General features: G+C 42.9%; 1 long non-coding RNA gene across 1 annotated transcript; it reads left to right on the top strand.

Moving 5' to 3' along the window:
• Positions 1-21,032: 21,032 nt before the first annotated feature.
• On the top strand, positions 21,033-89,135 carry LOC123480019 (uncharacterized). Its single transcript, XR_006655872.3, has 4 exons — positions 21,033-21,186; positions 87,376-87,490; positions 87,766-87,897; positions 88,504-89,135. It is a non-coding gene; the product is annotated as an uncharacterized lncRNA (long non-coding RNA).
• The last annotated feature ends 30,153 nt before the right edge of the window (positions 89,136-119,288 follow it).

The raw sequence follows: 119,288 nt of genomic DNA, 5'->3' as shown, positions 1-119,288 counted from the left end.
ATTTATGTGCATCAAAACTGCATTTTCCTGGCTAAAGATTCTGAAGGTGTAAACTGTTCATCTTTAAAGCAGGTTTATGTGTTGAGTCTGGGAACTGATTTTATATAGAACCCAAAGGTGTCAACCAGGAAAGTCAACAACCTGTTACCTAGGACTTCTTTTACAGTCTCACTTGGAAGAAAGTAATTGAAATTCTAGTGGAAATTTCAAGTTTTAAAAATTACTAAGGAAAAACAGAAATGTTTACCTTTAAATAGTTAGGTCCCTTAAGATATTAAATATCATGCAGGAGCTTTTCAAGCCTAGTTCACATTTTGTTGAATAACTAAATACAAACGAGTGATATGAAATGACCTTAAAATCTCCTTTATGGCCATTAAGAATTTAAACAAATTTATTTGGCCTGGCCACAATTACCATTATATCCAATAGTAAATTGAATGTTGTTTTGAACAAAATATGTATATTTTGTTGCCTTAAGGATTCATCATTATGGAGCTATTGTGGTACAAATAAGGTTTTCTGTGTTTCAGCTGTAAAGGAACATCCCTTTTCACAAAAGGCCTCTAAAATTTTAAGACAAAAATAACAAAATAAAATCTTACTCTGTTTCTAAATAATTTTCCTCTCAATATTTCAGTTACTTAGGTGGCAACCTATGAGTACAAAGCAGCATCTTTTCAATGGAGGAAACAATTTCAATACAATTTTCTGCTTTTGTTTGGGATACAGACCTTTTGTTATTTTATTATAATATATAAACACATTTTCAAAGACAAAATGCTGTCTGAAATTAGTTACTGCAATTTGACATTCAAAGCAGAGATACGATTTTCTTTGCAAATAAAGGTAATAAGAAATTAATACATTGTAACAGAGTGGAATGCAAAAATTTTAGAAGGATGTAAATAAGCAACAATTTCTTTAAAAATTGAAATATTTACAAAGGATTTTGGCTCTATTCTTTGCCATATGCGTCTCACAAAACCAGTCACCATTGTCCGTTCAAGTCAGACACAATTGCTCTTCATTCTTGCTGGAAACTTTTCTAGATTATTGTTAGGAACAGTGCATTGGACACTAATTTATTTTAGCTGCGAAAACTCTGGTAGTTAATGACCCTTTTCTTTTTCTCCCAAATTCCAAAGACTTCTTTTCAAAAGAGAGAGAGAGGAAAAGAGAAAAAAAAATAAGCTACAATTATCTGCTGAATTTAAACTCTGGTCTAAAGACACTGCAAATGACTTATGCTAAAGACGAAAATACCCTTTCTCCCCCGACGAGAAGTGTAGATTCATCCAAAACCCCACACCGCTTGTCTTTGCTGCTAGAGGCACAGCACGGGTATAACTTGAGGTTGTGTTTTTGCTAGTTTCTTACCTCTGGGCCTTCTTTATAGCTTTGCCCCCCACCCCACTGTCGGTGGCAACTCCCGCGGCTGCCCCCTCGGCCGCCTGTTGGCTGCGGCGCCTCTGCCGCTTGCTCGCGCGCACTCCCCGCGTTGGTCCCGCACACACGCGCGCTCCCGCCTCCTCCCGCCCCGGCCGCTCTGCGGACCACGGCGGCTGCGACTGGGTGACAGGTAGCGAGCCAGTCGGCCTCGGTCCGGTAACCCATGGCAACCGCCCTGGTAACCCATAGCAACTGCGCTGCGGAGAGAAAGAAAGAAAGAAAGGAAAAAAACGGGGTGGAGGGGGGCGGCGGGTGGTGAGTGGGAACAACAACCGCAAAAAAGGCAGCGATTTACAGCACAGCCTGCAGCGCCCTCTCCCCTGCCCCACCTGCTTCAAATGTGGGTCTGCGAGGTCCCCTTCCCAGCGTTAGGATGACAACTCCGGCTGCTTGAAAATCATTAACAAAATAACACAGAGTGGCCTGGGGGGGGGGGGGGGCGGGGAGCGGGTTTGGTGTGGGAGGGAGCTTGGAATACTGATGACCCTCCAGGCCGCCAGTTCATCGTTTCCAGGGCCCTGGCTGGGTTTGTGAGCAGGTGTGGAGCTGGGACCCCGCCGCCCGGGTGGGTTTCCAGTGCGTGGTCAGGGTCTGCTGAACGGGAGACGGGGAGACGGAGGCCCCCTTTACCATACTGGGCTGTGCCCGAGGCTTTGTTCTACAGATGCATGCCCGAGGCTTGGGCCCTGGCCCGCAGCCCCGCCCTGGGTGTGGCTGAGGCCTGGAGGGTTCTCGAGAGTGCCCTCGAGTGGCTGCGGGGCTGGGCGAAACCCACGGGTCCCAAATGTTTTATATGCGCACGCATCGCACACATTAGTTAATCCCTTCCGCTATAGTCTCTCCAGGTCCCTAAAACCTGCAGGGCGGACTTGCAGTCGCTTTAACCCGCTCCCTTCCCGACTGGAAAGGGAGGACACAGTCGAGCCCGGCGGAGGGACTGCATCTAGGAAGAAGCTCGTGCCTCTGGTCTAGAAACACCCCTGGGTCAGGGTTTTGTGTGTGTGTGTGTGTGTGTGTGTGTGTGTGTGTGTGTGTGTGGTGGGGGCTTGCAGTAGGAGATAAGGCCCCCACCCCATTAACCCGGGAGCCCGGAACAAGCTTTCTTTGCTTTGAAAAACAGGAGCGCGTGGTTGGAGGCACTGGGTGCAAGGCGGCTGGAGGACAGAGGAGGGCGCTGCGGGGCCAGCGCTGCGAAGAAGGAGCAGCCTGGGGTCTGGCTAGTGTCTGCGTGGTGAAGAGGAGTAGGCTTCCAAGAGGAAAGGATCAACGCCCTACAGAGGTGTCAGTGTGTGCTTGGGCGCATCATCTGCTGGCTCGTGTATTCGCAGAAGGCCCAGCCTGCAATGAGATGAAGAAGGAAACACAGCGGAACTGGTTCCATTCCATACAGAGCATGCAAGCACATAAAAAGCCCGCTCTGCAAGGAAATGTATTGGGGTGAGGAGAGATTGTTCTAGGAATCCGGGAGTCTGTAGTTCTAGGTCACATTAATTCTAACTAGCTGTGATTCCAGGCGCATTGTCATGTTTCAAAAGTGAGAAGGTTTGGCCTGGGTGATTATTGAAGTCCTTTGAGCTCTTAATCCTCAAGTCTTCCTCTGTAGGTATGTACCAGTTACACATCCAAATAGTAAAATCATTAGCAACATCCTTTTGGAAGGCAAAGGCCTGCACAAGTGCAACACACACACACACACGAACAATTTGTATTCCCAAAAATGTGATTACAGCAATAGTGTCTTAAATATCTAATACTTTTACCGGCTAACAGAAGGGAAGCTGGACATGTAAAGAATCCCATTTTAATCCTTTTGTAAGGAAAGGAATCTTCTGAATATTTTTGCTGCTAAAGGGAAACTTGCTTTATTTTCACAAACTCCCATTTTCTGTGTTCGGCTGCTCCCTGGGCACCAGGTACAGAGGGCACAGTGCAAACTGTGAGAGGTAGTGGTTAGGGACTTGCCTGTGCTGGGATTCATTTGGTACAATTTCAGCCCTTTGCATAGTGGTGTACTGGGAGCCCTGTGCTTTCATTTAATTTTTTTTAAACAAAAGCAATTACAGAAAAGTGCAAATTTAACGTGTGACATTTAACATTTTGCCGTGGCAGGCAGCCTCCACTTAAATGGGGCCTTTCTGCGGAACAACAGGAGCCAAAAGGCCTTGTGTCATGGAGTAATGTAAGACACAATCTGGGCTGCAAACGCACAATGAATCGGGAAGGATTTATGTAATTAATTGACCAGTCTTAACCTGTTATCGTGATGTAAGGAATTTGGAACTCATTAATTTGGGCTCTGACAGATTTCATATTAGAGCTGGCAAATATGGATTGAGCCTCTTATTCTTGTAGCAGCTGGAATTTCCATGACAGTGAGGATTAGTGAAGAAGGCCTATTGCTGGGGTCAAACTGCCTCTTTGTAATCAGTAGCCCTGCTCTGCATTAAAGGCATGATGAAAAAAAGGAAAGAAAAAAAAAGGAAAAAGCGTATTACCTGGTTGAAGGAGCGGAAGGGGCTGGTGCTCACTCTGCTAGTTTGTGTATTGAGCTCAGGCATTTGCAGTTAAATGAAAACGTTAATTTCAGTCATAAAGTTAGGTGGTTTCTCAACCATCTTGAGAGGATGAGAAGGTAAGGGTCTCAGGGTCAGGTTTGGTATTGTTGTCAAAGTTAAAAGGGATTAAAAGACAGAGCCTTTGAATTTTCTCTGTGTGAACACAGAGATTGTATGCAGAAGGAAATGGAAGTCTTATGAGGGGCAAATGGCATTTCTTGTAATGTCATAGCCACAAATGAGCGATTCAGGGTCTTGAAGGTGGCTTCTCAGGAGCCGCTTGCTGTGCTCCCCTGAGCTCCTCTGGGGACCCACGAATTCTGGAACTCATATAATGAGCATTTCATCAATAGGCTAATCTGTGTTTCCCTGCAGTATTTGATGTTGAATGAATCACCCACTGGGACATGTCTAGTTTCTTCTTTGAGATTTTAAGAAAACCTAGTCAAAATCTAACTTTAACTCCCGTCCCCTGACCCCCCACCACCACTTGACAATCAGAAAATTGCTAAGTTGAAAAAAAGGTCCCCAAATGAAACTAAATGCTTTTTTTTCTTCCTTTCACAGTAGATTCTCCCTATTGAACCATGTGATAAGGTTAATATAACAACTGCCATAAGGATCATTAATACAGGCAGATAAGCAAAGTTGCATGTTTAAAACACTTTCAGGGTATCATTTGCCTCCTCCTGCTGATAAAGAAGGCTTTGCTAACAAATGCAGAATAAAGGCATTGAACATGTAACTTTTCAGACAGAAAGCCCAACTGACCTTTCCTAATATGTTATTTCTCACAAGTACTCTTCAAAGGTGGGGACTGACCGCTTTTGAAGTATGTTTTTTACTTTGTATATTACCTTTAAAAAATTTCCAATCAAGATCAGTTAAAATTTAATATAACAAATATTATTACAATATAAATCTTTGCAACAACAAAAAAGATTTCCAACTCTTCTGCTGTGGGGAAGCATTGGAAATTTCCATCCCCCTCTTTTTTTGTCGTCTTGATTACAACCAATCCAAAGTAAAGAATTTTTATTTTTATTTATTTTTTAGTTAGTGGTACTAAGATTTGATCTAGCAATGAAGAACTTGGTACGAAGATTTGTTCTGTGATTATCTTGTTAACAAGTGATTTCTTCAGCCTTGGTTCCATTTAAATGAATGCATGAAGATAAACACTAGAAATTGCATTGATATATTAATGTTATCCTTTACATCAAGAGCAAAAAGAGGGCCAGTAGTTGTTATTGGTATTATTGTTTTAGTGGGAAGACTGTGAAGATAAACAATTGATATTAGCAAGACTCGAATAACTAGTATAAACCATGACAAGGGTGATTAATTGTGTATATAAACACACTTCAAATTTGTATACATGATCTCAGCTCTCACCTAGGGATTCCTTTGTATTTTTTAAAAGGGTAATTTCTAAGTTGGCAATTACAAGGTTATCAAGTCATGTGCTGTGTGTTCTGTTTATATGTCAGAGTTATGGAATGGACATATTGAAGTGTGATTTCCTGGAGAAAGTGTTGACTGGGAGGAAGTTGGGGTGCATTGGCTCTGGCTGTGCAGCTGATACAAACCCAAAGGTGGCACCAACCCTCTCTGGACTACAGTTTCCTCATCAGCACAGTAAGAAGCTTGAGTACGGAATGTCCTTAAAGGTGTTAATAAGTGTTACTAAAAAAGTGGGGGGTGGGGAGTGGGTTGGGGTGGAGATCAGGTAGAGGCTTCCGTGGTCAATAACATTTCAGACACATTGGGTTGAACGAAGTTAACGTTAATTTTCTGCAGGACTTCTCAGTCCTTTCATATGTTAATATGCAGTTTTCTTAAACTGATTTGAAGAAGAGAATCCAAAATACCCTGATCTTTTGAACTTATAATACCTTGTATTCCTTCCCAGAATGATTAAGGGACACTTGCATTCACCTTAGGTGTTCTCGAGGCCAGGGTTCAAGCAAAGCGTGGACATCACTAAGAGAGAAGCATTCTCCTTCAGGGCCCAGGTTGTGTAAAGAGGTAGGGGGTATGGCGCTAAGGTTAAACCTGTTTCCTTGCTTACAAGATGCGTGGCCTGGAGCGTGCCACTCCACCTTTGGGAGTTTGTTTCTTCATTGATACCTGTGGGCAGGTGTGAGGTGGTAATGAATTCACTGCATATTCTCTCTGCTTGGATGGGTCTTTTCCTTTCCCATCCCAGTGCCCTGTTGTGTGACTGGTTCCTATTAGTTATTCAGGACTGATGAAGTGTCTCCTCTGAGCTGATGCCGCTCTGACCACACCCACCCCAAGTCAGGTGCTCTTTCACACTGTTTCTGTAGCAGGACCCACCTATGTCCCCATGTGCCTTCTGGCACTCTCAGTCCCCTGCATGGTTGGTCACTCGTCTGTCCCTCTCTTCAGACAGTAGCTCCTGGAGGGTAAGGACTGCATTTCATCTCTGATCCCCGCCACCCAGCTCCAGCCCACAGTTTAATGAGGAGCACACTCTAGAGTCCAGGATGAATTACCATCATAAGGGAAACCGAAGGCCTGCAGACCTTTCTTAAAGTTTCTTCCCCGTGGTGCAGCCAGCTAAAGTAGCAGAAGAGCTTAGAGAATGATGGTAGGTAATTCAGAGACGTTTGTCTCCTTGAACTTGGAAACTTTGGTTGTCCTGAGGGTGAAGGAGAGCGCTCTCCTTCAGTGCCTCATTTCCCATTTCCTTTGGCAATAGACCTTGGAATGGTAATGTAACTGTCCATTCATTACGTCTGCACGGCGGTCAGAAACCTTTGCTCACCAAAGAGAGTACTCTTTTCATTGGTCGAAGAGACCATTCAATGAAATATTTTAATGCAAGACTTCTTTTGGTCAACTTGTTTCTGGTAAGACATTGTGCCGAATGCAGTGGGTGTATAGTGTAGTGACATTCAATAAATGGGGGACGATGAAGTTGAAATATGTGACTATGTGGGCAGGTGAGCATTTTCTCCGAACGTATGTGCTATGTCATAGAATGCCAGGCAAAGCTGAAGCCCAGTCTGACTTTGAAAAAGTACTTAGAGTAATTTAAAGCTTTACTAAAGTCTCCTAAAATACACCAAAAGAGTCTAATTATAACCCCCCCCCCCAAGTTTTCTTATGATTCTTTCCTGAGTCAAGTTTGTCCATCACTATATTAAATAGTAATCCTCCAAACTCAAAAGGGACATTTTTGTATGGATTTTGACAGTGAATTGTACTGTGAGCAATTTAATTTAAAGTTGTCTTAGTGCGGTATAGGTGTTTGCGTAGCCTGTGGTTCAGCCTGACCTCTAGGGGAAGACAAAATGTAACCATAATAAACATTTACTGAGTTTTAACACCAGCCCAGAAAAAAAATAAAGGAATGATGAAGGCAAGTGGGATGATACTGTCTATTGGAGCAAAGGAGACAGTTTGTAAGTAATAAGGAGCTGCGGTTACATGAAGAACACTAACTATAACAAAGAGACCCCAAATTGCAAGGGCTCAAATGAGTGAGAAATCAACTTCTCTTTTGGGAACTCTTGAAGGCAGGTGGGCAAGCCCTGCTCCAGGACGTCACTCAGGGACCCAGGCTGGTGCAGTGGCTCTGCCATCCTCAACACGTGCTTTCCAGATTGTTCCAGGCATTCCTGTTTCCAGCCAGGAAGAAGAAAGGTGGGAACACAACTGGGGTGAGCACCATTTAATTTATTTGTTAACAGAAAATCTCAAACACACACAAATGTAGAGATAACATATTATAATACACACCCGTATGCCCGTCACTCAGCTTACAGTTATCGGGTTAAACGTGTCATTTATATCTCCTAGTAAGGCCCTCCTTATTTTAAGTCAAGTTTCAGACCTCTTTAAGAAGAGGATCTCGTAGTTGTACATATCGCTCCATCACTTGGTAGGAACTCAGTCACATGGTCATCTACTTACAAGCAAGGCTGGGCAAAGTCTCTAGCTGAACGGCCGTGTGTCCAGGAGGGAGGAGAGAATGCCACATTTGCGATGATAGGATTTGAGGGGGGTCCTCGAAAAAGGCCAGAGAGATCAAAATTAAACCAGTCAGGGAAAGACTAAAGACATTCCTACACTGCAGTAGAATCCAGCGATGACAGTCACATGATGATACCTTGTGAAAGGCTACCCCGAGTCTTGTGCACTTGAATTTTCAGCAAATACAACATTTGCCGAGCAAAAAACAAAACAGCAAAATGGAGTGCTTAGAAGGCCAGTATTGAATTGTGCTCTTTTTCTCACCTGTGTAAAATTAGCTGAGAGAATGGTTTTAGAGGAGAGTCAATATATGGAGAAATTACGAAGATAGTTGATCTGCTCCTGCTGTTGGAACTCTGTCTTTTAAAGTGTTAAAAAAAAGGCATGTGTTTGAGACTTTGTGTATTTTCATGTAACAAAGAGGGAACAAGACACCACAAAACTTAAAATGAGCAAAATAAGAACTAGTTTAAACTAGTTCATTGAAGAATTAATTTATGTTAAGAGACATTTATTGAGCATGCCCTGTATTCAGACGATTGTCCTACTTTCTCCAGGGGATACAGTAATAACAAACATACAGTCCTTGTTCTCTGGGGTTCCCAAGCCAAGGGCAGATACACAGGAAAACAGCCAACCATAACACAAGACAGAATGAATTAGGTGCCATGGTTGACGGTAGTGGAGGTCCATTGTTTTTTCCTTCCTACTATCCATTCTCTTCCCCCAAATTTCTTAATCTTCCTCAGGGGCCAGCCCTCTTCATTCTCAGTTCTCAGTGGAGCTGATTGAATCTTCATGCCTGGAGGGAGCAATGACCCAAACCTAGCCAGTCAGAGCAATGGTATTTTCCTGGCTCAAGTGATTGGTTCAGGAATGGGCACTTGACTTGATGAGAACCAATGACTTTTGTGCAGCAGTGGAGAAAGGAAGAACTCCCCTTATCGCTGGGGTGGCTGGGATAGGATGCAAGGCAGGGGAGTGCCTGCCTGAGAAGGAGAGGAGAGTGGGCCTCGATGACATCCTTTGATCTGCTAGAACCTCCCATGCCGGGCACTGCAGCAAACACGTTTACTGATTTATCCATTTATTCACTCACTGGCTCACTTTACTGGCAGTTCTATTTAATCCCTATACCATTAACACGAGGCAGGTAACATTATCCCCCGTTGTAAAGATGAGCCCACTGTTAATTAATGGAAGAGCTGGAACGGAACACAGGTCTGTTTCTAAATCCTTGCTAATTTCCCTAGACACAGCTTTTGAGGAGAAAATGGCTCGTAGACTACTGTATTTTCTTAACTCCTAGAACAGTGCATTTGGCCAGAAGGTGCTCCTTATACGCTCACTGACTGAGTGCACATTTGTGGTGGAAGGGGTGGCAGTCTGGTTACCCAGAGCAGGGGCACATGGAGAGGTGCAGGAGGAAGTGGAGGGCAGGACAGGTTCGCATGTGGCAATGACGATTTTGTGGTGCGGACACAGGGAGAGCTGATATGCCAACGTGGGACTGGAATCCAGAGAGAGGTCAAAGACACAAATCTGGAAACCCTCTGAGAGAAAAACTGGCAACAGCCATCTCTGCACAAATGTCCTGCCAGTGAGGCCTCTCTTGACTCAGAACTGTATTCTCCTCTCCCCTCCCTCTCTCCCCCTTTCCTCCTTTATATTCTCCATAGCGCTTACCACTTATATTTATTGCACTCACCTGTTTGGTCTCATCTGTCTTTTCTGTACCCCCACGGTCGCTGTGTTTCATGTGGGATCCAGTGTGCCTGGGCACTGGCTGCTGGGTAGACAGAAGGTGCTCAGTTGATACTTGTTGAACGAATAAATGGAGGACTAGAAGTGGATGAGGTTGCTCACTGGTGGCAATGGCAAATGACAGAGGAGGCTGGACAGAAGGTTGAAGAAGAGGACATCCTGGAGGAAACTGAGAATGTTTAAGAAGCAGAAGGCAAATCAATAAAGAGCAATCTGCAAGAATAATAAAAAAAAAGCAGAGGGTTTCAAGAAGGCAGCAGTGGGCCAGGTCCAATGTTGTTGAGAGGTCAAAATGGTCAAGGCCGTTACATGTGGAGTGAGCTCTCTTGGGTAATGTTGCTCAGCAGCATGATGTAGGAGCGCCTGGGACTCAGTGAATTATGAGAGTTTGACCTTCAGTCCTGCCGTTTGTTATGATGTAAATATGGGTCACTCTCGGAACAGCTGGGCCTTGGTTTCTTTACCTGTGAAATGGATATAATACTGACTGTACCTCAAAGCGAATTTGAGGATAAAATGAATTACTGTATGAGAAAAGCATGTATATTGGTGAATTATTACCATAGTTACTGAGTTTCAAGAAGTAGAATAAATACAGAGAGTAAATATATACGAATAAAGAGTGTCATGGAAATTTCCATAAGCATTATTATTTGGGAAACATTGATTTCAAGAGAAAACAAAATGCATGATGATTCTTGCTGCTGTTTTCAAACTCTATGCAGATTCAATTGAAAGTGAGCACTTTGTACTTATGAATTTGAATTTGGGGCATTTTCTTCATCATGCCTGTTTCCAGTTTCCCTGCCCCCTTCCGCCCAGGTTATTTATGCAAATACACAATCCCCCACCACACAACACACAACACCCCTGAAGCCAAGAGGCCTCATTTCAGCCCTCTGACAATTGGAGGAGAGAGCTGCTTGTCACTATTCCCTTCCCCTGCCCCCTCTCAGGGCATCGTTTTTTTCACCCCCTGTAGCCAGGAGGTTGCATATCTCATGCCATTCTAGAAAAATCACTGATTATATTTACGCATCGTCTTTTATATGGTAGGTTTTGAGTTAGATTTAGTTTCAGTAGCTGAAAATTCAACATTTTCTGAATATTTGCCTTCAAATCCACGACCATCTTTGGCAGCAAAGAAGCTGAGGGATGAATAGGCTTCCATGTTGCTTGGTTATAGATAGGGAGATGCCGGCAGAAATTTGCAAGCATTTGCATATATACAATTGTCTGTCTGATGTTTGCTTCCAAGCTTGCTCTCCTCCCCTGCCCCCTGTTCTCTTTGTGCAGTGAATTACTAATACAAATACAGATAATGAAATTTCTAATCCCAGCCTGAAAAGCTGATGCACATTTTGGAAGGTACCTGGGGAAAATGGATAGGTTCTCTTGATCTTGTTGCTTTATCCAGACAAGGAAATGAAGAGGAGAAAGTAATTACAGGGACTTGTCTTTGAAGGTGGAATGAGTGGTGCTGACAGGATTTCTTTCCAGAGAATCTTGTAGAGATGCTGTTTTCTCGTTAATACCAATAGGTATTTGCCTGGAAATAGAGTTTACTTATTAAAACGTGTGTTCAGCAGATGGGGCACTGTCCACAGGAGGCCAAGCAAGTTCAATCCTTGTACTTCAGAAGAGAGCGGGTCTCTGCTGGGTGAAATTTGCCCCCAGGAGGGAGGCATTCCCCAGGGGTGCGGTGACAGTGTAAATCCTAGAGGCAGGAGGAAAATAAATTTGCCCCCCAAAAGCATCGCTGCTTCTGCGCACTCAGGAACCAGCAGCTTCCTAAAGCAGAAGCGTGAGTTTGTTGGGCAACTGCAGGTTGTGGCTCCGTGGCCCTGATTAGGTGACGGCGACATCAGTGTGCTCAGCTTGTCTGACTCCAAAATATGTCCCTATGAGCTATCAGAAAGTTTCCTGGAGAAAAGAGGTGAAAGTCAACTTGACCTGGAAACTTATTAGGGTAACGAACAACATTTTCTGACACCCGTCCTTGCCATGGACCAAAAGTTGTTATTCTGGTAAGCAAGCAACTAAAATTAAGCCCATGGTTTCTTAAGCAAACAATCAAATGAATAAACAATGAAGTTTTAATTGTGAATGTCCTATGTAAGTTATGGCATAACATGATCACCTTGGGTTCCCAGAGCTTACCCTCTCTTTACTTCCTTTTAAGTAATCCAGTTCTGTCTGTCTGAACAGGTTTCTGAACAACCCAAGTTGGTGTTGACAGCTTGTATGAAAAGAACAAATATTTGCTTTTTACTTCATGTAAATATGTGCATCCTGTCAAGTGAGACTGGCTTAAAGAGGTTAAGATTTTGTCTTCTGTAGCTCACTAAGGGACGGCTGATCCATACCAGAAATAATTTCAGATGGGGAGCTGCAGTGTGGAAAGTGGAGGCCTCCCACTGGTTTCAACGACATTAGTAGGGAAAAAATTAGCTGAAAAAGGTTATGCAGTGTTTATTTCGTCATGTGGCCTAAAATATGTTGGGAATAGAATAAGAAAGAGAGAAATAGTTTAGAAGATGATCTAGCAGCTATTACTCTGCTGGAAATTAGTTTAATGGTTTTCTAACACTTTAAATAGGCGCACATAAATGACATAACTTTACATTAAAACAGTGTTAAATAAAAAACAGTGATAGTATTATTTTAGATAAAGTAGATTTTTTTTTGAACTAGTGGTATTAAAGAACTCGTGGGGCAATAGCAGCTGGGTTCTTTGCCTTTCCCCAGTTCTCTCCAGGCAAAGCCTTCGGAGTCCATAGAGGGAGGGCGAGATACGCTGTTACGGCTGCAGTTTTGTGGGGGAGCGTGAGTGAAAGGACATTTCTCTTAAAAATGAAAACAGGGTCATCCTAGTGGAGCTGTTGGGCTGTATACCGTGGACATTTAAGCTCGTGTGTGAAATTCATCTGCAGATATAATGGATACCAATCTGAACGTGAAATACTCATCGTGTGCCATATTGCCTCTGTGTGGACGCAGCGGCCTGCCGTTCCGGGTGGGACTGCGCACTGATGCCCCCGACCTCGTCCCCTTTCACGATGCCTGCCTGCTGCACAGTATTCCCGGGCTGTGTCAGCCGCAGCCACCTCGCTGGACTGACGGTTGTGGGTCCCTCTTTCCTTCCTACAACGAAGAACTCACTGTCCGGGTCCTACCGTCTGCCTTCTGCAATACATATTAGGACACAGAAGGAGAATTTTAATAAGACCTTCAAAGGGCCTGCTGCCATTTTTAGAGGGAAGGTTTCCTACAAAGGAAGCGCAAGGAAACTCCCAAGAGAAAGCTGTTGAAAGCACCCCTGGTGAGGGGGACCGGTGTCATCCCGTTTTATTGTCTACCTGTCACTGCGGCCCTCGCCTGATTCTGACAGGCTGCTCTTTCCTCCTGTAGCCACTGCTGCTTAATGTCATTTTCTTGGTCGAATGTCTTTATTTCTGACTTGTTACGAACCATTAACTAGTTTCCAGTTTTTCAATGTCCGGGCTACTTTTGACTAGTAAGTCATTTGGCATAACAAGGTTTCCCTTTATCTTCTTGCTAAAGAAAATCTCTACATGAAATGATCAATCCTCCTATTTTTATGAATCCTAGCAGCTAGGAAGTGCCTGTCATTGGATACAAGACATCTTTTCTGAAAGCATATTCCAGGTCACGGAATAGAACGTGACAGACGCACCGGGCGGGTAACCATTGGGTGCCAAGGCTTCCAATAATTTAGGTGAAAAGCCGAGCATTTTACAAATATACTTCGTGTGATGTATAAACATACACTGTTTTTAAGTAGATTGCCTGGATGAAATGTTTTTAAACATGACATTTAAAAAATATATTTCGAAAAGCATTCCGTGGCTTAACAGTTGTCAGTCTCTGTGATCACACCTTTAAAAAGTAGTCCTTTGTAGCATTGCCGAAACGAACACTGGCTGAACTGGACATTGATGCTAAAAATACTATATTCAGACGTGTGGCTCGACGACATATTGCTAAACCATTAGAAGCGACTTAGACTTGAGTTTGCTTTGGCAAAAAACGGCTCACACATGAAATTAAGGTAACTAAAATTTAGATAATCTTTTCCTAGAGGGCTCCATAGTATTAAAGTTTTAAAAATATACTTTAAAAATGCACTTAAATGTTATGAGCAAATCTATTAATGAAATATACTGTTTAAATCCTTAATAGGAATATTTATTGATTCTTGCCTAATTAATGGATTAAGAAGTTTTAAAAAATCAGTTACGGACCTAGCAATTCTACCTCTAGGGCCACCTTAGTGAGATCTGTCTCAGTGAAGTAGTTGAACAGGTGCACAGCTTATACCGTCAGTGTGTGTGGCATTGCTTTTTAATTGTGAAAAATCTGAGACAGCTTAACCATCTATTAATGGAAGGATGGATAAGTGAACCATGCTACCTCTCTACAAAATGGAAGACTACACTGTTGTTTTAAAAATGAGCTACAAAACGTACGTGCTGATAAGGGGAATGTCTTTGATATATTGGTTAGTGAACAAAGCAGATGGCAGCACAGCATATAGAGTGCGATATTGCTTTTGAGGGTAGGGGGAACTCTCCCCACCTCCTCTATCTTTGTACAAGCATAGAACAGTCTGGAAGGATACATACCAGACAAACTCTGGGTGTGAAGGAACGGGGGAAATCAGAAGAAAGACCTGATCATTCGCTCTATATACTTCCCTGTCATTCGAATTCAGATTCTCTGATGTTGACAGACAATATGAATTCACTTGACAACATGATTAAATAATTTAGAAAGAAAATCTCACGTTGTGAGAAGTTGAAGATAAAAGGAGGTAAATGTGGCTGCTCGCAATTGCTAACAAAGAAGCCTGGCTTCCTCCCATTCAGTTAGCTCTGGCACTTAGAGGATGCGTGTCTCTCTACGTATTTTAACAAGAGAACCTCAAAATCTGGGTGCACATGATGTCAACCCTGAGTATGTGTCACTCCAGGCAGCGGTCCTCTGTTGGTTTCTTGGTGCTGTATTTCAAGGCAGCTCATAAATTATTAATAGTACATGTGTAGGTCAGAGACACACTAACCCTGACAATCATTCCATAATATTCTCTCTTTAGCATTAGAAGAGAAGAGAAGGGAGGAATCAATATGCAACATCAGAGGCACATTTCACATAGATATGGTACATGCACTTAGAAAAAAAAGAGTCAGATCTTTACAAAAACCTGTCAGCCTGGCATTAATCTTGTATTATGAATAATGTGGCTATCTATGAATCTTTAATATTTTTTAAATGATGAAATTGTATGGTATGCCCCACCAAAGCAAATTTGATAAAATGTGAGAGTAGATTGATCAATGAAGATGTGGATATACATGAATAAAAAAATTTAAACCTTGCCCACGAAAGCAGAAAAAGGGACAGCTATACTTTGACCTCAGGCTACATTTGCAGCCCCAATAAATGCAATTCTAGCATGATCCAGGATGCCTGGAAATGATTCTTTAAGTAAGTTATAAAATGATTGGTTGAAACCATCATCCCACTGGAGAAGCAGCTCTGGTTATGTACTACTAGCAACCAATATGGTGCTGGCCCCCAGCTTATACTAAAAACCCTATTTGAAAATTTCTAACAAACGCACAGATTAATGCTTCATTTAGAAGACAGAGCAGTGCTCGAGAAAGATTACAAAACCAATGGCTTGTTAGAAATACTGTTATATTCATTTTTTTCCTATGAAGTAATCCTGGAATAATTTGTTCTGGGTTTTAATTTTCAGGGAAAGTAAGAAATGTAGATCAAGAACTTTGCTTCAGAAATTTGCCTAATGAAGAAATTTTCATCAGTGCTTGTTGAACTGAAGATAAAAATATAGTTTATTTCTACAGATTTGAGGAGAATTAACATGTATCTGATTGTTAATATTTGATTCTTATTTAATTATTTATGATATCAAGGAATGAATCTGTCAAGTAAATAATGAAATGCGTACATGCAGCATAGGTAATTAGGTTAGGTGCATAAATCCAAAATGTTCACTTTATAGTTGTCAGTGTAAAATTTATTAATAATGAGAAATGGTAAGTGAGAAAAATTCTTAACACTGTCCACCTCATTAGTGTGGATTATAGCAATTGTTGGTCAGAGAAGAAGAGGAGGAGGAGGAGGAGGAAGAGGGCGATGAACAGGGGACATCAGGTCTCATTTTCTTAGTTGTGCTTTACTTATTTAAAAATATTAGTGAATTGGGGTACATTTTCCTTTCTCCTGTTTAGAAATGTATGATTTGAACAATGAGAGGTGGGTTTGAGTGAAGATGTTACAAATGGAATAATTCCATATTGAAAAAATACAGGCCTCAGGATTTCTAAACCTAAACAATTACTTAATGGGGAAAATTCAACTAATGTTTGGGAAGGAAAAACCTACTATGATTGAACCGCCGGATTCTAATCTTAAAATTTGGCTTAAAATTCACCAATGGTGAAAAGATGTCAAGCAATGCATCATCCATTGAACTCTTCCACGTTTCTTTTCTTCACTAGCTGAGTGGGAGTGGAGGAGAGAAGCTCCTTGTCCAGCACATTCCTTGTACCTGGCTTTGCTTGGGCTGCTGGGAAATGTAATGAAATGGATTTGAGGAGAACATACCTGTGAGTGGGGCTTAATGGTATGTAGTACTAGGTGGGATCTTGGCATATGATGGACTAGAGGTTAGAGGACACACTCTCTGCCCCTGAGGATACAGTTTGAAACCTGCCCTCGCAGGGACCTGGCTGAGTGGGAGCCACCAACTCCGTATTAAGGAATTTGACTGATAACCTGATTAGATTTAGTTCTGTTCTTAATGTTAATCATTAATAACATGTGGGGCATAAAGGGTAATCAACCAGAAAACAAGATAATGAGATCCCACACTACCACTAACTAGCCTGGAAACTTCCAGAAAGTTCTCTAAGTGCTAGGGCCTCACTTTCTTCACTTATCAAATTAAAGGGCTGTAATTCTGGCTTTAATGGTTTTCGATTCACAGAGATGGTATTGTGCAAGCAACTCCATGAGCTTCTCAAAAAAAAAAAGAAGGGAGGAGAGAGGTAGTATTATTATACAAACATCCATCATCTGACTGGTATTGTTATAGGGGTAGTTATACATTTATTAGAAGGTGAAAGATATAATCACAAAAGGAAGTCCATGTATTATGTTAGTAAATGATATAAATCTAACTATAGCCACCACTTAAGAACTTTTTGCCTCACATACATAAAAGTTAAAAGAGAACTCGGAGTCCTATTTAGGATAAAGAAGTGACATTACAAAACACTGAGTGTATGTCGCAATTTTCCTACCTGCCTAGATTAAAAGAGGGGAATGGTTATTTAATAATTTTACCTTCAAAAGCTTCTGTGCTTTACAGGTTTTCAAAAGGGTGAGGGTGGTGGTGAATAATCCAGTTATTACATTATTTGCTAAATCAACAGAATTATTTGCTACCCTCCTGACCTTAATTCTCAGATGTCTACAAACTAAAGAGTGTAGGACAAAAATAGCTCAATTCAGTCCAGCATTAGTATTGTTAAAGGAAACCCCTAGGTGGGATCCATACTGCGGCTAGTTATTTAGGAAAAAAGCAAACATAATTTTACCCCCAGTAAGAAATTACCAGTTGAATTCAGCCAATCGATTTGCTATTGACTAAAGTCATATGTGCCATTTTTCGAACATGTGTTTTGTAGAAAGAATCAATACAAGAATAATCTAAATGTGACTATTTTTGACTTCCAAATGATAAGCCATCATAATTTGCAGAGAGATGGTTTTAGTTCCCTTCTTTCTTGGGAATCACTCCCTTTCCCTTCAAGACCGTATTCTTGAGAAAAATAATTTTTTAAAGCCAGTTAGTTTAGGGATGATTTGTACACAGAAACAGATGACTGGAAGACTGGTTAAAATTCAGGTTTTGTTTTGATATTGCCTATCCTATCCCCTGCCTCCTCTCCCACCCCCTAATATAACTCAAGGGTAAGTCCTGACTTGATGATGTCATCAGCTCATCTCTCTTGCCAGGAAAATTCAGAGATAGGCATGTGACCCAGTTCCGGCCAATGAAATGAGAAGAGATCTTTGGAGGTGTCTTCTGGTATTACTTTCCCACTCTTATCTTAGGAAGAAATTTACAGTAAGAACAGTTCTACCTTTTGGCTTGACTTTTCATGTCTTCAAGTGATGTCAAGAACAATGGCAGCCATTCTGAGACCTTGAGGAGAGCTAACTAAGGACAAGGTCGACAAGCTGAGGACGGCAGAGTGGGAAGATGAGAAGAACCCAGGTCCTTGACAACGTGAAACATTATCGAACCATTAAATTAATCTCTGCACCTGCTGCCTTGAGACTTCGTCAGGAAATACTATATTTTCCTTGTTGTATAAGCAAGTAGAAACAAGTTTTCTGTTATTTACATCAAAGTTATCTTAACAAAAACATAAGATGTAAGAAGTTTATTTTATCACATATAAGAGAAGAGCTCATCTTTAAACTGGGAGTGACTTTACTTGTTTGGATGAGAATATTTAAGTCCTCTGCTATTTCAACATGTGTATTATTTTAAGAATACAGGGTATAATATTACTCAATATTATTGAGAACAAATACCAAGTAACTCAACATTTTGTGTCACTAAACGTGAGGAATGGCTTCTTGGAAAGAATGGTATTTAATCTGGGCCTGGAAGGATCAGTGGTGTTTGAACAGCTGGAGATTGGGCACTCTAGAGACTTGGAAGGGTAACAGTGTGTTTGGGGGTATGTAATGGTAGGCAGATAAGGCTGGAGCTGGTTAGGTGCAGACTGTGGAGTGTCTGGAACGCCTTGCTGGGAAGTTTGGGCCTCCTCTCCTCAGTGGTGAGAAACATAAGAGAGATTTGAGCAGGTCACCACTTGTTGGTTCTGGATGAAGCACCTAGTATGCATTTGTTAAAGCACCTAGTATGCATTTCATCTATATTTTTGCACAGTTTAATGAAAAATGTACATGATCTTAAGGACAATCAAAATCCATTTGCCATTCTAATTTGGATTCTATATTTCAAAGTGACTGATTAACTAGCCATTGTTTTCCAAAATGTTCAAAACCAGATGCAAGTTCTCTAGAGAGACCACTTGGAGGCCGGAAAACAACCTGTGTAAGGCAGTCAAGTGCAGACACCTGGGTGTTGGTGGGCACGAGAGTTGGATGGAGGGTCTGATACTCTGGGAGGGGAGAGATGTCTTGCCTGTGTCTGCAAAGAGATGTCTTAATGGAAAAGGGCATTGGGGAAAAGCTGCTTAGAGCCTTGGGATGGAATAAGACTGGAGATGAGTGTCCAGAAAGAGAAGCTGGAAGTGTGAGGTTCTATTTTAAGTGCCCGGGAGTCGACCCTCTTCAGTCGTGTTACTGATGAAGAAAGGGAAACAGAGCAGGGAAGAGATCTGCCCAAATTTCTGGAGTTTTTCATTTGCTTACTACTTTACATTTTCTCTCAAAAAGGAATTAACCTTAAAGATAACCTGGAGTGAACATGAGGCATCATGACTTCCCTGCTGGTAGAGATGGGCTAGAAGGAGACTTGCCTAACCCTCAGCCCTCTCATTAAGAGTACTAACTCCTGCAGATCAGGCTACTCGAAGAGTAGCTCTCCCCTGGCTGCCTCATCCAAGGTTACCAGGAGCTGAACACAGTGAAATCACACACAGCCCCAGGGTATCATCCCGCTGAAGAAGTGGGAATTATTTCTGTGTCTCTTTTAGAGCAAGGAAGCACTTCCCAGAACCCCCCAGCAGATGTCCTCTTGCCTGGAGTTGGCCAGTATTGGTCACATGCTGTTCCTGAACCAAGCCCTGGACAAAAGAAGGGGTTGATCAAACAGATTTAGACTCTTTAGGATTTACCCTTCGGCCACAAGGGAGATAAAGGAATGGCTTGGAGGTAGGGTGGGAGAGTGAAGGAAGGGGTATGGATGGGGCAGCAGTATCATCTGCAAGAAAGGACCAGGAAAGGCGTGCAGCAGAGTGGTTGAGAGCTCAGGCTCTGGAGGGAGGCAGGCCTGCTTTCTCAAGCAAGCTCCATAGCTGGCTTCCCTAAGCCTCGGTTTCCAGGGGAGCAATAGGGCTGTTGAGGCAAAAATGCTTTACTCCAGGTAAAGCAGTGGCATAATACTTTGTGCGTAATAAACTCTCAGTAGATGTTTAATATTATTGTTGCTGATACTGTTGTTATTAACAAAAGTAACTTAGCTCCTGTCCTGGAGGAGCTCACAGGAGTCCACAGGTAATGACCCGAGCTGTCACAGGCAGGAGGTGACTTCTTGCAGGGAGCACGTCTTCCCCCCTTTATGCCAAAGGAAGCAGAGAGGCTCTGCAAGGACTGCTTCCCCTTCTGCACACGACTTGCCTCTCTTCCCATACGGATCGCTCAGCTAGGGCAGAGATTTGGGAGGGGGTCCTGCCGCAGCATCCTCATGGGGGTAGCTGGACCCGAAGGCCTGGGGAGAAGGGAGCACAGCACACCCTTTCACCTCTGCTCAAGAGACGCAAATGGGGCTCTGGGGATGCTTTCACCCAAATTCATCACCATGGACAGGGTGGTCGGGGACCAGTGGGGTCCAGCATCTTCCATGAGGGTTCAAGGTTACGAATCCTCCCCACGGTGTAGTCTACTTTCCTGGCATTTCCACACATTAATTAGATGACAATTAAGAGGCCGAGCATTTGCTTAATATTCGCAAGCAAATCTTAGCGGTTCCGTAGTTCTCAGCCACCCCCACCTGCATTTCTACTTCCAAACCGAGGTCCACTCGGGCCCTCGGAGCCGGCGCAGGTCGGCCGGGTCCCGGTCGGGGCGGCGCAGGGGTGCGGGAGAGGAAGCCGCGGCAGGCGGGCCGGTTCATTGTGTCGGCGGCGGCGCCCCGGGCCTCCGCCCGCAGCCGGCGGCTGAGCAGAGGCAGGCAGCTGAGACGGGCGAGCCATTTGCATTCGCCGGCAGTCATTTTTATACTTCGAGGTAATGAAGTTGTCAGCAGCGCCCCGAGTGTGGCAGAGCCTGATATTCCAATACAGCTGCCCGGCTCGCCCTGCCCCCCGCGCGTCCGCGAGGCCCGGGAAGAGCGCCCGGCGCCCGCGCCCCTCTGGGCGGCCGAGCCCGCCTGCGTGCGCCGCCCCGAGCCCGCCTTCCGCTCCTGCCCTCCGCCTGGCGCCGTCGCTCTCTTCCCTTCCTGCCCCCTCGTTTTTGTCTCGTTCCCTCTCCGCGCACCCCCTCCTGCACCGTGTCCCTGGGAAAGACTCAGCCCCAGAGACCAGCGACCCCACCCGGACTGGCTGCCCGTGACCCCACACACCCCAGACTCTGGCCCGCTGCCCTGCGACAGCACATTTGGGTAAGAGGTAGTGGCAGCGAGGCCACCACCCTCGCACTTCCCGCTCAGCTCGCTTCCCGTGCCGCAGCAGCGCCTGGCTCTCCTCTTCACATCCATCTCCAAGAGATAAGACCTAAGGCTGAGTTATCATTTTGGCCTAAAGTGGTTTTTCTCCCATTTCTGAATGCCTATTTGTACTTATTTTTATGACGACAAAGCCCAAAACACATCTGCCCCCTCAGGGAGCTAAGAAAAAGCAGGTTCAGCACTGGTAAGGAAGTGAGGTGGAAAGCTAGACCCACACCTGCTCTGAGATAGGTAGGTGACAGAGGACAGCTGGCCTAGAAGCCACTGGGACTCGTTTTCCTAGGGCTCTGTAGCTGTGCTGTCCACTGGGGCAGCCACTGGCCAGCAGGTTACTGAGCACCCGAAATGGGGCTAAAATCCTTGCTGAGACAGACGGTAAGGGAAAAGGACAGACTGGATTGTGAAGGCTGTATGAAAGGGTGTTTGGTGTCTCAGTAATTATTTTCAAATGCTGATTGGCTATTGAAGTGATACTATTTTGGATGTATTGGGGAAATAAAATATGTTATTAAAATCTACTAAATCTGATTCTTTTGACCTTTTTAAAAAAGGATTTTACTCATGTCTAGAGAGAGGGGAAGGGAGGGAGAAAGAGGGAAACAACGCCGTGTGCGATATCCTGTGTGGCTGCCTCTCTCGCACGCCCCCAGCTGGGGACGGGGCCCACAACCCAGTCAGGTGCCCTGGCTGGGAATCAAACTGGTGACCGTTCAGTGTACAGGCAGACGTTCAGCCCTCTGGGGTTGAGCCACACCAGCCAGGGCTGATTCTTTTTACCTTTTAAAATATGTGGCTACAAGAGATTTACAATGACGTATGTGGCCCACCTTATATTTATACTGGACTGTCTTGGTCTAGAGGCTTAAAATGGAGCTTTTCTCCAACCTTCTCACCTTCCTCTGCAGGTGCTTTGGAACAGAGCAGGGAGAGAGGGAAAGTTCTTGGATATTAAGCATCAAACGCCCCAGAAAATAATTAGGAAGTAATTGGGATTATATCGAAAACCTTGACGACACAGTAGAAGCGGTTTAGACTGCACAAACTGGCTGTTCCTTTCTTTTTGTTCACTGTGACGGAAGACCCACATTCCCACCTCCGTGGTGCCACAATTCCATGGACCAATTGTCCGTGTGCGAAGTTGGGCCTCTAGGAGTGTTTTGTGCCTTTTAGGGCTTATTTGTCGAACACTAAACTTGCTGACATGCCATTTAGAAGAGTGAATACTGTGTATGCACTGTAACAACTCTCTCATAAGTATTTTTGGTGTACATTGTTCCTTAGCACACACAGGCTGCAGAGTAAGGGCTCCCGGAGTGTGCATCGACACGATGCGCTGCAAATGATCCAGGCATGGGGGAGTCCCCGGGTGCGCATTGACTCCACACACGGCCACCGCTCCTGCAGGGCCTTTATGGGGAAGCTCGCCAATGATCCGTGCATTAAGGACTCCCTAAATACACATTGGCACGATAGACTGGAGTTGTTTGGGTCTATCGTAGCAATGATCCGGGGATAATGGCGGTGTCTTATGCACTTGCATTGAGATTGGAGTGCTAGTGATCTTAATGGCAGAACCAGAACTGCCCCAGTTAAGTCCCATTGTGACTCCTGGTGCAGAGTGCATGGTTCTTTGACCTCCTCCATCGTGACCATGTGGTGTTGCTGGTGTTTGTTGATGTTTTAACTGCCACGATAGAATTAGCTGCCCACCCCCCAAATGTGCTTTTTGTAATTCAATACCTGGATTGCGGTGGGAGATCGTGTACTGATGGTTTCATGGGTTAATAATAAGGTAAAGACGTTGGGAAGGTTATATTTAAAGTCAAAAGGTGGTTTGGGCAGAATAAGTTTGGGAGATGTGTATGAATTTGAGAGTTAATATGGAAAAAAATAACCTCAGTCCTGAGAAAATCTAGTTGACTAAACTGAAATGGAAATAACAAGAAGGTGGTAAAAAAAATGGAAGACACTGTTAGAAACCATAAAAGTAATATATTCAATGGTAAAATAATTGAAACGTTGCAGAAGTGTGTGAAATTAAAAATGAAATTCTCCCATCCCTTCTTCTATGCCATCCACTGTTTTTTAATTTAATCTTTACTTTTTCCATTACCATTTCGTTCCCTTATACCCCCTCCCCCCAGTCATCACCACACTGTTGTCCATGTGCATGAGTCCTTTTTCCTTTTTGCTCAGTCCCTCCACCCCTCACCTCCCTTCCCCCCTAGCTGTCATCCTCTTCTCCATCTATGAGTCTGTCCCCATTTTCCTTGTTAGTTCAGTTTGTTCATTAGATTCCACCAGTGAAATCATATGGTATTTGTCTTTCTCTGACTGGCTTATTTCACTTAGCATGATGTTCTCCAGGTCCATCTATACTGTTGCAAAGGGTTAAATTTTCTTTTTTTATGGCTGAGTAGTATTCCACTGTGTAAATGTCCCATAGTTGTTTTATCCATTCACCTACCGATGGACACTGGGGCTGCTTCCATATCTTGGTGATTGTAAACAATGATACAATGAACATAGGGGTGCTTATGTTCTTTTGAATTAATGTTTTGGATTCCTTTGGATATATTCCCAGAAGTGGGATAGTTGGGTCAAAAGGCAGATCCATTTTTAATTTTTTGAGGTATCTCCTTATTGCTTTCCACAGTGGCTGCACCAGTCTGCATTCCCACCAACAGTGCAAAAGGTTCCTCTTTCTCCACATCCTCGCCAGCACCTGTTCATTGATTTATTGATGATAGCCATTCTGACAGGTGTGAGATGGTATCTCATTGTGGTTTTAATTTGCATCTCTCTGATGATTAGTGCCATTGAGTACCTTTTCAAATGTCTACTGCCCATCTGTATGTCCTTTTTGGAGAAGTGTCTGTTCAGGTCCTTCACCCATTTTTCAATTGGGCAGTTTGTTTTTTTGGTGTTGAGTTTTGTAAATTCTTTATAAATTTTGGATATTAACCCCTTATCAGATGTATTGGCAAATATATTCTCCCATACTGTGGGTTGTCTTTTTATTTTGTTGGTGATTTCCTTTGCTGTGCAAAAACTTTTTAGCTTGATGTAGCCCCATTTGTTTATTTTTTCTTTTGTTTCCCTTGCCTGGGGAGATATATCTGATAAAGTATTGCTATGAGCCATGTCCAAGATTTTGCTGCCTATGTTTTCTTCTAGGATTTTTATAGTTTCAGGTCTAACATTTAAGTCTTTGATCCATTTTGAATTTATTCTTGTGTGTGGTGTAAGCAAGTGGTCTACTTTCATTTTTCTGCACGGATTTGTCCAATTTTCCCAATACCATTCATTGAACAAACTATCTTTAGCCCATTTTATGTGCTTGCTTCCTCTGTCCAACATTAATTGACTATAAAGATGTGGGTTTATTTCTGGGTTTTCTCTTCTGTTCCATTGATCCATTGTGTATATTTTTATGCCAGTACCAGGCTCTGCCATCCACTGTTATAATTTCTGTTAATAATTTTAACATATTCTTTCATATTTTTATACATATACAAATATATGTTTCTCTTCTTTGTTCACACAAATGGGTAACTACCAAACATCACTCTTCAATGTCTTGGATTTTGAGTTAATAATATGTGAACATTTTTTCTTTTCAGAACATTTAGATATGTTGCATCCTTTGTAATGATTCCTTGGAATTCCAAGGTATGGATGTCACAGTTTTTAAATTCATGCCATTTCAACCATCACTGCAATGAATATCCTTATAGATTTGCAGATTTGTGCCCATATGTTCATAGGATAAAATTTTGGCAGTGGAAATGCTGGGACAAAGGGGTACACATTTAAAATGGTGATACATATTGCCAAGTTGATAACTAGAATGTTTGTACTACCTTACACTCCAACTAACAGTACATTATTTTCCCACTCTGGGCCAGCACAGCATGCCAGCGTGGAGAACACTTCCAATGTGTGTGAGTGAATTTTCCCACCAGGTTCTCCGCTCAGCTGTATGGTGAGAGCACTGGGGGCTGTGATAGTTGCAGTGAAGTACAGAAGTCAGACTACAGTGTAGGAAGTCCTGTTAGCTGCAGTAAGAAATGACTGCTCCACAGGACACACTGAGACCAGCTGAACTTTGGTATTAGGCTATCAATATGGGCGGACTGGAATTAGATCATGTTACTCATCATGCAATAAATATTTTTTTGGAAGTTAGAAGTGACTTCTCCCCTGGATTGTAAGCTCCTTGAGAGCAAAAATTTCTTTCCCTTTTTTTTTAAAGAAGATTTTATTTATTTATTTTTAGACAGAGGGGAAGGGAGAGAGAAAGAAGAGAGAAACATCAAAGTGTGGTTGCCTCTTGCGTGCCCCCTACTGGGGACCTAGCCCGCAATCCAGGCATGTGCCCTGACTGGGAATCAAACCAGTGACCCTTTGGTTTGCAGGCCGGCACTCAATCCGCTGAGCCACAATGGCTGGGGCTAAAGCTTATTCTTTTCATCATTGTGGCTTCCCCAGAATTATGGAATGGAGCCTGGCCAATTTTTTTTCCTTTCTTTTTTGTTGTTTATTTGCTTTTTTAAATTTGGCCATTGATTGTCCACCATATTCCTGGCTGTACTTGAAGCTAGAGATTCAAGATGGCTGACATTTAATCCTTGTTCCCAGCACCTCCAGGTGAGAGAGACAGAGAGCTGTAAACCAGTTTGAAAATGCACATAGTACAGCAAAGTGAACAATGAGCAACTAACTGTGAAGGAATAATAGTTTCCCCAAAGTTTGATACTCGAGCTGGGTCTTGGAAGATGATTTGGGAATGGTTTCCAGACTAGCAAGGAAGGTCTGCTAGACAGAGGAAACCACAATGGGAGGGGTGGAGCTTTGTGGGAATGTTGGCATGAATGGCTCCCAGGGGTGTGTCCCCCAAGGAGGGGATCACTGCTTACTTATGAGGGGACCTTGATCAGTGTCCTGGAGCATAAAGGAAGTGAGTATAGGGAAGAAGTGGGGTTCTCATTCAGGCTCTGTATCTGAATTGTAGTGGGGCATTTGGAAGCCATGGAAATCCTGTAACTTTTAAGTGCCTCATTAGTAAAATGGGATGTTTATTTAGGCTAGATCATTTCTAATATGTTTTTTCAGCTTTAAAATTCTATGGCCCTGAGCTGCAGGACTTGAAGTTGCCTGTAAAACCTTCATCTGTCCTGTGTGCCAAGGAGCACTGTGTGATATCTTGGGGTATTCCTTTAAGATGGTAGTAAATGGCAGTTAAAATTTGCTGGGCCTAACTCACCTGGCCACTTCCTGTGATTTCAAACACTGCATGTACTTGTTGGCAAAAAAACCAAGAAACAAACAAACAAAAAAACAAAAAAACAAGCCAGAGCATAAGACTAATGAGAATGAAGAAAACAAAACAACAGCACACAGTATAAATCTTTGGATAATTACTCTTCATGTGCAACTAAATCCTATCGTCACTGAAAGTGGTAGGCACTGCTTAAGTGGTTTCACTGAAGTATATTGCAGAACTGGATGTCAAATGTCCTGTTTCTTGGAATTCACATGCTGAGTGAATTTCATTGGATTTGATAAGCATGCCATCCATGTCGCCGTCTGTGGTTGAGGGAAACATTTTGACTGAGATAATGCCTACAGAGACAGAGAACCCTCTAACCTATTGATAAGAGACCTCCCTCCAAGCTGACACTAATAGTCTTTGAGAATTATTACTCAGACCATCTTGCCCAAAAGAATGAGGAACTTGGAATAAGTCTGTGCTGACTTCCAGATGAACTGTATGTAATTCCCCCAGTTTTTAGGCTCAGGGTTTTCCAAGTTGTGTTTGAGGCTCTCTAGAAGCAAACAAAATAAACATAAGCAGCCTTCCCATAGGACCAGATATATGCCATAGTAACACACCTTGTGACGAGTGACTTGCCTAAGATCAGGGAGTTTGGTGAAATGACTAAGTTACTGAAGAAAGATGTCTTGCCAGTCCTATTGGTCACTGTCCAGAGTCTTGAGTTTTACAAGTGAAAGCAAGAGGTCGAAGAGGCTCTGCTGCAGCCTCGAAGAGTAGGGCCATCTGCCCCACATGCTGATGTTGGGGATTTCCAAAATAGCTTCCCATGAGATTATCTCATATGAGGAATCCACAGAAACAACCTCCAAGAGGAACTCCTCTTGGAACCAAATTTGAGATTTTCATTGGCACGGAGCAAGGCCTGGGCACTGGAAATAAATTCTGATTTTCTCAGAAATCAAACAGCAGCACAAGGTTGTTGAGAATGTGAAGAGTGAGAATTCTTACCTCTTGGGTAGGCAGGTGGCAGTCCCAAGTGATTGTCAGGATTTGGGGGACATGCAATCCTTATTCAGACAGCAATCTTTCATCAATGACTCACTCCCAGATTCAAAGAGGAAAATAAAGATTTTGGGGAAGAATGATCATTTTGAAAGAGTGTGTCCCTTACCCAGTCTGAGGTAAGGCCATGCATGCCAGAGCATGTCATGTAACCATGGGGTGTTAGGAAGCTTATGCATTTTTATACCAGTGAGGACCAGGAGGTCCAAAAGTACCCATGGGGGGACCATGAGCAGCACATAAAAGTAAGGCCAGTTGTTAGTGCCTAACTGATGAGAAATCATCCTAAATGTCTTTCATGGCCATTTATCAAGAATATCGAGACTAATTTCACAGTACTTGTACAGTTGGTAGTTCTGGAACTATATTGTCACTGAAGTTGGTCTCCTTGGGGGAACTGGGGAAAGAACAAAGTTACATCATTGAGAATTAGTGTCCAAAAATTCTTAGATTCTTATGATCTAACAAAGTGACTAGACTATATCTAGGTGCTTCCTAGGCATTGATCAAATAATGAGTGAAGAAGGAAGGAAGGAATGACCCATTGTTAGATAAACAATAAGGAGGTAACAGAATTGTTTTCTTATCTAGTATAGAATACCTATGTATGAAGGGAGAAAGGACTGAAAGCCTAAACATATAGGTAGTAGGACCTAGCTACTTGTCCCTAAAAGTTGAAAAAAGGGAAAAGAACAATTAGAAAAACTGATCAGTTTCTAAGGTCTTTAGATCCTTTGAAAAATCCAATTGTAGGAAGATCTCTCAAGTTGACTACATTTAAATCTAAACATGTCATCCATTGACTCGAAATCTTGAGTTTTTAATGCAACAAGGTGGCTTTGAGTAAGTCACCATGCCTAGTGAACTGTGCTAGTGTCTCAGTACTTAATGCCTGTAAAGCTCATAACACTAAAGTGAAAACTGAGGGAACAAAGAGCCCATAGTAGAAACTTGCAAAGTTTATTCCAACTTTATGAGAAAAGCAGATTGTCAAGATAAGGCAGAAAAGTTCCAATAAGGAGTCAGAATTTTTTTTTTCACCTTAGAAAACATATGTGGCATCTTCAGTAAATGAAATTGGGACTGCACACAGATTGAGTTCCTGTGAGAGTCACTTAACTGCAGAAGACAGAGCCCCCACACTTCATTCACATCAAGGGGCTGCAGAGAATTCAGTGTCATGCCCAGAATTGTTTTCCTGACATAAAATGCAAGAGATCTTGAGAAGAAAACCTAGATAATATTATAGCTTCATTTGGTACCAGTATTTTAGCATCAGATCCTAAGGGGCCACCAAAGCTGGGAGACAGGGAAAGCAATCCTTCAGTGGGTACTGTGGCTGCTTTTAGGGTGCACTGGATATTTCTACATCTCCTGGTAAATTTGAGATAGTCTCCCAGTGTACTTTTTTGCAGGTTAAAATGTTTTGTGATTGAATATGCTACTACAGTAGTTTTCAAGCTAGGGTTAGCAGGGGAGACACATCAAAGTGCTTGTAAAATTTTAAAGGCAAATTCCTTTACCCCTGAAATCAGCAACAAAACCTCCTCCGGTGATTCTTAAGCACATCCAACTTGAAAACCCTGTGGTTGGGATTGCAATGATGTGACCTAAAGTGATTGGTTGGTGCCTTTAAATATTGGAACTTATTTGCTGGAGGACATAGGCCTGGTTAAACAAATGTTTATTTTTAAAAAGAAGAACAGCTTTACTATTTTTCTCAATAGAAAAAAATGGTATTTGCTCATATAGAAGAGTCAAACAATGTTGGAGGATACAAAAAAGAAAATATTTTATATACGCCTTTTAGATTAGTGATATTAACTCTTCAAAATCATATTTGTTGCAAATAATTTTCTATTTGTCATTTAAAAATGACAGGGGTTTTACACTTTTTAACAAAATAAAATTTATCAAATTTCCCCATTTATATGTATTACTTTTGACTTATGATAAGAAAGGCTGCCATTTTCCCTGGATAATAAAAATCTTCATCTTTTTTCCCCCTGTTACTTTTATAGTTCCAATTTTTACATTTACATTGTTGATCCCTCTGGAATTTAACTCAGTATAAAGAATGAGGCTGGGATCCAGCTCTATTTATTCTTTCCAAATGGCTAGCTAGGTTTTTTCAAGACCAATTCTTTAATAATTTATCTTATTCCCACGGATATAAAATGCTGCTTCTATTATATACTAAATGTCCATATAGACTTTCTACCATGGCCATTTGATCACTCCGTATTTCGGTGCCAGGACCACACATTTTAATATCTCATTACTGTTTGTTTTTAGAAATTTCTTGGCTCTTCTTGAATGTTTATTCTTCCAGATGAACTTTAGAATCATTTTTCAAAGTTTCAACGAAAATCCTGTTGGGGTTTTCGTTAGAGTTGCATTTAATTTATAGATCAGTTTGGGGGAGAGGATTAGCTTCTCTGCAATTCTGAGACTTGTGTGAGAATGAGACGCGATTTTCCAATTGTTCCAGGCTTTGTTTGAAATGTCCCTCGGTGTGTGTCTCAGAAATGGATTTTGTCCGTTTCTTGTAAAGCTTGTTTCTGGGTAGTTTACGGGGTTTTGATGGTTTTATGACTAACCATATGGTGTTTAGGTATGGGCTTACATAAGCTACCCTCTGGCAGGGAATGTAAGCTTGGAGCTGGATTGCCGTGTTTTAGGGAGTCAGCATACAATGGAAGCCTGTGTTTCGGAGACAAACCCGAGCGGATCTTTGCTGTAAGTTCCAGGTTACCATGAAGCTTTGGGAAGATTCTCCTCTCTGAGCCTCTTTTCCCATCTGTACAATAGGAAACCTGGCAGGGCTATGTAAGCGTCAGCAATGATACTTGGATCCCCTAATGTGGAGGTTAGTACTTACCGCATCCTCAGATAGGGGAGCTGTTCTGAGGGCCAGGCTAAGGAGTTCATTTCAAAATTCTTTACAAAGTTGAGATTCCTTGAAGCTTTCAAAAATGTATCTGTATCCAGAGATTTAAAACATGCTCTAAAACAAGCACCGTTCTAACAGCCTTCTCTCTCTGGCCCCCCTTCCCATCAGAGCATATTTGACGTGAACAGCAGAGAGCTCATCCCGTGAGTGAATGGTTCTGAGCACCATCACCCCTGGAAGGTTCGGTCCCAGCCACATCACAATGGGAGGCCTGGGTCTTTCTTCTTACACTGTTAACTAATGGTTGCTTGGAGAATTGGGGGAGGGGCTCCCATGCGTTAATGGCTTAGAAAAATGCATCTGAGGTACACAGACCATTTGGAGCACCCAGTTAAGAATGATTTGCCACATACAGGGGAGCTCAAAGAAGGCTTTTACGATCCTGGGTGTTCAGCTAAACCAATAGTTAGCCCCACAGACTTAATGGCGTAATCACCAACATAACCCATTCAGCATAATGGTCTTTTAATACTGAAACAATTACTTTGGATAATAAAATAACACTTTTAATTTGCTTGACACCAAATTTGACCTATGTGGATCATCTGATGGTGAGGTGGGGGGAAGGGGGGGTCTGTTGAGTTCTAACTGCACTGCTAAGTGTTCACCCATAATGTACTTCAAGCCTGAGATGCTTTAAATGGCTTAGTGGAAAAAAAGTGATTATCAGAATATGCTCTTGCTTCGGAATTTCCCAAATACTTCATAACTTATGTATTGATTTCCACAAGTTTACTTAGGAAGAAATTATTAAACCTTGAAGTCGACGTACTCCAATTAAATTTGTTCATTTTGAACAACTGATGTGAGAAGTGCTATTGGGAGATACAGTCCATCAGCAGTTTTTCTGATGAGTAAAAAATAACGCAGTGTCCTGGGAGGAAAATGTGAATTTAATTCATTGCCTCACTATGACAGTACCTTTTTAGCTATCACTTGGATATTGTAAACTGTTTTTGTACTGTTTTATAAAAATCGATTTGTTTAAATTTTCATTGGTGTTTTTAAATTCTTTTGAGAAGTAGGTGAGTTGTAAATCCTAAATAATTCAAACGCCTTCACTTGTAGACCTACATATATTTTGGGTCTCATGGTTTGCTGGTATAGGCAAGGACTCTAGTTTCTTCATTTGGAAGGAGAAGAGCTTGGACCAAGCCTGTGAGCACCTGGCATATAATGTCAGAGATTCTAGTCAGCTTCATCTGTTCCTTGATTTCAAAGTATTATTTCTATTGCATAGGTGATTCAAATCCAGCAATTAATTTCTCTTAGCTAAGTATGTCTTCCATTTAAGGGAAAATGGTCCCTGCGAAATATTAGGTATTGTCAGTCATTTACACCTTAGTGAGAATGAATTGATAACAGCTTTCTTAAAATAAATTAAGGAGATGTTAATAAGTATGCTAAAGAAAAAAACTGAGGCTAGTCACCAGCTAAAATAATCTACCAAATTACAATTAAGGACAAGATAGTTGATAAAGTCCTTTCTTGATAGCAGATTTTGATGTGTTAGAGATGAGATCATACTATTGGTATAATTTTTATGGCAATCTTGTTTTCTACTTCATATTATATCTATCCCTCCGATGGTTGTATACTATTCTAGTGACTGGCTTTACCAGAATTATTTTTCTGTTCCTCTACTGCTAGATAATTGCATTTTAGCAGTTTATACCATGAAAGATGCGTTTAGGCCTGTGAACTACCTTTTTAATCAATATCTTTGCTTCCATTTTCTTTTCTTTTTCATTTGGATTTTTAAAAGCTGGGCTTTACTTCTCTGAGATGAACCTATAATACAAATACCATTGTTGAAGGGTCCTCGTGCTTTTTCAGGATCAGGGAGCTGCAGGTTAGATGTCCTAGATCAGGGCTGTGCGAGGTGTATTCAGCGGACCAGTGCCTGTCTGAACTGTTGGCTGCTGGTCTACAATGAGCAAATACAGAAGCTAAGAGAAGTGTTTAGAACTAGAACCTCCACAGTGATTTGACATTGCTGCACCACCGAAGGCGGGGCCAGAAGATGGCCTCAGAGGATGTTGAGCGGCTCGGGTTACGAGTCTGCGTGGTGGGACTCTGTGGGTGAATTAGAACTTGGAATCGATCCATGGCAGGCTGGACGAAGCACAGAAATAAGCAAACAAACCAGTCTTTTGCTTTGGATCAGCTGAAAAGTGTTGTCCTAGATCAGAGTGGAGGACGTAAGCTCCAGGGTCTTCAAGCTCCATAAACGCTCATAGAGGGGAGCATAGAACTGCAGTTAAAGACAGGCTTGGCTAAAATCCCAGGTCTGCCCATTATTTGTTCTGAGGCCTTTGACAAATTACTAAGATGCTCTGTGCCTTGGTTTCCTCATCTGTAAAAACAAGAATAACAATAGAATTAACTCTTCTATTGAAAGGATTTAGCACACTGCCTGACATGTATCAAATGCTCAATAAATGTGAAGCACCTTCATTACGTCAATAAGAAGCTCCTAAGCAGAAGTTTTTGGAAGGGTTCCTTTACGTATTATTATTGCAAAACACATAGCTCTCTTCCCCTCCCTTCCAGCTCCAATTTTTTGTCAGTCTATCTGTGACCCAAGAGCTGTTTTTGTTTATTTTCTACAGAAGGCGGGGGCCACCCCCCTTTTCGGGCAGCCTGGTCAGAGCTGAGAGGCCAGGAAATCACAGACCCTTCAGAGCCCTCATCTCCGCTCCTTCCTGCGCTGTCACCAACTCAGCCAAAGCTCTGAGTTTATCTCACAGTTGCCAGATATCCATCTGTTTGGGATTGTTCTGAATTTTACTGCCTTGTCCTGTTTACAGTCCTCACAGGTCACATAACAGCCCTTTGTCTGAGACCAGGTAGGAGACGTGTATCCAGGACTTGTCCACATGCTGGCTCACCAGGATGGGTGGGTCTGGTTCTGCTACTACGGTCGGCCCTTTTGCTATCCTGCAGACTCGATGTATCAGGAGAGCTGAAGGAGTGTCAGAGTTGGTGCTGACGATCTGGATTCTTATCCTGGCTCTGCCGTTTATGAGCCCCGAGCCCCTGCATCCTCATCTGTAAAATGGGGTTGTAGTACGAACATCACCATGCAGCTGTGATGACTGAATGCGACAACCTTTGAAAAGGGCTCTGACGCAAATAAATGCGCCTTTTCTTCCGTCCCGGCAGCACTGGATGCCTTCTATCTTCCCATCTTGTGCTGTGCTAACTGCATAAGGCATTGCACAAAGTGAATTCCCTACTAGAGCATATATTCCTAAAGGCAGGGATTTGTCTATTTTATTTATTGCTCTATCCCCAAGTTCTAGAACAATGCCTGGGGATAGTGCATGCTCAATGAATACATGTTGAACGAATTAATTAAAGTGAATTATGCTGTCATGTTTCAGCTCTAAGCAACAGAAAACCCTGACTCGACTTGCTGAGCTGGCGAGGACATCTGTTATTTCATACCACTAGGAGTTTGGAAGTAGAGAGGTTCTGTGGTTAATCTGATGGCTCAGTGACATCATGGCTGGCCCAGGTTCTTCTCATCTTCTCTGTCACTTTCAGGCTAGCTGATCTCATAGTCCCAAATGGCTGCTGCAGTTCCAGACATCACATCTTGACATAGTAACATCCAACAGAAATGGAGAGAGCTTCTCTTTTCCATGTATATCTTTTTATGCAGAAACCCAGAAACCCTTTAGCTGACTTTTCTGGAAACCCTTCAGCTGACATTTGCTCATCGGCACACACCCAAACCAATTACCGACTTGGATCAGGTAGGATTAATCCTGAGTTTTGTGTGGGCAGGGAAGATATCTAAACAGATTCTCACCTTGCCAAAATGGAAGAACAGAGGGAAGAGCAGTCAACTATGTTGGATATACTTGCTCTTTGGAGTCTTTGGGGAAAAACAAAGAATGATTAAGCAAAAATTAACTAAATAAGTGCATGAACAAGTAAGTGTTTATGTTATATGGGCATAATGAGTGGAGAATTGCATTTTGAGAGTTGGAGAAATGCACCTTACTCACCTGCCTATTCAAGCATTTAAGTGCAAATACTTTTGGGGTTGCCAACTGGCTATGTCAAAGGGGGTGCTTAAATGCCAGATGAAGTAGAAGAAGATGCATGTTGCATGTTGCGATGTCTCATGGGTTTGGTTACAGATTCAGACCCAGCATTATGCAGTATAGTCTCACTGCATCCTCTGTTTGTACAAAGCGTGCACTAGTTCACTTGGCCAGGCTAGTATTTCCCCTTGTATTTTCAAGGGAGAAATGATTTGCAAAGAAATGAATAGTCCAAGTAGGTGTATAAAGAATGTGTTAACAAATTATTTTTAATATTCTGCCTCATTAAGTAGTTATAGTTTACTTAAGCAGCCCCCTGGAACCTATACTTGACACACTTAATAGCTTATGGTTGAAGGCACTATATGCATTTACCAAACCAGTGCATTCTAAAGTCCTTTGTAACGCAAATTACCTTAGTTCAGTCATTGCCCTCCCTGCAGTTAGGTTGGATTTGTGAGGTGTTCTTGTGTCCTCAGACTGGAAGTACTTAGTGGTAACCAGCCCCAGGAAGCAGCTCTTGTTTTTGGTCCTCCTACTGTGAAGTTACTGCAGGTCAGCTGTGCACCCACATTCAGCACAGCCTGGGCAGCCAGACTTTCTGCGTCCAAACCTCAGTTTTGCTATTTGTTAACTGTGGGACCTCAGGTGAGTTATACTATCTCTCCATGTCTTAGTTTCCCCCAAAGTAAGATGGGAATGATAGTAGTGACTACCTTCTAGTGTTGTGATGAATACATGAATTAGTATTTATAAAGTTCTTATAATAGTGCCTGGCTTACAGTAAGTATTAGAAAAATGTTTGCTATTTATTATCATATGTTGAATATATGAATTCAATATGAATATATCAAATCATATATATTGTGATTTAAAGGACAATCATTGACCAACTACACGTCATTTTCTTTCCAGGTTCCTTGAAATGCAATATTTTCCTCAGTGCATTGGCAGATTTTGTCCATCATGTCTCTGATAGAGCAGCCGTATTATATGTAGCTGGGTCATGTTTCTATGGGTTGCAACCGATTTTAATAAAGTTAACTACTTGATTCCCTCTCAAGCAATTTGCAATGATTTTCTTCCATTGTATACTGATGGATAATTTTTCTGCCTGAATTATCCCTTTAGAAGTGTTAGGGTGTGTCTGAATTTATCATGGACAGAGTCATCTTCTATTTGTGTTCACGGACCTGATACTTTAACACTCTGCTAAGGTTGTTGATCTAATGTGGGCATGTGAGTTAGATGCTAAGTTATTATCTATATTGTTTGGAGTGGCCTGAAGCTTATGAGTATTGGAGAGGTTCTTTATCTCCTATATTCAAGCTGGGAGTGAAGGGAGAGCAATTGACTTCTTCTCAGTTCCTGGAATTCTTTCTACCCATCCAAGCCACAGAGCATTGTCTCATTTTAGGTTCTGGCTTAATCTACAAGAGGATATCAGTCCCACACAGCATCACTGGGGTGCTTCCACACTGAACTTTCTGGGAAAACCAGGAGCTTACAGCCTTAGGAAGTTATTGAGATGAAGGCCTATTTCTGGCTCAACATAACTCTCTGGCTACCCATAAATTAATCCTCTAATTGACCACTTTCAAGGTGAATTTGAAAACAGAGTCCCCTCAAGCCCTACGCTCAAATGTAGTGCCCCCAAATTTTGATCCTACATTCCTATCCATTGTAAACCGTCCATGTTTTCCTAGGGTGCTTATCACAAACTTACTTGTTCTTTGTGTTTCTTTTCCTGATTGTTGGCAGGAATGAATCAGATCTTTCTTGTAACATATAAGCAGCCCAGAGGAAAAATCTGTTATTTTAAGAGCCAGCCAGGAATTCCTCTCAAGGAGGAGACTGTCTACCACCCTAATGGAAGAATTTGGCTATGAAGATAAGGCCCTCAGGAGATAGGACTGTCTGGAGCTAGACTAGGAAACAGAAAATTGCTCTGTGGAAGATGTTTACAGGAATTTGGGAATGGGGAGAGCAGAAGAGGAAGAAGAAAGGAAAGCAGTGAAGTAAGGGAGAAAGCAAGATGGCGGCATGATGCACTCGATCAGACTTTTAAGGAAGTAGAAAGTCAGCTCAGTATGAATACTTGTTTTAAGTGATATTGGCAGAAATCGAGTTTCAAAATCTAGGTTGTCAGTGAGATCAAGAACATAGCCCAAAGAAGTCATTGAAGAGAGAGAGAGAAATGACTATGAAAATGTATGTTCTCAGGAAGTCTCAGAAACCCAGCGGAGTACACTGGAGCTCCCACAGGATGTGGGATGGACATTTGAGCCTGTTTTTATTTAAATCTCTGTAGAGGGAGTGACCTTAGCTGACAGCCTGTTACAGCTGTACCAGAGACAAAAAGTGTTTATGAGTTACAGAATATTTGGAATACTGCTATAAAGATGAATGAAATCTTAAAGTGAATTGTATGACTTATGTGCCTCATAAAAAGAAAAGCATATCAGTATCATTTTAAAAAGTTATTTTAAAGGATTTCTGTATTCTAATGGATAGAGATTGTCTTTGGATAATATAAGTATTCCAAAGATTTAATGAAGTAATCTGAAGCCATGTAGACATTAATTAGAGTTCTATAATTAGAATTATAGTTATAGAAGCTTCCTACTGCAAAATAGAGGGCAATATTTCAATATTTCAGGTTTACTGTGCTGTTAGACCCGCAGTACCTGATGCATTTTCATATAGCCCGGCTTTAATAATTCTTTCTAAATAACCATTTTGATAGATATTTAATAGCTTTTAAATTAATGTTGGAGTAAAACCCATTTATATCTGTGGTCATCCCGGTCCTTCCTCTCTCACAAGTGAACAGTCTGTCTGCTGCCTGCACAAGAGCCACCCAAACCAACGATGACACAGAATCCAATCAGAAAAGCAGCATAAAGATGAAAGGTCTTGCCAATGAGAAGTGAACTTGCTAAAGTACACCTTTCAATGAATTTGGACAAAACTGAAAAATGTTGTTGATATCAGATCCTTAGGCTGATTACTGAAGCGTTCGATTGTTCAGTGTGTCAATTCATCACTGTCTACCTGGTTACATTTAACACTTTCTCCTGTTTCCAGCACATCTGCTGAGTTAGGCAATTGCCGTCACATGATACCCACCTCTCAGGAAGGTCAGTAGACCATTTGAGAGGCCGTGGTTTCTGTGCCCCCCCAACCCCCCGCCACCTCGATTCTTTCTCAGGTATTGCTGACAGCAGATGGAGCCTCCATGTCTTTCAGGAACTAAAATATTAATAAGATTAGGGCTTTTATCCTTCAAACAGTTTAGCCTTTCCTTTTAGGGGCTCTGCAAAATGTCAAGTCGTTCATGTGTACCACTGGCTCCCCAGGAAGACCTGCCCCTGCTTACAGGCACCAAAACACTGACTTTGGACCCGGGTCCTTCCTTTTCATTTTGTGGGAGTGCTGGTTGATGTTTTTGTTTGTTTAGTTTTTAAATTTAAATGTAAATTTTTCAATTATAGTTGACATTCAATATTATATTAGCTTCAGGTGTACAGCATAGTGGTTAGACATTTATATAACTTATGAAGTGATCCCCCCAATAAGTCTAGTAATTCACATTTTAAATCACTCTCATCTTTCAGAGACACTTGGCTGCGTCTAATTCCATGTTGAGATGGGAGCTCTTGGGGTGCGTTTTAATAAATATTTGATGGGAATGCTAGCCACGGGAGCCGTTCTTATTTACAGAATTAGAGACGGTGTCTCTGAGGCAAGCTTAACTCTGTGGAGAGAGCTGTGTTTATACATGTGCACAGCACTCATGCATGGGTTTCTCCTACTTTTCAGAACACAGTAGTTATCCACGTTTCCATTTTTACAAGTGGTGAATAAATTGCAGAGCATTGCTGTATGATACCAATTAAAATAACCATTGTCTATTCAAGACTCTCCTTTTAACGGAAGGCAGAATTCACTTTTCTGCATATATCCTACAAAAATGCAATACATATTTTATATAGTGTGTAATGTAGATTGTTTTAAAGGACAGTGATGGCATTAGTTTAACTATCCCATTCCAAATGGGCAATGAGCATCAATTTTGTTCTTAAGAAGTTTATGCTCTATAAATTTATAGCACAATTATACTTTGCCTTGTATGGGAGAGAGTTTTTACTCCACATTACCATTAGCAAAATGTCCACTTTTATTATTTGCTGACAATTTCAAAGGCAGATGAATCTTAAGAAAAGTTGCTATTTCTTTTATTACATTGAAATTTCTTGTTGAATGTCAACTGTTTGTCAGTAGAATGCAACCGTAAAGATTTTGACTTCAATCTTTTTCTTTTTCTTCTTCCTTTTTTTTCTTTCTTCTTCTTCTTTTTTTTTTTTTTTTAAGAAAAAGCCAATTCATCATGTAGGAAAGGACTGCCTTTTGCAGTCTCAGGTCCTGCCAGAGACAAATGACTGTAAAAATTTAAAATCAATCATTAACAGATTAGCTGTTGGTCCAAAGTAAATAGCAATCAGCTTATTAGGCATCAGGCAGAGTGAGATAAAGGGGAAGAGTTATTGGAAATGAGGATGTTGCTGGGGCTGTGCTTGTGGGGTGGGGCACGGGGAGGCTGTTTCTGTGTGACTCTAATCACAAATGGAAAACAAGGTAGCTGGCTGAATCAGTTGAGTTCCCTGGTCGTGTCAAACAGAGTCCTGTGGTTTTCTGTTCTAAGTCATGGCTTCATTCACCCTGATTAGCGTGGAAGTTGGTCGTGCTCTCTGGTTGTTCTCCTCTTTGCCTTCTAAGCAAGATCTGTCAACTGCTGTTCAGTCAACTCTGCAAAGCAGCCTAGAAATTGGGGCTGAGACTCCTCACTTTCAGGAACTGGACCTTTCTTATCCCTTTCACACTTGGTTCAGATCTCATTATTGGTTAGGTTGAGGTTGGGAAACGAGGGGAACGGTTCATTAGCTGCTTCCCTCCAGTTTCGGATGTGTGAGCTACCATGCCGCAAATGCCACAGTCATTATCGTTGCAAGCAAGACCCACTGATGGATGCTCAGTCCGCGGGTGAAGGTTTGAGGAGAAACAGGATATGTGCATAGTCTCAACGTATCTTTCTCGTGGGGGGCAAATGCAGACAACTGTACTTGAACAACAATAAAATGATTTTAAAATGTATCTTTCTCAAGATACTGATTAATTACAAAGGAAAAATCCAGTAGCTAACCCCCTTAACCAAGTAGTTGAGGTTAACATCACCAGTAATAGCACAGCCCCTCTCGCTCCCCATTCCCATGATACACCGAGAAGGACACAACATTATTTTTGTGGTGTTCTTACTAAACACCAGACAAACCTATTCTGAAGAGTAAGTGACCAGTAATCTTCCAAAGCGCCAAGGGTAAGAATGTCCAGGAAGACTAGGGAATTGTTGTGGATTTGAAGAGGCTGAGGAAGACAATACAATACATCGTCGGACTCTGGATTGGATCCTAGGACAGAAAACGAACGTTAGTAGAAAAACTGGTGAAACCCAAATAAACATTGGCATTAGGAGAAGCTGGAGGAAGGGACTATGGGAACTATCTGTACTATTTTTTGCAACTTTTCCTTGAGTCTAAATAAAAGGTGTTTTTTGTTTTGCTTTGTTTTTTTTAAAGGAATGAAGCTCTGAAAGAAAAAAAAAAAATTGTTTGAGCTCCAGAAACTTCTGCTGCAGAATGCAGCTTGTAGTTTGGGCTAGTTTTAGCTTTTGTGCACAATTGTGCTTTATTTTGGCTGAAGCTGGAGTAAACCATTGCTTTCAATGGGAAAAAACAAAATAACACTCTTGTGTGGGGCCCTTCTTCACAGTTTCCTTCTGTGATAACACATTGCTGAGTACATTCATAGTTAGTGGAATGTTGGATTCTGCAGTTTGTGAGACTTGGATTTTCAGTGTGAATTATATTGTGCCATTTAATTCTCATGGGTGTGAGGCTCGCTGGGGTCGACTCTGCTTCATCCTGCAGGTCGGGGTCCACTTCTACTTGGACCAGGAGGCTGACTGGGACATAATCTTCTCCAGGTGATGGCTGAAGCACAGGAGGGCCAGCCCTACCACACAAGCACATTTGGAGCCTCAGCTTGTGTCCTGTCTAACATCCTGTTGGTCAGAGCAATTCACTTGGCCACGGCCAAGTCAAAGGGTGGGGGCACTATTCTCCTCCCACGGGAGTTGGGGAGATAAATTCAATGTTTTTAATAATATATCTAATTAACCATAATACTCCTAGCCTTTGCTATCTCTACCATGTGGCTAATTTGACCTGCTCTGCAGAGCCCTTTTCCCTTGTTCAAGTATAGGTACTGAAAGATTGCCCCATCCCCATTGATGTGAACAGTTTAAAACATTTTTTTTAATTGTTGTTCAAGTACAGTTGTTTCCATTCCCCCCCCTCCCCCCACCCCACCCATCCCCACCTCCCACCCTCAATCCTACCCCCTTTGGCTTTGTCCATGGGTCCTTAATCCATGTTCCTTGATGACCATTCCCTTTCCCCCATCACCCCTACCCACTCCTCTCTGGTCCCTGTCATTGTGTTCTTTATTTCAATGTCTCTGGTTGTATTTTGCCTGCTTGTTTCTTTTGTTGATTAGCTTCCACTTACAGGTGAGATCATATGGTATTTGTCTTTCACCACCTGGCTTATTTCACTTAGCACAATGCTCTGCAGTTCTGTCCATGCTGTCGCAAAGGGTAGGAGCTCCTTCTTTATTTCTGCTCCATAGTATTGCATTGTGTAAATGTACCATCGTTTTTTGATTCACTCATTTACTGATGAGCAGACACTTAGGTTGTTTCCAACAATTGGCTATTGTAAATTGTGCTGCTATGAACATTGGTGTGCATAGGTTCTTTTGAATTGGTTTTTCAGGATTCTTAGGGTATAATCCCAGCAGTGGAATTACCAGGACAAAAGGCAGTTCCATTTTTAGTTTTCTGAGGAAATTCCATACTGTTTTCCACAGTGGATGCACCAGTCTGCATTCCTACCAACTCTGCACTAGAGTTCCCTTTTCTCCACGACCTCACCAGCACTTGTTGTTTGTTGATTGGTTAATGATGGCCATTCTGACCAATGTGAAGTGGTGTCTCACTGTGGTTTTAATTTGCATCTCTCTGATGGCTAGCGATGCTGATCATCCTTTCATATGTCTCTGGGCCCTCTGTATGTCTTCCTTGGAGAAGTGTTTGTTCAGGTCCTTTGCCCATTTTTTAATTGGGTTGTTTGTCTTCCTGGAGTGGAGTTGTGTAAGTTCTTTATATATTTTGGAGATCAAACCCTTGTCCAAGATATCATTTGCAAATATATTTTCCTATACAGTTGGTTCCCTTTTCAGTTTGATGATGTTTTCTTTACCTGTGCAGAAGCCTTTTATTTGGATGAAGTCCCATTTGTTTATTCTTTCCTTTATGTTCCTTGCTCTAGGGGACATATCAGTGAAAATATTGGTGCATGAAATATCTGAGATTTTCCTGCTTATGTTCTCCTCTAGGACTTTCATGGTGTCACAACTTATATTTAAATCTTTTATCCACCTTGAGTTTATTTGGTGTATGGTATAAGTTGGTGGTCGAGTTCCATTTTCTTGCATGTAGCTGTCCAGTTCTCCCGACACAATTTGTTGAAGAGGCTATTTTTACTCAATTTTTTGCTTCTGCCCCCTTTGTCAAATATTAATTGACCATAGGGACTTGGGTTTATTTCTGGACTCTCTATTATGTTTCATTGATCTATGTGTCTGTTCTTATGCCAGTACCAGGCTGTTTTGATTACTGTGGCCTTATAGTATAGTTTGATATCAGATATTGTGATCCCTCCTACTTTGTTCTTTTTTCTCAAAATTGCTGCAGCTATTTGGGGTTGTTTATGGTTCCATATAAATTTTTGAAATGTTTGTTCTGTATCTGTAAAATATGTCATTGGTATTTAATGGGGATTACATTGAATGTATAAATTGCTTTGGGTAGTATGGACACTTTGATGATGTTAATTCTTCTAATCCATGAACATGGTATATGCTTCCATTTGTTCATGGTATGATCAGTTTTCACTTTGCTGTGACTACTTAGTGGTCTCCTGGAAGTGAAATGCCCCCTCCATTCTGTTACAGTGAGAGTGGGGTCCTACAATATTGTTAAAGAAATGTATCAAAGCCCTCTGCCTCAGTTCCTACATAGGTACATTGACATCATCACGTTAGCTGGGTCATGTGGCTCCACGTACCAGGTACCACCAGGTATCCAGGATTACCTCTCATATCTGGATCTTAGGCCCTCTTCACAGATAGGCTTGCCCTGCCAGACTCCAGCCCACACGGTGAGTTCTCTCCTGTAATCTCTCCATGTTTCCCACAACCTGGCTTCCCCTCTCAAGATATGTACAAAATTGTCTGACCAATGGTTGTAAAACAGTTCAAGATTCTTGACTTGTTTGTTTGGCATTCCCCAGACACTTTCTTGGCTCCCCCAATTCAGTGGATTGAAGTAATTGTGTGTCCAGAGACTTAGCCCTCCGTCGCAGAGTATTAATGTCTTGAATCAGAGAATCTTACTTACTTTGTATCCATTGCAGTGAGTTACATGTGGCCCACAATAGTTCAAATTATCAAAAAATATCTATTCTATGGAGCTAAAATTATGAATCTTTCATAGTCTGACCCAATCTTTTATCCCTTGATTTTGCACACATTCTAACCACTTGATCTGGCCACTTTTCTCATTGGTTCATGGTCATAGGCTGCTGTAACCAACGCTTTGCCTTCTCAGGGCTCAGGGTGCCCTTCCTCTCCTGTCTTCCATTCAAATCCTGCCCACCCTAAGAGCTCCCCAAATTCCATCTACTCAATGGAACTCCCTTCAGCTGCTCCTGCCTCAGGTGATTTCTCCATTTTTCTATGCCCTGAAGCATGTGGTCTCAACTATAGTTTGACCTTTAGTTATTCTTTTTTTTTTAATTTTGAAAGATTTTACTTATTTATTTTTTGAGAGAGGGGAAGGGATGAAGAACGGGATGGAAGGAAATATTGATTGTACATGGCCCTGTACCAGGGATGGTACCCACAACCCAGGCATGTGCCCTAACAGGGAATTGAACCAGCAACCTTTTGGTTTGTGGGATGACGACCAGACAACTGAGCTACACCAGTCAGGACTTTAGTTATTCTTATATTTTGGTTTTCTAACTGCACATATAATGTCATGACATAAATAATCTTAAGTAACTAATTAGGTTGTAATGTCTTTGTGGTCTGAGTCCACACCCAACACTGCTTTTGTATCCTCCCTGGCCAGCAATGATTTTAAGCACATAGTAGGATTTCAAGGAATTCGTGATCAGTTTCAAAATTTAAATCACAAAATTAATTCATTGCTTCTTTAAATTAAATAACAAGCAAAAGCTAAGAAGAAAAAAAATGAGCAAAAGAAATTTCAATGTGGATATAAAATATTTTTAAAGAAAGCCCTGGCTGGTGTGGCTCAGTGGATTGAGAGCCGGCCTATGGATCAAAAGGTTGCCGGTTTGATTCCTAGTCAGGGCATGTGCCTGGGTTGTGGGCCAGGTCCCCAACTGGGGGCATTGCTGTTTCTCTCACACATCATGTTTCTCTTTCTCCCTCCTTTCCCCCTCTCTAAAAATAAATAAATAAAATCTTAAAAAGAACAGTAGCTTTAAATTAGAAAGAAAATTAGTGCTTCGAAGAGGAAGAGGACATTATTCACAAAGAAAAAGTTATTCTGGATTTATTTTTGTCAGATGATGAATCGATACTAACTATTCCCAACTCTTATCTGAATGTAATAATAGCTTCTGTGTTCCCAGTATTTTGTGGCTGAGTGAGGGCGAGATCATTCATCTCCCTCCCTGGTTTAGGAAGATAAGAAACTGAGGGTCAGAGCATGTGTATGCTGCACCCGACGCCCCCTGCTGCTAAGTGGCAGAGCCAGGCCGAAGTTGTCTTCTGGCTTCGAGTCCAAGGTTCTTCCCACCACCCGTGCTACCAATCTCTGCTCTTTGAGGACGAATCCTTTTCTTCACTTTCCTGGGGTAATTGTGTGATTTTTGCAAAAGATCTATCACTCTGAAGATGAATTGAACTATAAGGTAAACATTTAAAAGGAGAGGAATCAAGTTGGAATGAGACTCTGGTGTTACTGGTGCCTGGCATTATAATCGATGACATAATGGAACACCAATCACAGAGTGGGTTTAATAGATAGAGGTGCTTAAATATTTGCAAGTGTGGATAAAGTGGCTGCCTTTCATTAATGAGGGCAGGCGATGGAGTCTGCAATCCTCTGTTAACTGGGCTGGTATTAGGGCGCTGAGTTTCTGGCCCAGTTGACAGCCTTTTTGTTGTTGTGAGTTGTTTTTGTACTAAAGGGTCGAGGGTGTTCATTCTCATATTGTAACTTGTGCCATTTCTGCCTGAATTTGATTGAAGTTCCAAAGTAGAACAGCCCAATTCATAAAGATTCTTGTTATGAAGTTCCACACGGGTTCACAAAGGTTTTACATGAAGAAAAAAGTCAACTAAATAAAAATTCTATGAAGAGGTGAGTAGACATACTTTTTTTTTTGAGGGAGGCTGGGGAGGTGCCTTAGAGCCTGTCACAAAGCTTTATTTTCAAGCACAAGATGTAAATTAGAATAAAAATAAGGAGAATTTAGTTTAGAGCAGCCTTTTAAAATCTGTGCTGCTTCCAGGCCCCTTAGCAGAGGGCCAGCCATTTCCACGGAAGCCCGGAGGCCTCACTGCGGGGCCCTTCTGCTCAGGAGTAACAACCGCAGCCCTCCTGCCTCAGCGCGGGTGCCACACACATCCAGCCTCAACCTGCCACCCGCACGGGCCCATTACCGGCCACGCCACCGCAGCCTCCAGGGGGACAGCCTTGCAGCAACCGCTTGTCCGTTTGGGGGGAGGGGTGGTGGTCATTACCAGCACAGGATGATTTTATTTTGTCTGAATTATTTACAATGGAAGGAAGCAGTTTGGAGGGGAGGGACGTTAGGAAGTGTGCTCCAACCCACTCCCATTGATTCTACCCCGAGCGAGAAGAGCAAAACCTATTAAGAAAAATCACTTCCTTTCTTTCTCTTTCCTCTCCCACCCCCAAGACTTAGAAATAAATAAATAATGCAAAGAGAAGCCCTTGGTGGCTGCGGGGGCGGGGGTGGGGGTGGGGGAGTGGCCCGGCCTTGGCGGAGGGCTAGTTCCCATCATCGCAGGTGCACCTGGCCAGAGCTTTCAGCGCTCGGTTCTCTCTCCCCGGCTCTCATTTTGCATGGTGTTGCATAATGAACAGCACGTATGGATTTAAATCCCATTTGGAGGATGTGCAGTTGCGGAACCTGTAATCAGAAGAGTTGGGCTTTAATCCCAGAGGTGCCATTCCCTTATCGGGTTTTTTTTTAATTTAAGATTTATAGCTCTCCAGCTTCCAAAAGAACGCGTGGAAGATTGGCCTAGCAGAAGTAAGGCATGGGGGGACCTTTGGGGGAGAACAGAAGTCACCTGAAGGAAGCTGAGTGACTGTCACAGTTGGGTGGGAGGATCGTGGTTGACTTGTGCTTGCATTTCTTCTTTGCAAAATAGGAGAGCAAACCCACCTCCTGCCCCGTGAGGTGATAGGTAATGTTTGTGAGAAGAGGTGTCCAGATCATTTTGGTGTGGCATCGCATTCTTATATTAAACAAACAAACAAACAAACAAACAAAATGCCAGTGGAGGCAGAGCACCCGACAGCACATCCCTAAAGAGAAACCCCCGCAGAGGACAGCCCACATGCTGAGGGGGTGTGTGGGGAACTGGGCTGCTTTAAATTTGCCCTGCCACAGCCAGGCGTAGGAGTGCCACCTGAGAAAAATGGCCTGGCTAAGCAAGGGAGTGGTTTTATTTTTCTTCATTGAAGAACTTTTAAATAAAATGTTATACTGCTTACAAATTCATAATATATGTGAGTTAAAACACCTTGCAATAAAATGAATGTCTGCATGTCTACCCACCCACATTAAGAAATGCATTATTACTACCACTGAGACTCCAGTTACATCCCTCTCACTTCCAGGGGTAACCACAATCATGATTGTGCGCTTATCATTCTCCTGCTTTTGAAAAACAAGCTTTCCATGGGTTTGGACCGTAGGTAAATGGAATCATCCCGATATATTCTTCCATGAATTGCTTTTTTAAAATTCAATATTGTGTTTGTGAGGTATGTCCAGGTCGATACGTGTAACATACTTGATTCATATTCACTACTGTTTCTTATTCTGTTGTATGAATACTCTAAGACTTATTTACCCATTCTTTTGTTGATGACCATCTGGATGTGTCCATTTTTTTTTTGTTATTACAAACCACGTTGCCATGAATTCTAATCCAGTCCAGTCTTTTTGTGTGCAGGCATAAAAGTTTCTTTATTGTATGTGCCTGAGAGTGTCATTGTTAGCTTATAGAGACCCAGCATTGTGGCTCTATTAGATGATGCCACATTCTTAGTGGTTGTCCATCCCACGTTCCGAACAGCAATGTTTAAGAAGGAACTCAAGAATTCAAGTCAATTATGGGCTGATTCAGATGCTCTCTGGCATCTGAGTGAAGAGGAAAGAGAGTGCATGGTTAAAAGGGGTCCAAAGATGATGATGATATATAGTGATGATGGTGTGATGAGGGCAATAAACCCTGACAGGGTGCTTACGAGATGCTCAGCACTGTTCTAAACACATCAAACACGTAGACTCACCCCATCTTTACAATTAAGGCATATGTACTATATTGCCCTCACTGATAGGCAAGGAAACTGAGGCACAGAGAGGTTAAATAACTTGCCCTTGCTATGGCTGGTAAATGTAGGATCTAGAATTCAAACTGTTGCTCTGAATGCCATGCCTCATTTTAGCCATTAACCCATGAGTTCACTCTAAATGGGTCAGTACTAAGGGCAGCTTCGTGACTGATGAGTGACTGACTACCCTCCCATTTGGGGAGGGGGCTTACCTCTCCAGCAATACTCCTTATTATATGCCTCTTTTCTCAGATCTTGTCACTGAGAATTTTGACTGTATTTCAATTTCATCAGAATTTGATTGTTAAGAAGAGCAAATCATTCTTCCTCAGGTAGTATGGAATTTGGATGACCTCTCCGGCTAATGTAAGAAAAAATATGAGAAGGAGCTCTTTAATCAACACACCCTAAACACTAAGCCAACGTAGCCTACCCGAAGTCAGTGCTACAGTTATTGGCACTTGACTAGACTAAAAGGGAAATAATCGTTCCTCCTGGCCCATCCACAAGTAACTTGATGATAGGTACCATAGTTTGCATGGCAAAGTGATGGGGCAGGGTATTGACTATTTCAAAGGTGGCTCCAAATGGCTAAAACATGACATAATGATATTGTCATAAGGCATACAGGCATTGCTATTTTTTGTCATGAAAACATCAGGAGAAATGATGAACCATACATAAATTCATACCTCTGGATCAATAAAGCTATATTTCTTTGGTCCAAATTATTCAGATTAGTCTTTTACACGGTATCCTCAATTCTTAACGTTCTACTTTGCTTCATCTGTACCCAGACATTTGAAAAGGATAGAAAAGCGGTGTTACTAAAATTTAATACTTGGAATCTTTCTTTATGATCTGCCTTTAAAAGTAAACACATTTTCAAAGATGATTAATAGCATTGTCCTGAAGATAGTAATTTCTTTTTTTGTTTGTTTGTTTAAAATAAGGATGTTCCTATGAAAACCCAATGCAAGGGCCTAGTCATTAAGCTCTTCCTAAGTCAAAGTAGGCATATATCATGTTGAAATATGTCATTTTAATGTTGAAAAATAAAAAAGAAAGTCTGTGAAGATTTGGCCTATAGAGTAAATTTCAAAATGGGAAACAACACTGGTCCTGTAATGAGATGTAAGTCACACCACCGACATTTATCTTCTTTTGGTGAGTTCAGTTCCCTGTGGCGGCATAGAGAGGCAAAGAAAATATTGGAACCGAGAGTAATGAAGTAAATACAGCAGGAATGTATGAATGACAATTCCTTTACAAAATGAGAGTGACTGGAAGGCCTCTGCAAGACAAAGTCCCTTTTTTGGAAAATGACCCAGACTCTTTGACGGTCACCAATGTGTTCCCTGTCTTGCTCTCACCAGTGGGAGGATCACTGGACCAGGGCACAGGCCCCTTTCAAAAGGCAAATATTTGGGGGGTGTTAAGAAGCAATGGACTGTTCATATGTGAGTGTAAATCAGATGGGTTTCCTTTCAGCAGCCAGCTGGGAGGGTCTGTATTGAGGGGTTCAGAGTTCTGAACTTGGGGGCTGAAATAATTGGGAAGAAGAAAGTGTTGAGGGATGAGTGAGGCCCAGAGGTGAGGGGTTCAGGGCAGCCATGAAGACGCAGAGCACATGGGGAGAGACGTGAGCATTGTTGAGCATGGGGTGACTTGACGAGCTGGGAAAGCAAACTTGGCTTACTCAAAACATGTGCCTGCATCATGCGACTCCCTGAAGCTAGGCCACTGGTATTACTCTTCCTAGCATTAAATCAGGGTTGGTGAGCTAATATGATACACTACAATTTAAATTTTGTTTTCATAAAGAATGAATTGAGAATGGAGTAAATTGAATGACTGGCTTTAATTCTCACCCTCTTGCTTTAGTCTTATGTGGGTAGTGTGTATTTTCCTACCCTTTGACTTTGGGCTTGTCCAGGAAGCTTGTTTGGACCAACCTTAAGGGCAAAAGTGTGCCAGTTCTGCCCCTAGGCCTTAAGAGGCTTTGTCATTTTCTGTTGCCCTTTTGTGCCCTTTTGTGTTTCTCGTCTCTCTATGAGATGAGCTCTCTTTGGGCAGCTGCTACTCCTTTAGCTGACCTGCAACTTGAAGCAGAGCCACGGAGCTGAGTAGCAGCTTAAATGAGCTAATCTTCAGCTGACCTGCAACTATGAGAATAAATATGAGTTGTTTTAAGTCACTGAGTTTTGAGATGGTTTGTTACACAGCACCATTGTGGCACAGCTAGCTAACACAGATTTCTAAAGAGCCCTCTTGTAAGTGAACTCTTGGAATATAATCCATTAGTAAATTAGGGTTTTCCCATATTGCAATAAGATCATTTCCCATTTGCAATAAGAATGTGCCCTGTACCTGTAGAGGAGCACCAGTAGTGGTTGAGTACAGCAGTGGCTTTCAGACAACTAGCGAAGTTCGGGAGCCGCCAGGGCATTCTCATAGAGGCTGCCTTGAAGTGGGAGTTTCCTCTCTCCCTCCTTCACCTGGTTTTAACGGTAGTAGAACAAGTTTTATTTGTTTCATGTACTGAGCCTCTTTGTAAGATTTTATCTAATTAAAAGGCTAAAATAAGTTTGAATACCTCCAGCGAATTCCTCAGTTTTCTTGAAATTCATGGTTTTTCACACCTATATATACTGTTCCTTCTGTCCAGTCAACTTTCTCTGTTTCTCTTTAAAAAGCTTTTATTCATTCTTTAGTACTCACGGTGATTTAAAAATATATCCAGGAGTTCTCTGATACTTCTTTCTTTAAAAAGTGGGGCCTAATTGCCACCCCTTTCAGTATGAGCTGTACTGAGTAACTTTCAATGAACAGAATTTATAGAAAGTGGTGGTGTGTGATGTCCAAGCTAGGACCTCTCTGTCTGTCTGTCTGTCTGTCTCTCTCTCTCAGTTTACTCATTCTTAGGAAAGCCAGCTGACGTTTCCTGAGGACACTCAAGCAGCCCCATGGAGAAGCCCACTGAGATGAACTGAGTGAGGCCTCCTTCCAACAGCCACGTGAGTGAACTTGATTGCCACCTCATGCGAAACCTGGAGCTAGCTCTCAAATTCTTAACTCACAGAAACTGAGAGGAAAAAGAAATTGTTTATTTTAAGCAGCTATGTTCTGGGGCAATTTGTAATGCAGCAACCTATAACTAATACAGTACTCCACCACAAAGATTCTTTTCTATGACACTCTCCTGAAATGCCTGAGTGAGTGTTAACAATTTTCTTCTTTTTCGTAGCCTTTAGAGTATACCTCATTGTAAAATTTATTCCATTGCATTCTCTGTTTTCATATCTGTCTTCTGCATTAAGCTTTTAAGTATTTGTATTTTAGGTGCCTAGCATAGTTCCTGGCATCTTATATGTTGGATAAGGGATTAAAAAAATAGCCGCAGCTCAAATCTGAGAGAGAAAAAAAACACTCAGAGAATAAAACAAAGAATAAAACAAGTCATCTCTGTCTTTGCCACAGTAATTCTCAGCTTTGACCAGAGATGATAAATACGCAGAAAATCCTCAAAGGGAGACAATACTGTCTTTTTTTTTTTTTTTACAATGTTTGAGCTTATAAAGCAGTTCTCTTTGCTCTTGTTTTAGTAAATGATAGGCGTTCCAGCTGAGATGATGTGTCTAGAATCACAGGGTTTGTAAAAGTCCAGGATCCGTGTTGTGAGTAGGGTTACAGGTGAACAAGCTGGAAATCTACTGCCATCCAAAACAAGCCTTAGAATTATGGCTTCGAAGGAGAGAAAATAGAAGGTTTTTAATTTACTTAGCTACAGGGGTTGTTTTTGTTTGCTTGTTTGCTTTTTGGCTTTCTTTTTTGGAAGCTAGAGCTGCATAGTCAAATACACAGTCAAATCAAAATGGTTAAGGTGGTTTCTGGTTAATTGCGTGTGGGCCCAGTGATTTGAAAACAGAGTCTTCTGGCTATGGCAGACTATGCAGGCCCTGAACAATTAGGTATTTAAAACTGAGATTTAATAATAATGATGATTTGTGTTTTTACTTTAATGATCACCTAAGTATTAGTAAAAGAGTGTTCTAGATCATCTGGAGGTCAGGCTAACAACTTCAAACTGCCATGCAATTTCAAGTCCCAAGTTCATGACTGACCACGACTCAGATGGCTCCTCCACGTGTCAGGGTTTAACTTCTAATACACTGTTTCTCAACTGTCCGTGGGCTTGTAATTTCAAGGACCCACAAGTTCTTACACTCGGAAAACAAGTGATAGAGACAATGAATGCTTCCTCTAAGGAGAGATTATTGATTTTTCATCTGGATAGTCAAGGAAAGATTTTATGAGGGAGCTGGCATCCGTGCTGGGCCTCAAGGCCGGGCCTGGTATGCTTTCTCTTAACAAATGACATCAAGTGTCCATTTAAACTATCTACTTGAGAAAATACCCCATTTCCAAGGGCCATTCATTACTTCCTGGTTATTCTTTGAGAGCTTCTATGTGTTAGTTATATTTAATTATAGTGTGGCCCACAGAGAAGATGGAATGGAAACACGGTGTGGAGAGAGGCATGAGAAACGGAAAGGGTGGGGCTTGAACAGGAAACAGAGCACAGTGCAGGTTAGCTGAAGTGCAGGACAAATGCAGGCTACAGAGGGACACTGGGTGCCGTGCCGGCAAAAGCCTGTTGTGAAGACCAAGTCTTAAGAATGCTTTTTTTTTTTTTTTCTGTAATTGGGCAAGGAGGAAGGAGTTTGTGCAGTATTTTTGCAGGGGTGGTATTTTATGCTAACTGGATGACTCTAATGATACTGCAGCTAACACAAAGTCACAGTTATATTGTTGAATAACCATCTCAGCATCATTTTTCTAATGACCCTTTTGGGCGTGTGGAGGACTTTCAATGCCTGTGTCACCTTTGATCCTTGTAGAAGACATACAGGGTATGTTCTGAGTATACACCTTGCCCTTGCTTAAGAGGTGGACCTGGGCAGCCACGTTTATTTTTCATCTTTTATTTTTAGATGACATTTTACTTTCAATACTATTTGTACTGGTTTCAAGTATACAGCATAGTGGTTAGACAATCATATACTTTACAAAGTGTTCCTCCCAAGGGGTGGCCATGTTTAAATTGCATAACCATACCCACTCTTACCTCCACCCCCACTGGTTAAATCCAAGCGGGCACCTGACTGTGGCAGAACCAATTCGTTACTAGGCTGAGCTAATCAGACTGTCTTATGGGGATCTGAAATTTGGACATTGAGAAACTGAGTTAATAAGGTGAGAATGATGCCAGAACTGAAAGACTGTGCCAAGCTACGCACGTTGAAAGCAGAGGAAGCTTGTTGAAAGAGAGATAAGAAGAAAAGTATGGCAGAGATGAAATACATGCAGTGAGAATAACCCTGGATTCTGCTTTCCAATTTCAGCTCTCATTTCTGTTTGGCTTGTGTGTAATTTGTTTTCTATATTTCCAACCCTTTTCAGGATTGCCTGGGTATCGTTACTAGAATTCTCTACACTTAAGCTAATTTGACTGGGTTCTTCTTTCTTGCATCCACACATAACTCTTGTAAAATATTGCCAAATTTTCAATTAAGCCATTGGTTCTCAAGAGACCATCAGGCTGAAGGGAGTAATGTCAGCTCACCAGCTTAGATGCTGAACCAGCCTCCACCCATGAAGCAAGAGGAAGACACAATGGCTTCAGTCTATTAGTGAGAATTGTGGGAAACAAGTTGGCAAGTGAAACTTGAGCACTGCTTGATGAGATGCCTCCTCTTGGTGTGGCCAAGGATGGACCAAAGACCTCAGTAGTCACTATGATCTACACTGACTGTAGCCAGGGACATTTTGACAAAATTCTGAGATCTGTAACCACAATGACAACATACATAAATATTTTACTTGTAATTTCCCACCCTTCTTTGTCAGTAACAATGTCTCTTAGCTGAAGAATAGTCATTGCCATTCTTTCAAGGGTTTGATGAAATCTAAAGGTCTCGTTATACTAAATGCAAGATTTAATCAGGAGTGGGTAATATGAGTGCATGTACTTTAATGAATCTCAAGTATTGCAACCTGCAGAGGTTGTCAGTAACTGAATTCCTGGGCTATGCAACTTGTAATTGAAAATCTTTACATTTTAGTTCCACCTGTCATTTTTCTAATTCTATTCAAAGAATGTCTATTACAATAACCCCTTTTCTCTGTCTATCAAAAGTTATGCTTAGCAGAAATGTGTATCATTGGAAATTATTAATTCCAACACGTTGGAAATTTGGAAAGCTTGGTATTTTTAAGGGTTGTTGAAACTATAGGAAGGACTTTCATCATGATAAGAAATAAATTTCATAAGTAAGAAATAGCAATGAGAAATACTATTGAGTCAATTTCCTTTAAGGCGTTGAGAATCCTTTTTAGGCATACATGGAAATATCAGGGAACTAAACCAGCAGGGGATGGAGACCCAGGGAATCTTCTTTGCACTTTTCCCTTGAAGAAGCTTTGCTCTTCTGCTATTCATCTCTCCACTTGTGGGAATTCTATTCTTCAAGAGGCTGATGGCAGCCTAATGAAGTTTTGCTACTCTTTCTTGCTAGGTTTCTCTGAGCATGGAAATTTTACAAGGAACAACCAAACTGCACCACAAAATGATATTGATATTATGGGATTGCATCAATAACATTGGCTGTTTCATTTCCATTCACTTATCAGACATATTTACTTCTCAGATATTTCCTTAACCGGAATTGACTGTACTATAATTGCCTATTTCTTTGGTCCATTGGCTGTTAACCTTGAAGTGACTGGGGTAGAGCTGGCGAGGCCTTCCCTGTCAGGCCTGACCTCTCACTATGCTGGAGAGAGCGCTGCCATGACAACGGCGACAGATGTCAGCTAAGCAATGTGCACCCTAGAAAGACTCCTGTATTGAGAAAATCGATCTTGTAATGGTGCCACGGAGCACATTCGCTGAACTGCCAAGTGTTCTAGGCTTAATCATTTATTTCATCTAGCAGAAAGAAGAAAACATAAAAGAAATGAAATGAATTTGACCTCTGTCTTTTGAGTGACTTTAGTGCTACAATGAATTCTAGCAAGTGCCTCTTATGAATTTTAAAAAATTACATTAGGAATAACATTTTGAAGTGAAATGACTCTTGTAATGCCAACCCTCCAGAAACATGTTATTTCAAATGTCAGATACATAATAGTCATTTGCTATTTTCTGTGTATGTCCAGGGGTTAGCTCTGTCTTGGGTATGTTTCAGGCAAATTATTATAAAGGAACCAGGAATGAAGCCGACCAGAGCATGCTGCTTTGGCTTCCTCCTTTTTTCTTAACATAGGAGACTTCTTTTGTACTGAGCATCCCAGGGTTTAGTGAGTAGCATAAACAGCATTTCGTATTGACAGCTTCTCAGTTTTACTGAGTCTTCCAACAGCACGTTCATGCCAGAGTGGCGTTTGTCTCTCTGACAGTTAATTCGGGGACAGCCTTGCATCGCCTTGATGGGCTTGTCATTCATGCCTTGACACTTCTCATTCATCTGAGTTCGGCCTGCTGGATATGCAAATGATTGGAGGACTGAAAACCATAATCCCTCAGCTGTGATGGCCAGTATGTCCATGTCACTATTTTTGGAACCAGTCATTCTGTCAGGAGCCAGGGAGAGACTCAGCCAGGGGATGCAGAATGCACTCAAGACCTTTTTCTGGTCCACGTCTGAATTAGATTCTTAAACAAGCAAACACCCAAACTGATACAAATCCCCAAAGCCTAAAGATTATAGACAAATCTCTCTGATAACCTTGCCCATATAAATAAGTATCATTGAGAGTGATTATAGCAAAAAGGATCTCTTAAAATTTTCAATACGATATGTCTGTCTCTTGTGCTGTGGGATATTTTATTGCATTTTTGCCCTCAAGTGGAGCTGACGGGAGCCAAGCTTGTAATTTAAATCAATAAGAACCCTTTACCATGGCCATAAAATACTTGGCTAAACCTTTGAAGTGGCCACAGTTGAATGCACAGTGAACACAGTATAAATGTTCCTTAAGATGTATTGTATGAGACCACTACTAAAACAGCATTCAAAGGCACTGGCCTTAAGCATCTTTTGTGACTGATGAGAGAGGGTCCCCACTGCTTTTGATCATTTACATGCACAGTTCGCATTGCCACACGAAGTGGCTCCAGACAAGCCCTCTTAATGGGCACATCACCCCAGCCATAGCCCTCTGCTTTCTCTTCAGATCTTTTCATGATCTCTTTGGCTGGTTTCTGGGGTCTGGGTCCTCTTCAGGAATAGTAATCTACATCAGATATGCTGTTGTGTTGATTGCTTCGTTCATTAGCACTGTGGCTGGGAAAAACGAACAAAGGCCAACTGTTTGCACCGTCCAGGGAGTGAGCTCAGTGTGGGCAATTCAACAAAGCTGTCTGAGCAGCGACCTTTGCAGGAAACTGAAAGCTTACCTGTTAGTTTCTTCTAGAGTGGCTAGTTTCTGGAGTGGAATTCTTCAGGAAACTGTCAGATTTGAAAAGATGGCGTTCTCCTCCACTCTGTTCTTCAGTCTGCTTCACACCTGCTCTCCGCCTACCCCTTTTTCTGGCTCCGCCTTGCTGCCTTCTCTTCTCCTTTGTGTGGATGGATAGGTGGATGGACGAGTGATGGATGCTTCCTCATTCTTGCCCTCTGTGTCTCTGTTTGTTCCTCACTCTTGCTCTCTCTTTCCCTCTCTCTCAGATTCTAAAATCCTCTCTGATTCCACAGCATCAGTAAATGGAAATATCTGAGTCTGGAGTTTGGCCATGAGACCTTTGGGTCTCATTTGCTCACCTGGTTGGTAGGGTTGCAATTGGACCAAAGGCACAACAAGCTCAACCCTGTCTAGGCTGTCAGTCATTCCCTCCCAGAACTCCATTTATTTATTCTTTGTGAGAAGCCAAAGATAGGGACCAGAGTCGAGGGCCACTTTCTACCTTATCTGATAGACTACAACCTTCTGCACAGTCCCCCAATCTTGGGATGGGACCACATGTGTCCTGGTGGTTAAGCAGATGGACACACTCTGTGTGCCCTCTCTTCTTCCCGGGCCACTTTCCGAGGGCTGTCCGGGTCTCAGATCTGACTTCCCTCGTGGGCCACATGTCATGTGTGTTTGACACATGCAGTCTGGCCAGACATTTTGCTGTTGGGTTTCAACATGATTAGGTGGATCTTGATATTTCAAGGGATGTTTATGAAATTTCTCTTGTCCATATGTGTGAGCAGAGAAGGCAGGGCCTTTACAATGCATTATTTATGCTCATGAAGTTGATGTTTAGAAATGGTATTGAACAAAGTCTGTGAGGATAAACTCATAACTGAAATCAGATTTTAAAGACATACCAGTGAGGTTCAGTGTTTAGCACTTCTTTGGGTCCTGATTTGAACAAACTGTGAGAAGATTTTTTTTTAAGACAATTGGAGACACCTGACCATGGCCTGGTTATCAGATCATTTAAAAGCACTGTAGGGAAAGCCATGCTAGTGGGCGTGAAGTGGTGTCTCCCTGTGCTTTTCATGTGCATTTCCCCATCTTTATTTTCTGAAAGCAGGGGAGTTGTTTGGGCTTCCTGGCTTCTTTCACTCCCCAGACTGTCCCTGATAACTGTGTTAAAGGGACTTCGGTGGGGACAGAGGTCTGCACGTATACTTCTAGTTAGATTTTAAACTAGTACAAACCCTGTGAAAGACCACTTGGCAACACTGCTCACTGAAATTGCAAATGTATGGACCCTTTGACCCAGCAGTTCCAAGCTTAGGAATCTGTCTTATGGACACACTCCCATGGGAACAACGTGATGTAGGTATAAGGTTATTCACTGTAATGTTATTTATAATGGCAACAGATGGGGAACAAATGGAATGTCCCTCACTAGGGGCCTGGTTAAACAAATTTTGGCATGGTCATACAATGGGATGCTGTACAGCTGTAAAAAAGGTGGGGCACCTCCTTGTGTGCTGAGGCACTAGGAATTCCAAGATACATTGTCAAGTGTAAAACTAATCAAGATATACAATAGAATAGTGTATAAATAGGCTGCCTATCATATAAAAGTGGGAGAAAAGAATATATATATGTGTGTGTATGTATTTTCTTGGATATTCACAAAATACTTCTGGAGAGGGGAAATTGGTCAGGAGGGGACAAGGGTTGGAAGGACAATGTTTAGTGTCCACCTTCTTGTGCCTTTAAAATTTCAAACCTGCAAATATATTTCCTGTTCAAAAAATATCAATTAAGTAAATTAAAATTAAGATAATTCATAACATCTAAAGATCTCATTAATTTGAGCTCTCCTATTTCTGGTTTTATGACCATTTTGATAGGACATGGGCTCTAATGTAAGATTTTGTATGCAAATCCACGTGAGGGGTGGGTTTGCAAGAGGCATAATATAAGCTCTCATTCTCCTCCCGCCCGCCCCCCCCCACCCCCCGCCCTCCACGGCAGCAGCCTCAGCTTGCTGACTTGACCATCATTTGAACTTGAGTCAGCCTGCCAGAAGCCATCCCAAGTAACTTCTCATAGCACCCCATCTATGTGGCTCCTTGGAGTCCCTACCCTCAGGATAGCCCACCAAGGGGCACTCAGACTGGAACTGGTGGGCCTGGGTGAGGGGAGGAGCAGATGAGGCCCTCGGCACTGGATGGAGACTGTGTCTAAGGTAAATCTTTGAACCTGAGACTTGCAACTCAGTGCCACTTCCCTATTGGGCAAGCCAGAGAGCTCTGAGCAGGCCAGACCACCCAGGAGCAAGACTTAGCTCTGCCACTTTTTGGCTATGGGACTTTGGACAAATCAACCTAACTCTTAGAACCTCTATTTTCTCATCTCTAATTGGGGCTAATAAATGCAGATTATTGCATGTAGAAGATGAAAGCTTTTAAGAGGGCTTTTCTACTGTGAGCTCTATAAAATGCTGTAAGAATGTGAAGGGTTATCTTGGAAGTCACTATGAAAGGTCCACATTGGCTCAACATCTCCTAAGTGCCAAGATGTTTGAGAGCTGGGGAGACAACCAATAAAAGTAACACATTCTCCACCCTTCCAGTGTGTTGAGGGCTCACAGCCAGGGAGGGAGGCAGCTGAGAGGGATATTAATCATGGCAATGGGCTCAGTGTAGAACAGACTAGAACTCACAGTGTAAGGGGGCTGAGAGAAGGCGGCCACAGACTCCAACTGGAGACCTCAGCAAAGGTAAGCTTCTACGAGGGTTGCGTCTGGAAAGGGCAGTAGGAGGTTGCCAGGTACACAGGGAACATTCCAGGTGGAGGAAACAGTCAGCGAGAAGGCACGAAGGAGTCAGAAGACTGTCTTTGGGCCACTTCAAGCAACTGTCTGCTGCAGTTTTAGGGTGGGAGCTGAGGCTGAAAAGGGACACAGCTTGGAGGTCTTTTTTAAGGTGGGTCACAGCCAGACGATGCAGTAAGAAAAGGGAAATAGGTCAAAATAGGTCAACAGCAAGGAATCATTGTGTAGATCCCCTCACCAAGTGGTGAGGTGCAGAAGACACTGGGCAACCCAGCTTCCCCCCCACCCCCCACTGCCTGCCACAGAGGGGTCCAGCTTCCAATGCGGAAGTCAGTCCAGGCTTTGCATCTCCTGGCTGAGCTCCTAGACCTCATGGAGATACAGAGACAAGCTGTCCTCTCTGTGCAGTCCCAGGATGAAGTCACGGATCTAGAACACAGGAAGGCCCTGACATTGGTGAAAGCTGCCCTGGAGAAGAATCTTCTGCGTGTGGTGTGTCTCAAGGTCGAATGTAAGACAGCATGCTTCCTGTTGTGCCGTTGGCCTTTCCTAAACCCAGACACCTCTTCCTGGGTTTAAAAGCTGCTGTGGGTCCTCTTTGCAGAATCCAGCCTAAACTTCTCAGCCTGGTGCCCAGGTCCTTTGTTCACAATGGCCCCCTCACCTTCCTGGTAGCCTCATCTCCTGCAACTCTCCCCAGCAGCCCCACGCTTGCACCTCCCTGTTGCTTGGGGAAAGCATATCCATAGTCAGAGGTTGGTGAAAACTCACTCTTTGTAAAGCCAGCCCAACAGCGGAAGCCAGAGTCAATCTAGGCTTTCAGCACTCGGCATCTTCCTCTTTCTAGAGTGTTCCTTTCTCTGCTCATTTCTTAGCATTCTGTGGTTCCTTGAGGATAGGGGCCATGTATCACTCAGCTCTACAGTCTCAGGGTCCACCTCAGTGCCAGGCTCATGGTAGATGCTCAGTAAAAGGTTGCTGATGAATAAATGGATGCCTGAGAGGGAGGAAGGAGTGTTCTCTGGGAAAGATGTGGGCAGATGTTTTCTGAAAAGGGTGGTAAGTCAAGAATGGAAAGTGGCACCTTCTACTTCCTTGTCTCCTGTTTTTCTTTCATTCTCTCTCTCTTTTGCATTGCTCCACGTCTTATTCTGGGGCATCCTTAATTCTCTAGAAATACCTGCTGGGATCGTGTATTGGGGACATGCATACCCCAATATTAGCCCTGTACCAGAACAGTCACTTGAGCTCTTATGATTGATAAATCAGAGCCCTCTAATACAGATTTCTATTATGCATTTCTTTGATGAATATATTAGGAAATATTAGTTATAATGAAAATGAGAGGTAGGAAAAACACAACTCAGTGTCTGACACAAGGTTGTTTTCTATGGTCCACAGGCTATTTTTTTTTTTCTGTTTAGAATCAGAAACTGATGATACTTTCACTTTTTCCCTTAGGAAAATATTTATGGATTTAGCGATCTTACTTTGAGGGTAATTCTCCAACGATTTCGCATAAATGTTTCTTCTTTAATTTCATCCCAAGGCCAAGCTTTAGTACTTTGAATGATTAGTTCACGCTGCAACTAATTTAGAATTTGAGTTAACACAGACACAACATGCATGGATATTCTCATAAGAAAGATTTGAAATAACCCCTTTTCTCCAAAGTTTCAGAATTTTATTTACAAATATGCAGAATTTCATCCAAGGTTGTCACCAGCTTATAAACTAAGAGCTCAAGAAATCAAGGCTTCTTGAATCATCAGTGCCTACTGACTATTTTTAAAGACCTTCCTGCTTAGGGTGCATGACTGGGTAATGCAGGCCCATTACACATTTCAATTTTTAGTCAATTGATCTCATTTACTTATTAAGAGTCATTTATAGAAAAATCAATTCAACTAAGTATCTGCAAAAGCAATATGGACAAAGGCTTTGTAAATTAGGGAAAATGATGCAACTTTGGGGTGTTATTAATATCTGCAGGTGATTGCAAATCCAAGACTACATTTTAAAAAGGTGTAGACAAACTACAAATATTTGTCTACCACTTCTGCTATAGATAAACCTTTATTATTTTCCAAATTAAGATAAACAGAACCAGAGAAGGTATTTCTACTTTTCATGTCCTTCTGTATGTTCAGGGGAAACCAGCTCTTGCTCCCCAGCTACCTGTATTTTCAAGTCAGGTAACAACCCTGCAGTCCAAAGCATGAGGAGCCCCTCCATGGAGATAAGTGACATGGTCCAAATCCCATCACTATGCCCAACCACCCATGTGCTTCCCGATCATCTTCCTTCCAGCATAGCTGGTTTGAAAGCTCTGGATTTTGACCATGGCTCTAGGCTGCTGCCCTGGTGGCTGGTCTCAGATGGCTCTGGGAAAACCCAAAGAAGCTTCAGCAACAGGGGATTCATTTCTTACCTTAAAATTCTTCTTCTTTTTAAAAATCTGTATCTTTAAAATTATATTTTATTGATTTTGCTATTACAGTTGTCCCAATTTTTCTCCCTTTGCCCCCTTCACCTAGCCACCACCCCCTCACTCCCTCAGGCAATCCCCACAAAGTTGTCCATGTCCATGGGTTGTGCATATGAGTTCTTTGGCTAATCTATTTCCTATGCTGTACTTTACATCCCCGTGACTACTCTGTAACTACCAATTTACACTTAAACTTTTTCTTTAGAGATAACAGTTAAATACTCTCTTCCCCTTAGAATTCCCTCTTCATTGTAATGGGTGGATTACACAGATGGCTTTTTTCTCTCCACAGCAGCCACAGGGATTTTAAAAAATGTAAGCAAATCACGTTAGGTAACATACCTTCTTAATGCACTTTCTGTGAGACTACCTCACCATGGCCTGCAGGGGCCTTTGGGCCTTGCCCTGCTCCTTCCGCATCCCTGCCTCGGCCTTTCCCCCTTGCTCACTCTGTTCCTGCTCCAGCTCCACTCTGCAGACTGGCTTCAAGGCGCACCCACCCCTCTGCGCCTCCAGCGACTGTGTGCATTAACTTCCTCTGTGTAATACCTTCTTTTCTTGTCTTCATCACAGATCACTTTCATTTGCTTCCTGGACCTTTATGTTTGGCAATTACTTCTTTACTTATCTATTTTCTTCCCCACCAGACTGTAAACTCCATGGGAGAAAGCACTACAGGACTCACTGCTGTCCAGGATGCCAGGCTCAAACTTTGTGTTGTTAGCAAAAACTGCCAGTTGTCCACCAAAGCATGTTCTCTTTCCTATACTAATAGGATTTAAGCTGCACATTGCCAGGTGCCCAGTGAGACTGCATTACTAGCTCACCTTGTGGCTGGGTGGCTAGTGCCCAAGTCATTACCTGCAACATTAGAGAGAAAGGAATGTGTGTAACTTCTGCTGCATTTGCTCATAAGCCAAGCCCTAGCCCTAGACTGGTACTCACCTTCCTGAGGGCAGGAGTGAGGCGGTGCCCATGATCAGCTTGACTGTGTAGGCAAGAGCAATACTCTGGAGGGTAGCAGAGCAATTGGATGGAAAGGCTTGGGCCTGAATGACCACATATGGCAGAGACCATTCTCCTTGTAATGTTACATGAGTGTGGAACAAACTGGTGCTTCTTTAAGCTACTCTATTTGGTTGGCTCTTTGTGATTTGGCTTAGCTTTCATCCTGACCAATACACTGCTGAATAAATAGTTTGACAAAGGAATGAGTGAATCATCGGGGGCTTGTCATTTTACCCTCTGACATCATACCCCAGGGGCAAATGAGGCTGACATCAGTAGGAATCCCTCACCGGGCACCTTCCAGGTACTGGAAAAACAAGCACCATGAACTGTCCTATGCTGGTTGAGTATCCAAGTCTTTTCCCATCTGAAAGCCTCCTTGTGGCTTGCAGTGTCTCATTGCACCATTGACAAATTTGGGTCTCCCATCCAAAAGAAACCAAACTTGAAAGGATGTCACGAACCATGCAGCATGGAATTAATGTGAAGGTTCTAGGTCACTCTGTTATAAAAGTTCTTGTGTGAGACAGAAATGCCATCTCACAGCTGGTAGCAGCCTCTGGCCCCCATCATAGTTGGGGGTCTACCCATTTAATAGTGCTACACTAACTTCCACTGTTCAAGTCTGGAACATCACACACCTGAACCTTTAATGTTAGACAAGTTTTCCTGAACTCTTGTTCTGTGATGGTAGGTGTTTTTGTCTGTTTGGTTACATTTTTAAGAAGTGTATTAGTTGAGAGTCATGATTTCCCTAAGGAATTATCAGTTATACCTTTAATTTGGGGGGAAAAATGATTTCCACTTTTCAATGAACTTTTCTACTTAGGTCCTGGTATATTTTTAAACTCTACTATTTTTGAAGAAAGGCATTTAGTAGTCATTCAGTTAATCTCTTCCCACCTCCCAGAAACAGCATTCAAGAAGACAGCAGGATTTAGGCTTCTTTTAAGCTCATTCCTCCAGTGCTTGGGGATTTGTGCACAGAAAGTTAATCAGACAATGCTCTGGAAAAAGTACCTGGGAGGGATGGGGAAAGGAGAATGGGGCAGAAGGAAGAGTTGAGTTGCAGTGAAGGCAGGGTACAGAGCTAGGATAGCCCCTCACAGTGATCCTATGCTGAAGCAAGGGATTTGGCCTTTGTGACCCCCCAGCCCCCAACCATCAGTATGAGATGTGGCTGGAAGGGAATGTAACTTCTGGTGTTGGCCAAGGGCATGGCCTTGGGAGGCTCTCAGAGGTGAGTTATCAGTAGCCTAAACTCCTGGCAGCTAGGGGAGTGAGTACTGTGGTCCTGAAGGAAGGTCTGGACAGCACTGCAGGGCTTTAATGTCAGATTAGCACCTAAGCACCACTGGCCTATGACAGCACTGTCTTGCCCACCTTGTCCCCTGCTGTAGCTCTGCATTTGGAACAATGCCTAGCACCTAGCACATAGCAGATGCTTGGTAGATGCTTGCTGAATAATTGACTGAATGAAAGAATGTGCAGGATTATGCAAGAAATAGACAAATTAGGCTAATTTTAATAACCTTTGTCAAAACTGAGGAATCTTACTTCACTTTAAACTTCTGAAGTAGAGGCTGAAATCTTTATAGATATGTTAAATCTTTGTGCATATCATAAGCCCTGTCATTTCTGGAGTTTGGACATTGTGGGGAAGTGTTTTAGATCTACTTGAGTAGTCAAGAAAGTGGCAGGTGAGTTTCTTTCTAGGCAAGAGTAAGTCAGTGCATTTAAGGAGAACTATTCTTAAACTCAAAATCGGGACACATGGTGTGATGAGATTTGATAGTAGGAGAGATTATTTAAGATTGGGTCCTCCCTGGAAAATCCAGGAGGCATCTTTGCCAGACTCATAGGCTGTAGGTTGAGCTATTGGTTATGACCAAATTTGTGAGGAATGGATCACTGAGCCTGGTCCCTGACCAGCCTGTGGGCCATGGCTGTGGCAAGGCCATCTTTGCACCATGTGTTGACATCATCATTAGCAGGTGCAGTGGTTTTAGAGCCTATTCATGCACAGGACTTTACAATCTACAAAACAAATTAAAATGAGCAATCTTGTTTGATTGCCAAGTATAGGAAGGGAATAAAAATACTTTTCTTACAGCATTACACTAATAACATAGATATAAACGTCATTAACAAAATATCAGCAAATGGAGTCTGGCCATAAGTGGGATTTATCCCAAGAATGTAAGATTCTTTAAACACTTAAAAATTAATCATTGTAATTTGATAAATTATAGACTATGGGAGGAAATCGTGTGATCATGTCAATGAATAGAGAAAATACATTTGACAAAATTCACCACACTTAGTAAAGAGAACTAGAAGGGGACCTCTTCAACCCAATAGAGGATGTTGATGAAAAATCTACAGGTAACAGCATATTTATTGGTGAAACATTAAGTCCTTTTCTCATAAGAATGAGAGTAAAGCATAGGTGTCCACTCTTACCACTTCTATTCAACATTGTACTAAGGTATTAGCCAGTGCATTGAGGTCTTAGCCAGTGTACTAAGGCAAGAAAATAAAAGACATGCAGACTGGAAAATAAAAAGTAAAGCTATCATTATCTGCAGGTGACACGACTATGTGTATATTATTACCATTGTAGAGATGAGAAAACTGAGGCTCAGGGAGATTAAGTGACCTCTGTGAGTTCTTGCAGCTCATAAAGATGGAGCTGGCACTGAAGCCTAGGTCTTCTGACTCTAAACACTGGAAGAAAAAGAGGGAATATTTTATTGTTTAAAAAAAAATCTATAGTAAAGTTATACAAAAGATTCAGTGGCATTGGAAAATTTCCAGAGAAAATAAATTAAAAGTGGGGATAGAGAATCTTATTGGTATAGGATAGACTAACTGGCTAGGTACTTTGGCTTGAGCACATTAAAATGTGGACATTATCTGGCTAGGGTAAACATGAATCCATTCATCAGAGTTTGAAATAAACTGAGGGAGCCCTCAGCAATGGCTCAGGCAAGGTAAAGACTGGTGAAAAAATGCTTTTTAACAGTAACTTCAATATACTAGGGAACTCATTATGAAGAGGTGGTACAGGATGGAACAGGTTTGGAGAAAAAGATGTCAAGAGACCTGTAACTAGGATGATCATCTCATTCATCATCATAATGGTGACTCTTACGAGCAAAAGGATGTGCTATTAATAATGACCCTGAGTCAACAGGCATAATCCAGGACTGTTCTGGGCAAATTGGGACACTTAGTCCCTACACCTATAATAGGTTTAAGGGAAACTGGCATGTTGGGGAGAAGACAGCAATAATAGATGTTTTGTGAAATCCGCTCAGACTCTGGCTTGGTCCTTTAGGCCAGGCCAACACAGGTGAATGTTTTAGGGCCCAGAAGCCCTTTTAGGAAGATGGATCTTTGCTGACCCTTAGGGTTTTCCCTGCATTTGCTGTTCATTAAAATAAACAAGAACAACAGCTACTGTGTGTTCAGTGCTTACTATAGGCCAGGCACCCTGAGAAGTGCTTTATGTGAACAATTTCATTCAACCCTAGGAGAAGCGCACTAGTGTTATCTACATTTTACATGTGAGGAAAGAGCACTCAGGGAGGTTGAGTAACTTTCCTAAGGTCCCTCAGCAGGAAGGCATTGGAGCTGGGATTTGAACCCAGACTCCTAAGCATGATGTTAACCGGCCCTTACTTTTTCCCTTTTGAGGTACAGGCCATTTCAAGGTCCCAGGTGTCTTGCATAGGATGAGTGTATGGTCAGATGGGCATCAGAGTAGAAATAGGGGCACCTTGGCACTATCCCATCCTCTCTTAGGTACGGGCCTACCCCGATCCCACACCTCTTGGTGCAGAAGCACAGGGCGGGTGTTAGCAGCTGCCCAGTGCTGGCGTAGCCTAGGCTTTTGCCCTGGACCAGTGCCAGGCCCTTTCTGTTTATTATTTCATTGTGAGTCTGTGTGGACTAATGCCTACTGCAGACGGGAATCTCCTCTCTCCAGATAGCTGCATATTATTCCTAGAACCACCGGGTCATCTTAGGGCCACACAGCCCACATTTACTTCTTTCCAGCTCTTTCCATCAGTCAATCTGAGGGCCTCCTTAATTATCTTTATTGCTTTTCTCTGAACTCTTCAATTTGTGAGCATATTGCCTTTTGGGTAGTGAGATACCAGAAATGTTCAGAGAAATTATAATCTCCTGTGCATGACGTAATGCTTTGGCCTAAGAAGCTGAAAATCACAGCAGTAGTTTGAACTGCTGGTGCTATCGTAACCTGTGATCAATTTGGTCTTTTCCAATTAACTTAATTTTTTTTCAGTTAAGGTGAGTATGTGGATCAACGTCAATATAATTTAAATCCAGAATATTTGAAGGCGCATGCATTAAAAGCAAAGCAACAGTAATGAAGCAAAAAGAAAGAAAGGATTTCTTGGTCTTTGCTCATTTACTGATCACCCACTATGTGCCAGAGTCCAGAGGCCACGCTTAGAAGAATCTTATCTTGGAATGCTTTGAACATTTAAAATATTTTGTTCATTAAAAACTACTCTTGTTTTCTGGGACACCCTTTGAATCATTACATTTTGGCTCTCCTGTTCTAATTTGTAGATTAATAACTCGTAGTTTCTGGTGACAGTGGTCCATTTGTGAGTCTGGTCATAGGTAACAATCTTTGGCTTGGTTATTTTGAAGTGAAATATAGTTTGGCATAAATAATTATATTGATCAAGATATCACATGAAGATGCTAACCATGTAATACTCTTTTTTCTAAGAAAATATAGAAAACTAAGTGAAGTTGGAGTTTTAAAAAAGTAATTTGAACTGACGTCCACAACTTGCCTTCCCTCCAATTTAGGCCTCTTTGATTATTTTTTGAAGTCTGTTTATTGTTAGAGTAACTTTTTTTTTTTTAACTCGTTACTATTGGCCCAAAGATGTCCTCATGAGTATTAGTTCCCAGGGACGGGATTGTCTCACAATAGCAGGTGGAGTGTTAATGCTCCAATATTGAAAACACTCTTAGGACATAACACACAAAAACTGCACAGCTTCCCCGTTGTGGAAAGCTGCAGCTTACGGTGAAATCACATACCACCAGATCTGGTGACTCATCATCTCTTGTCCTAGTAATGATTTTGCAACAGTCAACAAAATAGAAACAGACTCATAGATAGAGAACAGACTGACAGCTGTCAGAAGGGAGGGGGTTTTGGGGCTGGATGAAAAAGGTGAAGAGTTTAAGCTAAAACAAACAAACGAACAAACAAAAAACCTCATGGGCACAGACAACAGTGTGGTGCTTACCAGAGGGAAAGGGGACTCGGGGAGGTAGAAGAGGGTAAAGGGGGATAAATGGTGATGGAAGGAGACCTGGCTTTGGGTGTTGAGCACGCAGTACAGTGTACAGATGATGTACTATAGGAGTGTACTTCTGAAACCTATCTAATTTTATCAACCAATGTTGATAAAAAATTCAATAAAAAAGGAAATCTTTGCTGACCCCAGCTTCATCCACAGTCCCAACAGCTGTTTCCAGAAGCCCAGCGATCTCAGGATGGGCACCAATTTAGTTGTATTTCAGCCCCCATGAGTTACTTTCTTTTGTAATTTAGGCCCATGAACCTCTAAAAAGATTTACTTCATGGTGTAAGAATTCTTCCAAGATCTGCCTAGGTTTTAAAGTTAGCCTCCTTTGCTGGAATGTCAGCCTTACCTGGGGTCGAGAGAGGTGATACCGGAAATGGATTTCATTAGTCCATTTTGTTTGAAAATGAGTACGGATAACATTCTTCAGTGTGTGCCTTTGGTTAAAAACGGTAACACAAAGCCGCCGCCAAATACCAGCCTAAAAACTCCTCAGCAAAGTCACGACGATATCCTCTCTCGAACCTCCCCTGACTTTGTGTCTTTCTATAATATACAGTATAATTTATAAAAGTGTGAGCAACTGTGGAATTGTTCTCCTAATAGATTCTGAAGATTCCAATTTCCATTCTGCCACACAAGACTGAAAATCCACTTGTGCTCACTTATCTGTATCTGTACCTCATCCCCACGCTGCATCAAAAATCAGGTTCAGGTGCAGGTTAAGAGCACGCATTTACCTCCGGAATATGGGGCTTATTAAATATCTCTCCACAATTAACATCACCATATCAATAAGAATTATCATTAGGTCTTGTCAATCAGGTGCTGAATTTTGCTTCAGGGAAACAAAACAATTTAAATTATAGCAAGTGCTACCCCCCCTTTTTTTTACATGCTCCTCTTTAAATTGGATAATTATGTGGCTTTTCATTAGATTCCTCTAAGCGTAATAGATCACAATATTCACCCTTTGACCTTGGTGATGAATGTCTCTGGTGAAAACATGTGACAAGCGGTGTTCTAATGAGAACAAAATAGGGAATAACTGGAAATCTTGTCTAATGAAAGGGGAAAGCAGGAAGGAAGCACAACAACCTTGAAGGTTGATGCACAAAATGTATTTGTAATGTGGCAATGATATGGGTTGGGGTGAAAAGAGGCTATTTTTGGTTCTAACCCTGTGAATAAAAACACTGATTTTTCTTCAGGAAAGCTGTACGTCAGAAAATACCAGTCTTGACTGAATGGCAAGCACAGATGGAGAGAATCCACAATGCTAAGGGGGGACTCACACAACTCATTGCACCTCAGAACGCCTGCAGTGGAAATCTGAGCGCACCTCTCACTTTATCGCTGTCTTTATGGGAGTTCCCAATGCGAGGGCAGCTTAAAAAGGAAGTGATTTGGTCTTGGGGGATCCATAAACTTATAAGGGATGTCGAGGAAGGACAAGAGGAGCAAGTAGACCCTAATATCTCTATCCATCTCTTTTTGGTCAGTGTCCAGGCAGGCAGCCTGCCCTGCTGGAGCTCGGGCACCTCCGTATGTCCAAAGTCCTCATTCTCTGATGACTGAACGGCTGGGGCATCCCAAAGTTGGCCTATTAAATCTCACAACCCCATTTGTGACTTAAGGAACAGCCCAACCATTACCTAGAATGACACGATAGAAGGGCTGGGATTTGACCATAGATTGGTCAACTCCCAAGTCCATGTTTTCTAGGTTAAAGGCAACATATAGCATAATTGTGTTACGTCTCCCAAGAACTGTGCCTTTGCTATAAACTTCTCCCCAACTGACCTTTCCAGGTCTCACACTTAGAATTGATTTGGGTTATTATGAACTGAATATTACTATCAGTCTTGCCATTTGTGCAATTTATTTTGCTTAACAGAATACATGTAAGAGAAGAAGCATCTGCCTCCATAAATTGATTTCTTCTGGAGAATTCCACTTTGGGATAAGAATTTGCAATGATTAATGAGTGTGCTTATAAAGGATTAAGAAGCTGACCAGGCTCAAAACCATGGATCCTTTTGTTTATCTGCACATCCGGTCTACTTAAGGTCAAATTCACCCAAGGCCCTCATCCCTGACCTCTGCCAGGTGGATTTGAGTGGAGACGTCCTCATTGCCAGCAATCCTTTGCCTCTTTCCACAGAGCCTGCCAGGAAGAGAAATATTTAAAGTCCATTTTGAGCTGTGATTTGTCATGGACATCAAGCAGTTAGTGGCACACAGAGTCAAAGGAGAATGGAGAGAGGAAGGCTCTGCTTCTCCAGCAAGCTCATCATTTTTTGCATCAGTCACTGTTAGAGACATCTCTGGTTTGCGTTCCCAGCTCAATTGTACAGGCAAGAGATCTTTTAGCTTCTCCCTAGTCACCCATATGCTGAGATAACTGGAAAAGATGGGTAATGGTAGTTGTTGTAAGCACTTGGGGACTCCAGGAGGTGTCCCTAAGAACTCTGTAGGTAGGGAGGGGCTGCTATTCTTCTTTGAGATTTAAACCTTCAGCACAAAATGCATCAGCGTGGAGGTACCAGAAGTTGTCTTAAGGAGCGGAAATAGTCCCCATGCCCACACAACTCAAATTCAACCTGTTTGAACATTTTATTAAACGAAAAAAGATTTGATCAGAAAGGGAGAGTATTGCTCAGTCATAGAAGCAGGGCAAAAAGCGAGAGAACTGAAGTCAATCAACAGGTAATTTCTGATCCTTTTGGAATGGGTGGCTCTAATGTGGTGATGGAAGCCATAGACATTAGGTGTATGTGTCATCACCAGACTTCAAGGAGTCAGGTCCCTTTGGTAAGAACATCCTATCCTATCATGGTGCCCCTGAAACCTTTAGTCTTCTCTGTCCTGATTCAATGTCCACCAAATAGCTTTCACAAGTTGCTTCCCATGAACTTTGGTCAACAGCAAGCAGACACAGTGATGACACTGATGTAGAATATCCCCGACAGTGACTTCTCACTAAAAACATTAATGATGTGTTTTGATCTTACACACAGATGATCTTGATGTGTGTCCCTGGGGAGCTGGGCCAGTTCTCTCTGTGCTGACAAAGGCAGGGCCTTGAGCCTTCAAGCTAAAGACCGGAACCCAGGCAGCGGGCATTCACTAAGCTGATGCATGCTAAGAAGCTGCCTGCAGGGGAAGCTGCTGGCACTTCACCTTGGCACCTACCTGGGCACAGCTGCATTCCTGAAAGCATTTTTTAAAAAACCATTCTAACTATTTCTAAGTGCACAGTTCAGTGGCATTAAGTACATTTATACTGTTGTGCGACCATCACCACCATCCATCCCCAGAACTTTTTCATCATCCCAAGCAGAAACTTGGTGCCATTAAACAATACACCCCATCCCACCTCCCTATAGCATCTGGTAACCACTGTTCTACTTTCTGTCTCTGTGAATTTGACTGCATATAAGTGGACTCACACAATATTTGTCTTTTTGTGTCTGATGTGTTTCGTGCAGCATAATGTCTTCAAGAGTCATCTATGTTGTAGCTCGTATCAGAACTCCCTTCCTTGTGAAAGCTGAATAATGTTTTATGCATAGACCACATTTTGTTAAACGATTCATCTACGGATGGATATTTGGGCTGTTTCAATCTTTTTACTCTTGTGAATAATGTTGCTAGAAATATAGGTGTACACATATCTGTTCAAGTCCCTGCTTTTAATTCTTTTGAACATGAGAGAAAGCATTGTACATTTCTGTAGTGGTCATACCTTACCTTTCTCTAGTGCTATATAGTTTACAGAGCACGTCAGCATCTTTATCCGATCCTGTGAGCAGACCGGTAGGAAGGTCGATAGAGCTATCATCTTCATTCTGCTTAGGGTTGACCGAGGTTCAAAGAGGTAAAGTGGGGGATCCTGGATTCAGGTGCTGACCTTCTTACTACAAGGGGCTCTTTTAATCACAGAGCAATATCTGTGAGGATAGCAACAATGTCTACCTGATTAACTGCTGCATCCCATGTTCTAGCTCAGGGCTGGTCATAGAGGAAGTTCAATGAATATTTCTTGAATGAGTACTTCCCCCTACCGTCCCCCCTCAACATGCCCCAGTAGCCCACAGCATGAGTGCTGCACGAGTACTGAATGGTCCTTGGTTGAAGACCTGAGCTGGTCTTGAAGACCACTGCAACATTTCTGAGGGAGATGAGCAGGCTCCTGACTGACTGATGAAGACCCTCTGGAGTAGGTGCACGGCCCACTACTTCCACTCCAATGGGCTTCCCAACCCCTGTTTCTGTGGCGAGTGTGTATGTGACTATGCTGAGGAGAGAAATGCTCCTGGACTTAACGATTCGCACCAGAAGAAAGCCTGAACTCACTGAGGAATGAGAACTTCAACAAGCTTTCTCTTGCCTTGTAACTACCCTGAAGACAACTACTGTGGTCATGTGGCTAGACATAATTCATAGCCCAGAGGGGAAAATGAGACCTCGGGAGTTTAATTAGTATTGTCATCATCTAATTTGGAAGAAATTGCAATGAATATTTGTTATGGCAGTTTTCAAAGAAAGGACTATTGAAAATGGGAGAGATGCTATGTCTTCAGAAGTATCTGGAGGCTTCTCCCTCATTCCCAGACTCATTCATCATCAAAACTACACAGCTCTGGCACACACTCACTTTGATAAGTCTGTTGTTGAAAATAAACATCAGGAGAACTATTTGGCCGACAAAAGGCACATAACTCATGCTGGACTCAACTCTGCCAAATTGCAGGCTCATAAACAGTAGGTTTGCAGGAGCCTGGGAACAACCACAATCAAATATATCTTTGGGAGAATCGTGTCTGTTCGCTATGTTGAGCTTTGAGGGTAGAGCCTGTTACTCCCTTAACACTTCAAGGTATTCATGACCTGTGTGTCAAAGTCCTGGTTTCAGAGCAGGAATCACAGGATTTAGTTGAGCTATCTCGTGTAGATAGTGACTTACCCAAGGCAACACATACAGCCAGTTAGGGTCCTTTTGAGTTTTTTTTTTTTTTTTTAAACTTTAGAATTTTACTTCGGAGGCAGAAGGAGATGGTGGCATACTGAAGCCAATGTCACGGAAATTACATGTGCTTGTAAGAATGTATTGGGATAAGGAGATGTAGATGAACAAGTACAAGGGCAGTTCTAACTGGACAAGGCCCTCCCAATGGACACCCCTCCCCCGCCCACTCCCACACAAGTGACCTGTGAAGTTCACGGGTATGTTGTTGAATTAAATATTCCAGGAAGCACTGGCGTAGACAATTTGTAATTCATTGCATAATTACTGGAATTTATTGGATAATTACCAACTCTCCATGCCACTCTCCTCAAAGGAGAGCTGGCCTGAGTATTCTCCAAGTCTGAACTTTTAGAGATGAACCCAATCAATAGAGAGCTGAGTAATGGAGAGTTAATGTCAGAGAGAATTCCACTTAAAGGATTAACGCCAACATCCACACATGTCGCTCTGAGAGTGCCACATGTATATTTAAAGTCTTATGCCAAAGTGTAACATGTGCATTCTGCATTTGCAATATCCTATGCCTGACATTTAAAGTTACTCTCAAAGTAAGTCATTTGGCTTTCTAACAAGGACGTGCTTTCATTTTACAGCATGCAGTATACTTGTAATGACCTGTTGCTTTTTCTGAATTCAGTTCACCAGCCTCGCAGGACAAAGAAGGGTTGCCATAAATACAAGAGGGGTGCCGAGGGCAGCCTGTCCCCCTATGGGCTTGTGTGAGGGAGGAAGGGGAAGGAAGGAGGAGAAGGGAGAGAATGGCCTAAGCCCGTGGTGGTCTCCATCACAGCTGAGCCCTGGCCAGGCATCTCTGGAGGGCCGTGGTCAAATATTGTGTTAAAAATGGTGATTTGGGAATGATTCTAAGCTCACCTTCTGGTGGGAAGAGAAAAGAAGCCAACATTTAATGAACAAATACTATATGCTAAGCATTATACATTCTTCATGTCATTGGATCCCACAATAACTCTAGAAGTTAGCCTTATTTTTCCCATTCTACTTTTAAGAAAGCTGAGATTCAGGAGACTAAAAAACTGTGTCAAAATCACACAGGACATAAGTGGAACTGCTGAGACTCAACATCCCGGCCACTGCTCCCTCAGGTTAATAGGAGGAAACAGTGGGCTACAGTCAAGTACTTTTGTTTTGGTGGGTGGCAACCAGGCAGCAGCTGGCATCAGAAAACTCATTTCCTAGGCAAGTGAACAGAAGGTAGGAAGAAACTCATCTTGGGAACGCTGAAGGGTGAGGGGTTGTGAGACAGGGGGTGCCAGCAATACCATGTGCTCAAGATCTTTTTTTTGTGGCATCCATGGGAATTATCAAGGCCTTGGATGGAGAGCCCCCTGACAAGGGATGGCTGGAGTGGAGATATTTTTTGTAAAGACCAGGTGCTTGAAAGATGAGTCCAAATAAATCTTGTTCCCTCAAGCATTTACTGAGCTCCTACTACACAGTATGTGCTGACACAAGATTGAACACAATGTAGTCCTTGCCCCAAATGAGCTTTTATCCTAATGGAGAAAACGAATAAACAAAAAATAGAATGTGCTTTAACAGACGGTAATAAGCTGAGTGGAGGAAAGTCAAGCAAAAGCAGAGAACTAGAGGACCAGTGTACGTGTGTTTTATATAGGGTGGTTGGGGACGGCTTCAATGATAAGGTGACATGGGCATGAACAGAAGGAGGGAGCCATTTGACTATCTGGGAGAATTCCATTTCAGCTACAGGAGCAGTAAGTGCAAAGGTCCTGAGGCATGAATGTGTGTAGTATGTTTGAGAAGAGTGAGGGAGGGAGACAGGGAGAGGATGAATATAAATAGAGAAGTAGCTGGGGCCAGAGAGTGTAGGACTTTTTAGACCACTGTAAGAATGTTGGATTTGATTCTGAGTGATGTGGGAAGTCATTAGACAGTTTTGAGCAGAGAAAAGTGATGTGATTTGGCTTTTAAGGTAAAAGGGTCAGTCTGGCCACTGTGTTTTGCTCAGCCTGTCCTGGGGCAAGGGTGGAGGCAGGAAGACCTGTAAGGGCACTGTGCCATCTTTCTGGTGAGGGATGGTGGTTTGCAACAGGAGGATGGCAGTGGAGGTGGTGAGAATTGGTCACAATCTGAATATAGTTTAAGACAGAGTAGATTGGATTTGCTGATTGACTGAAATATGGGGTTTAAAGGGGTCAAGGATGACTAAGGTTTTGGTCCTGAGCAAAGGATAGGAGGATGTTGACTTTAATTGAGAGGCTGCTGGAGGAAGAAGGAGGTTTTGATGCATGAGTGTGGGCATGGAACCAGGGTTTCATTTTTGGGAACATTAACTTCGAGATGGCTGGTGGACATCCAAGCAGAGATCTCTCTGGAGTCTGAAGTGGTCCAGACGGGAGATATAAATTTGGGACTTGTTAGCACATGCATAGGGTTTACAGCCAGGAAACTAGATGAGATCAACTCGGGGTAATTTAGAGAGGGAGGAGGTCCAAGGACTGAGCCCTGGGGCACTATAATTTTTAGAGGTTGAAAAAAAAATGGGAAGAAGTCAGCTGGAGATGGAGAAGGAGCAGAGTCCTGGGAGCCAAGTGAAGAAAGCTGTCAAGAGTTGAAATAAGATGAGAAAGGAGTTGACCATTGCATTTAGCAACACAGGGGCCAATGGTGACCATGACAGGAGGCAGGTTGAGCCTGAATGGAGTGCGTTCAAGAGAGAATGGGAGGAGGGGTGTGCAGGGTGCCAGTGTAGACAGCTCTTTTGAGGAATTGTCCTGCTAAGTGGAGCAGAGAAATGGGACAGAAGATGAAATGTGAGGTCAAGAAAGAATTTCCTTCCTCCCTCCTTCCTTTCCTCCCTCCCTCCCTCCCTCCTTCCTGGCCTTCTTCCTCCTGCTCTTCCTCCCTCCCTTCTTTTCTTTCTTTATTTTTGAAGATGATGTAAATGCTGCAGGTTTGCATGGTGCTTAGAGAAGTAGGGAAGAAGTTGTGGAGTGTTCTTGAGCAGGGGAGGGAGGGGACCTGGTGCAGGTGGAGGGGTCATTTCCAAGGCCAGGAAAGCCCCACCCAGAGAAGGGGAGGGGCAGAGCTGGAGGGCACAGGTAGGCAGGCAGGGGAAGTGGGTGGAGGAGTAGAGATAGGAGGCAAGGACACAGCTGAGGGGAATACACAAGCAGAGGTGCTGAAAGTTGGAAGGACAGAGAAAAAGGGGCAAAAATGTTAGTCTGAAACTGAGGGAGTTAGTCAGCACCGCAGGGGAATGTGGCAGGGAGTAGAGTAGGATTTCTGGGAAGCACCAAAGGCCATTTGAAGTAAGTGGCTGTGACTATAAAGTGAATAAAATTCATGAAATCCAAATGTATTTTTTTTAACGTGAAGCAAATTCATTATAAGGTGGTTTAAACTCTTTAATCCTGATTCCTTTTTTTTCTGAAACCTACAAGGATTCCCTTTCAATCCAGCGTTAAATCCAAACTCTACACTGTGCCACTCTACCCACTAAAGCTTGCTGTCTACTAGTTCCCAGCTCAAAGCCTACCTTGTGCCGAGTGGGTCTCCTCCCTATTCCTCCAAGTGTCGCATGTCTGTAAGCTTTTGCTCATGCAGTTCTTTCTGCCTTTCCTTTACCTAAGTGGCATGTCCTCCCGGAGTTCTCCGACTGCCCCAGCTTTCCTTTTTCTGTATTTTCTTTCTTAAAAAAATTAAAATATCTTTTATTGATTATGCTATTACAGTTGCCCCATTTTTCTCTCCCCTTTATTCCCCTCTGCCCTGTAACTGCCCACTCCCCATCATTCCCCCACCTTAGTTCATGTCCATGGATCATACATATGAATTCTTTGGCTTCTCCATTCACCATGTCAGTCTTAGCCTCCCCCTGTCTATTTTGTATCTACCATTTATGCTTTTATTCCCTGTACCTTTTCCCCCTTTCTCCCCTCTCCCCATTCCTGCTGATAACCCTCCAAGTGGTCTCTATTTCTGTGAATCTATTCCTGTTCTAGTTGTTTGCTTAGTTCATTTTTGTTTTTGTTTTGTTTTAGGTTTGGTTGTTCATAGTTTTGAATTTGTTGTCATTTTATTGCACATATTTTTTATCTTCTTTTTCTTAGATAAGTCCCTTTAACATTTAATATAATAAGGTTTGGTGATGATAAACTCCTTTATCTCGACCTTACCTGGGAAGCATTTTATCTGCTCTTCCATTCTAATTAATAGCTTTGCTGGATAGAGTAATCTTGGATGTAGGTCCTTGCCTTTCATGACTTGGAATACTTCTCTCCAGCCCATTCTTGCCTGCAAGGTTTCTTTTGAGAAATCAGCTGATGGTCTAATGGGAACTCCTTTGTAGGTAACTGTCTCCTTTTCTCTTGCTGCTTTTAAGATTCTCTCCTTGTCTTTAATCTTGGGTAATGTAATTATGATGTGCCTTGGCGTGTTCCTCCTTGGGTCCAACTTCTTTGGGGCTCTCTGATCTTCCTGGACTTCCTGGAAGTCTATTCCCTTTGCCAGATTAGGTAAGTTCTCCTTTATTATTTTTTCAAATAATTTTCAATTTCTTGCTCTTTCTCTTCTTCTAGCAGCCCTAGGATTCAGAAGTTGGAACATTTAAAGTTGTCCCGGAGGTTCCTAATCCTCTCTTCAGTTTTTTGAATTCTTGTTCCACCCCAGCTGCCCATCACTGCCCCTCCTACTGGTCTGTATGAACGTTTCTTGTTTAAGTCCTTGGTTGTTGGACTTCCATACAGTTCAATTTTCTGGCAGTTCTGATTATTTTTTGTTTTTAAATTTGGTGCTGTCCTTCTTTCGGTTGTGTGAGGAGGCAAAGTGTGTCTATGCCTCCATCTTGGCTGGAAGTCCCCTTTCCCTGCATTTTCATCAGGCTGTAGGCCTTAGCTTACAATGGTTGTTTTCTGATTACTTTACCTGCAACTGCCTGTTTTCTGCATAGATTGGATGTACTTGAGGTTAAGGGCAACTCTCCTAGGCGTGGGCATCTAAAAATATCTCACAATGTGATTAAGGTACAAAAAAGAAGGCCAAGTTGGTTGCTGAGCCCCAGGCAAGGACCCCTGACATTCTTCAAATGGACTTGGTACCACTCAGTTCCAGAACCTTCCAACACACCTTTGCAAATTGCATTCAGCAACTATTAAAGATGACACTCAGGTCAGAACCTAAATATCAATAATTCTCCTGGGCTTCCCCATTTCCATAGCTTCTCAAATGCCCATGGATTTAGATGGAGTTGGAGGAGCTGCAGGGGAGGCGGGAGTGTTTGTGTTTCCTCTCTGATCTTTGTCAGTGAACCAGAGAATCTTCAGCTCCTTGAGGCTGGCACAGAGGTGACCTGTATTAAGGCCTCTCTACCCCCTGCCTGGCTTCCAATTGAGCCCCATGCAGTTATTAGAAGGATAATGGGATTCATTTCAGCAAGGACTGCCTGGCTGGGGCCGAGCTTATCTTAATTTTCAATGTTAATAAACTTGTGGCTACGGCTTTTTTCACACCGATGTGCTGCACACCTCATTTCGCCTGGCCGTTAGGCAATTACCAGCAGCGCCTCTGTTCCCAGCACCTCTTAAACATGCAGCAATTATGCTTATTTGGTGAATGATGATGAAACTTGGACGAGGCAAACGCACTGGTGTAGAACTTTCCTCCCGACTTCCTCAGGTGTGCACCGAGCACATCTCTTCAGTGAAAAATGGGGCTATGGTTACAGCCTTCATCATAGCAGACACGCAAGGACCGTCCCCTCCTGGGTCCCTGACATGAACCCATCGGCTGCCACCGGAACCAGCCCTGGCTGACCTAGACCTCAGACCCTAGCACTGGGCTTATTCAGGTTGGAAAACGAGAACCTAATGCTCTTCATTTATTTTGAAATGGGAAGTTTTCAATAGGTCTTCAATGCGTATTAATGCATCGAGAGTAATGATCCCTTTATTTACAAAGTTGTTTAATTCCTCACTTTTGTGCTCCCTGTGGGTTCGAGTGGATTTCTCATTTGCCCAGTTCCTCTGTGATTTTCACAGCACTTGAACAACCCTACTTCTCCCCCTTTGCAAGCCTTTGAATGATACCCAAGCAAAGCGACTGCCAGTCTGACTTCTGACTCCCATTTGTAAAATCTTCCTGGGTTTGAAGAATGGTTTCACATGAGGGGACAGTGGGACAGTGTGTGGACTGGAACATAGAGACGGGACATAGGTCTGCACCCAGAGAGTGGTGCTCTCGCCCTTGGCCAAGAACACAGCTCCCCTGCTGCTCTGTGATGCTGTGGCCCCACTCAACAGTGTTCCTCTGCCCGACCCGGTTACTGCCCAGTGCCAGTCTGCTTGTCTGCAATGCCCCCAAGCCTCTGGTTCCTAGTGGACAAATTTCAGTCATCTTCAACGAGGGACAGGCAGTGTGCAAACTCCTGTCATGTCAGGGCTCCCTTTTAGTGGGACTGACATCACCTTAGAGGGTCGCAACTTGTTACCATTTTAAAGAAATGGAAAAGATAGCATAGAATAGAAAATATCAAAGTGCATTGCACCTGGTGATAGTATTACAGTACTTCACTAAGGTTTGGTTTTGCTTTGTTCATTCAAAAAATAGTTATTGAAGAGCTGTTCTGTAGTGAGCAGCGTTCTAGGAGCTGGTTTCAGTGAGATGATTATATCTGTGTCCACTTGTAGGTATCTGTGTACTGGATCACAGTATAAACTGTATCTCTTACTATGGATTGGTACAGAAAAATTTTGAAGAAAATTTTAGTTCCCAGCATCCCCCAGGATCCAAGCATCCCCAACCTACTTCTGTCTCTAAGGTTCTCACTGGCCAACCTGAGCCTCACTCGGTTCCCGAATGCAGTGCTCTTCGTGGCCCAGTGCTTACCCGACAGGATTCAGTGTGTGCTTTTTAACTTTTCTAACTTTCAGTGTCTGCCTTTCTCTCTGGAGTCAGGAGCTGGAGCTAGGCATTTGGAAGCACAGGGCTCAGAGAGAGAAGGTGGTCAGTGACACAGGTGGCAAAGATCCAGGTAGCACATCAGTCAAATGATGCTGGGCTTGAACCCATTCAATCAGAAGGGCCCCCGTTCAGGTGATACGTTTTCACAGAACACACACAGTGCCCAGGGCCAGTGAGATCCCTGGCAGGGTGAGCAGGCCAGAATTTCTCAAAGCAGTACTAATGAAGACCATTCTTAGCTCTTGGATAGCTTCCTATGGTGTCTGTGGCATTTGCTACAACCACAAATGGACAGACCATTAAGTTAAAGAAACTTCTATTTTTATGATTGCAAAAATTCTGAATTGGCGGATGATTGTGTGTGTGTACGTAACCTTATAGGAGGGCTTCTCCATGCTGCTTGGTCGCATTTTTAGTGAAGGGTCCCAGAATTCCTTTGGGATTGCTGCCCTTTCAAATGTTAGGCTCACCATAGGGGCTGAATCTGTCATGATAACTGGAACTTGTATCTGAGTTAAAACTGGAGCAAGATAGGCATTGAGAAATGTGGGAGCCAGCTTCACACTGAAAGAGGGCCTCACCTAGACATTTGATGTTCTGGTCAAATGAGGCTACCTAGCCTTTGAAGGAAAATGGTTTTCATACATCTGTTTCCTATATGGGACAATGCTACTGATAGAGACTCATCAATTAAACAAATCATGTCATTATGAGTAGCACTATTATACTGCACTGTTTTTTTGGTGTTAAAAGCCTTAGAGGGTCGAATGTCTACAGTTTTTTGTGACTTCAGTTTTATAATAGAGTGAGGTGTCTGCGGCTTTGGCTAGGTCAGTTTGAGAAGATTGATCCAGGACGTGCCTGAATGTCAGCTCCACGAGGACACTAAGTGGAAGCTGTTCTAGAAAAATCACTTCATGCTTCTCTCCCTTGGCTAAGGAGAGGTAAAAACAGAATCCATTCCTGTTTATGAAGCACTTTAGACACTCTCAGGGCCACACCGATGTTATAGATGATGGGCAATGTGTCCCCAAATGGCATCTTCACAAATAATACGACAATGACCCAGAAATAATGAAGCAGGCAGGAGGAGTCTCAGGCAAGTACTGCCCAGTACTGCAGCTCTGAAAGCTCAGAAATTCTTCCTTTTAGTTTGCTTCTTTTCTTATTTAAAAAAGGGGATCTCTCTCAATAGCAAAAGTCATATATTCAGAAAACTTAGGGGGAAAAAAAGTCAAAGAAAAATAAGCACTGATAATCCCTTCTCTCCATCCCACTTCCCAGCCAGGCAAGGTAGCCATTATGGTGTGTGTCCTTCCAGACCTTCTCTTCCTCTTCACAGAGACCTGTGCAATGCAAGGGGAGCCATCCCTGCTTTTCTCCCGTGTTTCTTCGGAGCAATGAAATTAGAAGTTCCATCCCAAAAGAAAAATTTGCCCCAGTACTTCTGCCTTTCCATCTGCTGTCTCACTTTCTCCCTTATACCCAGAGGCAGAGGAATTATTGGAGGGAAGAGGGGCGGAGGTTAGGAAATTTATTTAAGCGTGTCTCTCTTCTCGGCTCATCCTCATCACCTCTGTTGGTTGTCAGCCCAGGGCAGCCCCACGACCCTTGGTGGGGAGAGCGTTTGGAAGTATGTGGGGAAGTGTTTTTGTTGTCACAATGCTTGGGGGGCATTATGGTATCTAATGTCTGGGGCTGGAATGTGAGCCACCCAGCAGTGTGTGGGGCAGTTCTGCCCAACGGGCCAATAGCCTGGGCTGAGAAGCACCACACAGGGCTAAGCTGTCCAGTGTTGGCCCTTCCCCGCCAGTTCTGAATGGGTCAGGATAATTCAGAGGAAAAGAGGAGAAAGCCCATATAACCTTAGTTTCTAGCTACATTTTTCCAATTAGAATTTTCCTAATGAAGCTGGTGTTTTGCTTTTCATCTGCCCAACACTTTAGTCTATTTCTCAGTTGGTTTCAAACTCTGAGGGGAGGAGGTGTGTGATTAATTACCAACCTCCACACGAGACTTTTAAAAAATATAGCACCATTTATTCTCTACATCTTGCTTTGTATCTTGCCTTTTTTTTACGTAGAAAGAGATCACAAACATTTTTCATGACAATAAATATTTTGTCTAAAGCTGACTTTTAATGGCTGTTTTATATTCCAACATATAGGCACGCCATACTCTACCTAATCAATTCTCTTCTTTTAGACATTAGGCTGTTTCCAGTTTTATCTTGTATATAAATAGTGCTGCAGTGAATGCCCTTATACTCTGCATCTTAGCACACACTGCTGATTCTTTGTGATAAAGTCTTAGAATTGGAATTAAGGTATAGGCATAATATTTAGACTTTTTGTTTTTAAAAACTGCTTTATTGAGATATAATGGGCATACAATGAACTGCACTTATTCAAAGTGTACATTGTCAAGTTCTGACATATAATGTGCCTGTGGAACCTTCATCCCAAAAGTTTCTTGTGACTCTTGGTACCTCCTCTCTCCTGCTCTCCCTTCCCTGTCCCCAGGCACCAACTAATTGGCTTTTTATCACCTTAGAGTAGTGGATTTTCTGAGGTTTTATATAAATGGAATTACACTGTATATACTCTTTGTGTCTGGCTTCTTTTATTCAGCATAATTTTTTTGAGATTTATCTATGTTGTTGAGTGTACCAACAATTCAGTCCTTTTTGTTGCTGAGTAACTCATTGTGTGAGTAGAGTACAATTTATCCATTCACCTGTTGATGGATATTTGGGTTGTTTTGGGGCTGTTACAAATAGGGATGCTATGAACATTTGTGTCCAAGATGTTATGTAGACTTCACGTTTCAATACCTAGAAGCTCACTGGCTAAGTCATAAGGTAGGTGTATGTTTAGCTTCTTAAGAGACTGCTACACTGTTTGATAAAGTGGCTATTAAGACTTGATATTTAGTTTAAAGTAATACAAGTGAATTTGAGTTAATTTTAATTGTCCTTGGATTAGGAGCATAAGATCATAGGACATTGGAGCTAGAAGAAGCTTGATAACATAATCTGGTTCTTTGCTTTACTAAAGAAGAAACAGGGATCCAAAATGTTAAGGTACTTTTCCAAGATCTGTTAGCTCAGTTGGCTAGTCTCTTCACTCTTCTAATAGGGCTTGCAATTTGGGAGAAATTCTACAAGTCATATTGTGACTTCCCAGTATGATCTTGTGTTATACCACCAAGGACAGAACATCTTTCAAAGTTGGCCTTGCTCGGCACGTGTTACATGACTTTGGGCATGAAACATCGTTTGAAACTGGGGGAATGTTTTCAGGACAAGGAGTAAAGAGCATCAAAAGGGTGATGAGAGTAATCTGTAGGAAACCATATGTGATCACTCACAGTCTAATAGCACAAAATGAAAATGTGCTATTATCATTAATACTTGGGACACAGAGGAGATCCATCTAGTTTCTAAACAAATGGATACACCCAAAGATTAAGACCATAGACTGGTCTGTTAGAAATGAAGAAAACAATATGCCAATTACCCAGCTCCTTTGGCTTACCTTTCCAGCCCCCACCTCTTATTATCATATTCATAAGCACTGTCCCTAATCAGTCTTCTGGAGTAAAGTTAACAAGCATGTGCATGCACTTTCTAGAAATTGTTTTGCTTAGCCTAAGAAGCTGTCACGGGGTTGAGAAGGCTGCCGCTTTAACCAGATTTCATCTCTGTGTGTCGCCGCTCATGTCAAAGTCAAAATGCTCTCAGACGTAAGAGTTGTCCTGCTTCCATCAAGAGCGCCAGCCTGCCTGAGCCTCGTTCCACTTGGTTAAGCTTGTTATTTAAATTGTTAAAATTGAGACATCGGCAGTAAATTTCAGAGGAGATATAACAATTATTAGATACAAGCTGGGCTCTTGTACTTGAGAATATACCATGCCCTCCATCCTCCAGCAGAATCAGGCACAAATAATTTACAACGGCTTCTTTAAGAAGTGTGGCCTGTTGTACTTGGATGACATTAAATCAGAGTCAGTCCCCACCTGGATCATATTTCTAACTTTCTGATAGATTGGGTTCCAGTCAGCAGAGTGGCAGAGCACTCCGGGGAGCACCTTTAATGTCTGTAACTCTTGAAGGTTCCCAAAGCTGCCTTCTGGCTATGAGCTTTGTGTTTAGGTGACTTTATACACCAGGCAGGGGAGCCACAATCCCAAACAACTGCCCCGTGAGGATAAGGAAAAGGAAAAGCTGAGGTGCTTTCTGAGCGACCTTGGGCCATTTAAGCAATCCATTAAAATCCTATGGGAGCAACTGACCTTGAGGTGATTGTGCCCTGTGCCCTGATCTAATTGTACTGAGGCAAAGGGTCAAGGAAAGAGAAATGTATGGATGAAGCCTGGAATCTTCAGATGGACCATCAGAGGCCCGCTGGCCCATCTTGTCCCGCCTCTCTCTCAGTGAAGAGACCCCAGTAAGAACACACTTATTCAGCGGTTGATTCATTAGACTTTTGGGTCAATGGAAACCCAGCCCTGGCTGCTGTTGTTGTTTAATATAAATGACTCAGGTCAAATCTCTCCTAATCTGTACTTGTGGAATTGATTACTTGGACCCACATCTTAGACTTCACATTTAGTTATGCTCAACTCTATCATATTGGCTTTAGTCCATTCTTGCTATGAATGAAATGTTTCAAATTCTGACTTTTAATGTAAGAGATCTATGTAATCTTTAAATTTCTATATCTTTGTCCAAATTATAGAAAAGATCAGAATTTTAGAGCTGAGAGAAAGCTTAGATGGCAGTAATCCAATGCTCTCCCGTTAAAAACCAGTGAACCAAGTACTGAGTAAGAAGCTAAGTAACTGTCCCAAAATCATGCATCTCGGTAGTGACATTAAACCATGGGTACTCTTTGAGTACATGTATGTTGTCTTGTTACTTGAAAATTTACTCCCCTCTAATGTAAGCACACATTTCCTCACTTTGTCCATAGGCTACTGGGGGAGGCTTTGTAAACATACCTTTTTAGAATCAGAACCAGCTCTTGACTTCCCCTCCACACATTCATTCATTCCTTATGCATCACTTTACAGCCTCTTGTCTGAACTACTGCCCTTGGCTAATTGATGTGCCCCAGGTTGCCATGGTGACTGTCTTTTATGGCTATAACCCAAGATAAGTCATGCCTGTCCATGAGCCACTCTAGGGCACTGTTGCCTGAGACTACTCAGAACCCCAATCTGCACCTCTGCAGAAGCAGCGTGAAAATACAGGGGTTCATTTCTTAGGATTTTCCAGAGAATCAACCAATGGGTTGAGTGTGTGTGTGTGTGTGTGTGTGTGTAATGAATTAACTCACCAATTATGCAGGTTGTCGACTCCAAAATCTAGGCCACCCCTGGACAGGCTCAAGACCCAGGAGAGCTGATGGTGCGGTTCTAGTCTGAAGGCCAGCAGGCTGTCACTGATTTAAATATAAATCTCATCCAAAGACATCTTCCAAGTGGACGCATAAAAATTAATACCTTGTGAAACAAAACTTTGGCCATTGAGAGGTGTGGGAGTCAGTGGATGAATTATTCTTCCTGACCTTCCCTGCCCCGCTCCCAGCAGAGTGCTTGGAAGGCAGTATTTCACGTGGCCGCCCTCAAGACCAGCTGCACCCCTCAGCCATCAGTGAAGCCCAGCTTGACATCTCACCTTCTTGCTCTCCCTTGGTCCTTGAATTACTCTCCTTTCACTCACTTTTGCTTCTCTGGGATTGCATCCCCCCTACCCCGTAAAGTCTCAGCTCATAAGCTTCTGCCTCAGGCTACATTTCTAGGAACCTGGGCTGCTACGCCTTTTTTATCTACTAGCAAACCCCTTCTCAAACCTGATTAAAGCCAGAAGCCCATTGCACAAACGTGCCCTTCCCCCCAACTTTGTATCTTGTGCACATTTCAAGAATCTCTTACTGCAAAGTTTCAGTTAATTCCCTCTGACCAGTTAAAGACCTGTTGTAGATTACGTACCAGGCTTCAATGTCAAGAAATATTATTACCATTTGTGCACAGAATCTGAACTAACTTTGTCAGTTTATAGCCCAAATCAATCCCGTCTGTCTAGACAAAGCAATTTAACTTCCTGGTAATTTACCAATTACAGAGCACTTATTTATTGGAGATTTCATAAGCTCAGGGCATGGTGAAGGGTATGAAGAGTAAAAGATATGATTTCTGCTCTCAAATTGTTTACAGTCTACTGAGCAGTTTTGCTTTCTGTCCTTTCATCATATTGGGAATACAGTTACCAAGTTAGACATGTGAAATATTTATAGAAGTCTTCTGACCAAGATGTTTCAAAATTCAAATGATTCTGTTGGAGCCATTGAGAATCTCCATGGCAATGAGCTAGCAGGTGCAAAGCAGGCTTGGAAACTGGAGGGGAAAAGATGCAGTAGTTGGTACCAGTGAGAGTCCACCAGTGGGTTTAAGTGGCCTTTTGCTCTAGTTGCTTATTGACATTTTGAGAGAACTTTAACGGAGTAGACCCACAGATAAAACAAAGCCAGCAAGTAATCCATAGCTAATGCTGGCTCTGAAACAAAATACCAAATAACTGTCTCTTTAGTGGCAGATTTATAATCTGAATTTAAATTTAAGTCAATGTTATGATACAATTGATTCTCTAAGGCACAGGCAGATTTGCAAGATGGAGGAGAAATCTGGCGGCTAAAACCAGGCTGTGGATCATTCCGATATCCACGTCCTACCTAGCTGCTGCAGAGGAACAGGTAATCCAAGCTTATAGCGTAGCTGAGAGTTGGTGAGAAGTCTTTGTCTTCCTACTACCCCACTTCAGTTTTAGATACATATGCTAACCATTTTGTACTTTTTACTGTATTCTTGCATTCTTCCAAAAAATAAAAAAAGATGCAGATAGATTCTCTTGAAATAGGGGATTAGACAAAAAGCTTTATGAACAGTGTGTTTCTTGTATTGTAGAGGTGATACCTCAGCATAACCCTGAACTGTGAAAAATTACTCTAAGATTTTAATTTATTCAAAAGCATCCCCTTGTTCTATTATGCCTTTTGATAATTGGTCTTGACCCTTATTCAGGCAAAAATCCCACTGACTTTCAATTGATTTAACTTAAGGTCAGCTCCAAATTGCCCACTTTCTACTCTACATTCTCATCATGTGATGCAGTGTGTCACAATGTGTCGATGATATGTATTGGCAGTCTTATACCGATGATTAATTGCTGGGAAAGTAATTTTTAAAATAATCATACTCCAGTGCTTTTGGGGGCCTGACATCATAGGGATTCAGGCACACTGGCCCAGAATGGCTCCAAGAAGGTGACTTAATGTTCCCATTCCACCCCAAAACAAACCCAAGTCTTTGAAAATCGGTGTAACAGTTCACATTTCTTGAGCACTGACTTGATGCTAGGCCCAGTGGAAAACGTTCCACAGGCATTGCCTCATCTCCTGTAATCTAGACAGCAGCCCCATGGGGTAAGTGCTGTAGGGAGGTGTTGCGTCCCATTTGGAGACCATTGGAGACTATTCCTGGCTCAGCGCCTTTGCATATGATGTTCCTTCTCTCTGGCCTGCTCCTTCCGCTTGTGACGTGACTGGGTTCTTTTCACATTTTATGTGTCAGCCACATGTCACCTCCTTGGGTAGGCCATTCCTGATGGAAGCAGGCCTCTTGTCTAACTGGGTCAGATACTCTATCAACTCTCTTTCCTTTACAACGGTTGTCACAATCTGTATTGACCTTGTTGGGAGAGCGCTTTGTCTCTTCATTGTCTCCCACTGCAATACAGATTCCATGAGGAGAGCATCTTTGTCTGAATTACTTATCACTCTCGTTTCTAGAACCTAGGACGAGGACAACCTCTTCACTGATGTTCAGCCAGTATTTGTTGAGTGATCAGAGAGCCATGTTAGCAGGAGCCAGACCTTGAGACTTCGGATGAGATGCCTGTGCCTGGTAAGTGTGGAGGCTGGGTGGGGCCTCCTGGCAGAATAGAGCATAGGTGTTAAAGAGGGCAGGTGCGGGTTCGAGACTGAAGACACGCTTCAAGCACTGGATGCTTTTTCTGTGCTTGCCTGCTGCCTTGTTCTCTTGTTTTAACTATTGACTCACCCCATACCTCTTAAGCATTTTCTTGCCTTAGAGTGGAAATACTTCCCCCTCTGCCATGGGAGATGTTGAAACCGACTTTGGTTGTCTCATGACTGATGGGTACTGGCTTTGCTCTGCAGGATAACCGTGAACACTGGACAGTCCAGGGAATCCAAGGAGACAGCTAACCAATGGGACTTCAGCTGCTTGAAGGCTGGACCAAGGCAGGTGTGGACTTGACAGGGATGTCCACTGACCACACACCTTGAAAGGTGACACGGGTCATTACCAGCCAGTTTTCTTGGTGAGAAGTGACTAGACCATAGTGCACCATTGTGAGCACACTGGCCTGGGACGATTGGCTGGTTCTAACTACATATAAGACCAGATATTAGACAAAATACCATTTTACCCCCAGCTGGAGGAGGGAGATTGAAAGGGCCACTTGTATCCACAGGGTCTGCATGCTCTGCATTTGTGCAGGCACAGAGCAGGGCGCCATCAGCACGGGGAGTTCAAGCACGCACATCTCACACCCGTCCCCCAGGTTCAAAACACATCCTCGCAGCTTTTCAAAGCACCTGACATCCTTTCAAGTTAGCTGTTACAAAGGCAAATGCAAACAGAGCACGTTTCAGACGTGTTCCGTCAGTCAGCCCTCAATCTGTATGTTCTTCCAGACACTCTTTCTCCTGCCTGATTTATTTCATATTAAAAGGGCTGTCAATCTGTATCACAAGAACAGGTTGGGAAAAACTGAGTGATGTTTGCCAAGTGAGTTTTTTGTTGTTGTTAAAAATAATGGTCTCCCTCTCTCTGGCCAGACTTCTGACTCACCCCACACGGGTCTTCTGGTCCCCATTTGCCTTTCTCTGCAGGTATCTACACATCAGAGGTACGGACTCCACCTACCAGATGCATTTACATGAGAAACGTGTTATACAAAAGCTGCGGCAGACCCTTTTGTATTATCCATCAAATATATCTCTTTTCACCATCTGATGGCTTGGCAACGGGACCATTCTTCTTTCAAATAAAATGAATGTGCCTGCAACGTGGCAGAATATTCAGCATTGAAGAGGCTTCGCCCTGGTCAGTGTGTGCTGCATTCTGTGGGTTTCATTACCACGGGATGCTAAGGATGCAATCTACAGTTCCCGGTGGGATTGCTGTAGGGTGCCAGCCGCATTACTGTTTTATGTTAGGGTATTGATTATTGCGTCTCCTGTCATTTAGGCTAGCTTCCCTTGCTTTCTCTGCTATTTTGGCCTATAGATAGAATTTCTCCACGATTGTATACTGTTCATTTCTCACTTCTCTTGAACATGCCTGATTCTTGGAGAACCCATCAAAGCTATCCTCACCTGCCCTGTGCAAACTCCCAAATGACAAAATAACTAGAAGTTGGATGGTGTCCATGCGGAGGGTCTAAGTTAGTGGCTCCATTCTGAGCATGAGTGGGAATTACTGGGGGAGTTTGTTGAAGAGCTCCAACTCCAGAAATGAAGGTTTGGGATGGACCTAGGAATCTGCATTTAAAATGCAGGGTAGGGTGAAGGTGGGGTCAAATGGAGGGTGATCACACGTGGCAGGGAGCTGGCAGGGGGCCAGGGGCTCATTGGCTCTAGGCATCTGCTGATGATGCAGCTGACCCAGTCCCCATCTCCCGGCTCCAGGCTTCCTCCAGGTTCCACCTCTTCCATCTCGGCTCTTCAGTATTTCAGAGAAGAGCATAATCACTTAGGAGAGAGACCCAAATCAGAAACACTATTAATGCTGTTCTCTTCTTTCCAAAAGAATTAGGCATATAATAGAATCCTGAAGTGAAGGGACAGGAAGGAAGGGAGAGAAAGAAGAAAAATATTCCAGAATAAAAATAGATGCAAACTGTCACTCAGTAACAAAGCTGAGGCCAAAGAGAATGCTGTCTTCAAGACATTAATAGACCCACTTCCTTGAGGGTTGGGACACTGAGAGGAACCCTTGGGGTGTCCAGGGAGGGTCAGATCAGAGAAGATGCTGGCATGGGTGGGAGCTGTCTGTGGGTAAGCAGCACGCCAAGCCTGTTTTTGCTCTCAGGTAACACCTGCTGAAAGGTGGCCCCTGAAAAGGATGGGGCAGATCTGTGAGAACCCACGGGGATTTGGGAAGAAAACTCATGGAACAGCTACAATTCAATAAATTTCATTAAAAACAAAGATAAATACTTAAACTCATCAATTCCTAATTCTTTTACTGTGTTTTATTACTATCTGTGCCCTTGAGGTTATGTATTTCCGTTGTCTCTGTATGGATGACATGCTATACCATGGTGGGCTCTTTTGTCTTATCCCAATTCTGCATTCAGTGGGATTGTCTTGGTAGCTTGAAATTGACCATGGTGGGCATATTTACACCACCGTAACCAACGATGCTGCAAACCAGCCCTTAATTTATTGTTTTGTTGCCTATCTAGACTTAAGAAGATGATGGGGAAAATGTTAATAATGCAGATTAAACTTAAAAGTGTCATGTCTATATCTGCTACGCTGTGACCAGCAGAAACATTTGAGGAAATATTCTTCCAGTATTCGAGAACCATTATCTGATTCAGCAAAGAAGTCACTCATGTCACTGACGAACGAATGTAGTTCTGACATATGTCTTCGTTTTTCACTTTTGTCTTACTCATTAATGTAAATGAAAATATCAACCTCTATTCATGTTGGAACTATTCATCACTCGCAACCTGAGATGGGTATGGATACAGGAGTTCATAAAAAAATTGGCAAAAGTCTTCTAAGTGGAATTATAATAAAGATTTTTGCTTATTTTTATTTGTAAATTATGTGCTATGCATCCTTCAGATCAGTAAAATTTATAATAAACCCATGTACGCCCATATATGGGCAGCTTCTCCCTGTTTTCTCCCTCAATACTATAAGCTTCTTGTTAAACATAGGCTGGCACATCACTGGTTTCATCACATTTACAGATAGAAAGCAGCAGACTCTTCCTCGGGAACCTCAAGTAGGGAGCAAACTTATTCAGAGGCAGTCTTATTTCCTCTGCTGGATTTTATGCTTCTGGAGTAAAGAGGCCCTCTCCGAGTCAATCCTCTATCTGCTGTTTTGCCTGGAACCGAGCTTGTATTCAGTAAGTGCTCAAAAATGCTCAACAAATTGTATATCTCAATACAAGCATGCCAGCTAATGGTTTGTTGCAAAAAACACTCATGGCCAGGGTAAAACACAGGAAGACCAAAAAATGGAACAAAGAGATGTAGACTCCATGGTCCATTCTAATTTGGGACCAGCAATTAGTATGACTTGGCTGTTCCCTGTGCAGGAAGCTCTCTGATAGTTTGCACCTGGGATGGTGGCTGAGCTTGGCTCTCCACCCCTCAGCCGTCCTCTCTGCCTGTGGTGCAGTCTTTGAAAGTCACCTTACTTCCGGTATCATAAGCATGTGTTGGGGCAAGATGGAGGCTGCAGCTGGATGATGAAAGAGAGGGAAGAAGGACTGAGAAGGGGAAGGTGAGGATATACTAGTTAAACCAGTTATGCTGGTTATACTAGTGCACATGAGATTCTTGCCAGGTGCTAGGGACTGTGCTGCATATTCTGCAAGTGATTGTTTATTAAAACCCGCACACAGCCTTGTGAAGCCATGTAATCAATCCATTCGACGTTGAAGAACTGAGGCTCAGAAATATTAAACCACCTAACCCGCTGGTAGCAGAGCTGGGAGGCCCACCCCACAGGTACGGTGCAGGAGGCTGTGCTGGCCGCTGCCTCATGGACTGAATGAGGTTTGGCAATTACACAGGACTTCCCTTTCTCATGTCTCCTGGTAGCCTGGCCATGGGTAAGGTTTGGGATCATATTTTGGTGTGTTTTTGAGTCTGCCCCAAGAGCACATTTGAGCTGCTTTTTAAAAGAAAAAACACACATATTTTGCAGTTTCATGGGCCTCTTCGTTGGGAACTTCTCTGGAGTGAGAGGTTGCTACAAGGCTCTTCAACTCTGGAGACAACTTAATAGCTCCTGGGCTGGGAATTTCCCTGGCTTCTTTCACGGAGGTCAAGTCCTCAAGCGTGGGGGTGGGGTGGCGGGGAGAATGGGATCATAAAGAAGCCTGTTGCGTGCCAAGCTTGTCCTTACAGCACCCTAGAGAGGGACACTCCGGAACATTCCTCAAACTGCCTTGTTCCCTGCTGAACAGTTTTTACTTCCAAGAATTTGTAATTCACGTCTACCCTGAATTTCTCACCATGTCTGAGTACATTTCCCATATCGGTTGTTTATACCCCGCCTTTCTCGAGGGTGCCTGTTAGCGGAGAACTCACACGGCAGTGTCCTTGGGGATTTTGTGGATCTTGGGTTTTGGGAAGTTCTCACGCGTGCTTGCACAAAAGTGTCATGTCCTCAGAGGACTATGGAAGCCACTTGGCACCAAATTTTCCCTCACACCAGGCCCGACAGTGTTGGTATGTGAGTGGCCCGCCAACTGGATGGGTGGTCACTTCTCCCCACACCGATCTAATTGCAGTGCGTTTTCTAATTCTGCGCTAATTCCTATGTTATTTGCTGCAATAATGTGTCACACAGCAAACTCATCTGGTATTAATGTAAATATAATATGTCGTTCCAAAGGAATCCCGCTCTCCTGTAGCATTCATCAATGCCCACATATTGTAAAGTGTTACAGAAAACACTTTATTGCCCACAAATTGCCAAAGCTGTTCCTCCTATGTGGACCATGTATGTTGTGTGTGCCACGTAATGAAATCCTTGTGAACACAGGGGCCCTCATAAATATAAACTTCGTCTAAAGTCCCAGGTCATAAATCAAACAACTATTGCAAAGGACCTTACCATCTAGAGGTCAAATGGGCTTGGCTCCATCAAAGGACTTTGCTCTTTCGCAGTGTCCAAGGACATCCCAACACTTGTCCCAGTGGCCTCCTGTCGAGGATCCCTTCAGCGTGTTTTCCTGAGTTCCTGAGTTCCACTGGGAGTTCCAAGACTCCCTCAGTTGACCATTTCTGTCCCAACAACCCCGTGAACAGGGCGGCCATGTTCACCTCTCCTGTTCACAGGAGTTCTCCTCAGTGATGCTTCTGAATACTAAGTGAGCTGGAGCTACTGGAGCCCATCCCACTTAGAAGCTCAACTCCTGTTGCAGTAGTGCAGCTAGATTTAAGATCAAAGGCAGAGGTAAAAGTCAGTGTAGCAATGCAAAGCATTAATCTCCTATGTCAGTTGTGCTCACTGTTGCTTTTTCAAAAAAACATGTCAATAGCTTGACATGTTATTCATTTATATGCAATAGGAAGACTTCACTGTGCTTGATGCCACGCATTTCCCAATGAATCATTGTGAGACTTTTTTTTTTTAAACAAAGGTCATCTCTCTACTAAAAATAGTCCCAACCAAACCAATGCAGCCCCACACCCCTCAGTCTTCTTTATCCTTTGATACCCTTTTCTCTGTATTGTAACTGAGTGATTTTGCAGCAGAAAGCTCCAAAAATTAAACCTGAACTTTCCAAATAGCTTCCTAATAACCGTTGCCCAAATCAATGGGGCTCCATGAATATTTTGACACAGTTTAAATGGGTTTGTATCCTCACCACTGAGATCTGGTGATTTAGCCTGTCAGGCTGCAAATGTGGAAATATCACCTCTCACTGAGCAAAGTCCAATATCTCATTAGAAATGAAAATAGAAGAGAAGGGAAGCACAAACGCTGTCAGTGGCGGTGAGGAAAGAAATTAAACCTCCGGAGGCCTGTATATCTTATACAAAAGATTATGCACTGCCAGGCTATATAAATCACGCCAGGGCTCTGGGGCTGCAATGGACTAGAAAATAAAAAACCATAAAAGTGTCATATTGAAATACAGTCACTGAGAATTCTTTTATGATGAGTCTAAATTCGCTTGACATTCTCGCAAATTCAGGGGCCTGCTCGGGTTGTTTATACCCGGCCTTTCTCTGTCAGTCACAAAGTCCCAGTTTCCACAGCAAATTATTCTAAACAGGGCTTATTATCAAGGCATAAAAAAGTTAAAACACAGATGGCGGGAGAGTTCCTGTTTAATTTAAATGCCCTGTGGCCCACATCAATGTGAGTCTGTCTTGTCCCAGATTTACTGTCAATAAATTGGCCGCACTTATTAGATGGCAGAGCCCTAAGATGTTGGTGGGGAGTATTTCAAATAGAATTAACATGAAGAGATGCAGAGCCATATCCTATCATCTGTGAAATGTGGGGAAGGACAAGCAATACATAAACAGGTATGACCACTTGTACCCCGGTCTGCGTGGCTGGCGGGCCTCCACCAGGAGGGAGAGGAGGTATTCCTGTTATAGGAATTACAGACACAGGCTTAATTATCAGTGGCATTTTTCTCCCAGAGTTTATTTATTTATTTTTTGAAATCATCATAATACAAGCAAATGGTGATCCAGATTTTCAGAGCAAATACAGGAGGTTTGGGGCCAGAGAATCAAACAGGGTAGACAGAAGCATTTTATGTGGAATGACACCCTGCCAGTGTGTGAAAATATGGCTGGCTCTCCTTGGCTGATTTATGTCTCAGCTTCGCTTGTACCTCAGTCAGTTGGCAACCTCCGCTGGCTTCTTACTGGCCCCAGGGCATTGCAGTGGGTGACCGGGAAGATAGCAGAGAGGCAGAGGAGCCTCTGCCCTGGAGCCCCGGGCATCTGAGCAGGGGCACGTTGCTAAACGACATTCTGGGCTCCCCAAAAGTTGCCTTAAATGTCCTTTTTATGTGAAAGGACAACTGCAGGATGGTCCCTGGGTGGCGAGGGGGGAACTGGGGATTTTTAACTATCACTGTAAATGGGCTGGAGCCAGACAGACCTGGATTCAAGTTTCCACGTCACCGTTTACTAGCAGTGTGTCTGTGTGTGCGTGGCAAGTTCCTTATTTTCTCCGATCTTTGATTTCTCTCAGAAAAAGCGGGATAATCGGATCTGCCTCAGAGGGTGCTTGTAAGAATTAAATGAGAGGATACATGTAGGGACCTAGCATGGTGCTTGGCCCATTGTGAGTGCTCAGTAAGTTTATGATGGGCTATACTAACACCTGCACTCTGACCCTGGAGTTACAGAGAGCTTTTCTGACCCCCTTAGGTAAGTAACCCAGCGAGAACAAGGGACAGCTATAGTGCCTGTGTCCTCAGAGCAGTAGTGTCCCTTGGAGGACTGTGAATGGCCCGCCCAGCTGTCCCCAAACCCTATCCCTCCCTGCCCCCTACACATGAGGATTATGTCCCTTTTGGAAGTGTCAGCAAATCTAACCTTTGAGAGGAGGTGGCTCACTCCAGTCACATGGCGTGACCTGCTGCCACCACTACAGGGTATCAGGCGCTTCTGTGGGACCTTTTCTTGGACCTCCTAGGATTGACGGTCCCATTAGGAGAAATGCCAGTTGAAATAGGCCCATGACAATTCACTTCAGTTGACCATATTGAAGATGACGAGGGTCCTCCCCTGCTATTAGTGCTGGAGTCCAACGTGAGTCATCTCGTCATGCTCCTGACTTGGGGGACACAAAACAGTGCAGAACACAAAGTCTGGTTCCCAGTGCCAGGGAGGGCTCCAACTCCATGGCGAAGAGCAAAGACCACCCCCTGCCCACCCCCGGTGCCAGCCCCAAGGAATAGAGGTCCAAATACTTCTGCCCAGGGCACCCTGAGTTGCTGAGGACAACACATGCAGTGCAGGGCTGGAAGGAACAACGCTTTGACTCAGAGAAGAGACAGAGCAAAATCAGCTGCATGAGTGTGCCTCAGCCCTCATGGCCTGCAGCTGCCCTGGCCGTCAATTGGTCTACACACGCCCTTCTCCTGTGGACTAGAGATACTTACACCTCAGGGCCACTGATGTACATGCTTAACCAGAACAAAGAAACACTCACTGAGCCTGCAACAGGAAAAGGTATTCCCACACAAGTTGAAAGGGCAGGCTGTGTGGGCTCTTGATTCATCAGTGAGAAGGTGTCCCTGGCCCAAGGCCCTGTCTTCAGTGGCTGAGCAGGGGTTGAAGAACTGCAGGGATGAGACCACCTTTCCTTGTACAAAGTGATGGTGGTCCTTCCCCCTTCTCGCCCTGGTCTGACTCGTCTAAGAAGGAGATTTGGAAGGAGAAATGCTCCATGCTGTGCCTTGTTTCCTGAGAAGAACAAAGTGAATGAAGACAAAGTCATCAGTTGTGACCTTCGGCATCATCACTCACCTGCTGGTCTGCCTTTCGGCAGAAGAAAGTGCCCAAGGAGGAAATCCATGGTGTGGGCCTCTCCTCTCCTCAGGTTGTTCATCAGACTGGGCACCAGGAGTTCCAGCTCCACTTAACATTTCCCTGGGCAATTCAGCAAATGCTGGGCTAACTGTTGGCAACTGAAGATTCCTGAGACTTCCCTTGTAAGGTTCACCCCAGTTCATGCCTCCCTATGTCCTTGACTTTCTGAAATGCCAGCTACTCTCAAGATTTGTAAGTTGACTTTTGTCCAGCAATTTTGACATTGAATGCTCTATCTCAAGATTGATAAGCCAGTAGGCATCAAGATCACATTTCCTTCCTGCCCAGCACTTTCTCAGTGGAGAAGGGATAAGTGCAGAAGGGTAGAGAGGATTATCACAGTCTGCATGGGGTGTTCCCCACTCCCATTCCCTGCACACGTGGACACACTATGTTACCTGCCTCTCACCTCTTTCAGCCACCAGGCCTACTTGTTCATGGTTGGAAGGAACTGCCTGGAAGTAAGACCTCAGGGCATTTCCATGTTGCCACTACCTGGCAGGGACTGGGGAGCAAGGAACTGTGGGTTCCCCCTTGAGATCGATACTCTGGTGCCCTTCCCAGATCCCCCTCTGGGACCGAAGTACCATTCCCTCGTGGTCAGGAGGTCTGCCTGATGGTGCTTATAGTTGAATCCCTACCCAAGAATTGCATTTGGCTGAAGAATTATGACCCCTCCACAAGGGCATCTTGTATCCAGTGGTTGGCCAGTGTGTAGGGTACAAAGGCCTAGCCCTCTTGTTTCAGTTGGCCAGCTGTGAATGGCCATCCCAGCTCCTCTGGGCTGGCCAAGGCTTCTGTTATGACCATAGCACAGCTCAACCTCTCCTTCTGCTCAGTCCTGCTACCCCTGTGCACCCACAGGGTGGTTCCCAGGTCCACTCGCCATTGAACCTTCTGCACACAATCTCATCTCCGAGTCTGCTGCTCAGGAAACCTGATCTGTGACAACTCTCCCAAAGGGAGGGAAGAGTTCTGGAATATCAGAGGGGGGAAATGCAACGGCAATCATCATCAGTGATACAGATTCAGTATTTAGACTCTATACCAACTTCCCCTGCCTCTTTCCTAGGTGGGTTGGGGAGGAATATAGTTACAGGTGGAATTACAGTAAAGTGTATGCTAATGAGGTGGTTGATCCATATTTCTTTTCCTAGAATATCATCATAATTTGGAAAAAAAACCATATCTGCAAATCCTAAAGCCTTTAATTCATCTTGGGCAAATTGCTATACTTTCAGGAAATCTAAATATGAGCTTGTGGGAAGGCATGAGGGCTGGTTTATGAGTAGGTGATTAGCAGGTCACTTAATGCATGTGATTTGCATGAAGTGGTATAATGTGCTTGCTTTGTGTCTAAAATTTCAACAGAGTTCTGATATTTGAGTTTTGAAAAGTTAGTCTGTTATCAATATGCAAAAATAAAAGATTAGTAAGATTAATAATTATCAACTATTACTTCTCAGCTAGCTTAGAGCAAGGCAAGTACTGAGAAGGGAGTGGGGCGTGAGGGTGTGTGGGGCTGTAAGATGAGTTGGGAGGGAACAAGGCCCGGCTCTATTTACTGTCCGATTTCCCAGCTGAGTACCATGGTGGTCTGAACTAAAACCATGTTTTCCATATGGGAAACCAGAGAGGACTGTAAGGTATACAGATAGAAAAATAGTATTTACTATTTTCATTATTATAAATTTATTGTTACAGTTCCCCTTTATTTTTGGCAATTGTTTCTGTTCTTTTGTCTGTGGTAAGTGATATAAAATTTTCTTTTAAAGTAACTTTGTTTAAATTCAAAATGAATCTATTTGAATAGAAAATTTCCTAGTACAAGTGGCCTATAGATATTGTTAAAAAATGATCACAATGGTGGTATGTGAGTCATGCCATCAGTTTAGATGTAAAACCAGTTGGTCCAAGGTGCTAAAAAGAATTAGAGGAGAGAAATTATTATTGCAAGAACTTAGCAAATATTAAATAAAATACCAATGACACCATGTAGCATTCATGTCAAATTGTTAAAACTGCTTACGTTTTTGTTGTTGCTTTTGATATGTTCCTAACTAAACTAGTCCCCCCCGCCCCATCTCCTTCCACTACATATTGTGCAAATATGTAATGTTTTAGGCTTTTAGTTTCTAGCACATTTGCATAGGCTATGAGATTTTGTTACTTATCACACCCATATTATCATTGCCCATTAATTATATACCCATCACGTATCAGGTATCATTAAAGTCCATTAATTAAATATAAAAGCTTAAAGGAATTAAATTAAATACCCAAAGAGGGTTTAATGGGAATCTGGACAAAAATCTCCCAGTCTGGAATATTTCCAGACTAAATATAGAAATGTGAGACAGCCAGTGGTTTTCAAAGTTTTTCAGCCACAGAATATTCTGGCCAGATAAATCCTATCTGGGAGATAAATCTTACCAGGGAGCCCATGGAAACAAGGAGAAGCCTGCAGAAGTGCTGGGTGGGTGGGGGTGCTGGGGAAGTCCTGACGTGATGCATGGACAAGCCATCCCCTCCCTTCTCTGCTGTGTGTTCCCACCCCACCCACCCTACTTACCCCTGCGGCTCATAAGATGTGGCGCTCTGGTTGAAAACCTCTGACCTGGAAAGATTTTTCTCATTCTGTCTACACCTGTCATTTTAGTGTCCGTGGCATAGTCAATGGGCTTTTACTTTATTATGCTATGACACAGTGATTGTATATTTTCTTTGAGGATACTACAGACATGTCTTGTCCAGGAACCAAAAAAAAAAAAATTGGGATTTAGGCAAAAAAAAGCTTCTGGCTTGTTTATTGCTGCCTCGCCATGGTATCTAGCAGGACTCCTGGTGCACATCATCTGAACAAAGGAAAGAATGAATAGCAGAGGAAAGTTAGGCTATGACGCATTTTGAGAAATGGAGTTCATGGGTCAAAGGGTATGCACGTTTTCAAACTTCTAGTGAGTGAGTTATGAAGAGCGGCTGGGGATGGTGGAACAAGTCACAGTAATCTAAGGCCAGTGAGCCTTCAAGGTGGTGATGGCAGGGAGAAGGTAGTGATTGTGAAACAGAAAAGGAGATGTGAGTTCAAGACACTCAGAAAAGAAACAATGCTGGTGGGGCTTGGGAACCTGAGAGACTCGGGACAAAGTGATTTTTCTTTTCATCATAAAGACGCTGTGTGAAGCATTGGAAATATCACAATAGGTTGTTCATAAAGCTAGGCAGAAGTTCAGCTCATGGGGTAAGCTGAGAGTTGCCTTAAAAGATGTAATTCAGCAGCCTGAGCAGCTGCTTTGGGTGTACGGTGTCAGGGGGATGAAAGTAGAAATACCCGCACACTCAGGAGTTGCCCTGCTGAGTTCCCAAATCTGAGCCAGTGGCTGTCTCGGTCACTTGGCAGAGAGTTTTCTTGTCCTACCTGTACAAGCTCTTCCCACGCTCCCCTGCCGCTCTGCCCTTTTCTTCCTGTCATGCTTTCCCAGACAACCCAGCCCTTAGAAAGCTTATCCAGTCCCTGAAGAGTCCTGACCCTCACAGCCCATGACATTCATTTGACACCCTTCTTGCCTGTGTGCCTCACTGGATGTGAGCATGGGTTGTCTTCTGTTACATGATCCAGAGCACCTCTTCCCAGAGCTCCCATGGGACAGGCGCTAAGACCACGCTGGTTGATTGAATGACACTGATAAACGGAACAGCTTCTTGGAACGCTCTATTTCTAGTTCACTCCTGATCCAAACCATCGTTTGGATTATCCAGCCCAGGAAGGCCCACAGACCAGATCATGAGCTGTGTTTCCCAGAAGACTGAAGGGGAACCTGATTTATTGGTCTTGGAGCCTCAAGGTAGGATAATCCTAGGAGGAGCTGTATCTTCTTGTTGAACATTCCCACCCAAAGGTGTCACGTGGTACATGCTGAAGCTTTGTTTAAAAGCTCTGTTAGCATAATGCCAGGTGGGTATTCTCAGCTAAACTGTCCAGATGGGACACACTCACTCACAGTGGGATGCTGCTATTGCTGGGCTTAGTGACTCGGCTTCAAGGCAGCTGTGTGTGCCATTCTGGGTGGAAAAGAGCCCGCAAAGGAAATGATAGCGTGTGGTCAATGGCATTCTTCTCCAACTGGGAAACATCATTTGAAATTTTACTTCCATGTGGACCACCCCTTCCAACGGATTCTCCTGAAAGATGGGTCCAAAACACAGAGAGGGGAGAAGGGACGACATTGGTGGACAGAACCTGAAGGAAATAGGTTGCTCAACTGGAATCAGGGGTGTGACAGTCTCGTCTGGGCCTCTAGAACCCAGGTCCAGCTCACTTTCTGTCCCTCCTTCCCTCACGTGCTCTGGTTCTTGCACTTGCCCCCAAAGTGTGACAGGACAGAAAAGCAATCTAAAGTTGTAGCTGAGAGTTCAGCCTTTGAAGATGTGAGGAGGGGCCCAGATTTCACTTCCTGTTACACCAGGTGGTGGGCTCTGGAATAATTGGCTCAATATCTTTTGGCCTCAATTTCTTCATCTGAAAATGAGGTTGATACTTACCTTGCAAAGTTCTTGGGAAAATTAAAAGAAATAATATTTGTAAAGTTTTTAGCACAGTGACTGACATGCAGGAAGTGTTCATTAAGTATACTGATTCAGCAAATATTTTTAAGCACCTATTATGTACCAGGCATTGTTCTAGGAACTTGGGTCACATCAGTGAATGGTAGCTTTTATTATGGGATCCTGGTGGGCAGAGTGTGGGGTTAGGGAGAAGCCTGGCTGAGATTATGGCATGATAATCTCAATATACTCCTTCTACAGAGACACTAGAGTGAGCAGTGGAAGGGAGAGAAGGGGGAGGGTCCTCATTACTGTCCGCACCCTAAGAAGCCCCGAGACCCTTCCCCCTTGGTCGCTGGCACTCTAGACCAAAAAACTCCGATGGTTGAGTTGAGTGCCCGGGTCTCCTTTTCTCTCATGGGTGGGGCGCATCTCCCATCCCCACTTCCAACTCAGGCCAGCTCCAGCTGCCCTCTTCCTGGAACCTGCTCTGGGCTGCCTCCTCCCCTTATTCTAGGTCTCAGCTGTATTGCCAGAAAAATGGGTTTAGTTAGGATGGAATCATACTCATACTTCACCTGGAAGTGGCTTCCAGATCTTTCCCCTTCATCCACTCTTTCTCTCCACTTGTCTTCCACACCTGGCTGGTTTACTACAGTGCCAGCCCCTGCTCCCAGATTTAAGATTTTAGCACCAAAGAGAATTAAGGACAGAGGTGATCGTGTGGAAATTTGGGTGGTTCATTTATTACCACAGGCTGTTCCTTGAACCACAACCACAGAAAGTTGGAGAAAAAGAACTATGTTTGAGCCACAGATCTGCCACATCCCAGTGGGAGTTGTTTTGCTTGTTGGAAATTAAGAGATGTAGTTTCCATGTCAATCACAGATGGGAAACCAGCCAACCCAGTGCTGCTCTCGGTTCTTGTCTGTTCTGGGACATCTGTTACTGTTCCCAGACAGAGGTAGGAATGTCCCCTCTGAACGCAGGAGAGCTTGTGTCAGCAGAGCTCTGGGAGCTCTGGGAGAAACCATGCATGCACAGGGTTTCCTGACAGCTCCTGACCCTGGGGCTTGATTTCCCAGGTTGCCCACTGTCTAACCTCCCTCAGAGCTCACTGCTCAGCTGCGGCAGCAGTTTGGAGCCATCCACTTTCTTTTTTTTTTTTTTTTAATTTTTATTGTTATTCAATTACAGTTGTATGCCTTTTCTCCCCATCCCTCCACCCGACCCCAGCCGAACCCAATGTTCATAGCAGCACAATTTACAATAGCCAAGTACTGGAAGCAACCTAAGTGCCCATCAGCAAACGAGTGGATCCAAAAACTATGGTACATTTACACAATGGAATTCTACGCAGCAGAGAGAAAGAAGGAGCTTATACCCTTTGCAACAGCATGGATGAAACTGGAGAGCATTATGCTAAGTGAAATAAGCCATCTACTTTCAAAATCACAATGCCTGGGGCTCCCGGGAGCCTGGCGACCTCTTATTGGTAGGAAGGGAATCTGCCTCCTGAGCAACTGAACAAAGGAGGGGCTGAGGTCCTGAGGCAGGCGTGTTTCTTGAGCACATCGCAGCATTCATTAGGTGTAGTTTGGGACACTTTGACGTGCCCAAACCCAAGGCAGCAACAAGCAAATACCTTCCTCAGCCAGGTTGTCCCAGTTCGCTGCCAATGGGCATTGTAGATTTCTGCAGGAGGAGCTGTGTCCCCTCAGCCAGGACATCTTCCCAAACCCACCTGTTATTTGGGGGGCCCAGGTCTCATCCCACTCCAGCCTGTTTTTCTAGGACATAGTTGCCAGCAAAGGGAGTGGCCAACCAAGAAAGAGGGAAGTCAGAGTCCCCTGCTCCAAGTTGGGTTAATTACTGCCCCTCAGCTCTGGTTTCTAGTGGCAGAAATGACTCCAAGAGCATCAGTGACCCAAGTGGTCTGGATACATAGTGGATCTACTCAGGTGCCCTTCCCCCACTCTGCCCACTAAAGCCTAAGGTGCTGCGCTCTGGAGACTGAGCCAGCCCGCCCCCCCCCCCCCCCCCCCCCGCCCCCAGCCACAAAGCTGATGCTCTGCAAGGAGGGAGAAGCAGAGGGCTTTATCTCTAGGAGTGAAAACACAAACTTCAGAACAAGAACTCTGGGCCTGGATTACCCTTGAGACATAATGACCAGAACTAACAACCAGAGTATCTATCAAGGGCTTTCTTCACCTTGCCTGACAGGTGGATGCGTCTGCGTTCAGCGTGGCTGCTGAAGTGGGACTGACGGCTGCTTTTCACTCCTGTCACATCGGGAGCTGGTGGCCCGCTCACCTGCTCCACTTGGCTGCCTCTCGCCTGCCTCTCTGCTCAAACACTGTCTTGACTTGGCAGCACTACAAGGCAGAATAAAAACATACCCTTCTACCCAAATTCCTGTCTCCTCTCATTTACCCGGCCGATTAAATGATTTTGTCCCTTGTCTTGTATGGCTAGGATTCTCACCGCCTCGTTTCTACACGTGCTCCCTCTACACGAGCTATAAGAAAAAAAAGAGTTACGGAGTAACTAAGATGTCACAATGCTTATAATATTTGTCCATGATCTGTCCATCAGTCCATCCATCTGTTTACCCTTAAGATGGGCACTGAGTATCTATTATGAGCCAAGCAAGGTGCTACTTTAAATTCTGCATTCAGTGCTCCTTGTAGTTCACTATAGATATCTCAGGAATGTGCCCCTTAATTATGAGGGAGCCTGATTCATTCAACAAATATTTGGGGGAACACCTCAAATGTCCTGGCACATTCTAAATGCATACAGCAAAGCCAAAAACCAGAACCACCTCCCCCAGACAAAAATCCATTCCATCACGGAGCTTACATTCTAATGGTGGACGGGGGATGGGGGGACAGACAATGAAAAGAATACAGTAAAATATGTAAAGTTAGTGACACGTGCTGTGGAGAAGACTAAAGCAGAAAAGGTGGGGGGGGCGCTTAGCAAATGTTAGGTAAATAAGGAATTTCCATGAAATTGATGACATACTAACAGACACAACACATTTTGGTTCAGTCAACTGTTTCTTGGCAATTTCTTCCCCTCAAGTGTTTCGGGAGCCGGTAACATCTCCTGTTTCTTCCTCCAGGGGCTGATTGTGTCCCACGATGTGCCTGCTGTGGTGAGCTCTTCCCCATGAATGAAAAATGAAACTTCTGCTTGGTTCCTGATCCACAGCAAAGGTGCTAAGACAGAAATAACTTCTGTGAATTTCTCCAGCTACATTTAGTTAAGTTATGTCTTTTATTCTCTCTCTCTTTTTTAAAGATGTACCATAAAACCTTATCGATTTAGCTCAGCAGTTTGAAATTTATGATGCTTTCCATAGGCTTTGGCTTGTGATTGCCTTGAAGAGAGGTGGATATAAGCAAATTAAGAATAAAAATAAGATTACAAAACATTGCTCTACTGAAGGGAATAAGTTGCTTTTTTATTATTTTGAATAAGTTGTCTTAAACACATCAGAAGGACAAAGCCATACTTGACTGATATGCTCATCATAAACAATTCTTACCTATCCCTAAAAGCAGGAGCCAACTACATACTTGCCACCTCAGTTTACGCTCACAATACTGTGTTTCAAACCGTGGATCGGGGAGTAATGAAATAGCTTTTATTAAGCAAATACTCTAAAATTCACTCCTCACTAAATTGAGACCTACCTTTGACCCAATTTTAGCTAGATTTTAATGTATATCACACATCTGAGCCCGAGCTTCTCCTATAGCCTATTTCAAAAGACATATTTGTTCAGCCTTATCAGTAGGGTACTCAGTCATGCTTCCCTTGTATCAGGCACTTCAAGGGCAGGAGATAGCACAAATGTGCCTGGATTTTAATAGCTAGAAATATGTCTATGTAAGGTTGACTGTATTTACCCGATACCAGATATCTGAAGGGAGTGTGAAAAATTAAGGTAACCATTGGTGCTCCCAAATAGCTGGATAGTGGAGTCATATTTGCAAAACATAGACTATGCTGTCAGCCAGATTTGGGACACTTCCGCAGATTGGCAGTGGTTGGGGTTGGGTGACGGCAATGTTGGACTGGGTGGACATGTGGGTGGGTGATGCGGCTGGTCCAGAGGTGTTAGGTCAGTGACTTTATGTAGGTATAGGGTCACCTAATTTTATTTCTGAGCTACTACCTCCATGGTCCAGAGCTACTATTTTATCTTTTTATCATTTTTAGAAAATACAGAAATATATCAAGAAAAAAAATCATCCTAAATCCCGCTAATCAGAGGTGGCTACTGTTACAATTTTGGTATATGAGTATTTCTGGTAAGTATCTTTTAAACAATTTTTCCCTTTAAGATACAAACACATTTTAAAAAACAAAGATTGGGATTATATGGTTTATACCATTTTATATGCTGTTTTTTCCACATATTACAATTAGGTCATTTTTTCATGTTATCAATACTGAAAACTTAAATATTTAATAGTTACATTATAATTTATTTAATTTTTATTGTTGAACATTTAGGTTGTTTTCATTTTTTCTTGCTTATATCTAGTAAACATTCTTGAACATAAACATATGTTATCAACTCTGACGAATTACTCCAGGTACTTATTCTTGGTTACTTTCCTTACCTTTAGAAAGCCTTATGGAGACATAAAATGTGTCCAGGGTCCAGAGAGACCAAATGGCTTATTTGTGGCAAGAATGTTCTGGAGTTACATTGATCCTACTATATTTAATCAATCAGTTACTTCGTTTGCTTATTAAATAAGAATTTAATAAGTTCACACTAGGTGCAAGGCACTATGGGGGAGTGCAAAGAGACTCTGAGGACTGTACCATCTTGTTGAGGAGACAAGCTTAGTCAAGGCGTAGGAAACCCTCGACTGTGTTTCCTGATGACTGCTAACAGTTATAGGGAACTTCCTGTATGTTGTTCTAGCTGTTGCATATATATGTACTCAGTTCTCATGACAGCTCCTATTATTAACTATTATTTATTATCATGAACTCCATAGTTCAGTGAGAAAATCAAAGCACAGAGAGGTTAAGTAATTTGTTCAAAATCACACAGCTAATAAGTGGTGGAACTGTGATCTGAATCTAGGTAATTAAGCTCCAGAGTCCATACTCTTTACACCCCACATATACCTTGAATATACCAATGTAGAGAAAAAGTATTATAGAAGGGTTATGTCTACATAAGCATTTTCTAGAGGTGATTTTTTCTTTTGCGTTGGTTTTGTAAACTTCCTGTAATAAAACAGCTTAGGGTTTTATGGTCAAGGCTATTCTGACACACAGTGCTTAGACTGTTCATGAGAATTACTAATCCAAGAGAAGCCAATTATTCCATCTGATTTGGGTAAGTACATTATTTGAATGTAAAATAGAACAGAACAATAGAAAAGCCATCATTCCACCTGTCTCGTCCCAAGGAACTTCTGGGGAGAAGTTCTGGAAAAATAGTATTTTGTGATGAACTCAATCGGGTATTTGATTTGTAATAAAGAACTAATTTAAAAATTACCGTGTTCATATTTCTAGTTTAATTTTTAAAAAGTTACTTGAATGGGTAAGGGAACAATGAATAAGCGCTACTTTCAGCTACGAGGCTTTCAGGAGAAACAGTGCCAGGCTCAGAGGTGTGCCAGCTCCTTCTGGCTCATAGCTCTTTCCAGCTTCGTGTTCAGTGACGTGGTGTTGGTAGCTTGAAATGAGCCATGGTGGGAATATTTACACGACAGAACTCAGCAGATGCTACCATCCAGGGCTTTTTTGTTTTCTTGGAGAGCTGGTTGTTAAACACTTACCAGCACACCACTATACTGTCCAGGCGTGTCAGAAAATTCACGAGGGGATTGTGTGACTTCAGGGGAAGAAAGAGGGAAGTGTAATGAGAATATTAGTTCGAAACCTTTTTCCTCCTCAGTCTTGAATCTCTATGTCTCTTGCTTTCTTTTATTAGGCTACTTCCGAGTCTGGGGAGACTTTAAGATAGTTGAGATATTAGGTCGTTGGAGGGTGAGTGCAGTTGAAGAGTGAAGGTGTTTGGTGCAGGACAAAACAATGATAAACAGCTCAGAGGGCCTGTTGGTTTCAGCTGAGCTCAACTCTCCTTTCCAGTCCTACAACATTAATGGCACCCACAATTCAATTCAGGAGTGTTGGTGGACACCCACCTGGGAAGCCCTGGTGGAAGGTCTTGTAATCTGTGCGCATGGACAAGGAAAAAGACAGGTTCCAGCTGGAAGAGCATCTCACACACCATCTGGTCCGATCCCCTCATTTCCCAGGTGAGGAAAATGGGCACCTAAGAACCTAAAGGGAGTTTCTCAAGGTCACAGTGCTGGCTTATTGTGAGAATCCAGGCCAGACTTCCTGGTGTGACTGTCAGCGCTCCACTGTCTTGCTAGTTGACATTAGGCAGGTTACTCAGCCTCTGTGTGTTTTCTCAGCTATAAAATGAGGATGTTGTGAGGATTAAATAATACATGTGGAGAGCTTACATGCAGTAAGATCTCAATAAATATTAATACCACAGAGCCTTTGTGATAATACTGGTCTCTTTTATAGTCAGAGAGAGAGTTCAGAAAAGAAAGATATATTAATATATTAAAAGCCAGCATACCATTAATTAATAATATATTAATTCAATCTATTGTTATATTGAAGACCAGCATATGCATTAGTAAACCATTAACATTTTGAAATCTCCAGTGTAAGAATTTGCCCCCAAACCAGACTGCCAGACTGTGCAGGTAGGTGCTTTAGTCAATGATTCACAAAAGTGTTAGGAATTCCATTTTTTTTTTAACTTCAAAGGATTTCCAGCTGAGTGAGGGGCCAACTAATCTCCAGACATCCTTGGACTGGTACACGTCCTTTAGGTCTTTCCTTGGAGGATGTTTCAAGAAAACTGTCCCCTCACAAATTAGGGGATAGCTCACACGCGCCTCTACGCTCACAGTGACTATCTGGGGCTGTGTCTTCTATCAGGGCTCTGCCACCAGCAGGAAAGGTCAGAAGGAAGAGGTCCTGGCCTGAGCGTACCTGGTTTGTCCCACCCCACCGAGGTGCTGAGTCGGGGGCCTATAGCCAGGCCAGGGTCTGGTCCCATCCTTCCTCACTTAGGTGTCTTCCCCACACAAAGATAATGCTTGTAAGTTGTTAGCTGGGAGGATCTGTGGTGTACAGGTCACAGGGGCTGAATCTGGAGCCCGACTCGCTGGGTTCCTTTCCCATCTCTACCACCTTCTCTCTCTCTTTCCATTGACAAAACATTCAACTTCCCTGAGCCTCCATTTCTCATCTGTGAAGTGGGGATGATAAAGTCCCTGCTTCACAGGATTGTTGAGAGAATCAACTCAAGTGATACATGAGAGAAGCATCTAGAGCAACACCTGGCACATGGTAAGCACTGGATTTCATGTTTTGTTTTCACATTATTTCGTAGATTTTTATTGTGGCAAAATAGACCTAACATAAAGTCCACCATTTTAACCATTTAAAAATACAGTCATACGCCTCTTAACGACAGGGATACATCTGAGAAATGCACTGTGAGGCTATTCCGTCATTTTGCGAACATCACAGAGTGCACTTACACACACCTAAGTGGAATATAGCCTGCTACACACCTAGGCTGCCAGCCTGCACGTTATGGTACAAAACAACCCAAGCACAAGAGAAAACAATGCAATCAAGAGACGCGGTAAACACGAGATGTATGAGGCTGCTGCCGGTGTAACACGGCGCACTGTTTCACAATAAACATCCTTTTATAGGCAGAAAGAGTGCACTCTAAAATAACGATGAAAGTATAGTGTAGTAAACCCATAAACCGGTAACACAGTGGTTTATTATCATTATCAAGCATTACGTACTGTGCATAACAGTACGTGCTATCCTTCTATACGACTGGCAGGGCGGGAGGTTTGTTTATACCAGCATCACCATAAATACCTGAATAACATCTTGCACTATACCTTGTGAGTCCGTCATGGCATCTGCAATCCGTCAGGGGTGAAAGGTCGGAATGCAGTGCAGGACTGGACGCGCTTTGGTCGTGTTGAGTACGTTCATGCTGTTGCGCAGCCCTCACCCCATCCATTTCCAAGACTTTTCATCATCCTCAACTGAATCCCTGTACCCACTAAACTGTAACTCTCCATCACCGTATCCCTTCCCACGGATAAACTCTACCTTATTTTCTGCCTCTGTTAATTATTCTAGATACCACATACAAATGCAATGGTACAGTATTTGTCCTTTTGGCTCTGGCTTGTTTCACTTAGCATAATGTCTTTGAGATTCATCCACGTTGTAGCATGTGTCAGAGTTTCATTCCTTTTTAGAGCAGAATAATATTGCAGTGTATTTGCATACCATATTTTGTTTATCCGTTCATCTGTCAATGGACGTTTGGGTGGTTTTCACCTTTTGGCTATGGTGAATACAGCTGGTATGAACATCGGCACACAAACACCTGTCTGAGGCCTTGCCCTCGATTCTTTAGGGTATATGCCTAGGAGCGGAGTTGCTGGATCACATGGTAATTATATGTTGAATTTTTTGAGGACCAGGATACTGTTTTTCACAGCAGTTACACTATTTTACATTCTCACCAACAGTGCACAAGAGTTTCAATTTCTCCACGTCCTCACCGATGCCTGGTATTTTCTTTCCTTTTTAAAAAATGATAGCCCTTCTACTGAGTGTGAAGTGGCATCTCATTGTGGCTTTGAATTACATTTCTCTAGTGACTAGTGCTGTTGAGCATGTTTTCATGTGCTTATTGGTCATTTTCATTTTTGGAGAAATGTCTATCCAAGTCCTTTGCTCGTTTTTAAATTGGCTTGTTGTTGTTGGGGCACAGAAATTCCTTAAATATTCTGCATACTAATCCCTTGTTAGATATATCGTTGCAAACATTTTCTCCCACCAAGATAATAAGTGGATTTCCAAGGAAATAAATTTGAAGTCCACATAGAGGAGATTTTAGCAATTATATCTGCTAATAATGGTATGAATTGTCTTGAAAAGTAGTGAGTGCCCCCTACTGGAAATATTCACAAGTAGGCCTTCCAGGTACATTTCTCAGAGACTCCTGCTGTGGCAGATCGAAGCACTCCGGCTCTGAAAACCTTCTAACTCTCAAGTTCTGTGATTCTAGATGCAACATAAAGATAATTACTTTATAGAATTTGTCCTTTAAGAACTTGGGATTGTGTCACCAACCAATATGTTTTCTGGCGAACCATGACTTGCAGAAATGTTTTTGAAATCAGAGTGGGCGGGCATCTCTGGGGTGAAAATGGGATTCACAAATCTGGGAGAGCCTCAGGAGATGGTGGCAAGGGCACACAGACTGAGTCAGGACACAGAGTTCCTGGGGTGGGGAGACGGTTGCTCCTTGGGTATGGTCCTGTAAATGGACAGAGTAGAACATCATGGGAACCTGCCTGCAGGCCGTTGGAAGACCAGGCCAGCTCTAGGGTGGCCTGGCATTAAGTGGCACCAGGACTCTAGGTTATTGAGCAGCAGGCAAAAACAAGTCAGGACCCCATCTTAGGCAACTGAGATGGGGGGCAGGCACAGCACTGTGGCAGGACTCTAATTACAAGAGCTAGGGAGTGAGAGGAGGGCTGCTTACAAAGCTTCTTAATAATTACCAGCTTCATATAAAGATCAGAGAGGGAATAAAGTCAGAAATAGGCTTGGATGCTGAAGCATCGACCTGGTGATCTGGAACTCTTCCCATCCCCAGCCTTTCAGTGAGCACAGGGTTGATTTCTCCACTGGAATAGTTTGAGTTCCTTCCACCTGCAGCTAAGTGGCTGCACCTATGGAGAGGAGAGAAAGTTGGAGATGCAAGAAAGTTACATGTTCACAGCTTAGAAATTAATTTTGTAGGTCGCTGAGTTGATGGAACCTCAGTTTGAGAACGAGTTCCCTCTACTAGCTGATCTAAGCCAGGTTATGTTGACTCTGGGTGCCTGTTGATTGTTGAAGAAGACTTTAAGATCAAGAAGTTAAGCTATTGAGTATAAGAAAATTATTGCTAGGGCTTATTTTATTTTTCTTATTTGGCTAGAGGTCCTTGGTGCCTTTTTTCCTCTCAATCAACTTTATTAGGGTATACTTTATGTAAAATAAAACACACACACACACCCCTCCACCACTCAATCAAGATATTGTACATTTCTGCACCTGAAAAAAGTTCCATTGTGCCTTTTTGCAGTCAATTCCCTCCTTGATCCCTCATATCTCCAGGAAACCACAGTTCTGCTTTCTGTTAGTATAGATTGAATTGCTTGTTTTAGAATTTCAAATAGATACAATCATATTGTATGTATTCTTGTGCATAAATTCTATGACTCAGGATAATGTTTTTGAAATGCATTCATGTTGTACGTGTCAGTGGTTTTAATCTTTTTTATTGCTGAGTAGTCTTCCATTGCATGAATATGTCCAAATTTTTTGGCTAGTTGCTAGTTGGTGGATATTTGGGTTGTTTCCAGTTTGGGAATATTGTGAATAAGGTGTGCTCAACATTTGTATACAAGTCTTTTTGTGGACATATGTTTTTATTTCTCATGAGTAAAGACCTAAGAGTGGAAGAGCTAGGTCATATAATAAGTATATGTTTAACTTTACAAGGAATTGCCAAGCTGCTTTCCAAAGTGATTGTACAGTCCACCAGCAGTATACAAGAGTCTTAGTTCCTTCACATCCTTGGCAACACTTGATGATGTCAGTCTTTAATTTTAGGCATTTTATTGGGTGTATTGAATCTGTGAAAGTCATTGTTAGATTTTGTTATGGTTTTGCTGTTCTAATGGTAAAAAGTTCTCAGAAACTTTTTCATTAACCCTTTTATTTTGAGACAGTTGTACATTCACAGTACAATTATAGATTCACAGTCATATGAGAAGTTCTATGGATCCTCTTTACTCATATTCTCCCAATGGTTACATTCAGAAAAACTGTAGCACAACATCACAACCTATTGGACCATTTAAAAATACATACTTCCCAAAGTTTAGTAAATAAAGAGAAATCCATCTTGTCCTGCCCTGTTGTCATCGACAAGACAGGCAGAATACGGAGCACCCGGAGCTGCCCTATTTCTAAGGGCCGAAATAATTTTAGGACTGTATAAATGGAACTACTCCTTAAGTGTTACGGAGTTGAAATGACATTTGGTCCTTTGAAGACAACTGCAAGGCTGATGTGGCCCCTGGTGAAAATGAGTTTGACTCCCCGGCCCTATGAGAAAGCAAGACTCAGAGTGAACAGCAAGGAGATCGTCAAAGCTACGACACGAGGTATTTCTTTAGCGCTCTGCCAGTAGGACCTTCGCTAAGTGTGTCTTCTTTTTTTTCCTCCATATAGACATTTTCATCATTCTGACTTTGGGACTAATTGTGGGTGGTGGTTTCATTCAGGGATAATGAAATAATTATGAACATCAGTTCACCCGCAACCTCATTTGAGCTAATAACTTAAAATATTTGTCTACATCCCAAAATAAGTAATAAAAGGAACTGATCTGAGTTTGAGCTTTGCAGGTTCACCCCCTGCCTACGTCTGGTGAAAGGACTGGTGAGCAGTGAAGTGGCCGAGACACAAGGAGTCTGAGAGGAGAGGACAAGGAAGGTCCAGATAATTTTTAGCCTGGATAATTAGCCCCTACAGACTCCAGAGTCGATGGTAATAAGAGGAAGAAAATCCTTGAGATAAAGGTTATAAGATATTCCTAAGGAAGAAGTAAAGACAGTGAAGGTCGAAACTCCAAATTTACTGTAATTATAAATGTAATTTTTACAAAAAATGAGGAAAAAAAGATGAAAATTTGCTTGATGAAAAATGAATGTAGAGACTCTTCCCCCGTTTCCTCTAGCATCTTCCTTCACAAGATGACCATTTTAGTACATTCCCTACACAGTCACTGTTTTGGAGATCATTTTTGATATATTGGCCTAGTCAAGGTTACTAGTGGTAAGTTCTTTCAAGATCCCCTTCTTCACCTCAAAATGGCTGCACTCTCTTCCCCTCTTTCCTTGCTCCTGTCTGTGAAGTGTCTGTTCACCTTTTCAATGTGAATTTGCCCTCTTGTGCCCTTGGTCCATCCTGCCTGCCCTAGAATCTCACTCCCTCAGGAACATATGCTCTCCTTGTATCTTCCAGCTCTTCCATCCTGGGACCTGCAAACATGCTTGAATCGCCCCCATTCTTTAAAGCATGTCCCTCAGGCCTACTACCCTCTTACCTTACTGACTTCCACCTCTTCCTCCTTTCATTATTAAACATTTCTAAAGAGCAGCCTACACTCTTTGGTTACTTTCCTCACAGCCCAAGGTGTTCTTGATCTTGGGAAAACCTCTTCACCAACACTGTTTTCTAGGAGTTGTCAGCATCCTCCCGAACTCCAGGGTCCATGGCTCTGTCTCCTGTATTATAACCCTCGTCTCATTGGACACTATGGAGACAAGTTGGACTTCCCTTCCTCCCACTTGTCATCCTGTGTGTCCTGGGATTCTGAGCTGTCACTCTCTTTCCTGGCTCCACTTCTATGATATTTTTGCCATTTCCTCTGCCCCATAGATTTATGCCTCTGCTGAAATCTTCTCCTGGGTGTTTTTATCATCTTTTCCTATAGTCTGTCTCCCAATGATCTCATCTCCTCCCTTCATTTCAACTACAACCTTTAACCAGATGTCTTTGAACTCCACTGGTTATACCTTCCTAAGGGCACTTTTTCTCACTCTACTTGGCACTCGAGGTACCTGCATAACTTATAGGGTTTTATCAAGCTGAGACTGGGCTTTTGACTAGCTTTTGTGTCCCCTACAAGGGTGTCAGACTCATTTTCACTGGGGGCCACATCAGTCTTCAAAGGGCCAAATGTAATCTTAGGACTATATAAATGTAAATACTCCTTAACTAGGGGCCAGGAGCTCAGCACTGCCACTGGGTAGAAACAAGGTGCTGGGCCAGATAAAACAAGGTGGAGGGCCGGATTCAGCCCTCAGGCCTTGTGTTTGCCACCTGTGCCCCAGCATTATGCTCTGGGTATAGTAGAGGCTCTGATGACATTTGTTGAATAGCGTTATCTTGTTTATTGAATGTTGGGAGCTCTCATTTTGATGGCTTGTTGACTTTGTGGTGAAGGGAAGCCAATTAAACCCATAACTCCTCCTTCCGAGATCCCATCCCAAGTAACACTCCTGGTCCCAGACATTTGGTAGTCTTGCCTGCACTGGTTCTCATCGATGGCAGGGAAGCCTTCAGGACAGAAGTCCTGGGAATAATTGAGTCATGATTGGCACCCCCTGCACCGTTCCAAGCTGACAACAAGCGGGCATGGCAGCATATGCCTCTTCCAAGTGGCATCTAATTTCTCGGAGGTGACTTTATATTGCTTTACAGAGGCTGGCACACTGCTTTGGGGGAGCCTACTGGGAATCGCACCTGATTCTGGTGCCTGACTGCCGCAGACAGCTGCCTAGTTAAGGCGAATTTTACAGTTAAATTGTGTTCTGCTTGGGAATTGGAAACGACTGAGAAAGGACAAATGCAAATGAGATTCCGGTGCTGTGCAGGAACTTGTTAAGAGACATCCTTGCCACAAAGTCTGGAGTCTCAGGTTTGTCTTCAACTGTTATTTTGGGAAAACTTTGGGGACATTTTTTAAAGGGCTTTTGGGGAGGACAGAGGTGGTTTTGGTGCAAAATGAAGAATGTGAGCTTTGGGATGCGACTGTGGCGTTGTCATTGCAAGCACAGCCATAGGCCATGTGGGTCAAACGCTCGCCCCACTACTTACAGGCTGGGTAACCTTGGGCAGGTTACTTTAGTCTCTGAGCCTCAGTTTCCTCATCTGTAGACTATAAATAATAATACCTTGGTAGGATTAAAAAATATATAGATATAAAAACCTTAGCCCAGCACTTGGTATATAATAAGCCTTCAATCAGTGCTAGCAATTTCATTATTATTATTAGTTAATAATTGCGAGATGTTGAGGAAGTCCCTTAATCTCACAGTGTTCCATTCTCCATCTTTTGAGGTGGTTGTGATGAGTAAGTGAAAAGTGTGTATAAGGAATTTAGCACAGGAGGGGCACTTCACAGATGATAGCCATTGTTATTAATGTTGTTATTCTAACTAGCCAGACATCAGGAAACCCGCTTCACTTAGCTTAGGGCAGTGGGTACCTGCTAGCTGAGACTCCCTGGGGAGCAAAGTACCCCAAAAAAGGAGGAGAAGACAAAGTAAGAGTTGGTTTAAGAGGAAAGGGTTTCAAGTCAGATGGATCTGGCTCCACAGATAATTACTTGACCGTCTTTAAACTCGACTTCCTTCTCTGAAAAATAAGGTTTAGTGATGCTGTAACAGCATTTGCATAAAATCATGGTGAGGATTACGTAGACTGGTGCATGTAGGGTGCCAAGGAGGAGACTGTGGCTCATTGTCGGTCTCCATGAAATACAGCTGTTGTTACTGAGAATGTGGGGATTTAATGCAGGATTCCTGGGGAAGGGCTGGAAAGGAAGAGGAAGAGGAAGAAGAAGAGGGTTGGGAGGAGGGAAAGGAGGAGGAGGAGAAGGAGGAGAACCAGAGAGGGAGGGGAGACCACCTAAAAGACCCTAACTTCTAAGAGATAAACGCGGAGTGTAGACCAAGACTGTGTTTTATTGTCTCTATGTTCCCTGCACGTATCTCCCACTACGTCAGGCAGGTCTTATTCATAGAGAGTCATCAACAGATATTTTTGGAATTAGAGGTCCCCCGGTGAGAGCTTAGCTAACCAGAAGTTACCCCAGCGAAAGTATATGTGTTGGATCATTGCTCTGAGGTTCTGGAGCTCAAGACTGTGGAGGGGCAGGGCTCTTCTTAAAAGTCTGTGTCTGGGGGCCACTGGATGCCAGCCATTCTTCCCATCTGTTACTGTGGCCCAGAGGATCTGGTAGGGCCCTGGGGGGAATGGTCTGATTCTTCTGCAAAGAGGGTTGCAGGGCCCTAGGGGCAGGGGTCTTTTGTGAGCAACAAGCAGCCTCACCCAAACTTGATGCACAAGATTTCCCCACAGCCCCCACAGCCCAGCAGGTTACAACCTCAAAGATGAAAGGCAGTGCAGGAAAAAAGGAGCAAGGCTTCCTCAGGGCGCTGCGGGCAGAGGCCACTTCCTCAGAGGCCTGCTGCGAGGAACGCCGTGACCCCGGAGGCGGAGTGCTGCATCTGCGCATTGGCCAAACTGCAGTGGGAAGGAAGGGCTGTTTGTTTTCCTCCCAGAACAGGAATTCTCAGAAAATCGATTCTCCCTCATTGACAATGCATACTAAGTGATTGAAAGGCCATTAAGCCCATTAATGGGGTGCTCTTTAAATAAAATAAGTCCCTAAAAGGGATCTTAGACTTGGCAAAGTCAGTAAAGCTGACAGTGTGCTGGGCCTACCCAGGGACCATAAATATAACAGAACAGATATGGGCTATGGGGGGAAGGGCGGGGGGAGGGGCAGTCAAACAGAGGATAAAGGAATCAGGAAACAATGAATCGCTTGGTGTATAAAGGACACACGTTGCCAGACAAGCTTAATGGCTTTTATTTTATTTTTGACAGGATTTACAAAACGAGTAGATGAAGGGAAGTTTGCATCTTGATTTCAGTTAAACAGTTGGCACTGCATCCCACCAAATTTCATGCCCCAAATTAATTCAAATTGTCTTGGATGGAAGCGTGGTCACATGGGTTGAAAGTTGGCTGGCACTCCATGAACAGCAGGGAAAGGAAGGCGGCCCCCCGTGGCCAGCCTGGTGGTGAGGCCTCATTCTAATTCCTCTCAGAAAGTGGGGCTCCTCATTCTCCAGCTCCCCCCGTAATAATAATAAGAACACAACAATCACAACACCTCAACTAACATGAACTGATCACATCCAATGTTCCAGACACTTCATCTAGCTGAGACTCTTTGTTCTTTCAGCCCCTGACGTTTGTTCCTCTCTTTACTGCCCATCTTCCCTTCAGGCAGCTAGTCAGGTGTGTTCATCACTTCAGGGGACCAATGTGGTTAGTAGAGAATGCATGATAAAGGGAAAAATGTTTGGGAAAAGCAATAAGACAGAGGGACTTCTGTCCTTAGACAAGAAACCCATTTTCCTGTGCGTGGACAGGACTGTGGGTCTGTGCCATTGGGCCCTGTGTCTGGCTTCCTAGGCAAAGCTGCTGCCCGTGTCTCCCCTAGATGGAGTCTCCTGGGGACAGTCACAGAAGCTGCTGCCACCCACATGGCTCAGAGGCAGAGAGGAGCCAGGTCCAGATGGACCCTTTGGGCAGGAATGTAGCCATCTCAGCAGCAACCTGCAGGGACTGAGGGTGATGAGTCAGCTGCCTGCTGCCTCTTCCTTCCTGGAAAAGTGAGCACTCACAATCCGACAGTGAGTTGTGTTCCAGGAAATTTTTTTCTGGCACACTTAAGACTGTGGAGGCATTAACTCAGTGATATCTCATGCAAAAAAAATACAGACCAGGAAACTGAGGCACAGAGAGGTAAAGGAGAGGAACAGATAGGAACTCAGGCAGGAGCCCCCTTCTACTGCAATTTTGACTTCACTGAAGGATGACAAGGAAAGAACTACGGCGAGTTCGAATAAATGTGAGTAAATAAATATCTCTGCTGGGGACAGCAGAAATATCCACAAAGTGCTGTTTTGTTTTGTGTTGCCAACATAAATTCCTTCCTTCCTTCCTTCCTTCCTTCCTTCCTTCCTTCCTTCCTTCCTTCCTTCCCTCCTTCCTTCTTTCCCTTCCTTCCTCCCTTCCTCAACAAAGGGCTTCCTGTGCACTGGTTGCTCAGGTGTGTCAGGCGCAAGGTAGACCTGAGCCTGAGTCTGGCCCAGTCTCTGCTCTCCAAGGGCTGGTGCCTGGTGGGGCACACACACTAATGGGCACTTTCTTTAGGGATGTCTTTATTTTTAAAATATCCTAAACACATTCTCTGATTTGATCTGTCTTAAATAGCATTGAACTTATTTTTTAAAATTTATTGGATTTAAAGTTTAATATTTGATGTTTTAAAAACCAGTGAGCGAGATCATCATATATTTGGTCAGTTGAGTTTTGACAAAGGTATTGAGGCAGTTTAATTGGAAAAGGATAGCTTTTTCAATAAGTGATGCTGAAATAAATGTATATTTATATTAAAAAATAGATTTTCACCTTCCTCCCACATTATATACAAAAGTTAATTGAAATAGCTCATAGACCTAAATGTAAAGGCTGGAATTATAAAACATAGAAGAAAGGAGATAATCTTCAAAAATATGTCTTAAAGTTTTACTAGGACATAACAAGCAATAATAAAATTAGATAAATTCAACATGATTAAAGCAAAAAATTATGTTTCTTTGGAAGACGTCATATGAAATTGAATAAGCAATCCAGATATATGTTCATGAAACATATATCTCACCAAAATGCCCCCAAAACTTGAATACAGAATATATAGACTGACAATTCAGTAATAAAAAAACAGTTTAGCTTTTAAACTAGGCAAAAATATGAACAGAAATTTTGCAAAAGAAAGTATACAAATGTTGAAAAGCACATGAAAAGCTATTCAACATCGCTAGTGTTCAGGGAAATAAAAATCAAAACAACAGTGGACATTACTACATACCCATGAGACCAGCTAAGATGTAAAAACACTGACAATATGAAGTACTGGTGAGGATGTGGAGCAACCGGAGCTCTCATGCACTGGGTCGAAATGTAAAACGGTCCAACCCCTTTGGAAAACAGTCGGACAATTTCTCACTAAGTTAGTCGCACCACTACCATATTATACTTGACAATTTCACTTCTAAGTGATTAACCAAGAGAAATAAAAACACATATCCCTACAAAAATTTGTGCATGAATGTTCATAGTAGCTTTATCATAATAGTTAAAACCTGGAAAGAACCCAAATGGCCACTAACTGCTTAGTGGATAAGAAAATGATAGTGTATCTATACAATGGAATATACTCAACACTAACAAGACAAGAACCTCAAATACATTGTGCTGAGAGAAAGGAGGCGGAAACCAAAGACTATATAATGTATGATTTTATTTCTACTTAATCATAAAAAAATCAAAACTACTCTATCACGACAGAGAGCACAGCAGTAGTTTTCTAGGGTTTGGGGGTGCAGGAGACTGCTGCAGTGTACAAGGAAACTTTTTGGGGTGTTGAGAATAGTCTGTTTCTTAATTGAGGTAATTGTTATATGATGAGTGTATACATTTGTCCAAACTCACTGAAATGTACACTTAAAGTGGAGGCATGCTACTGTATGTAATTATACCTCAACAAAATGGATTTAAAATGAAAAATTAAACAAAACTAATCACAAGCATTGGAGTAATAGCATTTACTTTTTACCAAAGATTCAAACCATACAAACCAATTTCTTAAGCAAATTTTCTCATACAATGAACCAGAGAAATATTGCATACAAGAAAAATTCCACATCCGGACCATGTTCTCACTGCAGTTGAAGGCTCTGGGAAGTAATGATGTATTTGTCATGTAAGTAAGAGAGAACAGGAGAGGAGGAGCTCCCTTCCAGTCCTGGGAGGAATCACTGCTTCCTGCTTAGTGCATGTTGTTTTTCCTGCTCACATGCCCAGAAGTAGGAAACGGGCCACTTATCTACATAGCACCAAAACTTTATAAAGACTAAATTTACTTCCTCATTTCTTCTTCTAGAATTTCCACAGTTGTCTAGAATGTGGGATAGATTGGCCCCCATAGAG

The sequence above is a fragment of the Desmodus rotundus genome, chromosome 6 (genome assembly GCF_022682495.2).
Source record: "Desmodus rotundus isolate HL8 chromosome 6, HLdesRot8A.1, whole genome shotgun sequence".
Lineage (NCBI taxonomy): Eukaryota > Metazoa > Chordata > Mammalia > Chiroptera > Phyllostomidae > Desmodus > Desmodus rotundus.
This window is presented reverse-complemented; position numbering and strand designations above follow the sequence as displayed.